Raw genomic sequence first — 144,179 nt, 5'->3', positions numbered from 1 at the left:
CTCTGGTAATTCTTGTTGGAAGGGGACGAGTGATCATGGACGTGAAATGGACAGCAGAATGATCGGATGGCATTTTGTTGTCAATTATGAAATTTCCAAGCCATGGTTCAGATGTTCGGGTCATTACAAGGTCTAGAGTATGACCGTTCCGGTGTGTACTCCCGAGTACATGTTGAGTTAGACCGAGAGATTGAATGAGATCGTCAAACTGACAAGCATCACTCCATTTGCATCATCCACATGAATATTAAAATCCCCTGCAATCAGTAGGCGACCAGGTGCAAGTAACAGGCTTTCCATTAAAGTGCCAAATTCCGAGATAAAAAAATTTCACGGTGAATACGGTGGACGATAAATGATGATGACACGAAGAGCAGAACTGCCTGTAGAGATATTCACATCCATGGCTTCAAAAGATTTAAACTTGGTACACTTGTTCTTCTTAGTGTCCAGATTAGATCTTGTTATCAGTGCTATACCTCCACCCTTCTGATTACAACGAGGTGCTTGCAATATATTAAAGCCTGATATGGAAGATGACAAATTTGCTTCTACCAGGGTACGATTTTTATCCGTAATCCAGGATTCACTAATCATAAAAAAATCCGTAGTGTTGGAAATAATCGAAGCACATAGAGCACTAACTTTACCATCCATCGATCTTGCATTCCACAGAGTAAAGTTTACACAGTCATGTAAATAACACTATAGGGAAAAAGTGCGTGACTAGAGCGAGAAACTGACGCTTTCTCGCAATCGGTGAGAATCTGTTTTCATTCTCACTGCTGTCGGTGAGAAAATTTTAATCTCCATTGGAGATTGGTGAGAAATGCATTCCTTGGCGAGAATCAAGTGTGAGAACAAATTCTCACCGGTGAGAATGGAAATTCTCACTAAGTACAGCGAGAATTGAAATTCACTGGCGAGAATCATCAAGACTCGCCTTTCAGAGTCTTTATGATTCTCGCCAATGAACGGCGAGTCTTGATGATTCTCGCCAGTGAATTTCAATTCTCGCTGTACTTAGTGAGAATTTCCATTCTCACCGGTGAGAATTTGTTCTCACACTTAATTCTCGCCAAGGAGTGCATTTCTCACCTAACTCCAGTGAAGATTAAAATTTTCTCACCGACAGCGGTGAGAATAAAAACAGATTCTCACCGATTGCGAGAAAGCGTCAGTTTCTCGCTCTAGTCACGCACTTTTTCCCTATAGTGTAATATGAAGAAACTCTTTTTACTGAAGTTAGCACAGTACTTCTGGCTGGAGTTGAAACAAACTTGTTCTCGGCATGACGTGAAAAAACGCCGATAACTGTATCGCGACGAAGGACGATAATTCACATAGCCACCTCTCTTACCGCAGGGTCTTTTCCATCTTTTTGACCGCCAACATGTCATGAAGTGGTCGACAACGAGTGGTATACCTTCGCTGGGTGTGATTTATTGCTATTATATAATAACAGTATATTGAACTTCTGGATTGGAACGTCGAAAAAGGATTTTTGCTCTACCCAAGAGCTCGGGCGTGTACCAGCCATGGTATCTCGCGAATATACCATGGTTCTTTTCACGTCTCGACCAATCCGATCGCTGTATATGCGCCATCAATATACCAGTACAATATAATACAGAGTTTTCATTCAATGTGGTAGATGTATATCAACAGAAATACCAGGATGAGTGCTCCAAGGAACGATCATGGAAATGGCCATGTAGGTTTTGGTCCAATGTCTGTTCAGAAGTACACAATACATACAAGAACTGAACAAATAATAGACTTGCTACAAGTCTGTGGGTATATCAATAAACAGAACACTACAGACTGTCAGGAGAGAACAGAAAAATATGGAAAGGAAGAGAAAGATCATAAATTGTCCGGTAACTGTTCAAAATACAGATAGTGACAGTGACATATCAGACTCAGAATTTTTGCCGAGGAAATGGATCATGATGATGTTGTAATGCATGAAATTGACAGCTGCACACTGTGATGAGAAAAAAAGTTTTTGAACCTTCCGTGACACAGTATACAGCGATACAAGTTCTGGAAGAAGAGAAAGACCTTGGAAAAAAAACTTTTCCACTGATGTTATCATTCAAAATTTGATCTCTACTTATACTCAAGCAATTTTACGTTGACCACTTTATCATTCAAAATTTGATCTATACTTATACTCAAGCAATTTTACGTTGACCACTTGAAAATGATCAAAATACGGTTTCTAGGCAGGAAATCCGGTTCTCACAAAATTTTGCTGGCAAGATTGGCAAATCCGCACAACAGTGATTTAAATGAATTCATGTACTGTTCAATAACGAAGAGAGTCTTATTATTCTATGGACAAGAATACCATCTATTTTGTGAATTGTCAGCTGCATGTCAAACAAAAAGATATACGAAATCATTTAGGAAAAAGCATGTGATAAAATCATTATAGCCCTCCTGGACTATATACCCTTCTTGAGGCATGAGACATTAGCCCCTGACGTCGAGTAGCGGGCCATCTACCCTGGGGCACAACGGTACCTTATGGGGAATTATCCTGTGATAATTTCCGAAACTCGTCAAAAATTTTGGACAAATGTTTATTTTTTCCTATTAAGGTAGTATGCGCCCCGAATGAGAAATACTTAAACCTTTGCTCAAACTTTCCTAAATGAAACTTTTGTGAAATCCCTATTCGGTTTTTTTTCCACGTACTTCCCAGGCTTTAACATTTCAAAAATATTTCTAGCTGCGAATTCAGCGACCTCCTTTACTGTTAATCAAAGCCACACATCACTGTAATGTGCTCGTCCCTTTCAAAATCACTTGACAGTATTTGAGGCAGTTCTGTACGTTTTACCTGTTGTCGTGATTTAAATCATAGACAGTAGAAAGGGTCTTCCCGTCTACTATACCGGGTACTATACGTGTCTCTTTAGTTATCAAAATCATCAGGCATGAGTTTGCGAAACTTTCTTGTTATCACTCAATGAAAATGGCTGTTGTGATTGTGCGCACTCAGTCGATTCCGGCCTTTGAATATTACTGCGGAGTGAGACCGTAACATCCCCGGCTGTGACGTGTAAATTTAATGCTGATCGTGACACTGATTGGGCGTTAATAAATATTTTTCTCTCTCGACCTATTCACCCTGAAGACTGACAGGTAAGAGAAAACGAACTGCGCCAATCGAGGTGATGACGATGACCATTGTAGCGCCCTCTTACGGTAATATTCTTGATTACTGTGCATTACGCTCACTGCAAGTATCAGACATATGCATGTTTCAATTTTTCTATCAAAGCCTATATTGCAGCCGTTTTAACGACGTATGATTTAAATGATGAAACATCAGTCAATTGGAATGTAGGACATTACTACAGCAAAACACGAAGACGTCCGGGTGTTAGCGTCATCATTGACTGAAATGTTCCAACCAATACCATGTGTTGCGTAGTCATAAAAGTTGCATGTATACGAGACGAATTATCCGATGCAAAAATTCATCACAGCGCTACGGTAGAAGTACGCAGGGAACAAGCTGCAGTGTAAAATTTACGAGAGTCGTCGTTATTTCCAGACGCGTGGTCAGAGGAATTGCCTCGTTAATTAGGAATTTTGATTTGCGCGCCCGTCTCGCGTGTGAATGTTCAATATACCTCCCATGACACACACGCACCCCCTCCCAAACACACACTCGAATACCCAATTTCCGAATAACATCAGATGTAGAGGCTACGACGTGTTTGGGTGTTTTTTGCCACTCTACTGATCATAGTCGCCCAACTACGTGAAAATCTGCCTGCTATGATATTTATCGATACATTCTATTTATAAGTGTATAAGGTGACTTGCATTGTGCGACGCAAGAGTCAATATGCAAAATGACGTCATTCGATGCACTCGGGCAAATGGCCAGCAGCTCGGCATATAGGAGGCAAGGAGCACAGGTCGAGACGCAATTTTTTCTATGGTATTCATTACCGTGGCGACATGAAAAGATTGTCTACAAACAAACGTTATTGATGGGGGAACACAAAAGACTCCCCAACAATGAGACAAGACCTCAATACAAGGTTGCAAACCCTGCCGTCGGCAACAGAAGAGTACCAACCCTGGCAGTATTAAAAACAATCAACCGGAACCAAAGTGGCTCGTGGACCTATCGAATGTTATCTTTTACAACAAAAATTTTGAATATTCTAGTACCGACTTGATATGCGCCTCGAAAGTGAAGACTTTTGCTCGAACTTTTTTCAAGGATTTTTTCAACCATTCTCTTTCAAAATCAAGAATAAAAATCGGGGTCACCATACAAATGTCGGAACTAGAAAAATAAATAACTCGAAATTTACCGATATTTGAAATTCAAAATGGCCGCCATCCCTGTGTTAACTCTATTGGGTAAAAATTAAATGTTGGATTTTCGAAAAACTAAGACGATGAAAGTTTTTCTTTCTCCGAGAGCTTTAAAATGAGCCCCCACATATGGTAGATCAGAAAAAATTGTAGAAATTTGATACCTGTCCCCGAGGCGCGTTCTACCTTAAAAACCAAAGCGCTATAAACTAGGCTTTATTTCGCAATTCGTTCTAAAGTAAGCTATAACCGAAAAGGCTGTCTACTGCACTAAGTTACGTCCTTGTACACTGGGCAGACTCGGAGTTCGCGACTTGGGTTGCTAATGCCGGACATTAAATAGTAAAAGTCAACGAAGGTAACGCTGCCCTATAAATATGACACTTCTGGTTTCGTACGTTCTTACTACTTCGAATAGCAAGACTGAATAATCATTATTTTTCAGAAATGGGTTTTGACGGATTAGCGAAACTCCTTAGGAACAATTTCCTATGGTAGACATGATATGAGTATCATAGGACACTCGGGACATAGAACAATGCGAGACAAATCTTGAAGGAAACAAAGTCCAGTTAAGATACAAAATTCAGCTAGCGTCATATACAATGAATTTTCATATAGCCTTAATTTGCGTTGCATCACGGGTGAAAATAATCATCACAGAGATTACCAATATTTATTATGGATGAGATAGATGAAGCTTCCGGTGCAGGTTCAAAATCGCGAACCACATTTGGGCATATCTGTGCCAACTTGGAGGCTAATTTTAGTGCAAACGATACTTTAGGCACTGAGGAAAAGCCTGGTTTCGATTCAATATGAATAAGGAAGGTTGCCACATGTGAAAACCATACCAAATGTACTTCGTAATACGATTGACTGATAGAGTTATGGTCAACGTAATCTATTGTGGATTTTTTAGGCCTTTATCCATGACTCAGGGTCTATATTGCCCAAGCAGACACGGGAACCACACTTCCAGGTGAAGAAATTACATATTCACAAAGTGCTCGTCGTCACATTTCAGATTCTGTAAGTTGCAGTATTATTTCTGTGTAAGCGTTGACACATTTACGCATTATTATTACAGTTGTGTAATGTTGATCAGTACAATGCATGCGTTCGTGGAAGTACTTGCTTCCTTGGTCAACCTCTAGGTGTAATATTATCCTGAGTAGACTTTCGATATGGCGGATCAAAGAAAACAAACTACAGTGCAGTGAGTAGTAACTGGTTGAACAATGCATTTGTTATGAGCACAATGAGTTTTGATGCTCTTTTGTTTCCCAGGCTTGATCCAAGACTGTGATTTTGGTAATTTCTCAAAACCTGGTACCGCCAACCGGGACTTTTTTCTTCACAATGGCGCCTTCAACAGAAGAAGGTGTCAGTAATGACGTAATTCGATAAGCCCTCCTTCAAATTTGTTCCAAAGCCTTTATTCCTTTACTTGTTTTTAATGCGCAAATTTGATGAGGAAAGAGGCAGATATTTGTCAGTGTACTTTGAACTTTCACTGTCCAGACCTTATATACATAATATATGATCTGTTCACAACACCCATTGTTCACCCATGTTGCTTTACGAATAACAGAGTAAAGCGACCGACTATGCAATGCATCAACTTTCGTTAAGGTAGTATGCACCTCAAAGGTGCAAGCCTTAAACTTTAGCCCAAACTTTCCTAAATGAAACTTTTAACCATTCTCTCACCAAATCAACAGTAAAAATCGGGGGGTCACAGTGCAAAGATTGGAACTATAGCGAAATAAATTACCCAATATTCCTACCATCCCTGTGTTAACTCTATGGGAGAAATTAAATTTTAGTTTTTCGAAAAACTAAGACGCTGAAAGTTTTTCTTTATCCAAGAGCTTTAAAATAAGCCATCGCAAGTGGTAGATCAGAAAAGAATTGTAGAAATTTGAGAGTCCGAATATCTGTCCCCGAGGTGCGTTCTACCTTACTTGTAGTACACTTGCGCACTAATATGTCCTCACAGAAAAAATCAACAAGCAACGCTTTCCGCACAGACAAATCTCGAGTTGCAACAGCCCCTCTATCGTGGGTGGAGAGACATTGATCTTGTCGCGTGGGCGTAATAAAATACAAAACAGACTTTTAGGACAAATTGTGGCCAGTCTAACACACTATAGCAGACGGACACAAAACCGGATATATGTGATCATATTAAAACCTTACAAGTTGTGATTTTCAAACAGATGTAGAATTTTCGCATCTTCGATAACATGGTCGGTGGTGCGATTACACGACTCTTGATGTTATGGCAGCGCGGAGTGTCGATATTGCAGTATTGTTATTTGTGGTCGACCTTTTCAATGGTTTAAAAAAACTATTTTGAACTACATGTGGATTCAATAACAAAAAGAGACGGATAAAAATATGACGGATCTGGATAACTTCTATATGCCATGTATGCCATTCAGCATGAGATTCATGTTTACTATTTGAAATGTTTAATAATAATTCATCTTCAAGGGAAGTCAAGTGCAACATAAGATGCAATTTTTACCAAATGGAGTTGGGTTGCTTGTTTTTCATATGAAAATCAAAGTAACCGATCCAAGTAATATCACTGACATTTTTTGTCTGAACTAAACTCATGGAGACGTACGTAATTAAGACGAAAAAGCCTCCGAATCGTTTCTTTTTAAAAAGAGGCAATGCTTTATCCGATTAGATAGTCATGCCATATATTCGCGTTACGTAAGGCGTGGACCAGCCCAAGTCGCTTGGCTCTTCTCGGTAGCAGTTACAGGGCTGGTCAGGCCATCGCACTCCGCCCATGATCTACGGGACAGCCTGGTACTAACGCGACAGCCTGACGGAGTTTATTAATTCAATTTATTCTGTTTTGATATTTATATGCCTACAGACTTGGAGCAAGTCTACGTAAGGCGCGGGGGGGGGGGATTTGTGGGGAAACCCTACCAAGGCCAGCCAAAGAGATTTGTAATTCGTCCAGAAAGCGTTGACAAGCGGAAAAAATTACGCACATTCTTCAAGACTTCTTCTCAGACCGAAGATCATGTAAAAAGTTCATGTCCGCTAGCCATCCTACACGCAACTCTATCCCTTGCTTTTCATGTTAGGTTTATGTGTGTAGCTGTTACAGTCGTGAATTTATATACAGGTACAAGACTTTGTACTTACAGTTTCAGTGTCCATCAAAACTGTCAAGTACACCGGACGGCACTGTCACCACAGGTATCAACGACACCGTCGCCAAACCCTGGTCTTACGGAGTCCAGGTAACGCAGGGCCCAGATGCAGACACTGGGTTTTTCCCGGGTACCAGAAGTTGGTCACCACGGTCCACTGGTTCCTAAACGGGTCGTCGATGTGTCGCAAGAACATACGGGTTCTAATTTAAACAGCTCACTTCCTTGTCGGCTAGTAAACCTGTTTTTTTCTGTCACGTCCCATTGTCCAAATGCTTACAATGGACAGTTTCGAAAACAAGACACATTGACTTATCCTCCACTAGCTCCGCATGCAATTGTAGAAGTTGGTTGATCCACTCAGGAAAAACGTTGGCAGATATGACATAAAGGTCGACAAGTACTCTGTAGGTAATGTTACGGTGCGTAACTTTGTTTCGACTCTTGTAAACCTTGAGGAGGTCAATGGAATATATGTAAATATTTTACATATCACGTGACTTGTATCTAGAAGGGCTGTGGCCAACGCATCATGAAGGGTAGACTTTTCGAGTTAATTTCCCCTCTTTCATTCTCCTTCCCTGGTTTCGTTATCACTCCTTTCCGTTATCACGTCTTTCATCAAACGTAAGTCATAATTTTCAATGATGTGAGAACAGTCGTACTTGAGACACCACAGTGAAAAACCACTGTTTGATCATCAGTTCCACATGAAAATCACTATAAAGTTAAACGTATATCCGATTCTACTACTTGGATAGCCAAATAATCCTGCCCTCCTTTAATTCTCGTTTGGTTATCAAAGTTTATTTCAACGGTGACGAAAAACAGTATTTCATGAAGCGTGCGGGCTTAGCAGCTCAAAAATGTGGCCACCAGAAGTGTTACTTTCTCAAAGCAGCACATATCTACTGAGTGCGGGTATATATACAGATTTGCCATGGTATATAGATTTTGTCTAATCCGTGAATGAGCAAATCAGTTAGTGTTGCTTAGCAAAAACTTTCTCATTCTACAGAATAAACAGATCATTTTAATCTCTACAATAGTGTCTGACCATGCGCATCAGCTGAATGCGCATTAAATACATTACTGAGCTTTGCTGAGGTGATTTCCCGGGGCGAGGGTATGCCCCTTTTCCGTCCCTAACTTTTGCGATGACTTCATCGACATGCTTGAACTTTGACCCAGAGTCATGTGCACTATTTGAGCGTCGATTGCATAGCATTTCCCAATCTCCCATGCCAAAGGAAAGATAAACATTTTAGCTAATAAGCAAATGATGAAGTTAAGAAGAGATATAAAACCATACCACAGCACATGCTCCGCATTATATCACTATAACGATGTTGTCTCAGGGGGTTGAAAACGCGCATGTTAGATGTCCAACGTCACATAGATTATATTTTATCCCGATATGCTTCTTCTGTGCTCTACGTTGGGCCACATTCCAAGCAATATATGTCTGTATAAAAACGTAGCTTGTTCTGCCCTTCCTGTGTCTAAGATCTAAAATCAAATGGTTCTCAACACTCAAACGCACCATTGTTTGCCTGTCCTCTCTCTGCATTTGTCTATCTGTCTGTTTGTCACTTATACCATCAGGACCGGTCCAATAAGTCCAATATATAAGTTTACAGGCTATCAATAACTGGGCTTCTTTGTCCACGGTCATTACTCGTAACATGATTCAGAAAGTACTTTGTACACTGATTTGAGATCAGAAAGTGTTCGCTCATCCGATGTTTTGATACGCCTCGAAAGTTTTAATCGCATCAATCATAATCATTCAAAAACAAAGTAAGATCGTGCTTAAAACATATTTCACAAGGAATGTCCAGGATATGTATCATGGGGAAGAGTGAAAATTAATAGCGATGAACATCCAAGTGACGTCAAAACAGATTTTTACTTGGCAAGTTATTTTAGGCTAGGATTAACCGTGTTTTGTGGGCAAATTAAACACCCCTAAAACTGTGCGATCGAAATGCTTTACGCTTATATTTTTGCCTCTGAGGTAAAACGTCTTTTGATAGATTGCTCGAGAATGTCACTGAACTATCTTATCTTTAATGTAAATAAATGTATGAAATCGACCGCATGCTATGACTATCACACAGGCAGAAGCGTTTTGTTTTTACCTTCATGGTGTGATGATTGCTTAGTGAGAGCAGTACTGACAAGAATCTGAACTGGAAGCAGAGGAAAAAAATCAGGATTAGTGAAAACATATACAATCAGCAAAAGTGTTAGAGACAGGCGTGACTAAAAGGATGTAAATAATAATGTTAACAAACACATGACAGGTATAATAAAACATCCAAGAAAGCAACTGTCTCGGGCAGGTCATTGAATATATATAACTAAATGTGTGTGTCTGTGTCTGTGTCTGTGATGACAGACAGACAGATAGATAGATAGATAGATAGATAGATATATAGATAGATAGATAGATAGATAGATAGATAGATAGATAGCTGTCTTGTAAAGTAATTAAATTGTGGTTTCTGGGCTTCTGTTGCGAAAGTACGTTTTTGTTGTTCTCCGGCTGTAGAAAGACACGCAAAGGTATTTGATGCTGAAGGCACATGTTTACTGTAGGTAGAACATTTTTAGAGTGACTAGCAATCCATTTCTGTCAAAACTTTAGCAAACAGTGAGATTAATTCCATCGTGAATTGCTTTGACATATATATATATATATATATATATATATATATATATATATATATATATATATATATATATATATAGTTTTAAGTCAAAAAGCAGTGTACAGCAGAAGTGGAATAGAGTTCGCTTATTAATAAAGCTATGATATCTTTATATTATATCGAAGACAGTTTGTCGTACCTTTGCTTTGTCCTTGTTTTGAATAGCACCTTGAGCCTTGTCTCTCAATCAGCCAGAAGTTAAGATAGAAGCGATTGATTTCACACAACTTTCAAAGGAGAAAAATGGATTTACATCTTGTATATGAAATGCCAACAAGGAATAATGAGAGAATCGGGGATTGTGGACAGTTGCATTAAAGTTGGAAGCCACCAACGTTGAGTTTAGCACAGAACCTGGAACGAGAGCTATGGTCTATGACTATTCAACGTCAGAGTCGTCCATCCACAAATGAAAGTCCATTCCATGTTACCCCTTTGGCTTCATTGCCGAAGTAACTTGGCTGAGCGGGTTTAGATCATTTTTCATACAGGAAAGAATCGGTGTGTTTCGTCGGGACACCGATTCTTTAAATAGGTACACCTTATCAACAAGTTTCACAAGCAAAGAAGATACAGTGGTACATTGAACAGTTAAAACTGATGTAAGATATGAAACAAAAACGTATGGGACAAGAGGCAAAGTGTGTGTGTGTGCAGGAAATTCGATTTTGGAATTTCGCCGAAATGTTGATTCACTATACATGGTAGTCTATCAGAGAACTATGAACATTTCTTTTTCAATAAAAAACTAACAATATCTGTGCATTTATAGACGTTTGATAATTGATCTGTGCGGAGAGGATATGTAGCTAGCAATGGGAAATTACTGCTCGATGAGTGATATTATTCAATCCGATACATCGGTGGGATTAATTTTCGTCACTATCATTTGCAGATCTCGCCCAGAGTTTCATTTAGGCCTAAATGTAAAACTTGTCTCAAATGAGTGGACTGAGTATGTGTGTGAAGAGCCTAGATGTTCAAATTGTCCTACAGCATTGGACGTTTGCATTGCTTTGTTATCGACCAATGTTCAGGGTTTCAGATGAAAAATCGATCCATGTTTGAGGATTTTTTCGGAAAATCGACCCATGTTTAGAGGGACTGTGAAGTGACCCATTCGGGCGGCACATACCCGTGCGCAAGGGCGCTCGTTAGCTGGCTAGTCTGCTAAAAGCGATCGATTTTCGGCTCGATCTATCATTAGTATCGGGAGTAAGCTTATTTAGGTTGCAGTGGCGGGCAGATTGAGTACGGGATCGATAGATCGAGATAGATCGAGTCGAAAATCGATCGCTTTAGCAGACTACCCAGCTAACGAGCGCCCGTACGTCTTTTCTATGGGAGTCCTCCCCCCCCCCCTGACTGAAAGATCCGTCGCTCGAGGGCGCTCTCTACGCTCCCCTAAGACTCCATATAGAGGAGGGGAGCGCAGTGTCCTCCCGGAGTGTCCTCGAGCGACGGATCTTTCAGTCTACACCCCAACACCCAGGAATAGGCCTACTTCAAAATAATTCACAGCAAATCAAAAATTCACTCATGAACAAAAGATTCACATTACGCTGTCGAGACTAAAACCCTCTTCGTATAACTGATGCAAAGGTTTTGATATCGTGTTTTGATTTATTGTCGAAATATGAGGGCAAAAGCTAATTTTTATGGTGTGGTGTTGAAAAACGCTGCTCAACGGCATGGTGCATGGTGGAGAACTTTCCTTGCTAGGCATCCTCCCTCAAACGAATAATCGGGCCAGAAATGTCTATTACAACGTTGAATGCATATTTTAACGATCTGATTACTCAGTTTTTCGAGATTTAACAATCCCTCAAATTTACAAAATTATTGTCAAAAGTAATCTAAAATTCATATTAAACATATAACGCTCATCTTTTGAGTACTAGTGGTGACCCAAACGGCTACTACATCGTGGCTGGAATGCGAATCATTGTGTTATGATTATTGTGCTGTAGTCAGTGTACGGAGGTCAAAGTTTATGTGGCCTAAACGTTACCCAAGCGTATGAGAGCATAAATGGATTTGGCGTCCTAGAAGTCAGTAGGAAATAGTTTGTAGTACGCTAGGATAATTGCCGCCATGAGGTAAGTTAGCAAGTTATTACCGGTATTTTACAGCCAGCTTCAGTTCGTTGTCAGTAAGACCATGGATGTGAAAAAAAGAGAGAGAGCTACTGTACGAGATACGCGGGCTGATGCTGTTTGCTGTTTCGATGCATTGATTGAGATTGACGTAAACAGTACACTGTCGTCCTCTGAATTTGCCGTCGATTGGTAAAGAGTCGGTACACAAATCAAATTGTATAGAGTTTGTTTTCATAGGATCAAGGAATATTCGAATTCAGGGAACGTCATCTGTTTTGTATCATGTCATTTAGCGGCAACGCTACAGATCGGCCAGCGTTATTGATCGATCAGATCGCAATTCACATACGCAATGCCAATGCCTGCACACCCAATTATCAGATGCAATTCATCATGACCGTGGCTCGAGGGCAAAAGCTACATGATAAGAGCATTTTGGTGTAATGTGACTCATTGTTTTGCGTTACACTCTGTACAGGGACAACAAGAACATGCAATAGTTCTTCGAGTACGACTGGGCAAATCGCTTCGCTCTTGTACGTCCATACTTGGGCACTAACCGGGGAAAGCCTCTTCTAGCCGATTGATCCACTGTCATGGAGCGCGGAGGTAGCACTACAGTCACTTCTCTGTGGAGTGACCGTGGCGTGGTTAGCACACAGGTCTGCTTGATATTGCTATTATCATGACCATGGAGGTCGAAGAGCCTTGCTTCCATCTCCATGTCATGACGATGCAGCCAAATTCACCGCCGTACGCGTGACTTTGACGTCAGGCAGGTATAATACGGTCATCATATTTCTCGACTCTCCAACTCGTGCGTGGTATGACCCGCTAGAGCTAGAGTCCGTTTCTAGCTCCATGTCTGACCCAAGAGATTTCTGCCTATGAACATGCAGACACAATTACATGTGCCATGGAGGTAAAGAGAAAGATCTTTCTTTCGGGGTCCAGACACTTCGCACCAAAACCAGTTCGCCCCACACAACTTCTATTCGTCCCAAAACCATTTCGTACCAAAACCACCTCGTCCCAAGTACTACTTCGCCCAACCCCACTTCGCCCCAAGTACCACATCGTACTAAAAGTCTAAAACCACTTCGCCCAAAGTATAGCACCGTCAACTCGTCCTGAAACAACGATCACGACGTATCACAAGGTTGTTTTTACCTACAACTTGGAAGCATTAATGTGTTAGGACATTTTGGCTACCACGAACCATTTATTGTTGCATGAAACCATGAACGATAGAATAAGAAAATAGAAACACGCAAATACTACAACTCAGGGGCCTTGCGCGGAATTGCACGATGTCAATTTCGCGAAATGCGTACATTTTCAAGATTTCAGTCCCAGGATGACAGAAAGGTGGTTATTTTCAGCTTCACCAGTTAGCGATAAGTTTCGGGCAAAGTGGTTTGGAGGACATGACTTTTGGGGCGAAGTGGTTTTGGTACGAGGTTGTTTTGGTGCGAAGTGGTTTTGGTGCGAAATCGTATTGGACGAGATGGTATGGTGCGAAGTGGTTTTGATGCGAAGTGTCTGGGAACCTTTCTTTCTACCTCCATGCACGTGCCAAGTACGTATGCTAAAAGCTGTATTATATCATGGAGCTACCAAAATATTATATAGACTAGTATCATTATGTGATGACGGCAAGTCTGAAGGAGTGGTGAGTTGAGGTTTTTTTCTCACAGGCGCTTGAAGTTACCAACGTGGTATACACGTAGAAAGATTTCACATTACTCTACACTGAACACTCCATACGCCTGTGGATCTTCCATGGTCCTGGAAGGACCGTGGTTCTTCCTACCTCCGAGTCCATACCAACAAGTAATGTACTTTGCTAAGTCACATAATTTTTTATGTCTCATCAAAAATCACAGGGTTCCAGTATTTGTGTGGTGACATGTAATGTAAAACTCCATTTTCAAATTTTCTCGAATTATCAGGTCAAGTATAGACAGTAGAGAAACTGTCTACATGGGTCAAGGCAACAGAACACCCAACGCTGATGTTGACAAAACTGTCTTTGCTTCACATATGAAACCATTGACACTATTTGTAGTTGTTTGACGTTCGGTAACCATGGCAAAAGCAGTGCTGCAACTAAACACTGTGCAGTAGAGTAGTTTTGTTAGGTGACCGACATGATAGGGCACGTAGATCTGTGTAGATAATTCAGTGACCTCTTGCCATTGTCTGCATAGCTTGGCTTTTTTCTTTATTCGTGATAGCGCTTAATTGGATAAGTCTTCGTTTCAATGTCCTGCAATGAATTTTTTGTTGTTAAAGGTTGTGAAGTATTTACCATTTTGAATCTGACTTGATAAGTAAAGGCAAGATATTTCTTAATTGCTGCAAAGGCATCATGAACAAATAACTCAGTTTGAATCCATACAAGCCCCGTTGAAATCTGCTGGGAGCAGTGCCAACACTCAACCTCAGTCTTATGTAAAATACATTCAAGTCGCACAGCATACAGTAGACATCATACATTACATGTACATAGCATTAAAATATGAAACAACTACATTGTATTTAGCATTGAATTCTGACTACAAAAAATTTTACAAATGACAGGATGGTCTCCAATGTTTAGAGTGACCATACAATCAGTGTTTCCCCAGACTTTCCACTTCAAGTCCGATTTGTTTTGAGTGGCAAATTTCAAATAAGTTTGTATGAAATAGAAGAGACTCCAGACAAACCGTTGCAAATGATTTTATGTTTTAAAAATACACCAACTTGAACCAAGGCTATGTTCTCCCCTGAGCAATTAAAGCATAGTGGCCTCTTTAATTTGGGAAAAACAATATAAAACATTAACATAACAATTAAATACTTGGTTATGCAAATTAGAAATTGTTAGGGAGAACACTGACAATATCTTTTAGATTTGTTGGATAGAAGTATCTATACTGTACCTATACATGGACATATGTGTACATGTATGACCTTTACAATGACTCTGACATTTGTTGAAGGTTTCCCGTTCACTTCCTTGAGATTCCCATTGGTATACACATTCACACGGTCTGTGGAGGGACCTTAGCACATAATATGTTCAAAACAATAAAGTGCTATCTTTTATAGTAAATGCTAACTGAAGAGAAGAGAAATAATGTTGCCGCTGTTCCAAATAATAACTGGTAAATTTCTAGACCCCAGAAAAAACTCAATGAATTATGACACTGTACATGTCAGTGAATAAAGTTTTACAAACCCACATGCAAACTATAATTTGCTGTTCTACAGATGTATTGATACACGCTCATCAATTAAAACGTTACTGCTTAATGAGTGTGTTAAGGGCACATCCTGTTGTAGGTACATTTGCTTACATTCTGATTCTGTACATTGCAACTGTAACTAAAGAAGCTTAATTAATACAACTGCATATATACAGAGGATGGTAAAAGACTACAAGATATATATTTTTTTTTTTCTCAAATTTTGACGTTTGTGAGTATACATGATCTTACAAATATATTCTTCTCATTTTGAATAAATGTATACCCAGATTAAGAACCACTTTATCAAATTTATGTACATGTAAGACAGTGAATGAAATAGTCTACAGTACGCTAGGATTTTCAAAATTTAGGAAATCTTCGTCAGAATGTTTTGTCATTTCCAAACTGCCATGTGTTTATGAAGCCATTCCTGTAAACACAAAGATCAGCGTGATACACATGACTGACTTCACTTCTGTAACAATAGTTCTCAATTAGACTGTCTGGTCCATTAGTGTTTTGTATTTTGTGACGTTGAGTCATTGTCATGCCCAGGGCATCCATTGTACTTGTGATGTAGTGAATGGAAGGTAAACATGTGTAAATTGTGTGTTTAAAAAGTGACCGTTGAAGGGAATACTTCCAACAGTTACTGTGAGGAGAGCCAGGCAAGGATACGTGTTCGGCAACTTCCTTCCGTTTCAGGCTCGGTGCTTTCTGGAAAACCTTTCTTGCAGTATGTGCAGTAGTTATTTGCCTGCTGGCTGCTTTTGCCTCAGTGTAACCCAATCAACTTGAAAAAAATTGCTGTCAACATAAGAATTAGTCTGGCTACTGTATACGCTCAACAAATTGTAAGTACAGGCTTCATGTATGTTTGTCCAAGTAACTTTTTAGCAAGCGAAAGTTGTTTTATGCACGGAAGAGTCTTGAGTTTTGGTTAGCGGTTAAGATGAGATTCAGTGGACCTGTATGTGTTACTGTGTAAATACGGTAGCATATAGATATACATTTGTGATTGTACAGTGTAGGTGGAGAAAGGTTCAGGTATACATTACACTCACAGTGACGGAAACCTCAAAACACATGTTTGCACATGTAAAGTGTACATGTATAGGAATGGGTTGTCACTGAAGTATTGGTACATGTACATGTAAACTACATGTACACATATTTATAAACTGGCAGAACAATGTTGGCAGGACATGTGAACCTATACAAAAATCTGTGACACTGACATATTCATTTTGCTGTGCAGGAAAAGTTTTTTTTGATGTACATGTACATGTACATGTATGTATGGGTAATGTATTACATGCAAATTGTAGTACATAACACATATCTGTACATAGTTCACGTCAGTCACGTCACGTCAGTGTTTTCATTGGTGAATGAGATGGTACCGTACCGTACATGTACATGTACAGTGAACAGCTGGTATACCGGTATATAAAGTACACTTTTTCAGTTTTCACGGATGCTGCTGAGGAGAATGCAGTGAAATGTGTACATACATATATCTAGATCTCTCGGTATACAATACAGTGTTTGTCTGTCAACAAGTACAAGTGCCGCTGTGAGAACAGATTAAAGCATGTGTATAAGTGAGGTATAAGTGGTCCATAACAATACATGTATGAGGGAGAGGGGGAATTTCTACATGTTAATGTATACCAAGGGAGCAGAGTAGGATCAGGCGAAAGTTGATGATACAGTGAGATGCATCTTCATTTGTATTCTACCTGTTGGTTGATGATCTTTAACCAGCAATCTTTCCAGCTATCCTATTCATATGCTAATAGTCATATGACAGGATTCATTTTCACAACAAAAGAATATGCTTATTATGTATTGCTATGTACATTGGCCACTCCTCTGTTTTTTCAAGCTGTGGGTAACACTAATGTATGTAGCACTCAAAGACTGACCATATTTGGCTACAACTACATGTACATGTACATTCAACTGTATGTCATTATCAGGCAATATGCTATACACATGTGTAAATACTTTAACTTATACATGCACACAGCTATGGGTAGAGTATGCATGTAATTGATGATGCTTGATATAAAGTACATACACTATGATCGATTTCAGGGAAGCATGTGTTTCAACTTTCTGTCATATTGATGTGTTAAAATTGTAATGATCTCATTTCAAAGGGAGTGGCCCAGTGTTTAAGGACAGTGTCATGACATACATGTACAGTGCTTGTGTATCATTTGATATGCTCTACATTACAAAAAAATTCCACCCTGTTTCAGTAACATATACATACCCAGTATATTAAATTAACAATATACATTTTATGGACATTGTGTAGATAAATAGATAGAAAGCTAAAAATAAAATCCCTTGAATTTTAAAATATAACAAATAAATGAATAGGTCAGTCAATATTAATGTGTTAAACCAGCGTAATAATTTGATATTGGGATGTTGCTGGTTTTGTTTCCTAGCATCTGAACTTTTATATGCAGTTGCTTACATGTACTGTATGTATAGTATGATAAAGGCTTCTTTGTTTGAAATGCTTTTCAGTGTTTCAGAAGCTTGATTTGTTGATTCTGTTTCTATTTTACAGGTGAATATGTAGATGAGTGATGTCCAATGCTTAGTAGTTTGCATAAAATACAGATCATAAACGTAGTTGTTCGTCGCGATTGTTCAAATGTTGACACGCCAAAATGACTCTTGAAGACGAAAATCAAAACGGCAGTCTGCTGAAGACTGGGGGTTTCACCCTGGTGGACTTCAACATCCCCCAGCGTGACAAACCCATGGTGCACACGGTACAAGAGGCTCCGTTGTGCAACCAGTGTCAGAGGCTGGACCTCACTTTCTTCGATCCCCACTGTTCGGGGTGTTACAAGATTCTCATGGACCCGAGTACAACCATCGCCCAGATCTATGCCGTGATCAGGCAGTGGGTTCCTCAGACGCAACAGAATATAGAGATGCTTGGACAAGAGGTGAGAGAGAATGGATACTCCTAACATCCCATCATGCACCACTTCACATCACATCGCACACAGTGTACATATACATACTCTCTAACCTTTTAAGATCCTGAGCTTTTTGACAATTGAGTCTATCGTCCAAGTCAAATTGTTTTAAATTTCAAGTTGGAATCAACCCTGCATGTATTTCCCCGTAATTGAGTCAGTGAACTATATAGCTCATCAAATGGCATAATGCACACACTACACTGTATACATGTACAGGGTGCATACGGCCAGGGTGTAATACTGTATGCATGTGTCCAGATGCGATATCATTTAGTGCCTCAAAAACCAGTTAAAGTTTCTGTGTCAGGAGGGTCAACAAGTAAACTTTAAGGAAAAGACCTCTTAACTGACAGCAAACTACAATACAGTATGTGTTAAACGTCAGATATTTGGAAAAGCAGTATTCCTTGAGTTAATACTTTTATAGCACATTGATAATGTCGCAGCCTTAAGGTAGTATGCGTCTCAAAAATGAAAGACTGAAACTTTTATTCAAACTTTCCTCAATGGAACTTTCATCCATTTTCTTCGTGAATCAAGAATGAAAATCAGGAGTCAATGTGCAAAGTTTAGAACTAGAGAAACAAATTACCCAATATTTACCCATACTTGAAATCCAAATGGCCGCCGCCATTCCTTTATTAGCTCCATGGGAAATAATAAGACTTTCCATTTTCAACAAATTTAGGCAGTGAAAATATTTCTTACTCTAAGAGCTTTGAAATGAGCCATCACAACTGGTAGATCAGGAGAGAATTGTCAAATTTTGAGTCTGAATATCTGTCCCCGAGGTGCATTCTACCGTAAAGTTAAATTTTTCTGTGAAAGATAACAGATCTTTACCATTGCTTCCTCATGATATGAATCTTTACCTAAAATGCAAATGGATGAAGGATGTTTGTGTACAAATGGATCAATATTTGGTATGTGTTTGCAGAAAAATGTATCTGGGAAATATTTGTAGAGAAATGGCAAGCACTCCTTGTATTCTGTAGTTCTGCGTACATCGATTTAAAATGAATATGTACTTCCTGGAACCTGCCATCATTTCTATTTGAATATAAACTAGACGCACAGGGTTGCATGTATGTACATGAAATGTATACAAATGCAGTGTTTCATTATAATAATTTTGCAAAATCGATGCCATCAAAACAAAGGCAGAAATTCAATAAACAATTGTTATTGGTGTCTTTTTTGCATTCTGGGCATACCAGTCATGTTAATGCTGATTTATCAACCATACAAGTGAATTCCAGTTAAGTTTTAACGCTGAGTCATAGACAAGTGTAAACTGGTCATACACACACATATGTGTACCATAGAATGTTGGCTATGTCTGTTTAGCTTGTACTAATGTAACTTACCAGGGGTGAATGTACTACAAGAATATTTTTGTGGGATCTGTACATAGCCTGGATGATTTAAATGGCACTACACGCTGAGAAAAGCATTTCTTATGAATTACAGAAATATAAGCTGGCGGATCCAAAACATCTTTGTTATTCTTATAATATTTTGATCTTTCTCTGCCAGGTATTTACCCTTTGAGCACACAGTCAATTTTTGTCGCCTTTTCAAATTTTAGCCAAAATTTTGGTGGAAAACTCTCGCCAATGAAATTGGTAAAATGTTGCAGTAACATTTTGGCGGGAAAAATTACAGCACTCAAAGGCTTAATGTACGCTGACTGAATTACAAAATTAGTATCTTCCGTGTAATAATTAGGTCTCTATAGGTTATTGGGGTCACAGGGTTTGGTATATATCATCTATAATGATACATTTCTTTGTGGGCATTTAATTCTAACTACTGGGAAAGCAAAACATCATTGCAACCCTGTTTTGAAAGTAGAAATTTTTGCGTGCATGTATATGTAATCAAAGGAAGTTTAGGAGAACTGATAATAGGTGATAATAAATAGTCTATGTTGCAATGAAACCTTTTCACAGTTCGTAAAAACTTTCAACTTTTATTTATTACATGCATGTTTTACAAGAAACAAAAACTAAAAGTTTTAAACAACTCATGCCACAAACTAGCAAAATACTGTCGAATGAGGTGACAACTTGGATGAAAAAGACCGACAGTTTTTGGTCACAAAGATTTCTTTCAAACCTTCACACTTCCATAAACTTCCATCAGTCCAGATATTGAATAATTTTTTAGAAATAAAAAGGATGGTGAGAACTTGTTAAAATATTTTTGCTGATATATTTGAGGAGTCAAATATATAATTTAAAGAGTGGACTATCAGGTTTAATATTCAAATGTCAATGCAATCTGTTAATACATTAATATTACATGTATATGTCTACATGTGAATGGTATTTTGGTACAAGTTATACAATGTACTGGGGTATGCATACAATAAATTAGTGTTTATCATAGCTTTACCACAGTTTTTGTTCTGTGAGCTCTGTGATTGATAGCCAATGGTTGAGCATCTGTCAGTTCAGAATATTATAATCTGACTTCTCACACATGTCATAGGTACCTGCATGTATACCACCAAAATAAGCTAGCTAATGACACAAGATCCAGCAACTTTTTCCCATGAGATCACCTACTGTAGTAGTGCAATTGTACATGTTTGCGCAGACTTTGACCAGCAAGCAATACATGTACATGTACACATACCAGTATCTAGAAACAGTGACAGAAATATTTCAGTAGCCTATTGCTATGGTAATAGGCAATCGTCATCAAATAATTTGAAAATTCTACTCATGCCTCTGTGTACAGCTGTGTACATAATTGTATTTTTAGCTTCAGCTCTAAATTCAATCTCAATCAATCATCCTTACGACTGTCTGGTATCTCTTTGCACCTCCATCTGATAAGATCATTTAATCAGGCTGAGATAGCTTCTGCAGCTCATCCCTCATTGACCCCACATGCTCATTAAAATACTTGGTGCATTGCAACTTCTTGAACATTGATGTCACAACATCTTATCAGCTCAGACAGTGTTGTGTCATCTATCTGATTGGGTCAGTGTCATCAAAATCAGTGGATATAATGTTGACTCAATGACAATGAAATACTAGCTATCATTTAATAGACCAGTGGGAGGGGGCGGGTAGCAGTTAATGAAGCTGTTTGTGTAAAAAGGTATTTGCAAGTGGTTTGATTGAGGAGGGGGCTACCGGTATTTATTTTATTCTGTCAGTAGATAAGGGGAATCTCTAATGTCAGTGGGCGGGGAAATTTTGATTTTCATTGTTATTTAGGGGTACTTTCATGGGAGGGGCATAATCATGCCTTGATAAGAAGGCAGAGGGGAACATTTGTCATGGGAACATGGCACTGGGGAGTTTTTGTCATGGGGAGATGGGTTCTAGTGAGTTGTGGTAGAGAGGAGGGCAGAGGGGACGTAGTACTTATAGGTGGGAGGGGAAGCTTTTACAACTGTAATGGGAGGGCAGTTGTGAACAACAATGAGACCACAATGTTTCTGTCCCTCATATTCAATATTATATGCATGTGATATTACTGGTATGGATGTGCATCGCCATTGGCACAACATACTTAAACCATTGTAGTCTAAAGCTGTAACAAGAGATTTTGGACACAGCTTTTTGAAACATTGATTTACCGTACATGCACTTTACATTTGTATTTGGTCAGATCTCCCTTCCAATTCAAAGTACACAGTTTCGTAGAAATGCCTTCATGACCTTGTACGAGTCACTGATGTCTAGATAACCTTTGACACAGTACTGTACTACAGACAACATCACAGAGTAAACTTAGAGCATTTACTCAGTCTGTTGTACAGCAGGGCAGTGCATGTATACATACAGTCTGTATTTAAATAGTATCTCCATCAGGACTTTTATCAGTTATGGAACACAGGACTACATGTGTACATGAAGAAATTTGCAAATTTAAAATTTTCATATTAGTACTACCCAATCTTGTATTCTTACGAAAGGTTACTCACTTAAAACAAGCCCTGACTATTAAGTGATATTTGACACCCACAATAATGCTGAGTCTACATGTATAAGACAGACATCTATCAGACTGTAAATAGTTTTGCTATCAGGTCAGTTAATATAGCACGCCCAGCTGATTTATGTGTTTACATTTCACTTGGCATTTCAGTGTTGACCCCAGTGAGATGCCACAAATACCACTTTTTGTGTGATACCATCAGAGCGAAATAGATAAACATACATTGTCTGGGTGGCCACAAGTGTGTGATAGTTAATACGTCAGATAAATGGGCATCATTTATGTACATGTATGTGACCATGTACATATTATTTGTTCTGTACGTTATCTTTTAATGGTTTAACCTATGCAGTAAAAGCTGCCTTTGAAGACACCATTTGGAATGGTGATAATGTATTTAGGAAAAAAGATGTTGTCGTCATCTTGTAACACAGGCTTGCAAAATTTTTTACAGGGTTTTTTGATCAGAGAGGTACAGTACATGTACATCAACTTGCAAGGATAGGACTGGTTTCTTTAGTTACATCACAGTACATGTACATGTATGTGTGTGTGTGTGTGTACACGTACGGTATGTATTGTAAGGATAATGTTGTACAGCATTTATACATACTGGCTACCACATACATGTATACATGTAGTTATATGCTGGAACTTCACCGTGTGAACCACATGTACCAACATTGATATTAAATGTTTATACCAGAATCAGCCATTAGCTGTAGGGGATGGTCAAAGTATAGCAATTTACAATACTCACTATTTCATCATTCTTAACCAATATTTTGGTGGTTGTTTAAAAATATGTCGTGTGAAAAATTTATTAGAAGTTTTTTCTTAACATACAATACTTTTATACATGAACCAGTATGTATGTACATGTGTCTTTGTGTACACATTATTGTGTGTTTTGTAGAGTGTTTCACAAATTATACCAACATGTCATCATTTCTGTAAAAAAGATGAGAGCTATGGATGATTCTGGTCGTTAAATATTCTATTTTCATTTTCAAAATCTGTTCTTATATCCACATTTACATGTACCTGTGCTTAAAGATGTCAAGTCTCAAACAATTTTCCAATAAATTGTCCTTTTCAGATTCTGAAGCGAGGTGCCCATGTTGATGACAGAGATGGTCTCACAGACATGACTTTGCTCATGTATGCATGCAAGGCTGGTGCTATGGGAGTGGGCGATGTCACCGCAGCCGTCAGCTTCTCCGCGCTCCTGATCAACAAAGGTGCCGATGTCAGCATTAGATGTAGATGGACCAATATGCACGCACTGCATTACGCCGTGTATTTTGACGTAGCGCCGCTGGTCAGGCTGCTACTCAAAGCTTCCAAGTGTGCAGGTGAGTGATAGCTCACTTGATATTCATGTGTGTTCGTGATCATTTTGATGATATTGATATTCACTTTCAGAAATAGAATAAGTACTTTTAAGTATTGAGTTTTTAAAATTTGTATTTTCCTAACCTGTCCCCCCAACTACCAGTAAACAGGTCCACTTTTACTATTGATAACAATGGGTTTGGGTCTAACCATGTTGGTTAAAGAGATAAATTGCCGCTCAACTCTAATAATCCAAAATCAACCACTCATCTTATTCAACAGCCAAGAATTCTTTGTGAAATTTCTCGTTATTGACTCCAGTGAATTATAATTTTTCTGGAGATGTTCTTTTATCATTATTTAGCATACAACTTTTTGCATAACATGCTTCCAGCCATCAGAGTGAACATCTTTTTGACTCATCACTTTTCATCTCTGCACAGATGTCTTTTGATTTTGTCAATTCATGTGATTTGCATTGATGGAATTAGTATGGTGCCTGTAAATTTCTACAAGTTAAGGTCAAGTTCATTACCCTTGTATTTTTTAAAAGGAACATTGAAAAGTCATATATTGTAAAAAAGAATTACACATATACACATATAAGCCCTGATAATCGATGCATTTGCTTTGCATAAACTTTTCTCCTTTCTATTATACTTCCTTTTAGATATTGACAGTCTTTGTGGCGAGTTTGACAATGGCACTCCGCTGCACATAGCTGCAACGAGTTGTAGTTATGAAGCGGCCAAGTGCCTGCTGCAGCACGGAGCCAACATCAACATCCGAGATGACCTGAATCAGACGCCCCTGGATTGCATCCCTGATCCAGACATGGTGAGGCTCAACACGGAGATGGCCAACAACGCTGCCAAGCTGAAGAGGATGTTCATGAGCGAAGCGGACTTTCAGATTCCAAAGTACGGCTTGCTGCACTACGATAGAGTATCCGGAAAAGTGGTTTTGTCGTCGCTTGGCTTGAGTCTTGGAGATCGAGTGATGGTCGGTGGAGCTAAGGTACAGATGCATTCATAATTGCTATCTGCATGTTCTTTTGTGAGTTCAAATCCAATCGTGAATTTGAAACACGAGGGTCACAGTCAGAAAAATTGTGACAACTTTACATGTAGCTTGGTTGTTGAACCACTCTTTTTAAGGGTGGGGATTTAGCCAAGCAGTTTTGACCGTGATGTCTTTGCAAGGTGGCTGGGTGCCGTACAGTATGTTGTGAGTTCAAATCCCATGGTAGAATTTATTGAATTGATGTACTTCACCGCTACCAGGGTTGAACATCTCTGCTCAGTATTTGATGGCGGGCATTATGTCCTGTTACTTCTAAACCTGTGCTCTACACCTCAGTTGTATAAATATATTTCCATTTGAAGTGGTTTTGCAAAAGGTGAATTTTGTGTCAGAGAAGGGTGTCGCAGCACATACAAAACATACAAACAGGACAATATTGACCTGTAGGGCATCTACGGTTGAACACTTCATCATTTTATGAATGAAGTTATTCTCTCAGCAGCAAAAGTAACACAAAATCATGTCAGTGAAATTGAACTCTTGTACCACTGAACAGTTTAAGAATTATGCATTTCACTGATCTTGTACTAAGAAGGTTGTGTCTCTTTCACAAAAAAGTCAAGGGAAACGGTTTTACAATGAACACTTGAGAATTACGGTCTCTACCACTACCTGTGTCTTGAGTAGCTTGTGTACTCGGCAATTCTTCCTTAGCATTCGTTCAAGTTCAGAGTTCAAGATTGTGAAGGTTGTTGCTGGGGAGAACTTTGGAACGATTGATTTCATAGTCAGCACTCAGCATAGAGGTTTGAATGAGATTGTCTTTCATCCGTGTATGAAGTTAATAAAGTAGAGATGATTATGTGAAGAATATTTATTTTTCCTGACACTTGAGAAACACAGGCAATCTTTGCTAGTTTTGTTAACCTTTTAAGAAATTGTCAATAATGCTGTATCGAAACTTCTATAACACTTTCTTCATTGAAATAGTTATTTATTGTAATGTGTAATATTGACAGCATTTTCCAGCACTACATCCTAGCATAGGGACAGGGCAGTGTCAGAGTCACAATGTTGCAAATGACAAAAGTTCTGTACACCATAGTTTCCAGTGAAAGTGTAACTCAATCATTTTATCACAACTCATACATGTACCAGGGTGTTTTCTTCACTTGATACACTCCAAACATGTTACAACACCATGTGAGAGAGACACTCATTGCCCCACACAACTCACTACATACATGTATACAGTGTTAACAGAGCATGGCATGATTTCACACTGTGTTAACTTTTACAGAACACTAACTTTTAACTTGTCTACATGCTTTGTCTCAATACATGCTTGGACATTCTTGTTTTGGAAAGTATAAATGCATTTGAGATCAAGTATGGACAAGCTTTGACTTGGATTGGCTTCTTTTGAATGCATTCATTGAGTCGTAGTCTTACTTGACTGTTCAGGTTATCTTTTGAATTTTGGCATTGAGTATCAGTGAAGGTTGAAGCATTAACTTTCGTCTTGTTTTCTTCCATTTCTTGGTTTCTCCTTTCATTTCAAGAATTGTTTCTTTTGCATCTGTCAATTCTGTCTTGTGTCAACTTTGTTCCCATTATTATTCAATCAATTACCCCTGGCCAGGTAATGTTTTAATTCAATTTAACCGTGTTCTATAAATTACATGAAAACAGATTTTATGATGCAATGTTACATTGAAGTAGATCAGGAAAGCTTGGATGCTGCCTGCTTAGCATGAACTTAAAAATGGGTCAATGCAATTTGTGGATGACGTTTCCTAGGGCAGGACATTGGATAGTGTTCCAGTCTGATATATAACACCGCATTCCACATTTTATTTTCTTCTCCATTCAGCCGGGTTTTATTTATGGAGTTAATAGACCACTATCTTCCAACGTCTAGCTCTTTCCTTGCATATAAAAATAACAATTATAGTTATTTTAGTACTTGTACATATAAATTCAGTTCCCATGCTCACTTTGCTGAATGCCGTAATTTCTGACAGTATCACACTTCATAGTTGCATTGAAATTTCTCTTGAAACTAAGTTTTAAATGTTAAAGCCATATCTATATGGGGCAATAATAGAATTGTTGTACATTGCCACACAGTTGACCTGAATCTTATCCTCTAGCTTTTAAAAACTGAAAGTTTTATCGTTGAATTTGGTGGTTATCAGAAAAATTGCGATTGAAGCTAGGACACTCTAAGAAATTTGACTTGATGATTGTGCTTGTACATGTAGATGTATTATTGTTTGTTGAACAGTTGCTAAATAGCATTTTCGACAAAATTTTCACTACTTCACTACCCAGATTTCTAGAAATTAAATAATCTGTTTGGGTCATACAACTGAAATTCAAGTGTTTACATGTATATACTAGTAGCAAAGAGTTCATTGGTGAGGTGTGCAGTGGTACAGAAGCCAAGAATTTCCAAAGTTACCGCTTTTTTAACCCTGCAGTGTGTCGGTAATTTGCATGTGAATAGGCGGAAGACAAGGGGATGTTCTTGGCTTTGAATTCAGGCCGTTTCAGAAGTTTGTGTTTGGCAGAGTTCCAAGCTTTTAGAATCCAAGTGTTGTTTACTTTCATTGCTGAATAGCACTACTGGCAGTTGACTTTTCAAAATCACTGCCCCTTTCTAGTGGACCGTGATAAATTCATTCTCATTCACCGTGATTACAGTACAGACACTTTGCTTGATGTTTCACATACAAAGCCATCAAGGTCAGCCAAACATGAAACTATACACACACACTGATGTCAAACAAGGTATATGTACAGTATTGGTATACATACAATATACATACACAATGTACCGGACTTCAGATCTTTCCCATGAGTCATTGCTCCAGGCAGCAGCAGATCAACAGAATTTTTCAGCCAAAGTCTACTCTCTATGAAATCACATTTTTCATAGAATGATAAAATGGATAGAATCTCATAAGTATTCATATTGTAAATGACAAGAAACTTTGCAAAGTATGTTTCCAAGGTTACCGATCATTACAAGTTGTCTATTTTGAAATATTTTATCAACAAATACCACTCTGATTAGAATTCTTCTTGATAGGTGTTTAAGTATAATTAGAATGTTATTCTAGCCATGGCAAAATAAATACTCACAAATCTTGTGTAAATCACTGTTACAACTCTGTTTGTTTGATAGCCTTCTTATATGACATTTTGAAATATGAAATTAAAAAAAATGACTTTGTTTCCTGGCATCAAGCTCTTCATACATGTAGATGCATTGAACAAAATGTTCATGAGAGCATTCTTGAACAAATCGCTGACATTCTACTAGTAATGAAGCTTGACATTGCAATACTAAAAATACTGGATTAAGTATGGTAAAATATAGTAAAATATGGGCCGACCAGTGGGAGATACAATACTTGTCAAAAGGCAGAGGATAAAAACTGCAACAAATACAGTAAAATACTGACTGACCAGCGGGAAATAAAACACTTGCAAAACGCAGAGACTAAAAACACACAGACTTTTCGGGCGCAACCCTTCGTCAGTATGTTTGGCTGCCATCCCTTCGTATTGGTAAAATGCTGAGAAGGAAGAGGAATTATTTTGCAGTCAGTGAAAGTGACTTTTCAAGTAATACTAGTTGCACACACCAAAATGGCCAGGAAAGAAAAAATAATGAAAAAAAGGAAAAATCATATCATCAAATTAATCCTGTCAAATTTACTTTCCTTTTTTCTCGGCCTTACATACCTTGTATGATATTTAAAGAATCTGATGCGGCATATATCAGGGTTTAGTTCATAGTATGATGGAAAGTGTCAGAGAGAAATTCATGCATATCTCAGACTCAGAATCTTATTAGGTTACAGTTTTAACACTGAAGTAATGTGATTTTCAGATGTCTGGAACCAAGTTATTTAGTTTTCCGTATGACGTTCGCTTGTAACTGTTTTTAAGTCACGAATGAGCCAGGGGGTACATCTACGTACACATTCTTCAATGGTAAAGTTTTACAATTTAACATAGAGATTTTTCTCATCAGGCAATATTTTCTTAAATTTAATTATTCTTTTGACATCTTTCCTGTGTATGTTTTCTGTGATATACTTGGCACAGAATCTCGTATGGAAAATTTCATGCTCTTTTTGGAAATATCACAGATCCTACTAGGGTCAATGGAAATATGTGTAACCATTTTTCACTAGCGCCCCCTAGTGACCAAAATCAAAATCTTTTAATCTGCTGTTTTCTTCTGTTTCAGATGGGCACTTTGAGATTCTGTGGCACAACAGAGTTTGCAACAGGACAGTGGGCTGGCATAGAGTTGGATGAACCTGAAGGAAAGAATGATGGAAGTGTTGGAGGCATCGCATATTTCTCATGTCCTGCAAAGCATGGTAGGTTCCCATTCATCTAGAATGTTGTGGAAAGTAATCATCATTTTTTTTTTTTTGCCTGTGAAGCATAAGACCATGTGTGTACAATTCAAAGTATTACAGGAGTACAGGAAGTACAGCAAAAGCTTCCGAATGGAATCATGGATTTGTTAGAAAATTTATCCGCACTGAAAAAGTCATCTTGCTCTCAATGAACTCAAGATCTGAGAACATGAACTTGACGGTATTTTTTCATTGGTTAGGTATATTTGCCCCGATATCCAAGATCTGCAAGCCGGGCACATCACCCAGGATGGGCACTCCTAAACGGGAATTGATGGGGTTTGCAAGACACTCAAAGGTCAACGTGTCGCATGTCACAGCCAAAGTTGATACAGGTAGGTTTTGTAAAAAGCCTTACACTTAACTTTTTTTGAACTGTTATAAAATATTCTTCCGTGGTCCATCATTTTTGTACAAAAAATATTTACCATATATAAGCACCAACTTGCTTGTTTTGTTGCAAGAGAAAAAAGCAGTGAAAACTGTAAACACAATTTATATTGTCTTCTTTAGAATTTTTTTCCATTTTATTCTGAAAACACAAAACATATGCATTCGCATTCATTGATCATCTTCACAAAATAACAGTGTTCAGACAGAAAGAATATGAATTTAAAACTTGCTGTACCACTAAACAGTTTACTTTTAGTTTTACTTAAAAATCCACTTAAAAGAAAATTAGATGACATGATTTTGAGGATGCCTCGCCAGATATAAAGTTGTGCGTAGTAAGAACGATGGGGTATTTGAAAGTGAAAAGGATTTAAAACATTCAAGATTGTTAAAAATTATTAATTCAAGGCTTTTACATAATCTGTGACAAAGATGAAGTTATTACCAGTGATAGCAGCCTTCAATGTTAGACTCTCTAGGGAAATCTGGATTGATTAAAATGTCCAATCTTTTTCAATTCTTGCCTGCCAGGTCTTCGGCGTTCACCATCCATGCACAGCGTGACCTCAGATCCAGGTGACATAGAGGTCGATGACCAGGTGATCGTTGCAGGTCAGAGAACTGGTATTGTAAGGTTCAGTGGGAAGACCAGGTTTGCCCCTGGTGAGTATCAATGCAAGTCAGCTGTATCGGGGAAAACACAACTTTACAATCATCCCAGTCAATATTTAATGACCGGATTCTAATTGCATGGTCATGTTGAAAGCCCAAGTGACCACACCCTTTGAGAATATCATTCTTGATATCAACAAATGTTTTTCAGTCTGCATTCCAAAACATGTTGAAATACTCTGTACTCAGCTTGTCAACACGTCATGTACACGTTAGTTGGTTGAATAGTTATATTTGAGAGAAGCAGTGTCTGTACTGGAGTGCAATGGTCAAGATTCACAACACACATTATACATAAACCAGCACAGGTCAATAAATTCATCAAGCCCTGCAGATGCAGACAGCTTTCCATGCATGCAGTTGCTTGTAGCAGTAAAATGTACCGGCACAATCAACGTAATTGATCTTTTATGTCCTGATTCGCTATGCCTTGTCCCTTAGGAACCTTACTCAAACTGTAACCTTTGAGAATTTCATTCCGTATATTGTATAACTTGCAATCACAGGTCTTAATCCTCTTTCTTGAGCATTGATTGTGTACATGTATCTGTTCTGCTAGCTGTGTGCTTTGATTACAAGGAAAACCCAACCTGAATATGCGAGTGTGAACTATAACAACACACACATGCATGAATCCAGTTAGCCAGATTTGATACAACCTGACATCTATTACTGATGCTCTGTTTGTGAAATTGCATTTTACAAGCAATTTTACACAACAGACAGTGAGCTTTTGATTGTATTATGGAATTTCTTTAAAGTTCTTTGAGTCAGACCACTGCTAATATACTGAAAGCAGGGTCACCACAAATGAAATTCAATGTTGTCTCTTGTCACGAGTAATAATATTGAACTACATACCGGTACATTGATGTCAGAACTCTCATGGTCACACCTACAGTACAGCAGACTTGCAGACACAACCACAGGTATTAACTGTTGATTTTGTTGTGACTTTAAAAATAATATTCTGATTGTGAGATATGCCATGCTTCCATTTACGTCAACTTCAGGATGGTGGTATGGTATAGAATTGGATAAACCAGTTGGGAAAAATGATGGTTCAGTGTCCGGGGAGAGATACTTCACCTGTGAACCTAAGAAAGGAGTATTTGCCCCTCCGTCCAGAGTAAAGAAGTGAGTACATGCAGCTGCTCTGTTATAATTTGTTTCAGACTGTTTTACCGTTGTTTGGTCTTTTAAACATGTCTGTTCAACCTAAAGGGAAAACATTACTGTTCATTTTGTGATTGAGAGAATTCAAACTTTCACAATAGACTTCTGATCTGCCCTTCTGAAACTATGTAGTCGATGAAGGGCCTTAATTTTGAGGACATGTTGAGAAGCTGCCTTTTTGTTGGCATTTGATGCATTTTCAAAAGGAAAATGAACTACTGAAGCAAGATATCATTTGTTTTTGTGTGTTAATACCACATCCGAAGTCCCAGATATGTCTACAAAAATACAAAGTTACAGTATTTCACATTGATACATATTAATTACCTCTTTCTCATCTCAACAGGTACGGTGATTCATTTGCTGGTTCCTCTGAATCTCTCAACTCTCTGGATGGCAGTGGTGAGATACTGTACCGCTCTTTTTGAGACTTTGATGAGTAAAATTATCTTTTGAAGTGTGTACAAGGTTTTACAGTTGGAAAAGAAATATCAAGGGGCCAAAATGTATTGATTATTTTTTATGACATGCTGATCAGTATTCAATATCTGTCAACAAAAAAATGCAAATTGATGTCTCAGTTATTATAAACGATTATCCATTCTTTCATTCACATGAATAAAGGGCAGAAAGTTGATTGATTTAGTTTTTCAGATAATTTCATAGCAACTACAAAACTTTTCATTAGCTTTGAAAGATGAACAGTGTTTCTGTGTACATTTTAGCCAAATTTTTTCAAAAAAACATGTAAAAAGAAAAGGATTCCTTAGTTAGGATCAAACCCATACTTGTAAATGCTGCTACCCAACCCAGACATAAATGTAGGTTTTAGATATTCATGTATTACACTTTTATTTTCTGTGTAGGCATCAGGACAACAGGTAGGGCCAGTGTGGGTTTCTTAAACCTGAGTGCCACAAAGAAAACACCACCAAGGTAAGAATGCTGTGGTTAGAACGCCTTTGTTGGTTGCTCCACAAGTTTGCAACAAATCATTCATAATATTCCCCACATGTTCAAATTTACTCGGACACTGGTATTTTAGCAGATCTGTTTCCCCATACAGGTACATGTACAGGCACAGTGGATAGTTCCTGCAGTTATGTTACAAAGCCCGATCACTGTGTCTGTATGATACATGTGATGTAGATTGATGTAGAAGGGACTGTACTGTATATTGCAATCCTAAACCAGCTTATCTGATATATACGGTGACCTCAGACTAGTCACCAAAGAAACTTGTTACACAGTCACACATACACATATTCCAGACAATTCTGGCAACCTATAGAAGACAAGATATTCCCGGTTAGTCAGAGCAGTCTCACAGTCATGCAGGGTACATATCGGACACACAGACAGTTGCCGTGAATACAGTAAGACGGTGACCACACCCACTCTACAAAGAGTACAATATGTCTCTCTCCAATATTTCCCGTAGATCAGTGTTAACTTTCTTCCAGACGATACAGAACCCAGTTACAAATACAGATACATGTAGGTATGAAGTCACAAACAAGCAATTCACTGTTTCAGTGACGCCCTTGCAAAATGCATTCGTTCCTTCCCCCTGTTGAACAGACCAGTAGCATTGTGGTTATACTGAACAACATCCGTCCCTCTCTACCAACCGGAAAGGAAAGCGCCACCACAAGGTGGCAACCCCTCATAGATGCTACCTGTCAGGGTATTTTGAAATTCATTGACAGTTGTAAAGCCATGCACTCATCATGATTACCCTGACGAGGCTTAGTTCCACATTATGCAGAAGTCAGACCAATACTCCTTACGTACATTTCTGTGAAAAGAACACAGAATCATCACTTACTTGAAAGGTTGTTCAACTCTTACTTGACCCTATCACCATCATGGTTTGGTTCAATCCATGGTTATCAGTGGTGATTGTGGACCTTTTTACATGAAATTTGGGGGTGACAGGTTAATGAAACAGTATCATGTACATTCAGACCTCACTATTTATTCTATAAGTCTTATAACAATGGGAAGAAAGGTGATACTACCACTATCCATGTAGCTTTAGCCTGCTAAAAAAGCAACTGTTAACTAATAAGTAGTCCACAAGTGTCACATGCAAGCAAGCCACCACATGTATATCTGCCACCAAATGCTCACTGCCATGAAAAATCTAATATTTTGTAAACAATAGTAAATGTAAAATATGGCTTAGTATTTTTCACTTTTTAAGAATCTTAAATGTGTAATATTTGAAACAATTTTTGGGTATCGCTTAAAATTTGGTGTCATTTGAATTGTTTTTGAGGAAGATGTATTGCGGTATTCTTAAACATTTATAGGTATATGCACGAAACGTTGATCATGATTTTTCAAACTCCATTGCTATCTAGGCATTTCTCTGAGTAAAAGAACATACATGTATGTGTAAATTTTCAATGTTGCTTTTGTACACTCAAAGCAATGTTGTGGAGTAAGCATTGCTACAGGCACATGCAGTCACACATCAAGTTTATAAATAATGAAAAATTGCTTCTCATATACTGGTGATAGAGGCAAGAATTATGCGAGTGATTTTTATAGTGGAGTGCATTCTGGGAAATACCTAAGCATACATTGCTTTTATGAATATCACTGTAATTATTCACAATTATGGTGAAGAGATACATTATTTAGCACTGTAGAGCAAAGTTTCTGTTGTAATCTCCAAAGTGTGTGTGCTAATAAGGTGTAAAATGTAATGCAGGGTTTCTGTTGATATGCGGTCATGTGCATGTGATACCAAAGGTAAACAGTTCAAACTCTCTGGGGAACTAAGACTGCCCTCTGTGGCAGGATGTATCAACCGCATTGCCATCAGTTTGTACTTGGTGTACCATATGGTTATGAAATGGCTGCGTACATGTTCATTTTGTCCACACTGAAATAAAAATAAAACTCACCAGTAACTTGTCATCTCCTGGTATTCAGTTACAGGATCTTGTCTTTCAAGACCTTGTCCGTAGTACTGTTTGAACTATTATGAGCAGTCAATGGACATTATTAACCCAGGCCCTGCCCCTAGGTGTTTTGTGTATACCTGTGTCTGATGTAATTCAATCCCCGAGTTACAAAAGATTACAATTAGAGAAAAACTGAGAATGATTAATGTAACTCTGTCCCTTTTGTGTTATTTCAACAAGAATGATAATTACATAGTACATCAGAAATGATTTCAGACCCCATAGACGTAGACAGTAGAGTGATTGCAAATTTCGGCTTTGACAGCTTTGTCTAGACGCTCTGAAATTAGCATATTTATTACCCATATATGCATATTTATTTCATACCTTATCAGAAAGATTTGATTTTACTCAGCAGTCTTCTAAGTAAAATTGAAATACTGTATGTCTTTTACAGTTTTTGAGCTTTTGTTCATTTATGTCTTCATCGTTTCATATTTACAATTATGATGGTGTTAAAGATTGTGGTTCGCTGTTAAAAATAAAAGAGCATGGCAATACAGAGATTTACTGCAAATGACTGAGGAACAAATAGAAATTGACATTAAGAAAACGTGAAGTATAAAGGAAAAGTGACCAAAGTTGGGTTTCATTTAAGCAAGTTATGTTTTTGTCATAAAATAAAGCAATTTTAAATTTTGATGAGGATGGCAATATTTCAAACTTTTTAATTATAATATTCTTAAAATGGTACTTGTACCTGAATCATGATACATTACAAGTGGAAACGTCAATCTTTGAAGTAAAACAAAAAAATAATTTTTCAGATTGTATTTGAGAACATGATAGGTGAAGGTCTAAAATGATGACATGGTATGTAAAAGCATTCTTTTCTAGTATTTTCTGCAGGAAATGTGTACTTAATGGGGCCAGTGCAATATTGACTGTTTTATGTTTCTTTTCAGATTTACTGTGTCTTTCAGATTTCATGTATGTTTACTGTGTGTGTGTTGTCCTATTGTCAGTGTCACTAATGGTGTTCATGTTCTCGTTTTTTTTTTCCTTTTCATGTCAATTTCTCTGGTAAATTTTTAAGGGAGAGGTGAGTTCATGGGTCACCATTGACAGCATGGTGGGGTCATTACTGTCATTGCATTGCCTCATGATGATTTTCTAAAAATTATACAAAGAAATGAAGAAAAATTCTAAAATGTTCTACTGTTTGACAAAGAAAGCAAATTATTTCTTTCCTATGAAATTGAAAAGTATACATTTGAGTCTTTCAATATTCAAATTGAAAGTTATGTATACAATGGTCATGTCAAAGATTTTATAACCAAAAAATGTGATTTTGAGTAGAAGAGATTTGGCATTTATTGCATGTTCCACATGTTGTAAATGTTTCCAGAATATGGTGCATAATTTCATGTAAAATGAAGCCCCTGTCAATTTCACTAAAACGTCCGCAAAATCACATCCAAGTAGCCAACATCAGACATACTAACCTACAAACAAATTCTGCCAACTCAGTGATGACCAGAGATTCCAAAGATGACAGTAATCAGGATTATTACGGCCCATGCATGGAAAAAAACTTGCCAATGTTTTGCCAGGTGTTAAATGTTGTGTTGTACTGCATCCGTTTGCTGTGTCATTGTTTGGTAATCCATTCTCATTCCGTCATCCTCATTGTCTCATACATCCACCTACCATCATCCCGTAAATTTTTCCTTCCCTTCACTATCATCCTTGTGATGTCGTGTTTGTATCTCTAACTCATCAGCGTCACTTAGCTTTCTTGAGAAAACACTGTCTTGGGATTTAAGGCGACAGTAAACGGTTTTCTTAATGAGCTGAGTGTGACCTTTCAACTCGTGACGTTCGGGTGAATATGGTAATCATGATCCAGCTGTTGTATCTTACCAAAGAAATTAGCACAGTTCACCGTTTTGACGACTTTGAGGCTTTGAAATTTACCTGATGAAATCGCTGAAAGTTTACTTGAAATAGCAACTGTTATCAGTGACTTCCAGTTTGTCTGTTACTGCCAGCCATCATGAATAACACTTCTTGTAAGCAGTACTCACATACATGTCATATGGTTTGTACAGACTCACCCTCACACATCAAAACAACAGTATCAGCTCAAGCACACATTGAAAAGAACCATAACATGTAAACTGCAATTTATACATACAGTCTATAGGCCCTGCTGTGGAGGGTGTTTTAAATGATGGCCGCTGGCAGTCATGGATAATTTTTGTAAAGTTTCAGTAATTTCAAGTTAATATTAAAACGTCACAGATGTTCAAATGGTGTACTGCAATAATTGACAACAGTAAATAAAGTTTCCTAAGACAATGAACATGTAGCTTTTACACTGTGTGCATTGTAATGTAATAGAGTGCTCTAAAGGTTTTCGGACTTCATATCATTCTCTATGAATGTTTTCCAGTGTGGCAAAGTAGTGTGTGATTTTGTCCATGAAATCAGCATTTAATACTGGGCACATTACCGTCAAAAAATGCGGAAAACGCAAATTCTCAGCTTTACACATCCCATATGTTGTGTGTTTCATAGGGAGGAGTAAGTTAGTCATTGCTTGAATGTCACTTGGTTAATTCAGTTTTCTGCTGATTGTTGCAATGCTAGATCCATAATAGGAAGTAGGTAATTCAAATAGTGACATATTTGATGCCGTTACAGCAGGAAATCTTTCGTTGAATCTGTCGTGTTTGTTCTCTGCTTCATTACATTAAACATACATAAGTATCGTATAGTCGATATTGTTGTGTGTCATTGTCAAAGATAATGATAAATAGCTTTATCTATATGTATCAATAATGTATGCCTATATATGGGTAAGAAGGTACATTTTGTTGAGAGCTTACTATTTGTAATGTACAGATTAAGTCTTCACTTTTTTGTTGAGTTTGATTTCCTTAGCGATATTCCCCGAACGTCTTCCAGTAAAGAGACTATTCCATGCATTAACACATCTGCTATCAACAGCAAATAACAGCAAACATCACAACAGAGAGGGCAGCTTTGCTTGTTTGCCACAGCTGCTGCACCGTGTAGTACAACTGACTTGGCCATCTCTGTCTCAGAAACAAGCTACTTTGACCTTCAACTCATCCCAACCCTTCCCATGAACACTTGCTGAACCCTTCACCCATGAAAACGCCAAGGGAGTGACTTTGCATTGTTCCAGGTGAAGGGGCAAAATGTTCCAAATCTTGCAGGAAGATTGATTTGCTAAAAAGAGCCTCTCTCACACAATCATTATAATTGGTTGCTCTTCTGTTAAATACCGTCAAGGTTCAAAATGAGCCAATGAGATTCATTGTCTTTGAGTGTACAGGTCAGAATGTGGTCACTGAAGCATAGTCCTGTGATTAGGTAGACAAAGTCAGCACACAAAATTATTATCTAAAAATAGTATATTTTACTATGCACACACACACACACTATATTACTCCTCTCACCCTATCCTAACCTTGAATTGGTATGATCTAATTGTGTCTCAGGTAGGTGGACCAGGTTATCCAGAAAGTTAGGGTGAGAAGGTACACAGTGCAAAAAAGATAACAACTTATTCTTCTAACCACTCTCTCACAATCAAAAGTTTTGGGGATATCAGCACTAGGGTATAATTTTCAGGGGCTATGCACTCACTTTGCCTTTAGCAAATCAAAGAGTGTTTTCTTGTCCCCATAGATATTGACAGTAATGATGTATGGCTAAGCTGTTTGTGCTCTCATGAAAAGTTTTGTCGTGAGCCAGTGCTATCAGTTAATTAATCACAGAGCTGTATGCAGACCTGCCTCAGCAATGGTTGCTGTAGTCATATTCACTGTTAGTTAGTTCGATCCAATCTTGAGTTCCGAATACTGCCATAAAGCATACATGTACTACCATGAAGTGTGTTTCGTAATTTGTTTCCTTTTGAAACTCCCATAAATCAATTGATTTTAAAACAACAGTCAAGAGGCATTATTTTGACAAACGGCTGCTTGGATCCGCTTCATTAACACATCATAAACATTCTGGATATGTTTTGAGTTTTCAAAATTTCATAATATTGATTTTCTTAGTAAAGTAAGAATCCATAAGTACTGTATTTGTCAACAATGCTGTATTAAATAAACAAAAATCAACCCCTTATATTTTTACTTGAAACTCAAGACTAAGAAGGCTGCTAATGAGAGTGAAAGTCTGCGTTGTTCATTGTTGCTGACCTTGAATGTAAAACTTGAGCGTGATCTTCATTTCAGGTCCAAGAGTGTGACAGGAATGCACAGATCACCTAAAACACCGCTGTCTATGTCGGGTGAATTCCGCCTCCAGGAGGGAATGAGCGTCTACCTCAACAACGAACTTGGCCTTGTCCGGTACATTGGACCTGCTCATTTTGCCGATGGTCTGTGGTTAGGGGTGGAGCTGAGAACGGCGAAGGGTAAAAACGACGGCTCTGTCCAAGGAAAGAGGTACTTCAGCTGCAAACCAAACCATGGCCTGTTGGTACGACCCAGCCGCGTCACGGTGCGGGGCATTAAAGGAGACAAGTTGGTCAGCGAACAGCATCAGCAGATGCACTCCACGCCGAAAACGACAGCATCCACTAGTATGCAAACAGGAATGTGAATCCACCCGTCGTTCTCCTATCTCCCCATCCATCCATCCACCCCTATCTGCCCAGAGACTTGGAATAATCCTGTTCTTTTAATGAAATGACAAGTCTATCGCCCTGGGGAAAGGGGTGCAAAATTGTTACAATACTTCGTGACAAAACACCACATTGTATTCATTAATCTAATTATGACCCAAAAAGATTACGATGATCAAAGTTAATGTCATCAAGACAACCTTTAAATCAAAAGAAATTTTTCATTAAAAAATTTTTCCTGATATTCTTATTATGAAAAACCTTAAAACAGGTATGTTGCTTCCTATACGTCAAGTATTGCAGATGAAAGTTCTTGTAAGAACTTTACTGCAATCAAGATGTAAGGACAACTTGAAAATTTCCTCCGCTGGAAGGAGATGACCGTTTGTTTAAATATCTGTGTTTCCATTTTGTACTCATTGGTAGCGTATTTTGAAGATTGCATGGTACATTGACGGGGTGTTTGTTTGTGACTTAATTACCAGGAGAATATTTTTTTCAAACTAAGTCTGTGTTGCCTCTGTGAGCCAAAAAAAGAGATTGTGAAGTCAGTGACAAATATCAGGTATACTCCATGCAAGAATAGATGCTGGAGATGGATGAGTGGGTCATCTGAAGTGGAATCTGAATCTGAACCAAGTTTTTCAGAAACTCAAGGGATAAGGATTGGTGTGATTGGAACGCAGAAGATTTGTAAGACATCGACGTTTACAGAAAGATATGAGGATTTCTTCTCTATACAGAATGGTGGCATTGGAATATTCTGTTGTTTCAAGGGACAGGAAATATTGATAGTTCAACGGAGTATGGAGTTGTACATGGTGTAAAGAGATAATTTCAGAAGAAAGAAAGCTACAGAGTGTACACATGGGTATTATTGTAGAAAAACTTTTGAAGATCTTTTATTCATATAATTGATATTGACATACACTGCAGATGAATCACAGATTCTAACATAGCAAGCAAATCATATATACATCGTGCCTTACGTGTAATATGCCTTGAAGTCAGAAGGAAAAACTTTTCCCATTAACCTGTCGATGGACGTACACAGACTTTATTTTTTCAATTTTTCACCTTTTAAGGTAGTTTGTGCCTTGAAATTGAAAGACTTAAAACCTTTGCTCAAACTTTCCTCAAGCAAAATTTCAGCCATTTTCTTTCAAACTCAAGAATAAAAATCAGGGTTCACCGTGAAAATTTTGGTACGAGAAACAAATTACCAAATATTAACAGATATTTGAAATTCAAAATGGCCGCCATCTCTGTATTATCTCTATGAGGGAAAATAAAATTCCCAATTTTCACAAAATTAAGCTGGTGAAAATTGTATTTACACCATCAGCTTCAAAATGAGCCCCTCGCAAGTGGTAGGCTAAAAGAATATTGTAAAAGTTTTGAGTCTCTGCCTATCTGTCCCAGAGGCGCATTCTACCTTAAAAGCAAACAACGTCATCGTCCCTCGTACAACCTCTGAGGACCTGCAAGAGTGAATCTTGCCAATAATTTCTTTGTACCTGCACCTTCAAGGTAAATCATTTGTACATTCATTGTCACATTCACCAAACAGATACATATTTATTCCTCTATTTACTTATCTTTATTTGAATAATTTTGATGTAGAGTTGCAAAACATGGGTCTGTTGCTAATAGAACTAAAATCTTGACTTTAATATATATGCTAATGGAATGAAAATAGTTCTAGAGTAACAGTAACTCTAGCTTTCAATGACTTTTCTCTAGTAGTTTTCATCATTTGCTGCCATATTCCTTTGTTTAGTGGTACTCACTTAAGCAGCAACACAGTACGGTACAGCTGTAGTCATGGAAACAGCAAGAGCAACAGCATTGCTCAGTGTTACCCACCAATGCAAGAACACACCGCTTCTTTGTTTCACTGAGTAAAGCAGTGCTACAGTGTTGTACAGTGAAGTAGAAATGCAGTGTCGTACAGTAATGCAGTGTCGCAGGGTATGGCACGCTGCAGCACTGCAGTGGTGTACATGGATGCAGCACTGCATTGTTGTACAGTGAAGCAGCACTGCAGAGACATTGATGCAGCATAGTTGTGCCTAACATTGCTGCTGCACTGCAGTGTTTTACTCTGATGCAGCACTGCAGTGACATTGATGCAGCAATGGAGTTTCTTACATTGATGCAGCACTGCAGTGTCCTACAATGATGCAGTACTGCAGTGACATTGGTGCACCATAGCAGTCTTGTGTATTAATGCAGCACTGCAGTCTGGTACACTGATGCAGCAATTACGGTGATGCAGCACTGCAGTAACATTGATGCAGCACTGCAGTGTTGTACATTGATACAGCACTGCAGTGTAGGACATTGCTACAGCACTGCAGTGGTTTTGATACAAGTAAGCAATACAGCGGTGAGTCTTACACTGATACAGCACTGCGGTGTTGCTCAGTAATGCAATTCTGTAGTGTTGTACAGTTCAGGTGCTCTGCAGTGTTGTACAGTTGAACTTAACAAAGAAACACTGTATTACTTCACAGTTCTACACTGAATCATGATGTGCTGTCCTGTATTCAAACGTTGAGATCAGAATGTGGCAATGTGTTGCCAAAATGATTTTTGTGTGGTGACATGCTGACTGTACCAATGCATACAATTCCCATACAACCCATCAACATAGTCTATACTGAGCTGATGTGAGTCTGTCAAGAAACCAGATCACCCTCATGGGTAGTACTGAAGAAAACTTGGAAGATATGGTGTTGCTCTCTTAGGGTATAATATGTATATTAGTTTGCACTCAGAGAATCATACTAAAGTTTGTGTATATCTAATAAGCAGCAAAAAAGAAATAATGCCTGCAACACTCTCTCAACAAACACAAGCTGATGCTTGTATATATTAACATGTTGTAAATCTTTCTAGTGGCTGTAAATGTATGGATGACTTATGTTAATGCTGTATTTTCTGCTAATTTCATCATACTAATACAAAGCTTTTGTAAATTTCAGCATGTGTATATTTAGGTCAGTGCTGTACAGTTTTAATTGTTTGCCTTTTATCTTTTTCACTGTGTGCCAGTATGATATCAACACATCTTGCCCCTTACAGTCCTTTCTATCTGAATTATGGGAACACCCAGGTGTGAACAGGTAGCAATGAAATTGACATTGGTTACTGTTTGAAGTCTGCTGGTGATGACACTGAGTGATTCCTATCGCTCATCAAATATGATACAATGTACATACATTGTTACAACTTCAAATGTAACATTGTAACAACATTAAACACAGTACATTGTGCCAACAGAGTGTAGTCTTTAAATGAGTCGCATAGATTTACTCAGTATAATCACGTGTAGACTTTTCCAACTCATCATAGTAATTGAAAGGAACGTAGACAAACTTCGTTTTCACTGCTATTCCTGTCAGTGCTTTCACACTATTTAGGTGAAATGGATTGTACTCTGAAAGTAATTTACAAATTCTTTGCTTAAATGCCTGTGAACATCTTCCCATATTTGCCATTAACACATTAATCTTTAGTTATATTAGTCCAATAAATTAATATTGCTGTTTGAAGCAATAGCGGTTTACTTTCATGTATTATACTTTGTTTGCATCTGTTATTAGTTCTAAGAAGTCAGTCAGCCCAAACTTGATTGTTTAGAACAAGGAACACTATCCAGTTGAATTGTTTAAAGTATTGTATTTACCAGACAGTTTTGAGTTCATAACTGTGTATTTATTCCTAAGACTGTGATTAGACTCCGAACAATGATGTAGAGGTTAATGACCCAGTCTAGTTAATGAATTTTTTTCGTCCATCACATTGTATTGTACAACAGTACTTTTAATTGCCTGTCTTAATTGTCATAATGATTAATTAAAATGCTAATGAGAGACTCACTGTCTAATTAGCAATTTATATCAAATGCTAATGTGTCTCATTATCTTGATGATGCAGGCAATCTACTTCCTTGTTGGAACAGAAAATCAAGTGCGATTATAGTTTGTTTGTTTATTTATTTATCTATTTATTTATTAATTTTGTTTAGCCATTGTAGCAAATCTAGAAGACTGTAAGGCGGCAGGCACTGAATGATTTTAAACAACCAAATCAGAGATACAGACATATGTTCATCTTACTCGGTAAATCCTTCACGAACCACCAGCTCAATGACTGGATCAATTTAGCTGCCCACATCTGCCACAATACTGCCATTTTCAAATTTTAATGAAGAAATTATCTCCCCCGAGTAAAGCTTCTGTTGGTAAAGTGACAGCCGAGTGACGTTTGCTTCATTTATTTATTTATTTATCAATTTATTTATTTGTATATCGAATTGTTGATTGATCGACAGTCTAAATTTTTAACCTTATTGATATAATGATTTGCCCCCAAACAATCCAAAAAAACCACCGGAAAGATTATAGGTTTAATACGTCAAAGAAGTACTCGTGATTATTTTAAGCTCCGGGAATGTAATTTGACGCTTCACACAACCGTGGTCCCTGTCGTTGAGTATGCATTCCGCGCCTGTAGAGGTCGCTCTTACGGTTGGCTACTCAGGCTCCTGTTTTGTGATTTAATATGTCGTTGCTGAAGACATCTGTACAGGCAAAGCTATGTTTTGTTTTATTCTATGCCTATGGCCCCCCGGACTTTTTAAGGTCGAGATTAATTATTTCGTGACAACTATTGCAGTTCTCGCGACCCAAGGTAATTTTCTCGACCCGACGTACAATATGTGTCACAGTCACACGAGTTATCATCATCATCGTCGTCGTCACTGTATTGTCATTGTCATCGTAATTATGACCATGATCATAATCACCATTATCTTGTTAATCCGTGAAATCCTGAAGAACGGAAAGAATTAATATATGAATAAGTAAATTAAAAAATATAATAAAATCAATCTGTCAATGCCCTGTATGCATTTGCCATCGTGTTTCTTATTCGCTTGATCCTGGCCGACTGTTCAAACGAGGTCGACGTCGACTTGTAAGCCACCGTTCACCGGAATAAATTGAGCTGTAATTCCGTTCCAAATTAACTTCGTTTTGGGCGCAACAAATTGCTTGAGCATTAAGCAGTATACCCCCTCCCCCAAAATAATTTCACGATACCCTAGCAAACTCTTGTAGTGCGGTCGATACCAGACGTCGACAGCTGTGAAAGTACCAAGCAATGGGACCGGACTGTGGTGGTACACACGCTACGGTCCCAAGTGCGCCATCAAGTACTACTACTAGTAGCTTTTTATGGGACTTATCTCTCTACTGAAGTCGTTATCAATCATCACAAGTCGTACTCTACTTGTAGCGGGTCAGTTTACCTGTGATACACGCTGGTGAGAGGAGTTTCAGTCTTATCTTCTTCACATTTTCATATTTTTAATTGATTCGCGTTCGAAGCTGAAAAAAAAGAAAAAAATCAGCTAGGTTCTTGATGATATGAGCATCCACATTCTTTGGTTGCAAAGCTAAGAGCTTCACGGGGGACATATATTTGGACTTTCAAACTTTAAACATTCAACACTAGTTTTATTGTCTACTAATTGTGGGAGCTCATTTTGAAGCTTTGGGAGCGTGTTAAAGGGAAACAGTCGCCGTAACTGCGCCTATGCGAGTTTCTTGTTTACAAACAATGTATTTGGTGCACGATATCTAGATGCACCTCATCATCATAGCTGCAACATTTAAATTATACGATGTTGATTATGACAGACATATCATGTTTTAACTTTCATCAATCACCATGGTACCTTGGATACAGTGTTTACATTGGTCGTGTGGGTCCCATACGACCTTTGAGCGCAGTTCCGACGACTGTGTCGCAGTTCCGACGACTGTATCCCTTGAAGTTTTCATCGGCTTGCTTTTGTGAAAATTGAAAATTCCTCCCAGAAAATTAATAGTCACAGGAATTGCGGCCATTTTGAATGTCAAGTGTCAGTAAACATTGACAAACTTATTACTCTATCACCATATTTTCACAGTGACCCATGACCTTCTTCACTTGACATACAAATGGAATGCTCTAAAGTTTCCTCATGAAAGTTTGAGGAAAAAATTAAGTCATTTTATTTCTTGTCGCGTACTAACTTCAACAGAGTGTAGCAAAGAATCGAACCGAGAACAGAAAATTACTCGTTATTTGGTGGTCATAAATACACTGTAGTAAATAAGTAAATATAGTAAACAATGAAGAAAGATGAAATTAGGTCCATGGCATTTTTTGAAATTGGACTTGGAACTAATCTATCTTTCTTGAGCGCGCTGATGGCGAAAATTAAGACATGCGTTTTCTTGACACGACTACAGTTAATTTTTTATATGGCCGACAATTTTACACAGTTGCATATATGTAGTCAACAACAAGGGCGGGGTATTATAACTTGAACTCTCTGTACATTAATTGGCATGCCATGCTCTGTACATTAAAGGGACACAGTCGTCGGAACTGCGCAGTATGTGGACCCATACGACCAATGGAAATACTGTATCGCAAGGTACGACGGTGATTGATGAAAGTTAAAACATTTCTGTCATAATCTACATCGTATAATTTAAATGTTGCAGCTATGATGATGAGGTGCATCTAGATATCGTGCACGAAATACTTTGTTTGTAACCAAGAAACTCGCACAGGTGCAGTTGCGACTACTGTTTCCCTTTAATTTACATGCCATGTATAGTGTGTACACATCTAAAATAGCATCCCTACCGGCGCCTATGTTGTGATTATACCTCCAATGATGGGTTTCAGGTGTTTAGTTTTGTTTGCATGTCATAATTTCATTCTACTGCTTTTTACTGCTTTTCTTTGTTAGCGATAGTGTTTCGTTTTTCACCACCAAACATGAGGGAGGTTTCTGTTAATTTACTGTTATACTATAATAAGGATCGGTAGCCACGACATAGCTGACGAAAAGTGACAATGCATGTTATTATCATATCCTTCATCACCGTTACAGTGCAGCTGTCAAACCCCGTTCCTCTTTTTCACCTCCTCCGGCGTGTGTACACTGGAGATCCGCATCGATACAGTCATAAATGTGATCAGAATTGAGTGATGCGGAAAGAATCTTGCGTTCGAAAGATTCATGCACGACTTCACCTGACTTAAAGCGCCTTTCGTAGGCAATTTGGCTTCGATGCCGCCGGCTGTACGGTTGTACCTGGGCCATCAGCAGTGAATTTAATACCGAACCGACGTGATCCCGGGTCTATCCTTGTGGCGGCCGTTGAGAGCGTGTGACCTCATGCTTTCAGTGGTGATGTCCGCGACTGTCTGCCTGCCAGATCCGTCGCCACGAGAGTCTACATTGTCGCGAGCGAAAAGGGTCAAACTGGAGGATGGTTACACTATGTTGAGGCTGGTTAGCGACAGTTATGGAAACTTCAGGGGTTTCAGACGTTTGATGAAACTAAATATCAGCGCATCTCTGAAGATGGAGCAATGTCTGCAAGTTTTGGCGATAAGACTAGCTCAACACTGAAGAAAAGGCTCTCGAAATCTTTACAAACACTGCGATAAAAGTGTCTACAGTACATACCATATATCGAGTACATATTGAAAGACCGGCAAATGCATGATTTTGTTTGCAAGTAGTACACGATAATATTGAACTGTTCTACTTCTCTTCGTGCCGATAGCAAAAAGAAACAACAAAAAAAACCGATGACGGGGCAGATGCAAAGTTCAAAACTATATAGAGGTTGGACATTCTGGCTTCGCGATGTGACATTAGCCTTAAGTAAGAATTTAAAGAACATACATATCGAATGGAAACCAAATCCTAGGCCGTCCTTGAGACAAATTTACGATAGAAAGGATGATACGCAAGCCTCGAGCCTTCAGGCAGTATCTGTAAGTTGGAAAACGCTTCGTTTTCTCCACGAAATTGGATCAAAAATAGTAATTATCAAACGATTGAAAAGTAAAATTGATATCGTTTGACTATTAACTGATTTGCAAATGCTTAGTCATGCGAAAGAATTTGGTCGGTTGACGGATTGGACATTGTATTTCGTTTGACGGGCCTTTCTGCAAGCTGACTACGAATGCTGAGAATCCAATCTTATCTGACTCGACGTGTCCAACGGCAAGATTTACCATACACTGGTAATTTCCATTCCAAGGTTTTATTGGTTCTTTTTTACCGCTCTTCACCGCGGGCCGTTCAAATGGGCAGATTTGCCCGAGGAACTTGACTTATACGAGCACTCATTGATATGCAGGGTATCTCTCGCTGAATTAGTACCATATTCGCGCTATCCGGTCGTATGGAAACCACAAAAAATTCATATAAATAGTCATCTTGCTCTCATCTGTAAGTGATGAACAGTTGGGGGTGTCGGTGAAACTTTTTTAATTGCGCAGAAACGATGCGCGCAGTCGGCTCCCAATGGGACTCATTACGCAAATTAAAATGTCTTTGTTTCGAGCAGAATCCACGCGGTAATGGATTCCCCCCTCGGCTACAAAGTTTCATTAACCGTTGATCTCATCCCATGCATACCTGACGAGACCTAGGTGTACGGTCATTTGACAGAGATAGCCGAGTCTCCGAGATAAGGGACTGCATGATGCCGTTCTTTTCACTCTCCGCTCCCAATAAAGAGTAATGCATCGCATATGCCAGTGGTGTGGCGGTGATTTCAGCGATAAAAACGTCGCAAAATGGCAATTATTATGTAAAATAGCCCGGGGATGAGTTCCCAGTTGCCACTGAAATTACGCCGTCAAAGGGTGTCATTACTTCGAGAGAAAATGCCTTTTCTCGGTATTTGTCATCGGGCACATCGGCGCGTGAAAACCACAAAGCAGACTAAATGGAGGTCCCATCCCTTTGGTTTTTGTTTGGTTAAAAGGTGTTTACTCTCTAGGCGACATACTTCCTTCTTTCCCATTTATTGCTCGTTCCACATTTACAAATATACTGCAAAAAAGGCTCTTTACTTAATTCTGACTAGTGCCACGGTCGTCGCACAGCATTAGATGACCGTTCTAACAGATCTCTTCGTTCGAACCTCCACGATCTTTTTCATCTCTCTCTCTCTCTCTCTCTCTCTCTCTCTCTCTCTCTCTCTCTCTCTCTCTCTCTCTCTCTCTCTCTCTCCTCTCTTCTCTCTCTCTCTCTCTCTCTCTCTCTCTCTCTCTCTCTCTCTCTCTCTCTCTCTCTCTCTCTCTCTCTCTCTCTCTCTCTCTCTCTCTCTCTCTCTCTCTCTCTCTCTCTCAAAGACCGTAGAAAATTTCATTTTTCTCCCAAACTTTGTCTTGGCATTTTCGTCGCGGCAGCTGAATGACGACTTGCGTACTGAAGTCTTTTGTAAGCGACGACATTGTTGGAGTGAATGGAAAAGAAATATTAAGACGCCATACATGGAAACGAAGCTCGTTCTACTGAATGCGTTGTGGTGACATCAAACAAACGTACAGAGTTTAAAAATAACACAGCAGCCTTTACACAAGTGACATTTTGAGTATTGCCATGTGCTCACTGACCTTAAAGGGACATGGCCAAAAGCAGAAGAAAGAATCATTTATCCGCTGAATTGAAAGCAGCTTTTTGTCAGACTATCATAATCTGCGATACATAAAACTTAAGGTAGAATGAGACTCGGGAACATGTATTAGAATTAGAACTCTCAAACTTTTACAGTACACTGGCTTAGCTTATTTTTGTGCAAATCGAAAATTGAACTTTTTCCCATAATGTTAACACAACGATGGCGGCCATTATGAATTTCAAGTGTCGGTTATATATTTCTCTAGTAACAAATTCTGCACAGTGACCCCGCTTTTTATTCTTGATTTGGAAAAGAGAATGATTTAAAGTTTCCACACGGAACGTTTCTGCCAAAGTTTAAGTTTTTCTTTATTTTAGATGCGTGTACTACCTTAATGAAGTTATTATTGCTTTCCCCCGAGAGACAAAAGAGAATGATTTAAAGTTTCCACAAGAGCTGCAGTGTATACGGTAAATGCGATGTACGCACTTATGAATATTCTGTACGTAAAAGTGGCGCCCGAGAACTCCATCAAGTACCCCCCCCCCTTCCCGCCCCAAGAAGGGTCCAAAAGTGGGAGGTGTTTGTGTCGGACAGAGTGTACAATTCACAGCAGGAATATAGCTATTTAATAATACTCACGTGTTACCACATGGCGTCGCCAAGCTGACGACATACTGGACGAAATGGGGGGATAACAAAATATATGCTTGGTATCAAAGAGATATTTAATTTAAAACGCGCCTCGGGGACAGATATCAGGACTCTCCAACTTTTACAATTTTTTTCTGATCTACCACTTGTCGGGGGGGGGGGGTCATTTTAAACCTCTTAATTGGTGTAAGAAAACTTTTCACAAGGTTAGTTTTTCGAAATTCGAAAATTTATTTTTCTCCATAGAGTTAACACGGGGATGGCGGCCATTTTGAATTTTAAATATCTGTAAATCCTTGGTTATTTGTTTCTCTAGTACCAAAATTTGCATGGTGATCCCCGATTTTTATTCTTGATTTTGAAAGAGAATGGTTGAAAGATCCCCTGAGGAAAGTTTGGGCAAAAGTTTAAGTTTTTCACTTTCGAGGCGCATACTACCTTAATGTCGTGAATTTCTTCATTTTTGGTTTTTGTTTATTAATCTGTACGGCCCTGATACTGGTTTTGCAGACCGAGGAAGGGGCGGAGCGTGCGGGGACCCGTACGCCGTACCACTGAGGTCCGTAAAAAGTGTATCAGGACCGTATATGTTTTATCATATACCATATGAAATCATAAATATGTTGTTAAATAATATTCTGCAAAGTTTTACGTATCCTGTGATTTGTTGAGCTACAAAATGAAAATGTTATACTATACACATGTTTTGATGTTTGATTGTCGACTGTTACTGTAACACCATTCGCTGTTCTTTGTCACTTCTCTTACGCTCCTATGACAATTGATGGGATATGGTAAATATCCCCATTCAACAGACAGTATATCTAAAACGTCACTGCGAGAGATTAAAGCCAGCAGAGGTTAAGAAAATTATCAAAATTGCTGTATTTCTCTTCATAGGATACCAAATAATTGAGGTTTTAACAAACGTTAATGCCGATGGTGTTTTTAAAACATTAAGACATCATCATAGAGGAAAAGTTGGCCCTTTCCTGTTATTGCAGTTTGGAGGTTTCACTTTAAACCAATTTTCGAGCTCGCGAATACAAATGTGAAAGTGAAGCCCACTGATCCTATTGAGCTTAAAGTCCGGACCCCTCTCCCTAAACGAACAAATTTCGCAAGTTCCTCGCCCCAAAAAAATTAACCGGTGTCAACTCCAATTTCTCCCCAAGGTGTATACCATGGCTGCTTAGGTTATTTCTCTACATTTCAACACAGGTGTACTGCAATTCTGTTTCTTCTACCACACCTGGATGACTGTATGTAAAATATAAAGAGAATTACCTGTTTCAGGAGTGAGGAAGGAAGAAACCCATCTGTGATCCTCATTCTTTGATTTCACACGAGACTAAAAAAATACTTTTTTTATAAAAATAGCGAGAAGAAAATTGCGATGGGTTCCGAGTTTAAGGGACCCAATATGCCATGACGTTTTAAGTGCTGAAAAGCAGTCCGGATTGAGACATTCAAACTTACTACAAGATCCATTACATCTGCAGCTTTACTTTTTCGAATCGTTTAAATTGTTGAGCGTTTGGGAGAACGTTTACAGTCATAGGTTAGGGTAGCGGCACTATGTGTGAATCGAATGAACTTCTCAGTAGCCGTATGCAAGGAATTTAATGGATATCAAATCCAAAAGTGCATATTTTATTTCAAATGTTTTTTTTACCTCTTTCTGCTGATATATTTTCGTTTCTTGTTCATCGCTTTCTGAAACCTGACCGATACCCACCCAGTGATCCATGATTATACTGGATTTTCTGCTTTCAATTTCAGAAAGCATATCGCGGCCGTATCATCAATATGCTGATTACCTCTGACTTGCAGAATAGAAAGCTGATAACAAGCTAACAAGCTGTCTCTATTTCACTTTATCTGTGTTTCGTAAGAAGGGGAGTTTTGAAAGGCGAGATTTGAAAAAAAGAATGAATCAGGCTGAAGACAAAACAGCGAAAGTGATCTGAGTGTCGACAGAGCGTGTTCTGTACTGTTTGCTTTACATTAACTCCCGTATTGTCTGAATGTCTGGTATGCTTTACAAAGAATTAATAAGGAGATTTCTAGCTGCCACCTTATTGACAACGATATTCACTTGACACCTTCATACCTGCCTTATAATTACTATCACACGAATCGATTCAAATCTGAATTCTCAGGGTCCAGATGGTCATAGATTGTTACAGTTAAATCCGAACGCCCTCTATGTAATGTACAAAACATAGAGAAATTGTCATGGAAACGAAACAAAAGAGAAACAAGTCTTAAGAGCTTCTTGTATGATAACTTCTGTTCATCGATTTTCTTATTCTGAAGATTTTGAAACTGTCTTTCACCCGTTCCTTGTACTTTGCTCAATTTTAGCCCTGTCTGTTCACAGACATTCTTGGTCTCTGGACGTCAATCAATCCATTAATCAATAAAATAAATTATCAAATTGAATCTGTCTATCTGTCTATTTACATACATACATACATAAATACATACATACATACATACATACATACATACATACATACATACATACATACATACATACATACATACATACATACATACATACATACATACATACATACATACATACATACATACATACATACATACATACACACAACCATACATACATACATACATACATACATACATACATACATACATACATACATACATACATACATACATACATACATACATACATACATACATACATACATACATACATACATACATACATACATAGTGGATGGTCAGCCCTAACACACAGCAGGAAAATTGACTTCAGGTTGTATTTCATATGAGCAACTGCCCTCTAGAGAATAAAGAACATTAAGTTTAAGGGTCGGATTTATGAGTTTACACTTTGCATGAGTGTACACTTTGCATGCTCTCTCTCTCTCTCTCTCTCTCTCTCTCTCTCTCTCTCTCTCTCTCTCTTCGGATAATGATTACACTTTGCACTGCGACGAGCAACTCATGGGCAAGATATTATCTTTTATTTCGCTGGGTATAACTTTGCAGACTGACCATCTGCTACGCGGTATAGCTTATAAATTCATTGGGTGAGTGATGCGTTTCTTGCTGGTGGTGGAATTCGATTTGAGCAGCTCGCATCAATATTTCAGTTCTTCCTCGTAACTTGTTTTGTAACACAGTGGGAGTCACTGAGTCGACGGGTAATTGACACTTCATAAACGTGCACATAGTTATTGAAAAGATGTTATCAGCTCTTAAAGATTGTAATTAAGATAATCGCAGATTCTGTGCTCAATGTGATGAAAATGAATCGGCTTTTTCTTTCTCGCAAGGCCTATATTACCGGTGAAAGTGACTGCGCAGCGAATATTTCATTCGCGCAAGCCGTACAAAACACGCAACGAGGGGAAAGGTAATGTTGGCATCGCAATAACCGATGGCCTTGGAAAATAGTTGAGATTTCCAGATGAGTATTTTTCGATGAAATTCGTACATAAACCGTACACATTCAAGCGATAACAAAGTAGCACCATGTGAGTCGTGGGGGCGCTTCTTCTCCTGGCATCGTCTGCCTAGAGTTTGTGGAGGGACCGTGGTATGGCAAAACTGAAATGACGTGTGCTTTCTTTTCACAGTGTAAGTGAGGTCTTCAGTGTTGTTATTAATGGGAAGCGCAACGAGAGGTTTTGCTCACCGTTTAATTTGCGTGACGCATATTTCCCTGCCTAAACGTTAGCAAAAACATCCCTGAATGTAATAGCTACTCCAGAAAAGGGGCATGGGTGTTAAACTTCTCTCCTAGAAAGAGCAGCGTCATCTCATGAAAGAATATGAATATTTCCAAAGTGTACACTCTCTCAGTAAAAATGATCAAATATAAAAGTAAAAGGGTACAAGCCAAGACTACACATACTATTTACCTCTTTGAAGGTTTTTCCTGACAGTGACTGATGTGATTGTATTATAGCGCGCCATTTTACCATACCGCAAATGCAAATAAGTATTTACAATTTTATGAAATTAACTTTGCGCTTTCCTTTAAGTCGGAGAGAGATCCCGTGCACGGTAATTGATGCCGATGGCGTGCTCAATTATTCCGCTATCAAGTTTCTTCATCCTTCTGAGTACATCCTGCTATCGAATGCTATCTAACGTGTATGATATTTTGTAGCAACATTGCACGAATGCCAATTCTGCTCTTCCCATATCAGCTGGAAGAGCCGCCCGTATTCTTCTCCTCATGAGGCCTCTTGGTGGCGCAAGTTATTTCAGAAAACAGTCGAAGTTGGCGTGAACAGAAAATTTCACACGTCACAGCAGCTTGTGCAGATGTCAAATAGCAAAACATATGGGACATCGACTGCTCCACGATCTGTCCATTTATCCGCACTTCCGTCCATCTGTATGCAATCTATCTATCTATCTATCTATATATCTATCTATCTATCTATCTATCTATCATCATCTATCTATCTATCTATCTATCTATCTATCTATCTATCTATCTATCTATCTATCTATCTGTCTGTCTGTCTGTCTGTCTGTCTGTCTGTCTGTCTATCTATTCCCATATCCGTCTCTCCCCATGGTCTGTCTGTCTGCCTGCCTGCCTGTCCATCATTCTGTCAGTCTGTCAGTCAGTTTGCCTATCCATACCTGCCTATATGTCTGTCTCTGCAAACTTGGATGAGATATACGTCTCCAAATGTCTTGAACATATGGACCACTACATTCATGTCGTACGGTAATCGATGGTTAAGATCACTTGATTAAATTAATGTTCAGTTTACGTCCTATGTTGAGCATCATTTACGGCAGGGGATCTGGGAGAAATTATGGAACTTCGACAAAATGGAGTGCTAAGTCAAGAGAAAATAGATATTTTTCATAGACAAGATGGGCCGTCCGAAAGTGCTTTTCATTAGGAAGAAAGTACCTGTGTTACAAAGCCAGATTGATTGTCCGGTGGAAACAGCATTCAAATCATAGATTGACCATCAGGCATTGGCAATCGCACCATCGCTTAATGATCTGTTCTACCCCCGGCAACTACAAGACGAAAGAAAATCTCCTTTTAATTACTTCCGCTGTTCGACGGAAGAAGTCATGGATGTCACTCGTGTTACTGGAATACACTGAAGCACCATGTCTGCAGGAAAATTATGAATGCCATAGATAACTGAACACATACACAGCGTGGTGCCAATATCGTGAAAGAGGGAGGGTCGAGATATTTCTTGGCAACAACATCCGTGGAAGCTACAACTTTTGGATAAGGCGCTTTAAACACAATTCTTTGTTTGCCATCTGCGTGCTGAGAGGTTTTCAGAGAAAATTAAGAAAACAAACACAATGTTAACACTATTAGAAATAAAAATATTCTTTTCTGAAAGAAACCAAATTAAAATTGACCGTTATTAATGCACTTGTGTTTTTTCTGTTAAATTTGTTTTTTCCCTGGCTGGCTGGTAAGTTTTTCAAAAATCCAAGGACGGCAAACAAATAATTTTCTTGAAGTGGCCTAATACTCAATCAAGCTGTGGTGATGAAAAAAGTGTTTTGCTCTTAAGCCCCTCTGCCATTGATTGTGCTCGTCCTCCTCTCCTCAGAAGTCAAATTAAATGACACTGTTCCTCAAAAATTATTTTAATTGCCAGAGTTGAATCTGTGGCCACGCAACTTCACTTGATCATTACAACAAAGGGACACAACAGCGCGTGTTGACTATATCCGTCGATTTCTTCATCCTTTGCGGATAATAGCGAGGGGAGAAAAAGGAAGACAAAGAGTCCATGTTTTGAGATGCAAGCCACATTTTAATCTGTACAGCTGCTTTTTTTATATCGAAAATGACTCTAAAGATAGTAGGTAATCGGTGATTGTATGATATTGCAAAAATACACGTCTCAGAAACTTCACTAGATAGATAAATATTAAATATTAAATTGTAAAATACTGTCAAAAAATCATAGCAAGAAAAATATCAAATCTCAGAGAAAGGCTGAAGTAAGATTAGGGTTCGGTAGCTGGAGATGTTAACTAGTCAAATCGAAAGTTTTATAGAAATTTGAGCAAAGCGTTACAAAAGACATTTCTAAAAAATGCAAAGCTGTTAAAGACGAGAAAACCCATTCTTCATGACACAGACAAGAGCTGGCATTAATCAATAAAAATGCATGTGTATAGAATTGAGTATTTGATGTGCAGAAAATAGTAACATTAAAACCTAGAGATCAAGAAAAATATTACCATTCGATAATTACTTTGACAAGGCGGTGCTCTTTTACAAGGATAAGTGACTTGTCCGAAATGATGTAACGAATTTAATCTCGGATGTTGCATCGGTGAGCTGTGTGACTGTGTTGTGACGTACGTTTGAACGCCATCTACTATTTGCGTGTGAGCCTATAGAGCTTCCAATCTGACGTCAGCGCTTTCTATGTTGACATGACCCGGATGTTACGGTTAAAGTCTATTTTTATCAGTGTCTGCAGACCTCTAAGCCGTTCACCACTCGTGACGAAATATTCGCTTTGTTGTCGTCCGCAAGAGGGCAAAAGGCATTGCCCTGCCCTTTGCAAAGTGCATGATGGCGAAAATATGCAAATATTGTCAATTACTCGAATCGGTAGCGATTCAAGAAGAATCGGTGTTCGCGACGGAGATCTCTCAGCCAACGAGCTCCCGGAGTACATAAAATATTTTGGTATCGATGATGGAGCTTTGCATGGGCTTACCGACTCGCAAACACGATCGGAAACGTAAAGCCAGCATAATGGAGTAAAAGTTAATCCAATTGCACAGAGCGTGTGTTTCCGGTAACCCGACCGTACCTCGTTAAAACCTACGTCGAAGTAAATTTTCTAGTTCCGTCAAACCAAATTTGCTCAAAGTTCATGAGTAATCGATCAGTACACATTTTGAACTTGGATAAGCAAGGGCTCAACTCAAAGGCTCGCGAGATTTCATTTCTAACGACCCAAGATCTCGACCACTGGTTAAAAAATTTTGCAGGATCGAAAATGGAAATAAACATTGATTTTTAATTTCGATGCTTTTGTATTCATACAAAACTAAAGAACACCCCAAACAGAGGAAATGATCGACTTGTCCAATTTTTCTGTCACAAGTTAACAGAAGTACACATATCATATCGTTTTCGGCCTTAATTTACTCCTAAGCACCTTAAGTTCGGAGAATATATACAATAAGTCAACATGGGGGTGTTGTTCGCTAGCTCCAAACCTCTAAGATTATTCTCTGTTTGAGATCCTGGCTGCAGTCAATAATGGCAAAGTGTGACGTCTTCTACGTCGAAAGGTAGTGTTTTGAATTTTCGAAATTGTACACGTGCTCTAGGATGTGTCGACGCACATGAATACGAGTCGGGCGTGCGTTCTTGGATACAATAAGCTTATTGTGTCGTTAAGACGTGCATAAAACACGATAATGAAGGCGATATTAATCCATCGAGTTTGGCAAATTGTGGTTCCTGTAAATAGCCTGACAAGGCGGTAGTGCCGCCAAGCATTGCAACTTTTAAGTTTATCCTAGATTAAAAATTCATCAGAAACTATAAAATAGCCATACTTTCTAGAGGTCCTGAAGGTACACATAATAAGTTACCTGTTGTACAGTATCCAATGATAACAACAAAACACACACACTAAAATTCTGCCTAATAAAATATTCTAAAATGTCTTGGACGATAATAAGTATAGTAAATGGACAGTAGCTGTAACTTTTAATGATTTTTCCCACCATTTTTTGTTTTATAATGTCAATTGAAAGTTGTAATTCTTCTCCCCAAAACATGTTGAAACACCAACTGCTTAGTTTGTCAAAGCAACATTTATATGTACGTGTATACATCTTCCAGAGAGCATTTTCATTGTAACTCTAAGCGCCACTGAGCATTGTTTAACTTTGGATATTTGGCGCTATACAAATTTTCTAGATAGATAGATAGATAGATTTGAATTCTAGTCTGAACCAGGATTCACTCGACAACAACAACAATGCAGGCTAACATGGACAGGCTGAGTTGACAAGCTGAATACTGTGTCTCGCAACATGTTTTTTGGAGTAAAACGAGACACTATGATTGATATCATAATAAAAAGAGTGAAAAAATAATCATGAAAAGTTACAGCTGCTTTCCCTATAATTGAGAGGACCCTGTCTTTGAGTGAATGTGCATAATATTTAAATGGAGTGATACGGTAGCCACTCAACAAAACTGGATATTAGAACACTTATGAACCAAGCTTGAAATTTCTGTTAAAACCTCCTTCCCCTTAGACATCGGTGCGCCTGTATCTAAAATTCGCAAAAATCACAGAGAAATCTAAAGGCTTTTCTCAGTAACCGAACCCTTCACATGCGAAAAATGTTTTAAAAAGTGCTCTTCATAAGTATATACATACACAAGAAACTGAATGTCGAAAAAAGTGACTTCATACAAAAGATATGTTTTTGTGAATAGATGGTTGGTTTGCATGCCGCAGAGATTTTTTTTTTAATTTTGAGAATGTAAATATAAATAGATGCTAATAAGGTCAGGCAACATGGTGTATCTCGTATAGAAGATATGTGTAGCCGTCGAATGCACACGATGGATTTTACAATTTACCACATTTTTAAAGGATAACTATACTAGGGTTTAAGTAGGGAACAATTGGAATTGTCTCCAAGCAAGCAGATGTACATCTGAACACTTAAGTAGCTGCAATTGGTGTCTAAGTTTTAGTTTTTTTTAAACCTACTGATCAGAAATTCGTCTTTCCATGTTAGCGAAACGCATTCATCAGATGTGCAGTTGTTGAATGCAGTTCCTTGGCCGACCATAACCGACCATTTCTCGAGTCAGAGAAAGTCCGACACCGGGTGAAAAGCGACACAGTCTTTCAGAAATGATGCTGTAAACGACAGATATGAATTTCGGCTTCAGATGATCATGTTTCATTGCAGCTACTCGGGTACTATGCAAGCTTATTCTAAAACACAAATCTACCACATTTGTGTCAAAAGGCAACATGCGTTGGTGTAAAAATCCTAACTGCTATAACTCTGATTCTTTGTGATATCAAACGTAATAATTAAAAGTGCAGAGTAGCCAATGTACCAGCCTATAAACACAAGATTTCTATAGATTGTCACAGAGAGATAAAACAGCACCTTGAGGAGATAATTTACTGGAAAAATCAAGCAATCTCAGATTTTCTAAAATTTGCCAATATAGTACAGTGTGAGGAAAATTCCTAAAAAGTCTAAAAAAGTTATCACAAAACATTGGACTTTGCGGTCGATCTATATGTCCTTTTGAGTATTATGGCGGCCTCTTCAATTTTGCACGACAAACAAATGAAAGCAAATTACATTTCTGCTTCGGCATGAGGTCTTATCGATAAAATTTTAGGGTATCTTCACTGTAGGATTTTTATCACGGCACGGCAGGGCGAGGAAGCGTTCTACGTCGGAAAAGTGCATACCTATAAGTGACAACGTTACCCTACAACCGAAAATAAATTTTCCCTACGATACAATTTTATAAACTCTGGCTCGAGCTTTTATAACTACACGATTTAAAGCAAACGGACTTTAAATAGATTTAACATTGCCGCAGTCGTCAATAATCAGGTTTTTTTTGTTGCACGTTCTTAAGCAGTGCAATCAATGAAGAAAACGGCGAGAAAGCGATTCGTAAATGAATGGAGGTCAAAGGTTAAGGCAATGAAATGTTCATACAAGGTGCGATGTGATCGGCAAACAGAGTGGCTCTCGTTATCCACAACTGGGTGAAGTTTCAGACATGCTTATATTTCAATTGTGTCGCTAATAACGCGTTCCCCCCTTTCAACTAAACGTGAATGTGTATACTGTATGGTCTGTCGCGTTAACGATAGTCATTTCCGTTTTGAAAAAGGACACGCCCGGAGGCTCGGCAGGTTTTAGTAAAATTAGAATGAAATGATAACGATTTGAATATCAGCAAGATATTCCATCTCTGCTTTTTTTTAAACACTCGTTAAAACGCTTTCAACGGAAGTGGTGAAGGAGAGGGTCAGCTCATTAACTTCAAGAAATTTAGAAGTCGTTAGTACCACTTAAATTTCGGGCTTTTCCTGTCAATTAAGGCGACCATAAAAGATATCAAGACATATAACTGTTTCGATAATGAAACGTCTTCGAAGGATTATGTGATTATGCAAACCGTCTTCTTGTCTGTGAATAGCAACCATCTCTTTCAAAACACCAGTCCCTCAAGTTCGTCACATGAGAATGCGATAAGCAACAGGATCTATGCTTTTTTTGCTCTATGTATCTCTTTGAAGTGATTGGCAAATCGTTCAATTCGCATCGAGGCAAAACATGTAGTATAACCTGACAAAGCAATGCGTATATTACACGAAAGTCTGTTGAGTTCTATTTGCAGAGAAGAAAAAAACACATTAACTGGCAACATTTTTTTAAACAGCCTAATGTGGATAAGTGAAAGCAACTAATGCAGACGATGTTGTGGATGGGGCCGCCATGTTCTTCCCGATGTCACATGCTGTCAGGCAATGCAGTATTTCATCATCCGATGTTTTCCATCGCCACCTGATTGAGGGCCTACGAAAGGAAATGAAAGAAGAAGAAAATCAGTTCACATCGCTTCTGTTGTTGATATGACTTTTTAAGAAGACGATGCTTGTAAAAATAAATAGTTTGAACATGTCTGTCTGAATGTCTGTCTGAATGTATGTATGTATGTATGTATGTATGTATGTATGTATGTATGTATGTATGTATGTATGTATGTATGTATGTATGTATGTATGTATGTATGTATGTATGTATGTATTGTTGTATGTATGTATGTATGTATGTATGTATGTATGTATGTATGTATGTATGTATGTATGTATGTATGTATGCATGCATGCATGCATATATGTATGTATGTATGTATGTATGTATGTATGTATGTATGTATGTATGTATGTATGTATGTATGTATGTATGTATGTATGTATGTATGTATGTATGTTTATTTATTTATTTATTTATTTATATGCGTTGACAAAGATATATTATACATGTATATGTATAGACTTAATATATAGTGCATATAAATATGTGTATGAAATAGAGAGACGGTTGAGAGAACGGTGAAATTAATGTTGATCATTTCTCTAACTTTTCCACCATGACGTCAACGTCACCGTAGCAACGCTGTAGATATAGAAGGTGAAACTGTAAATTTAGCAGTGTGGGATCTTTTTGGGCAGACTGTTTAAACAGAGAGAATAAATAACTCGTTTTAACGTGGATTTCAGTCCTGAGTGAGAATAAAGACAGAAACAGACCTGGCACGTGGAAACAGTTCAGCGTAAACAAATTCTGGCGTCTGGTGACGTGTTGGCGTGGAAACTAGACTCTTGCTAGACGGACGACAAACACGGGAGACGCTGAGTGTCTGTCTCTCTTTCATGGGAAAGAGAACGAATGAGCTGATTCTGCTGTCGAATTTACATCACTTTTGTGGTTGAATTCAAAGCTAATTTGAGGAAACTTTAAGTGGGTTACGTTGTGTATGGGACAAATCGCTGCCTGTTCAGCTGAAAACACTAATGATTTTTTAATGACCAACACGACGCAGTAATAAAAAGAGGCCGGGTCACAAGGTGACATAGTCATGACTCACACATGAGTTTATTATGGTGATCCTTTGAGTTATGCAATATTACAATTTGACGTTGTCGTTAAACCGATTTCATGTCATGCGGACCTCCTAAAGCACTGTAACGGGTAGATTATGTAGTCAGTTCAGTATTAAAAAGCCAGTAGCTGTAAATTTTGATGATTTTTTGGTCACTATCTTTTGTTCTGTATATCAATTGCAAGTTCTAGTTCTACTGCCCAAAGCATATTAAATCACCTGCTCTTTAGCTCGTCAACGAAGCATCCGTGCACGGTGTAAAAATGTACTCTTATTGTAATGTTGTATTTAAATTCACTTGTCAACAATTACGATGTAGTCTACACATGTACAGACCGCGGTACCAACCGCAGACCGAGGTGACTACAACCTGAATACTGTGTAACTTAACATGTTTTGGGAGTAGGACAAGAAACTGCAGTTAATATTGACAACAAAAACAGTAAAAAAATCATACAACAACTGTCCCTTTAAAGTCTCCAAACGGCCTTATCGGCCAATATTAATGCTTTTTTCCAATGTCTATGGTTTGTGAAACATCGACCTGAGCACCATTTTACGACATTTGGTATATTCATGTAGCATCACTTAGTTTACTCTTGGCCGATACTTATCGAGTTTGCCTTTTTCGTCTATGTGATACTTCGGGTATCACTATCATTATTGCCCCTCCCCCGGGGGTGGGCAAGCCTATGACTGTCATTGCCAAGGGGGGAGGGGGTAGCTTTACAAGCAGTTCAGGGAGTTTTTGTCGCGCTCTAAGTGCACGTTCTCCTCTCGACTTTGAAAGAGGAATGATGGTTTCTCTGACATTTGCTCCTTCGATCGACTAATCTCTCTGCGGCTTCTATCGACCAGATGGGGCTGTCAAGACAGAAGATAATTATACCAGATGATTAAACGCATAACAGAGCCATAAAAATATCAACAAGCGCGACTACAGTGAGGGATACACTATACTTGTGTGTGATGCGGTACACATTTGTCGTTGTCGTTTTGGGCAGTGTCATGGTGTCATTTTGCAGCAGCGGTTTTGTTCAAACTTGATTGTTTTGGAAAGAAAATGCACAATGACATACACATGAATTGTTATATCAAAGTCTTTTCCCTGTTTGCTAGTAAAGTCTCAGCCCGAATCCGAATCCAAATCCATCCCGAAAAGAAAAGAGAAACCTTACCCTTACCAACTAAAACCATATTAATCATTGTGATATCGGTGAAAGTCTTTGAGTGGCGTCTATATGTATATCGGGGTTTAGTGAATTTTAACCGAGTAATCTCGGCGCAACTTAGTTCTAATTCCCGAGCTTAGAGTCTCCAAGCACGTGTATCAATATTCATGGCGCAGATGCCTGGCACTCGATACAACACGAGTTTTTTTAGAGTTTAAGGGTCATATTTTACCATCAAACCCGATCAAGTCACTGAGATATTGTTAATTGTGTTCTCCGAGTCCAATCATGATTGAGAGTTTCCAACAAAAGGGCGAATAATGAAATGGCTCTACGCCTTCAATTGCGGGTACTGTCTTGAGGGACAGTCTCAAAAGGTACATAAGCCAAAGATGCTTGATTTGGGTTAAAGCATGACTCCTCATTTTTCAATGAACTGTGTACCGGTGTCTCAATCAATCAACTAATCTTAATATTTCGCCCGACACAATTATTATTCATTTTCTCACTGTAATTGATGTCGTCTGTCGCGATGCGATTGGTTTGTGATCTGATATTCACCGTATCAGATTCAAACTTTATTTGAGCTTGAAGAGCTGTGATTTGCCAATGATAAAGCTAGAAGTGTTTTCCTTTTACTGGAGAATTTCACAGTCAGAGTCCAGCGAGACCAATGGAACAGTTGGTTGTTTGTCGCCTTGTTTATCCCCGTGAGGGCGGCGTTGTGTTTGTAATCAACCCGAGGTGAATACCTCTGTCGGTCCTCGCATCTTAAGTCGAGCGAGTCTGCTAAAAATTGCCTTTTATCATACAAAGAGGATCTCCATTGAGATCGAGAGTGTGTGACTCGGTAAAACCTATTACAAGATACAGCTGCGTCCAAGTAACAGTGTTTGAACAAAGTGCAATTTTACCCTGTCTTGTGGTAGGTTTTGTTGTCTCTACGAAAAGTTCAGAGAAGGTCCCTTTTTAAAATGTTCTGTATTTGTCTATGGATGGTACCCGCCTTACAGAAAAAAAATTGAACGAGCCAACCACCCAGTCGTTTTTATCCCCAATCACACGCTCCGGCACATCTGCAAGGTAATTGGGAATTTTCCCAAATACACATAAAAACCCTTCATATTTGTATGGATAACATCGTCGCTATAGTGATTTATGAAGGCTGATATTGAAGAAAATTGCAGAAAAACGAAGGCTCGAGACTAATTTACGATTCGCCGATGAATTGAGGGCCACGGGTGTAAAATTTGATATGAAACCACCAGTGCTTGTGGCCAACTAAATCATATCTGGCCGTAATGATCTACATGTGCTTGCTGCGATTTACCGGGACTTGCTTCATTAATTGCCTTCAAAATTAAGGTGCCGTCATTGAAAAAATATGACAAACCCGCAGTAGGCAAGATCACCTTGAGCTAAAAAACCCAACCAAATTAGATCTTTCGTTTGTCACACTAACAACATCTGGTAAATAACGGTCTCTCCGCGCCTTCCCTCTATAGCTGGCGTCGAGCGAAATCAATAACACACTTTTAACGATGGGAAATAAATGGAATATCGTTTACAGATGTTTTCGTGTTTACAATAGCGACATTTCCTTGATTGGGTAAAAGATGTATTTTTCTATTCAGTGTGTTGAAAAGAACTACCCGAGTGACTATTTGGTGAAGATGCACGGTGAGCTAGTGGAACGTGGAGCTCGATTGTTAGAAAGCATGTTTAAAGAATTGGTATCGCTAATAAGTTGCACGCATGAGCTGTCTTCACGAATTGAGCATTGCTGGTCGATATCTTCGAAGTTTAGGAAACTTTCAGACCAAAAAATCCCGATAGTTATGCTTAAACATTGAATGACTTCCCCGAGAAAATGAAGTTTCCCAATTTGTAAATTTCGTACTCTATTGGGTGTATGTGGATGTACCGTATATTTCAAAACAACATTAAATATAGCCCAGTAGCGGTATTTCTGTAATTCTGACCTTCAAAAAAATCCAAATCATGTCTAGCTGAAAATTGGCGGTGCTGCAAGACTCACGCATAATACAGCTAGTCATTATTAAAAAAAAAGAATTTTAAATTCAGAAAAACACAGCAAGCAGGAAGTCGAAAATTCGGTAATCTATTTGTCTGTTCAACTGTCTGCTTCGCCTCCGTGTATCTATGGCGTGTTGGTTTTTTGCTTGTGTAATGTGTGTGCGTGTGTAAGTTTCAGATATGATGTCTTGTAGCTATGTTTTTCGCTTGTGTAATGTGTGTGCCAGTTTCAGACACTATGTCTTGTAGCTATAACTTCCATTGCAAAGACCGGCATTTGTATACACCCTCACTTCCTCGCCACGGTGTCCTCGAGAACGCATATCAGTAATCAATCGATCCAACCACTGGGTAGATACAAGAAGTACGAATTCATAGATTACATCCACTGATTTCAATAGACATTGATTTCCGGAATTAGCTGTGAAACTCGACTGAACAAAGAACAAACGATTCCCCGCCAGAATACCATAAAGACTTATTGGCAGATTTTTTTCTCGGAATAAAACCTTTTGCGTTTAATCAAACTAGATAGTGAAAAAAGAAACCATCCGGTGTAGTAGGAACACCAGCTGGGTGGCTGACAGATTTTGTCTTTCATCTCGCTGGAAAGGGTGTCTCTCTGACAATTCGCAATTAAAGTCGGCTGAGGAAGTCCATTCGTGGCCTGAAATGTCGCGAACTGTAATCGGCTCTACGGATTTGTCCATCATTCATCGGCGAGGTAATCTTTATCTGTGTGGGCTTTTGTAAGATCGTCGATAAATTTCCATGTCGAAGGATGTGTTTACAATAAACACATTTAAAACTCTTTTCCTCAAGCCCTGGACGCCGTGAAAGAAACCTGTCAAATCAAAGATTCTCCTGCGCATAGTTAAATGTCACTAGTTCAGATATTCGCCACGGTCTGTTGTTAGCCAGGGAAATGCAAATAAAAAACAAAACAAGGGAGTGAATTTCATCTCTATCAGTATTGAATGACCTTGTCAGTGTCACGACCAGGCACCAACAATATTCCATCAAATTTCAACACTGGATATCATACTGCAACACAAAGAGACGTGGCGGTTTACTCAAAAAATAATTTGAATATTATAAACAGCACGAAAGTCAGCTTGAGCAAAACTACTTCTTCCTTCATCTATAAGACATTATGATTTGACGTTTGAATTCTCTCAGCATTATGCATTTATTTGATATCCCCTAGGTCTCGCAAGTCCCTAGGTCTCGCAAGTCCCTAGGCAAGTCCCGTATTTCTATCACTGTCACTCGAATTCCAAACAGTAGCAATGTACAGTCGAACTGATATTAACTCGTTTGGAACTAATTTGGGAGAATTGGATCTTCATATTGTTCAAATTTCTCAAAAGTGTTAGGTGCCCTACAGCTGAATGTTGCGATATTACAAATTACTCATAAAGCAAGTGTATATCTTACAGAGAAAAGCAGATGAGCTTACAATTGCAAATTAAAACGGCATTACTTCACCATCTAAGTATCCCGAATTTGTTCCAATAGTGTTACTTGTGGAAACAGTAAACACAGTTGAATCTAACAGGGAGGGGCTAGGTGTGGAGGGTGCAGTCACTTGAATTCTATCGTTCAGGAGTGACTTTGCGAACCAAGTGGTGACTTGTATATAGACAGAGGACTTGTCTATCAGATCGACACAGCTATTTCTAACGAAATAGTAATATGCAGTCGTAACCACTGTGGCAAGAGCAGGGACAAATTGAAACTTAAAATAAGCTTATTTACGATACACAGACTAGCTCGGAGAAAACTGCGCTAAATTAATTGAAAGGTGAAGGTATCGACAGTGTCGAAGTCCCAAGGGAGTAAACTGAACAGAGACGGGTCATAGATCTTGGCCCCGGCGTAATAATCAATGTATTGCTGATAGGAATGAAAGGAAATTGGAATATAAAACTGAAGACTACGGCTCGCGGAATTCTGCCAGGTTCTTCGATTTCGCTATTCTAGCAGCAACTTATGAATAATTGGATGCATGAAATGCATATATGAGAGAGAGAGAGAGAGAGAGAGAGAGAGAGAGAGAGAGAGAGAGAGAGAGAGAGAGAGAGAGAGAGAGAGAGAGAGAGAGAGAGAGAGAGAGAGAGAGAGAGAGAGAGAACATGTCGAACAAAGAAACAAAGATATACTAAGACAGAAAGAGACATACAGAGGTGGGCAAAGAAACATCATGCCAGACTTTGGCACATTATGTTTCTGCATAATTTAAAAAAAGTGACGAATGACTAGGCTAGTCTTGTCTATCAATGTCTAAGGCAAAAACAAAAACACGTTGGCCATGTTAACAAGCAGTAAACGAAGGCTTCATCTTGAAACCATTAGATTGACCTTTCAGGGGCCTGTGTGTGCTTTTTAGTCATCTCTATTGAAGATTTTGCAGACGATTCCACTTCACGTAATCTCGTCGATGACGTGATTATGGCACGCATAGGCGCTAGAAAACAAATATTTACAGATCGTTCGGCTCAATAAACCTTTTACAGCTATGAAGACGATCGTATTGACCGCGCAATAGGTCAACATTTTGACCTTTACAAAAAACGCTATAGATACTCATCGATCGACAATCGAATCAATCAATCGTTTGCCAAATCGAGATTATTGTTTTGAAGACTCGCACATACGGAAGAGTGGGGTCAGCTGAATCTCAGGGGGAAAGAATAATCCCGACGAAACACGTGCAAATACCGAACAGGCAGGCACGCGCTTGTCCTTCCTCCCTCTCTGCGATGTAGATTTCACGGCTTTTATGATTTCATTTCATTCCCTGGATAAGTCACTGAAACATCCGCTTCCTTCAATTACACAATTCTTTGCACACTGCGGATCACTTCGCGTTTTTTGTCGCTTGTGAGTCGATCCTAATATACCATTATATAATCCCTTTCTTCTTACACTCTCTCTAGAGCTTCATCAGTATTTCCGCTTGTTACCGTTTCCAACCCTGTCTCTATACAGCGTTGTCTCTATCACTCCAATCATTTCCCTGTAAGTCTCTGTCTCCCTTAATTTACACTGTCTGGATGCTACGATTGCATATTCTATTCAATTAATTCTTCCATTCAGCAACGCCGGTCCACAATAAATAAGTAATAATTTCGGTATAAAGTCTTGTATACCGCGCTGCGGGGGAAACATGAAGATAATGCAATTATGCGGGTTTTCAATTACTGACCAATAATTTGGAGAAACTCATCGCCTCGCTGTCTACGAATAATACGACAATATCGGACACAATCCCCGCAGCATCTCGCACCACGAGGAACAAACTAAACCTGCGTTAAGGTAGTTCGCGCCTCGAAAGAGAAAGACTTAAACTTTTGCTCAAACTTTCCTGGATGAAACTTTCAACCACTCTCTTTCAAATCAAGAATAAAAATGGGGGGGGGGTGTCGCCGTGCAAATTTTGGTACTAGAGAAACAAATAACTCAATATTTACCGATATTTAAAATTCAAGATGGCCGCCATCCCTGTGTTAACTCTATGGAGAAAAATAAGCCGGTGAAAAGTTTTCTCAGACCAAGAGCTTTAAAATGAACCCTCACAAGTGGTAAAAGAATTGTGAAAGTTTGTGAGTCCAAATTTGTGTCTCCGAGGCGCGTTCTACCTTAACAAGAAACCGCGCTTTTTGTGACACTGCGATGATGACGTCACTATTTTCTGTCTTCAGACGTAATATAGGTCGGCGTTTTATCCCCTTATATGAACGCACACATTTTATGAGCCTCACTTAATTCGCAAAGATAATAATATACGGATGCTACGACGTATTTATGATCTGTCTACTTCAAGCCCAAAGGCTAAGGAACCTGCAAATGTTTCGAAGATTCATAAATTATTTGATTTTAATTTAAAATGGAAGAAAGCAGGCTTTAATCCGGCGGACGAAATCGGGATCGATGTACATTTTGTGTTTTCGAGACGGCACGAAATGATCCCCAATTTCCGCAAGACAGTTGTTGAAAGAAATACACTACCACGTTGTTTTTTTTTTCACTACAACTATACTACTTCTGCTAGCAATATAATCTTGGTAGATGCCTTCTGAGTTTGAACCCTATAGTCATGAACTTCAGCGGTTCTATTAGTGCAAGAAACGGGACAGATTAGTATTAATTTATGTAAATTATATTAATGAGCATTGTTTCGGTATTGAAATTTTATGCTAATGATTCTTTATGACTGTGAAATATTCATCTGCCTCGATTGTGCATTACATACAGCGGTTCCTTGCTTGCTTGTTTGCTCAAATGCTGTGAGTCGGTAACCTTTTCATGTTTATCGAAAGAAAGCTCTCCAGTCTGAAAAAAAAATCACACCTAACTATTTTGGGGCTCTTTATAGTAGAACTCACAGACGTTTTAAGGTATTGCAGATCTTCAAAGCATCTATTGACTTGAAAAGCGGTTGATTTGAAGCGGTGGGATGACTAGAAGGGTGGTGCTTAGAACACTTTACGCATAACAATGTGAGATATTAATACGTCAAGAATGTAAAAATGACATCAATAATTGCTCTGTCTACAGTTCTGTAAAATGACCACACCTTAATTACCAACTTGGCACACAGAGGGCTTTTACTAATGTTTGATAGATTCGGTTTGTGCAACATATGAAGCATCAGATATTTACACCCATGGAAGTCAAATATTAACATTGATCTCTGATACTCGGGGTCACAAGGCAGAGCTGCGCTATCTTTCACGGGTCGTTAGGTTGGATCAGGAGGCAATCAAGACAGTGATGGATAAATGAAAGCCGGAAAAAATATAATCCTCTATCTCATTTTCACAGACGTATGAAACATACACAACTCATCCATCTTTGGGTGGACGAAATTAACATGCATCAGTAACACCAGAATGTAAATGTGACAATATGATTAACTCTCTTGATTATCTCGTCGGCCGGCGTAATCGACAACTCGGCCGAGAGCGTCGTCCCTGAAAACGACAAGGCGATTATGAATCGGGGCGATTACAACCCACACAGAGTGTCTGTTTCGTAATAAGCGGCACGTTTGCTTCTCGTGGACACGCAAGTCCCCCATCGCGCTAACTGAGGTTGCCGCTTAATATTGTCAATTAAGTGCATACAGAAACGCGCGATGAACAGTATGATTAGAAATATATGAACACGAAGATATCCCATCAATCATTACTTTAACAACATAAGATACAATGTTCATCATTTTTGTCAATGCTGTATTTCTTCCACCCCCTTTTAATGATACTGATATTATTGGTTTTTGAATGACGAGATTTCACGATCAGTAATAATTACATAGGAGAGAAGTTCTCACGAGCATCCCTTCCGCAATGAGAAACCTCCGTTCCATTTCGTAATCAGATTTTCGACAGTGCGTGCAACTTGGTCCATAGTTGCTTTACCGCGCGTAAAGTTCGCCAACCGACACGTTTACGTCAGCGCGTTTCTCGCATTACAATAAAGACATCTGATTTCAAAGTCAAGAAACAAATCTTATCCAATGACGGTGAAAATATTTGCAAGGAAACCGAAATCGTCTCAGTTTACCAAAGTCGTACATTCTACAGAAAGTGTATTCTTTTCAGTGCGTTCGTCTTAAGGATGAAGTGTAAATTGTTCATTTCCTTGCAGAGTGGCGCAACGTCACGCCATCATAGCCAATACCGAATTTCACAGGAGTAGCAAAAGACTGAACGATATTAAGTATGCGCCTTGAAAGTGAAAGACTTAAACTTTTGCTCAAAATTTCCTTCAGGAATCTTTCAACCCCTCTCTTTCAAAATTAAGAATGAAAATCGGGGCCACGGTGCAAATTTTGGTACTAGAGAAAGTCAAGATTTATCGATATTTAAAATTTCAAATGGCCGCCATCCCTGTGTTAACTCTATGGAGCAAAATAAATTTTCGAATTTCGAAAAACTAAGCCATGGAAAAGTTTTCTCACACCAAGAGCTTTAAAATTAACCCCCACATGTGGTATATCAGAGAAGAACAGTGTACGAGTTTGAGAGTCCGAATATCTGTCCCCGAGGCGCGTTCTACCTTAAGAGATTCAGTTTCTTTGAAATTCTTTCATGGAATCTGACATCGGTGACCATGCGTAGTTCCCGTCACAGTTTCATGCTTTTCATCTCTTAATTCAGGCGAATCGTATGGAACTGAGGTGCATGGCTGACCTTTAGTTTCCAGGATGTGGTAAAACAGCGGAGGGCTTAACTTTGAAATGGGGGAGTGTGCTCCCTGGCAACGGGTTGGGAATAATCCCTCTTCCTGCAGGGTAATAAAGGTAATCTTTGTCTATCAGAAATATTCCTTATTAATGCTGATTATCAAACCTGTTCAATAGAGTTAGTGTATATCGCTACGAAAATAAATTTTGCCTATCCAACTTCCTATCAGCCTAATGACCAAAAGTTAAATTCTAGCAATAGGCAACGCTCTGCGATCCTGCATCAAACTTTGTATACTTAAAAATGCTCCATGGGAGGGAAAATACAAATGTATGGTCGCTTGCAGCGAATGTACATTTTCATATGCATGATTCGTAGTCTTGCACGAGATCATGGCACCCTTTCTCGCGTGGGATGGGAAACTTGTTGATTTTCGGGACGAGGGTGCCCTATTAATTAGCTATATTAAGTGGATGTTAATTTCCTATTTTATCCTCGCCGTTGACAGTGAATTGTTGTCAATTGTCGTGCTACACGGAGTCGAACTTGATGCATGAAATGTTGATTACACGCCAATACTTTATCTGAATGTTTCCAATCCATTAAGGTAAAGCACCCAAGGAAACACATGGTACATCCAGCTGAGCATTGCCCTAGCACCAGAAAGCAACATTTGTTACAGAAAGACAGATAAACTTTTCTAGCACGACTTCGGCGTGTGTCCTACTTCGTCAGTAAAGAAGCAAGGCCTGTCTCGAAAGGACGATCAAAAACTAAAATGGCGAAAACTTTTCTTACACCAAGAGCTTTTAATGAACTCAAACAAGTGATAGATCAGAATAGAATTGATAAAAGTTGGAAGCCCGAATATCTGTCCCCGAGGCGCCTTGTATCTTAAATGACGTGTTTTGGTTATTCAAACAAAAAAATTATCACAGGAAACAATATACCAATTTGTAATGTTTATCCCTGATACTAAGGCCTCGGTCTATCATATAATGGATTTTTATACATTTACTTTAGAGAGAAAGCGTGTTTAATGGAAAACGAGAAGAACAGTTTTAATTTGCTTTCATTTTCTTTCGTATAGTTTCTTGAAAGATTTGCGCACACAAAGACGGATAGTTTACATTGACTTTGTACATCTAAGACAATTTCTTTTGTTTGCAAATTGGCAATATTTTTGTTGTATTAATTCTGTTCTATCTTCATCATATACAGAAAAAAACAGTACAACACATTCTTAATCCTGAACGATTGTAACAGCATTATTTTACAGTAACATGATATTGTAAGATGTAAAGAAAAATACCGCCGAGGTCAAAGGTTGTCTATCAACATACAATTAGGAGATTATGACAAAACGCACGCACAAAAAACTTTCCTATAGTGCAGAAAACGATATTTTATGGGAAATCAATTACAAATACTGACATGCTCTAAAACCTTTTGTTATTTTTTAATATTTCAATGTCCTTAACGGCCCACATGTGAAACTGACAAGGAAGACAGGACAAAGAAAACATGAGTTGAATATTATTGGTTATATAAATACAGTCGAGACAGACGAACTTCGTTGAACTCAGTTCAAGAAAAGGTGGAATACAAACAAAATTAGACGAGTTCCGCAGCTCAAGGCATCAGAAACTTGGTGGTATCTGCGCATGCGGAGTTCAGCTATACCGTTGACCAACCAAAGGGCTTACCAAGAGACTGTGGATCGATTAGCCATTTGGGATAGAATAATCTCCTATCACCCCCATCGCAGTAAATTATAGATACTAATTACTGGTCAATAGGCTATGATATCCCCCTGTTGCCGTTCATGTTCATTGCTTCAGTAGAGGGTGATATCATATCCCTATAGTGCACTTCATATATCGATTGGGCAGGACTGGTGACAACATCTAATTATATCCTCGTACAGAGGCTGATATCGCTCCACGAGTTTGGGGATGATATCGCGAGATGATCCCAAACGAGACGATGCTGGAGTTTCTGCAGACCGACTTCCCTGTTCCTGATTAACCCTGTCAGAGCGATGAGTGATCGGTTAGACAGTTCTTTTGTTGTGGCTTAGAATGCAGTTTGAGATAAGACGTAGCTGGTTACTTAGCGACGGAACAGAACGCAGTGGTGGTAAATCAAAATCAACTTTATCATTTCTGAAGGAAGAACGATGCAGACATTGTTAGAAGAGTACGTCTTTCTTTATGATTAGGAAAAAGGAGATTTATGCTTGAAAGAAAAGTTAACATTGAGAGGAACTTGATATATATATATATATATATATATATATATATATATATATATATATATATATATATATATTATATATATATATATATATATATATATGCATAAATATGCTATCATTGCAGTGGGATGTGCATTCCGGTGAGCCAGTCAAGAGCCGAATGCGTCACATGCGATATCGTCTTGAATTTTTAAACGCAACGGAATGTTCTCACTGGTGAAAACTTGACAAAATCACCCCCAGGGGGATCGATCCCGGCGTTTGTAACCCCTTATTATTTCATGTTCATCAACGATATCTTTTATGAGGCGTTGGGGAGGGACGGCACATGGCAGAGACTATCCCCAGGTGGTCGCTGATATAAGATCAAATCCGTCGAAGTTGATGCCTACCCTACGTGACGATGTTAACACTTTGGCAGGGAAGAAAATGATACAGATCTGGTCTCGAATCCCGGGAGTGTTTCCTTTCGTTCGTGTCCTGCGATCTGGAATTTGCAAACCAATATTTGCTCCCTATGAAAATCATCATGACTTTTGACTCCATGAGATACCGCTAGGCTCGAAACAGCGAGATAGGTGGCTGAACGCACTCTCACAAACAAACAACGAAGTAACAACCTGAACAAAGCCAATCGATGTTAAAAGAAAACACCATAAAAAATTGGAACAACAAATTATAGTCAAAAACATTTATCGACTGAAGAAACCCCTCCGATTCTGAAGGCCTTGAATATATCGATGGTAAGCAAACTCATTTGATATCGATGTTGTTAAAATTTATCGTGCCATAAAGCGAAATGAACTCTCAAAACATGACTGTCATATATCAAACGTGACCTCCCTGAACTGGTCGAGTGTGTTTCAGCAAAACACGGCGAATTTACTGATCCGAAAAGATACAGAGGATAGCCGAGTTGGATGCATAGCAAAGCGTCTTGTAACTTGTGACAGCGTGACTTGAATCATTACAGGGTTAAGCAAAGCGTGCTGTCATAAAATGTGCCACATCAAATCGAAAATTCTGTATCAGCTCCGAACAATGAGAAAACGCAATGATAAATTTTGATGTTTTGCTGGCAGTATAAGGTTTTAACAGCAGCTTTCATCACAAGAGCTGTCTTACAGAAGTATAAAGGATAACTTCCACCTTCGGAGATGGGTTTTGATCATAAGACGTGTAATATAGGTATGATACCACTATTAAATGTCAGTTAAACTGGTGTTCAGATCACTCACACACAGACATTTGCGCCTGCGCTCTTCCGCCCATCGAATGCTGGGACACTCCAAGGTGATTATATTAGCAACGATTGTATACTTCGAGACGGCAAGAATGCCTGCACCGGGCGAGGAAGGGAACAGATAGCCCTGTCACTTTAACAAGACGTGATCGTTATGTTAGCACAGGCGATCTATTTCGTAATTGTTTGGGAATCCGATTCAGTTCTGCCTTTCCTCTTCAAATATTTTCACTGTCTCGATATATGAGAGACGAACCACTATATAGTCTAGAGGGAACTTGAGAAATAAAGTACACTATTTATTACATTTGAATGAAATGTGTACCAAAGTACATATGGAAATTAAAATCGTCGGGAAAATAAACATGTATTTATTTATTTATTTATTTATCCATTTATTTATTTATTTGTTCATTTGTTTTTTTTTCATCAACCCCCGTATTGCTTTTCACTTATGTTCCATTAATGCTCAGGACATGAAAGAACCTAAAGAAAAATATCCTTTTTATATGAAGAAATACTCTTTTAAAGGTCATTTCATAATCACTGACGTGTTACACACACATGTTCAATATTGAGCAACAAATGGGTAAATGCGTTCATAGATGAATTAATGTAGTAAAGCAGAATGGTACTACTTTATTGTAGCAATACATGTAACCCCTACGAAAGTGGGTATACACGACGTTTGGATACAATTTGCAGCACATATGGGACGAGCCGCTAGATGAGTGGCTATGTGGAGCGAATTTTACTCAAATTGAGTATATATCCGCCTGCGGAAGAGGTTATTGGTATTATGTTATACCAACATTTGAGTTCCTGGCGTTTTAAAGCGCTTTTCCCGGTAGTTTCTGCATCCAAAAGGAGAAAGCATATTTCGAAAGTGAGCGACCGTATACGTATTAGTCGAACGGAAACTCTAGCGCCTTGGACAGAGTCAGGTATTGCTGACTAAGTATGCGTACTTGGCTCTGACATTGGAAGTGAGGCGGACGACAAAAAGTATCCTAATATATATATATATATATATATATATATATATATATATATATATATATATATATATATATATATCGCAGTGTTTCTAAATGGCAATATATTTTAGCACATCCGGCGTGAGCTCTCGTTCAATCAGAATTACAACGTACACAAAACATTAATTCAGTATAATGCACCAGTAAATATAGCTTGAAGGAGGCCTAGTAAACACAGGTAAAGGAAAATCCATCTGGTCGAGAAAGATGTCAAGTGTACGTGTTATTTAGACAATATACAGAAGAGGGGGGCTACTGTCCATGGTGAGACTTGGCCGTCCTCTTTGAGAACTCTCAGTGACGAGTACTCACGCATGCGCATTTCCACATGCCGTTTCATTGTAGCACTGTTTGTATTCTTGTGGCTCTCTCGACCTTCGTGACAAAGTGATTCTATCATCATAGAATAGGATACCATATAATCAGTGTTCGTGATAAAACAGATCTCAAAGTAACCGATGATTTCTGCACGAAAATTTCTCTCGGCCATCATTTTTCCTTACCCGTGGCAGGTATCTTAAAATGCAATGTAATTTTTGTACGAGTTTTTTGATTCATCGGTATTGGGTGAGTAGTGAGTCTCGACTGGGAAATTTGCAGACAGCAAGGCGCCTCTAAGATCATTTTTTGTCTCCCGGAGCTTATTTATGTATGTCACAGTTACCTGAGGGACTGGCGATGACAGATTGGCCGGTCAAAAGGTCACTGTCCTTAAAAATAAAACTCAGTCACTATTTCTATTCAGTCGCACTTAATGTCCCACAAATGACAATGGTGTGTTAAAATTTGATCGCAAATAATTTCGGATAATGCTTTTTGATCTCTTTAATTGGCTTTCAAATGATGGAATTTGATTAACGATGGTGTATTGATCTAGACAAGTACGAAGTATGTAAACAGCGGCCTGCAGATCTTGTCCGGTCCAACACAATTTTTGTCAGTGAAAGGTTCGTTGATATGCTATTATGCAAATATTTCACACTATTTAGGTGGAACGTGCCTCAGGAAAAGCTATTCGGAGTCCAAAACTTTTACAATTCTTTTCTGATATACCACATGTGGGGCTCATTTTAAAGCTCTTGGAATAAGAAATATTTTCGAATTATTTTTGAAAATCGAAAATTTTATTTTTCCCTATAGAGTTAACACGGGCATGGTGGCCATTTTGAATTTCAAATATTGGTAAACGTTAGGTATCTTGCCTCTTTAGTAGCAAAACTGGCATGGTGGCCCCTCTTTTTTATTCTTGATTTGGCAAGAGTGTGTCAGAAAGTTTCTGTGTTTCTGCTGAAAAGGGGGTATATTTATGAAAACTCGAAATGCATGTGAAGGACCTGGTAGGCCTACTGAAAGTTTTCAAATAGTGAAGCGTACGTGGGGCACCCGCTAAAACGTTCTGACGTCATCAGTGAGTTTTCCTTTGCGTTCCTGCAGAAGAAGCAGCAGTGCAGATGTTAATAGCCTTATTGGCGTACACTTAGCTGCGTTGAATAGATATTACCCACAATGTCACGCACAGCCTCGCCCCATTCATCCGAGCAGTATTTCAGAACGCCAAGGGAGAGGACCCGAGAACGTCTGAAGTCACTGCAAAAGCCTCGTGGAGTTTTAAGGTTAAGCACTCTGCCAACAAGAAAAGCGTGTTGTGCTCATGTTAACGAGCAGTCTTGCAGTATCTATGAGACACGAGGGAGGAATAACAATGTTTGGAATGTCCCCAGTGTGGTAATTGTAATCGATTCTGCTGAAGTACATCGGGGCGAAATAGCCAATAATCTGTGCCGCTGAATGACCTTTATGAGCCACTCTCGTCACATGACACCTACCACTCATCTAAACCATCAATTACAGAGAAGAAAATCCGCGCGCTGTGGCTCGATATCCATACTTTACTGGACCGGAAAGCCTATTCGGTAATATTTTTCCACTCATGATGTTGCCTCTTGAGTATTTAAATATCAAAGCGAACAAGAAAAATATTCTGATGTAAAAAATTAATGCAAAAAGACCTCCATACATTCCTGAACATGCTTTCATTGCTACGTTTTTACAACAGTGGATTTTTACAACAAACATGCGACACATATTATCGTTAACAACAGCAGCTTGTCTTCGAGTAGGACCGTCTACTTTAACAAATGCTATGCATTCTTTGACCGGTGAAGTGGACGGTCAGTAGACAAGTTTGTGGAAAATTGATTATCAAAAGTATGGGGAAAGACCAAATTGTGTATTACACTGCTGTTACATTTTTATCTATACGGCGACTTCTATGACCGCCTATTGAGATGCCCAGACTATGCGAGACGCTATACCGCACAGCCTCCGGCCATGTCAGCCACTATAACCTGAAATTTACGTTTCCCATTAAGCCTGCGTATGACATCAGAGTGACGTCATTGCCCGGAAGGATTAGAGCCCTCTGTCAGCCTGGCTGATATTAGAAAACCAACAACGTGTGGAAAAGTTATAAATGACGACAGTAATGGGTAATTTGGCGCTGTGCTCATCTCCCGCCGACAAGTAGAACGGAAAATGGATATCTGAGGTTGTAGGTGTCATCAGAGAACATCTAAATCTTTGCCGACCCCTGGCGACCCACCTGTCTGTGTGTCACACTACAAACTTTATATTTCTTGTAATCGCCGTGACCTTTGGCCTTGGGCATCGTTTCTTTGAGAGTCATTCGATACGGAAATCAAGAAGTTCTCACTTCGGAGTATATTGTCAAGGTTTATGCCTTCACGGAGGTCCCAGTGGAGTTGTTCCTCAAATTTATGTTCACGCTTTCCTTCATCGGAATCCCGGGAGATGGCAATTTCCTCTGTCTCATCCTAAGGATAGGAGATGCGGTATTGCACATCCTTATCTATTAACGAGGGACAACCTGTAACTCACATCGGAGGGCATTCGTCTCTCAGTAACTTGAAGCTTTGAATTAATGCCATTGAACCCGAGGCATCGAACGCATCTTCACAAGTGGTCGATTTGTCTGCAGCCGAGGCGCTCTTTGCTCTCGTTCTACAAAGAGCGAGGAGACAAAATTGCCGGATTTTTATTTAGCGACAAAGGTGTGAGACGCTTCTCACTTTTGAAAACAATAATCGTCACGATTCAGCGGATGGCGAAGGATACTATTGCGAATTTAAAGGGGTAGGCCATCTATCAGTTTCATCTAAATCGGCCCACATGGGAAAACATTCAAAGGAAAACAATGGTTAACACCATGTGAATACTCAATGCCAACAACAACCAATGTGAGAACCAGGGATTGAGGTCTGCCCCTTTAACAAACTTGCAAATGCAACGTTACGAACATTACCATTCTTCGCGAAACGCAGTCGTTGCTCATGCATAGCTTTGATAGGGGGTTGAACTTTGTACAAGTGTAGACCTTCACTTTGCAATAACACGCAGGCCGCTTTGCAATCTGACAGAGTTAAACGGCAAGAGAATCTTTTAGGGGAAAAATCGATAGTGCATTGACATTGAAATGTGAAAGAAGAGAATGGATGAGACAGGGAACATTTACCATCACGATTTTTTAAATAATTAAGTCAAGTTATATAAAGTCAAACCAATCGGAAACAATAAACAAACGTTGCAATACAAAAATGACGAGATTGCCTCATAATTGAGTCGAAGTGAAACATAAGATAGCGCAGGCAAAATTAAGTGTGCATGCGCCGACAAAGAGAACGAAGGGTCAATGATTTAAATTTGCTCATTTAATTGTTTTACAAACGACATGTTGAGGGCTTTGATCGACCTTTTTTGTGTCATCTAATCCCAGTTAAGTCTTTAAAGTAAAAGCACCTGCAAACAGCTCAATAGACAACTATGCAAATTCACAGCTATCGATTAGATTATTTAAGGATTAGCAAACAAAGCGTTGATCAACATTTCAATCGGGTAGCACAAAAGCAGGGATTATGTGTAGTTTTTTTAAACTCACGTTACAAGCACGAGAATTTTTATGCATCGTAATCAAGCAATGGAACGAGCCTATGATGATAAGTAAATATTTAATTTGTGTATGGTCTATCAACAGTACTTCCCATGGACAACGTAATTTTGAAATCTTCGATGTTATAAAATCCGATTCTAAGATGCTCATCTGCAGTGTTCGTACGAAATCGAGTTTCCTTCAGACAAGCTCTCCAAGATATGCCAAGAAATAATCATAACTATAGTGGAAACATTGTTTGCCAGCACAACAGAACGTTTTAACATTGTTCACTGAAATTGTTTCGGTGAGAAACTAGGGGAAAAATTATTTTAGTTTTGTGATAAAATAATTTATTCAGATGCTTCGAATGTTTAACGCTCCTGGTTCTCTGCTAATGCGAAAATGACCCAATGGTGTTCTGCAAATAAAATTTGCCATCATTATAAGCCAGCATCATGCGGCATAGGTGCATAAAAGAGCGTCAAATTTAGAGTTTTTTCCTGGTCGGAGTGGGAATTTAATACCAGAAGAGATTTGTACATTAAAAGACAAATTTAATACATTACACTTTTTATGATAGAGTTTTCGGATAGGTCTACGTATAGCAGCAATATATGTTTTCACTCGGTGCAAGAATGGCACTTAATTTAACACAGAGAAAGGGATTTACAACATGGGTGTGTCTTCTCAAGTTTACAATTTCATTAGCAAATGAGAGAACATATGTCTTTACAAATCCAGCGCTGCGTTTTGCCTTTCCCTTCTAAAGTCTAACAGCGGGACTAGCAAGAAATCGCGAAAGATGCAAGCGGAAATATGTTTTCGCCCTCCGGTCTAAGATATTGAAAGCAACAAAGTGTGCACCGCAAGTTTTGCTCTCTGCAGATGGATTTTGCCAAAAGCGAGCAATAGGTTAAATGCGGTTTTCTGAGAACCAGTACACACCCATCCAGAGAACAAAAACAAGACGGTTGACACTGAAGCTGAGGGGGATTTGAATGTCGTCACTTTCTTTGCTCAGTGCGCGCAGAAAAACTCTCGTTAAAATTGACTGCAGAAGATTGTGGAACTGGTGAAACAGACTGTCACGTGCCCCTTCACACCTATAGACGTTTTAGACCCCTTGTCATGTCAGATGCAATAGCTATACCATTCAGATCATCCCATTGAACGCCATGCGATTGCAAACATACATCGCGGCTTTGAAAATGAATGAATTCTTAAAGCGTACTGGTGCCAATAAAATATCGTGCAAATTTACGAGCGAAGTCAAAAGTGGAAACCGTCACCGTTGAGATGGCGAGATAAGTATTAAATTAAACATCATTGAAAGAGATTTCCTTGACTTAAGACGGACAATAGTGGTGAAGGAAGCAGCCTTTAATATTCCACACGGAATGATGACTTAGATATTTTGTATATTTTACATGTTTCAAGTAATCAGGCAGCAAAGAGATCTTTGGAAATAACGCCTTTGCACATAGCCTAGGCCGACAGGAAACGTAACACATTTCCTCCGCTTATTAAATGTGATACAACGTATTTGGTGTTTATTCGCAGACTTGAATATCTACTTTACCACGAGCCGCGATTATATTAAAATTTCAATGTCCTAGTCGCAACCCCGTAACTTTTGCTAACACGGTAAGATTTTTATTTCTCTTCTATTGAATTACACTTTTATTACGAACAAAAATCAATTTGCTAAACCGATGCCGGTTCTCAAACATCAACAGTTGGCCCTGGCGAGTAAAGGGGAACTCGGAATATTGAAATAAACCACCGGGAAAACCGTAAAGGCTTAATCACAGATGTTGTGACATATGCAAAGCGCGCAGAAATTGACACAAGTCGCCTATTTGTATTCATACGACGGCCGCAAATAAATTGGTTACACTTTCTTTACATTTTGCAATATTGAATTATCACTTTTTCCAAAGTTCAGATCTTTTCCGCGACCTTTGCTCGTACATGTCGCCTACCCACTCAATATCCTCGAGTCGACGGTATTCATTCATCACACAGTTTAAATATTTGATAGCCATTTTTTCTATATAAGGAAATCGACGAGGTGCCATTATATTCTGTGAGACGGCTTCAATCTCCGGGTCAGGGGAAGGCACGTTCCCTAGATGCAGATAAATGAGGGCAATACTTAATAAAAACGTCCACAAGGAAATGAAAACGAAAAAGCTAGCAACTCTCTTATGAAACTTAATATATCATCATTTCCACTGTCTATGACTTAAGTAGTTATTGATAACCGTTTAATAAATAAAGTCATCATAACAAAATGTATAGAAATTGTCGGCCTCTGTGTTTGCGATGTGACTTTGTCCTGATCTGAAGCCCCCTAACCGGCAAGCGTGCCTTACATCAAATATAAGGATATATGAATCCATTCAGTTGGACAAAATCGCATTATTTTGGGGTTTTTTTAACTCCCCAAAAGTTGTGTCTCATTTGCCGTTACATTGCTTTGTTTATCAACAAGCTTGACACCCTACCCCTACAGCAGAGACTGATCTGGTCGTGATACAGACCGAGACGACGACAAGACAAAAGACGACGACAAAACAAAACAAGATCGCTGTTGTTGCGGTATAGTTCTCCCTGAAATATTAACGGGGTTGATCACCCCTGCGTATTGTCATGGCACTCTAAGTCAAAGCTGTTATGCTCATCTGTCACTGAACCAATTATTGGGTTTGACTCTCAGACGGTGAGGAGAAATGAATTTGACAATCGCAATTCACGATGCAAAAGTTCGGTTTTTGTTGGTGTGGAGGGATCGTGGTTTTTTTCCTGGAGTAAGTTAGAAGTGCAACTCCTCCTACGACTAATTTTAGTGTGCTGTAATTACTGCTCTGAATCTGCATCTTTGTGAATCAAACTTCTACATATAATCTAAAATTATTCTTTTTGTGCCATGGGTAACAATTCAAGTTATTTTGATACTGCTTTGGTTATGTCTACTCATATTTTCACATTTTCATGTCTACATATTTTAAGACTGGTTGCACGTCTCCCGCATTCGACCCTCGCCCTACAGAACTGCCAAGATTTGATTACTCTGAGAGAGAAACAGCGACCAAATCGGCGAGAGTTACAACACACTGGAGTCGTAATAGGATCTTCAGGCGATGTGTAACGTAATATACATAAAGTTGCCTTCATCTCCATGGCAGACATTATAGCTTACAATTTACATATTCGCATGTTCCCCCCGTAGGCGATTATGAAATACAACCGACAATTTACCCTCTTTCTTCTCATTATTTTCGCATAAAATTGAAGCGATTTGCGTACGTGCTTTAAGAGCTGTTCATAAAAGATGTAAGATTGTCAGGTGCGATTCATTTTATTGGTTGTCTTGCTTTTGGTCGTTTTGGTTAGGTTCTGAAATTAGTTATTTCTTAAATACTTGGAGCACTACCTTCACCGATGCACCGTTCATGCCGATGTAAATATGTTTGGCGTAGGGGTAATGCAAGACAAAATCACGTGAATTCGCTACCTGGTATCACAAATGGGTAAAACCAGTGACAGCGATGAGTTTCGTAAACAAGCTACCAGCAGCGAAAAGATTTCGAACACAACGTACAGCGTTTAGACGCTACCACCTCAGTTGCCCAGCCTTTGAGCGAAAATTTCCAAAGTGGCTGTAGCGCATGACCAGTGATCGCGGACGGAACATTGTCCGGAAATATGCAAGGAACCCTACAGTTTGCTGATTGAAATTTAAATAATATATGAGAGAGAGAGAGAGAGAGAGAGAGAGAGAGAGAGAGAGAGAGAGAGAGAGAGAGAGAGGGGGGGGATGGCCTATATACAAAACGGTTTTCAATATTTCGCCAGCCAAGATGTACGATCTGTGTTTTCATTCTCGTGACCTCCTGATGTTTGAATAGCGAAGGGCCCACCTGCTCTCGGGCACACGGACCCATCTTACAGAAGTGATACAGGATATTGAAAATTAGGAAACATGAAGAAAAATGGATAGTATTATTACACGATTAAGGTAAACCCGGTTATCGTCGTGTAATTAAATACCCGATCTGTAGAAGATAAGTCACACAAACTATGTAAAAGACACACATGTGCATTGTGGTCGTACTCCCAAAACAGTCAAAATAAAATACCCACAAATGATTTCTTTTTTAGTATTCACGGTACTCCGTCGTGGTGACCCGGGGACACTCTCTCACAAAGAACATTTACGTCGATGGCCTGGGGGCTAGGCATGCTTGCCATCGGTCGACTGTAAATTACCGATCCGAAATTTGCAAGTTGCAACACCATAGCATCAATCATGGCAGAAAGGCACTTATACACGGCGGCGCGGTCACTACTGTAAGAAAGGGTCAATTTCCTGGAAGGACAGGGTTTAGGAAACTGTCTGAAAAATAGAAAATCCAGAATAACGATAGCTTGCCGATGGTACAGACACGGTACAGATCTCAGAAAAGTAGTTCAAAGTGTACCTGCCTGAAAGATATATATTTTTGTACAGTTTCCAACAGAAAATTTGCTACGCTCGTTGAATTTATTTTCCCTTGCATAAAACTATACTGATACTCATACACTATGCGAGAAAATGCGAGAAGTCTACAGGAAGTTGTACTTGGTTGGTTGTCACCCGAGCAGGTTGCCTTTGATTAACACGATGAGGTCTGGACTCCTTTTTAATCATAAGACTTAATTCTGAGATTTCCAAGGAAAGGATTCGGTTGTAACATAAGACTTTGGATTTAGTAAACGTCAGGGGTACAATGCTTGTAAGATTTGCAACATCAGAAATTAAATAATACAGACTGCCGAGACAGTTCTGTCTTTTCATGAGAAAGTAGCCTTCTTGCATTCTTTGAGCCCCCAAATAAAGATTAACGCTGCTCTTATATTGAACATTAATCCTGCACACAGCGAGCGGCACCTGAGCTCGTTATTGTAGGAATCGGTATAATTTAAAGCGCTAATTGGCTTTCGGACGGCAGAAAGAGCCGGTATCGTATTATGGCCCGAATTAACACCACGAACCCTTTGGAGACATTTGTCGGTCAATTGTACTATATGTTAAGTCCCTAGTCCGATTTGATATTAAAATATATGGTGGAATGGATAAGGGTGCGCACTTGCTCGCCGAATCTATTTATTAAGAGGCTCAGTTCTCATTGCCAAGTCAACTGTTCAATATATTTCTTGCTAGTTACTTTGTCGTTTGCGGAGCCGTCATGCATGTACTCTCGAATGAATTGCCATCCGCATTAGGGAGGCACGAAGTCCCCCATTGCCTAGAAGCCATCGTATAAATTACGGACTTGCTCTCGGCCCCGCCCTCTGAATCGACTTGGCTGCAGCAAGGCTTTCGACGTCGCGTTCCCTTCGATGGCAATGGGGGAAAAAAACTGAAGCCCTCAGGGGAAAGTCGGAAATATTTACGACAAAAGTTGGTGCTTTATTGATCGAAAAAAGGAATTGAGGTCAGAGTTCGGGAGATGTAATTTATTTTAGCATGGCTTAGTCTTCCCCCACTGGCGAGTACTTTAATGCAGTTTGTGATGGAAGGTAACAAACGAGGAAATCGTCTCGAAGTTCTCTATACCTAACTTGAAATTTATGTATTAATATAAAGCACTATATATATATTGTCTATTTAACCTTGCGTATCGCGGAGATACCTTTTCAGATTAAGACTCGGACGAATCTTATCTTCGTAAGATTGACGTGAGCTGGAATGGAAAGAAACAACATCTGAAATTAATCGCGATTTCTAGTGAATGGAATGCGCTGGGCATTGAGTACATCGTCTCAAAAGGTATGCATTCATGACGTTCTGCAAAGCTTAAATCGGAGCCCTGTAGCTTAAGCCACAAAATCAGTTTTTTCTATTTTTTATCGTATAACCTTAATTTCAATTTTATCCTCAAAGTGTACTTGCTGATAAAAGCCTCCTCGGGGATAAATATCCCAATTTTCAGAAAAATAATGAATGACAAAAGCGTATAAATAATTGAACAATGAATTGTTATGGATAAATTTTAGCTGGTCGTTTTTGTCCCTATCGCCGACTTGCAGTCAATATCTTTCCTGCACTCCTGTAACTAAACAAGTAAATGACAACCAGAATTGGATGAATCTGAAATCTGATTTATTTCTCATTTTCACGATTTAATGTATGTTGCACACACGAAAAATATTTGAATTTTTGTATTCGATTAACCAATACAATAACTTTAGGAAATTCTTAAACTCAATTTGTCGTAGAGCCAAGTAGGGTTTCCTATGTTCTGCGACGTTCTGTTCGAAGTCCAAATGCCACATTGTTGATATGTACATATATGTATATGCTGCGACACTTAACTGAAAACCATTTGATATCTTTAAAAACTTTATGCCATTTCTTTCACCTGTTCGCTGCAGATACTGCTGAACAAAATGATCAGGCAGAAATTACCCGCATCGGACACGCTTCCGTGAACCTGTCTTAACGACATCGTTAGACGGCGATGTAAAAAGAGCCTGTGCATGAGCTGGGGCTGACCTCCATTTATTCATCCTAGCCATCGAACGTAAGCTTGGCGACATTCCCGAGTGAAGCGATACACAACGTTATATGGAATGTGTAGATGGTGCTTTGTAAAAAAGTCGAATTGTCGCCGATGGAGCAAATAACAATGACGAGGTGTGATTTTCCTCGATCTAGCCGGTTATTAGGTTTAAATTCATCAGACAACCAATCATTTTAAATACCTGGTTAAATATCTTCTGTCTGAATAAAAATATGTAGGAAATTCTGTGATCAAAAATTTCCCTTTTTTGGCAGATTTGGCGATCAAAGATCTTACGACGGTGACATAACCAAAACAACGCCATTAATAGCGGTGTGAATTTGTTCTCCAAGCGATTAAACTCGCAGCCCCTGACATCTCTACGTAAATACATTGTACTGTCGGGAAAATATTACCGATGTTCGAGATTTTATGTCAAATGCCTGTCTATGATGAATACGAAAACCTTTGAGAATCATATCATTGCGACTTTCCATGTTCAACCACATAACCAACACCGTAACCGGCAAGTTCCGTGATTGTCGAACGCTGAATATTTGGCTGCAAGTTGTAAATCGCTCGCACGACAATTTAATATACCCATATACCCATCGTTAACAGGACAACTCAGAAGTGGTTAAAATCCACGAATTATTAATATGGCACTCAGTGTATAGGAGGATTTCCAATGTACAATGGGTAAGATTACTGTCAGAGTTTCTCGTATTGAGAGACCTGGATTTGAAATTGACGTACGGCAAATCCTTGATACAACTGTCACTGTTATGTTATCTTTCACTTTCATTTCCCTGCCATTGTGATTCCAACTATCATACCTTCTTTTCATGGATACAGCATATGTTTCTCTATTCCTGCATGTTTTGTGTTAGACCTGATAATCGTAATTGAGAAATTGAGTGGCGCACATCGTCTAAATGGTTCTCAGGCCGCTGTACTTGATCATGTTTCTAGTCGTTCTGCCCGGCTATCTCTATTCATATTTAACACTGTTTTTTTTTCTGCGCAGGAGAAGGAGGCAGGAAGCGCGGTCTGATGTTGAACTTCCCGGCGAATTACCGTCTGCTGTTCTGTTACCGGATACCTCCCCCCTCCCGCATCCGCAGTGGATTTCAGTGTAATATTTATCGTCACCAGGTTGCCTGCCGCTCCTCAAAATCAAATACCTACAAGCTAGAAATCTATGTGAACGCGTCCTTCTGCTGATACGTCCCATCATATTGAGATCAGTTCACAGTCTTTGTTTTCTCGGGAGAATCTCGTCCCTTTCTCTGAAAAAAAAACCGAGTTTCGAGATACTGTATACTGGTTATAGATCCATTAATGTTATGAGTTGCGAGATTTATAGTCCTCGGTGTACGAACAGACATCTTGATGAGAGGATAAAGGCAATAAAATCAACATGGCGTCATTCTGTCTTCACGAAATGTCAGTTTCATTTTTGTTATCTGCGTCAAATCTTTGCGCCGATGACGAACCCCGACGACAAGTCAGTCATCACTTTCGGTTTCGGCGAAACGTCAGCGATCGCGAAATTTACGGGATTAAGACGACCGTTATCCAGTGTCTCCGATTCCCCTGTTGGAAATGTTATGTCGTGGGTTTTTTCAAAAATCCCCCTCCCCCATCACTACAAGTGCTCACAAGTGGAAAATCTTATTCAGTACTCTGGGCTCTGGAGCCAGTTCTGCTGGATAACGGTCTCGTTTGAGTATCGAGGTCGAAATAAAAAAGGCTTTATCGCAGTAACTTCGACAACTGAAAATTTATTGTACACACTTGGTGCTCATCTCATAGAAGAGGAATCTAAATCACACTAGTAGATCCAGCCTCTCGGTTGTCTTATTGAACTCCTACGTATACTCCTTGTTGCCTTGGAAACGACCTCCTCCTGCTTATATCTGGATACGCATCCTTCATATCGCTTGGCCGTCGACAAAAGCCTCTTTCGTCTCCGCTAACAATGCTAAATTTATTGACCCCAGGCAAGTTCTAATGAGAAAGTCGACAATACAGAGGTCGCGTTTGAGTATCGGGCGATCGATTGTAGGAATGCCTGCTCGAAAAGGAGACAAACATGGATTAACTCGTCTATGTGGCTTCGCTTCCAATCAATTTTGTAGCTCAGATTAGACCATCCAGGTTGTAAATTAAGAAGCATGTAGACCCGTGTCTTATTTCTGGCAAAAGTTAGAGAAGTACGTGTACTTTTACGTCAAGATGCTTCATTTTCAGTGAATTGCGCGACACGATAGAATTGCGCAGACCAATGCGAAGCTTAAGATCTTGTTCGCTGTGAAGAGCCTAGGGATAAAATATTCCTTTCTGTCAATTTTCGAATGTGAGAAAGCTGTGTTTTGTCGAGCTATGCTCAGACAGTTCGCCTACAAGGCGAAAGACGATACCACGAAAATCGCGCTTATAGGCGGCGCTAACTGTGCGTGATACAGTGTGCTTTCTCCGTTTTTCCATCTCTGTAACCCCGCGCATTCCACATGTACTCAAGTGCAGTTTCAGTTTTACTCTGTATGAATAATGCTACATCGCTAAAGTAGACAAGAAGCACACTGCCGGTGTAGAACCACCAACAAAATCAAAACGCAAATCGCTAAAACAAAGACAGAAATCGAAACTTCCCTTCGCTTTCGTAGACTTAGTTCTGTCACGGAACTTGTTAGCACAGCCCGGCTTTCCAGTAGGTTGTTACGAATTTTAGTTACTTTGAAAAAAGTGTACCGCAGTGGTGTTTATTAAACCGTTGTCTGCTACATCCATTAATACTCAACACGACACTTCCATTTTCGGCAATCATAGCGTCAACTCAGCGTGGAAACTTCCCCGTTCATCTCTTACAGTAGGCGATAACAGTATTAGACATCGCAACCCTCGACGGTGGAATAATCCAAGTCGCCACTAGACACACCTTTTATCAGCGTACTATCATCTTTTTAGCGGGGGTTATTAAAGGCGGTAAAACTTGCAAGCGGCGATATCTAATCGACACAACTCTTAAGCCACAGGGGGAGCTTAGCCGTTAAGACGTGTACATACAAAGCTACACTTTTGCGTGCTGTTCAAACTACGAAGGCGGGACGGAGTTTCGTGTTAGTGATCGTTGATGTTATGGACTCTGAGGCAGTACCTTTTCATTCCGAAGGAGTAATTGACATGGTTAGCGACTGAGCTTCTAATTCCTTGACGAAAGCGGACGTCAAAGGTGTGCATATAATGTAAGCAGCGCGACGCAAAGTAAACGTAAATAGTCCATGAGCCAAATAGGTTTTTGGTAAAATGAATAATGCGGGATCCAGGAATTACTTTGATGTTACATACTGTCATGCACTCTGGGCCATAACCCAGGCTGTCTATCTGTTGATTACACAATCACAAACACACCCATACATACACACATACATACATACATACATACATACATACATACATACATACATACATACATACATACATACATACATACATACATACATACATACATACATACATACATACATACATACATACATACATACATACATACATACATACATACATACATACGTACATACATACATACATACATACATACATACATACATACATACATACATACATACATACATACATACATACACACACACACACACACACACACACACACGGACAAATGCATTTCCCTATATGTGAATTATCAACTTGTATTTTAGTTGGTACAAAGGGAAATGGAACAAAGCAGTGCGTGGAAATGTGAATTAAAATGTGAAGGAATGGCAGACTGCTGGGATTTCAATGAAATGTCATGCCAGCGGCCATGTTAGCTTTGTAATTCCTGGACCTAACGTTTCTAAAGACGTTTCAAGCTGTCACGGCTGCTGTTCATTTCAAAGCGGAATGCGACCCTTTTTTGTTTCGTTTTCATTGCTTATTTAATCACGTCCGGGAATTCACGTTCCAGGCTAAACAGTCGAGAAACTCTACAAAATATTCTGATCTCCAAAATTAATCAGTTTGGGCGACTCTACATTTCTCCAGTTTGGTTAACGAGAATTGATATTATGCGTGAGACCCTACAATCAATTTGAGGTGAAAATTGTCCACGGTGTCAAATTCTACGATTAGAGTCAAAAATGGCTTCGAATTTCCGATCTAATCATGCGTCAGATCCAATCTAAACATTTGATCACGAAATGAATCTAGGCAAGACGAGCCACTCGATGGCGTGCCGCCATGTTGACATAGCGGCTTCAGTGACTAAATCGAAGAAAATATTGCCTACGCGCTGCAACGGAAATAAGAGATTTTTCCCCGGACGTGACCCTGCTTTCTAATGTCCTCGTGCTCGCGATGGTAAATGAAGAAAAAAGGGAAAGTTGGACTGTCAAGGATATGTAAGCAAACAAACTCGAGGGAGCTGGGCTAATGATCTTTAAGCTATCGCTGCCAATTTTAAAATGACACGGGTGAAGTGTTTCTCCAGTGATCTAGCAGGGACTGAATTTCAACCCTCGACACTTTAAACTTGTATTAGCATCAGCTCAGTGATGTCATGTGCTCAAAGTATGACACTTCTTTCTGTCGTTTTATATTCCGGCCATTACTTTAATTGATGGAGAGGGTCAAATTTGATGCAATGGGATTACTGTACTTTTCCGTCTGATCATAGTTTGTTAGCTTTGTTTTTCAAAGCTTCTCAGAAGAGGCTTACTGTAATTGCTTTGTGTTGGTAAAACAGTCGGCGTTCAAGTGACTAAAATCCTGCAGTGATGAAGAGCTCCTATCATTTTAACTTGAGTGACACCCGGATGTGAAGCGGACGTTCCAACCCAATTTAGGGATGTTGTTTTCATGTGCTTAATTTTTAAGTTGATCTCCGTCAATGTGCCCACCCTATGCTGTTTTTGCAAAGTTCGGTTTTTGTAAATCTCATCCCTAACAATAAATGACGTCACTAGCTTTCGAGTGTTTGCTAGAGAGAAGTGACATCATAACCCGTATTCAAACGGACACTTGCCACATTACCTTGTACACTATTATTGATCAGATTTCAATTACAGAAAACGTGGGAGCACTCTGACAAACTTCTTACCCGAGTAATAAAAAAGGTTAGATGGTGCAATCTTTGTAATGTGCACCCTGTAGGAATTTCTGCCCCAATTTCTTAATAACTGCGACAACTTCCTGACAAAGACTAACTGAGAGTAACACATGTGTATCAACCATGACAATCGAGTGCTTCGAAAGGAAATTCTGTGCTAAGAACTGTAAGGTATTGATAGGGATTATAAAAAAAAATATTACAAATTAAAGAAGAAGACGGTCCTATGCCCGGTGTTCACAATGCAAATTTGTGAAGGAAAAGCAGTATGACTGAAAAGATCGAAGTAATCCATGCCTTTCAGATTAAAGTGCTACTCTTCGTGATATCGTGATCTGATGAACAGACAGAAAAATTATTCAGCAAGCAGTCTTTGAAGGCAAGACTATCGGCTGTAGTTTGTATTCATTGAAAGCAAGATAATACTCCCTATACCTGTCCCGAAATTGTCAACTCTATGTTTATATGTGGATAAACAATGAAGAGAGCTATATGATAACTTTCTTTTAAACATCTGATATCATTTCTTGGCTCGTTTACGCTGATGAGTTCTAGCTTTCATTACAGCTGATCTAACCTTCAATTTTTGAAGCGGCACTAGATCTGCTATAGCTTATAAATCATAAATTCCTGTGCGTTTCGACTTGAAAGTCTTGCTGAACAGTGGCACTTGTACCTTTGAAGCGCACCCGAAGTACACTTTGTTTTAGAGAGAATGGCATTTGATCATAAAAAGTCATCGGCTTGTCAAGTACCAATCAGAGCTGTCGATCCCTCGCCATCCCTCGAGCCCATTCCTGTGATATCTGGGCATGTAGTAACTGACTAAACACAAGGAAATCACTCGAAAAATACGAGTATGTCTTTTTCATATTGTGTATTAATTTGTGACATCATTTTCTGTGATTTTATTTATACCATTGGCCTGAACAAAGTTAATGAGTTCAATCATTACTTGTCTTCTTGTCTCAATTCCCTTGCTATCTTTGCCCGCGACTATCTTCATATTAACTTTTAATCTCAGTTCATCATACTCGGTAGTATTTTGTTGTTTTATCTCAAATATGTGATTCTATCGAGCTTTAATGCTATCTAACCCTCTGTCTGTCTGTCTGTCTGTCTGTCTGTCTGTCTGTCTGTCTGTCTGTCTCCCTCTCTCTCTCTCTCTCTCTCTCTCTCTCTCTCTCTCTCTCTCTCTCTCTCTCTCTCTCTCTCTCTCTCTCTCTCTCTACTATAATAGTTCCATCTCTCTATCTAATCTCTGTATCTTTCGGCATTCAAAGTACTATCCCGAACCAAACTACCATCGTTGACAGATTTGAAATTTTGAAACATTTTTCCCCTAATGTCACGCGCAATCGCCATTTCCTATTCGACAGGCATAACGGTACAAGTTTAATCGGCTTTTTTATGAAAGGGGCACCGATATTTACCATTAATAGTCTTTTCAAATGCAGGGACTACTTCAGACTCTGTAGATGAACATGTCCTTTTATTACAGACATGTTCATCATCACTCCCGGCGCTTTCCTTGCAGAAAGAAAGCTTAACCAAACACATCCTATTATAGGATGAATAGAGCGACCGGGAAACCACGTTTTTTCAGATATGCCTGCAGGTATAAGCTGCTGGCAACGGATGGATCTGTGTCACTTTTTGTATTCTCCTATGCTGTGTGTTGGCATTTGTAGCAGTCTACCTAGAGCTGTTGGAGAACCTGTCGTTGAGGACTCTGGGTCGGTTCGAATACAGCTAAGACAAAAAATGCTGACTCTTCTTTATTAAGAAACGTTTCTGGAGCCGAGATCTATTCACTATATGATATATCTATGAAGAACAAGAAGCCGACATGGTGAGTTTTAACAAAGTGTCCAATGACCAGAAGCCCACGGCAAGATGTCCTTCCCCCCCCCTAAATAACTGTGTCTATGGCTACAACAGGACGCGACACAGAACCCCATGCTTGCTCGTGTACGTCATTCACTGTGGATGCATTTCGCTTCTTTCAGCTTGCGCGCATTGATGAATGCCCTGCACTGCTAGTTTACCGGGGATGTCTGCGATTTAATGGCCACTTCTTATAAGTGCGTTCGGGTGCAGGCCTATTAAAAGTCACCCGGTGATAAATTTTCATGGAAACGTCGAAATCGGTCGGCTTCTCTGAAAGCAATTAGAAACTGATTAACCAAGCGTTCAGGTATCACCACAGATGCCAATGCGATGGCTTGATTCACTGTTGGCGGTCACGTGACTGGATGAAGCGAAGCCTGACGGTAATTTCTGGTTCACATCTAGTTTGAGCAGTCGTGAACGGCGCAGAGAGCGGTTAATGGCAGAAAACTGGGCGTGCTATGCTAAGGAGGTCCTGATCATGGAGGAAATTTTAAAAATTACCCGTTTGTCAACGGATTGCTTGTTACAATTCTATCAAACGGGGCTTAAAGACCCGCCCTGTGATTCCCTCCATTTTATCAGACGCCTCACTCAGACTCTGGTTTTGCGATCGTTCTATAAAAAAAAGTGGTCATGAGTCACTGCACAGCTCACCTGTTCAGGGGCCAGGGCTGGCTGTTGACCAATCTCAAGCTCTCATAGCCTTACACTGGCGGTACATAGTACATACGAACACGGAATATAAAATGACAAGCACGCGAACCCCCATGCGCCGTACACTCTATGAGACTCGTTCTGTGTCAACCGGTACTGCTGTTGCATCAGCCGTCGGCTTGCCGACTGCGGTGCGTTTTGAGAACAGTTTTGATCGGCATTTACTCAAGACACCTTGACATCATGATCGTTCCCATTTTCCAATAAATCATCAAATGCTATCAATACGGCGGTATCAGTTGCAACCTGTTTAGATTTCTCCTTTCCGTATCGATTTCTTTTAAAGAAGAAGAGATCAGTTATACATAAATGAAGTCGGAGATTAACCATATACAGTCGCAACTACATGATCTACGTTATGTAATTCGAATGGGGAAAAGATATGTATTTATGAATACATGAATACAGAACGATATAAGTAATGGTCATGAACTGTGTTATGTTCGCATATTTCCGTAAGTTGCTATACTTTTTTTCACCAAAAGAGTGACAAAAAGAGAGATACACCAGCATGGGGTGGCGACGACTTCGCAGTATCGCGATGACAGTGGATGGGCGGCGGCCACTGTCTACGGCAAGGTAAATGTGTCGTCGCCATAGCGACAGGCATAACGTTGTGGTTGAGCGTGACACATGTTGTATTTTGCAAATGATGAAAGGATGGAGAGGGGAGACAGGATAACATTCAAGTCACGTTTACAACATGTAAACACGTCTACACAGACTGGTAAGGGGACTTTGACGGAGATCGCCTACACACTGGAGTCCGAGTTAACTGGAATTTATTTCCAAATTGATTGAAAGCGAGCTACAAGCAGAACAAACGCGCAATATCCTTTATTCCGGTAAAAGTCATATGTCTTGCTTTCGGATGAATAATGCAAGCAGGAGCGAACTCTTATCATTAAAAGTCCGACTTTCTCATGCAACAATGAGCCTGTTTTTTTATAATGCCTATATATCAGTATATTGGGATGACATTTCAACTTCGGCTCACTTGTAGCTACTCCGCCAAATCCTCGTTTGAGTGCCGTGCCGCGGCGTGTACTTTTCATGGGTGATACGGAAGCGCATCGCACTCTACACACATGCGTGGTGGTGTTTGAAATACCGTCACTCAATGAGCGCAAAGCAACGAACGATGGTATCAGGCACAAGTTTCAAATATTGATAAAGATAACGGAACCAACATCCCGAGGGACAAGGTGACACTATATAGCATTACGTTATATTTAGAGGGTCGAATTTGCTTTTAAACAATATTTTTTCACCTTTATACTCTGCATTTCAGTCAAAATCAATAACCGTAATACTTGTAGTACTACATTTCTGTAATCTGTCTGTTTGTCTGTCCGTCCCACTTTGTCTTCGGCTCATCTAAGAGTCTCTCAGTCTCACTGCCTGCATATTCATCTCCATTTCTGTCTCTTTATTCCACTGTAACCGTGTCTGTCTGTTTGTGTCTGCTGTAGCCATCTGCCTGCATATATGTCTGTAAGTCTGTCTCATCGGCTGTCTGTCTGTCTATCTATTTGTCTGTCAATCAGATTCTGTTGGACTGTGGGAGAGAAAATTATATCTCCTAATCATGGACAGATAGACTGACAAAACTATATTAAGGGTGAGAAAATGAACCTTGGGATATACCATTTTATCTTGGGTGGAGCGGGTCAGAGTGACGTGGTAAAATATTTCCCTTTTTGAAAATTTGACATATTTAGGGGTAGAAAAAAAATGCGCATAATATGTTCAAAACTACTTTCGTGTTTCTTCCTCAAGCCATACGATACGATTGTTTTTTTCTTTGCAAAGGTGACAATTCTGGAAAAATAAACATTTCACTTTTTACACTTTTCTATTTTTAACCCCCTCCCCACCACCTTCACAATTCTGATCGGCAATCCCTTGGTAGGTCGAGGACGGAGCCGTTATTGAATGAGCATTGTGGTTATTTGACGTAAATTCAAAATCGGTTGGATGTTCCCCGCCGCGTGACAAGAAACGATTTCCATCTGTCGAACCGTCATTGTCGCTAGATCCTTATGACAACTATGACGTCACAGACACATGTACATGCTTGGGTGAACCTTTGTTTAAATCAATCACATGTCGTTCAGACAAAATGCAGATGCGTGGTTAGACCATTGCATTAAAAATATTCCAAGCACAGGTTTTGCATTTTTTTGTCAGAAAATTCCACCTCAGTATTTGTTAATTGTCTTGGAGTATGACACGGAAGCGCCTAGATATACCTTTGTACAGCATATGGCACTTCGGGTCGTACAGCGCCATCCATTTCCGTCAATGGCGTGACACCTCGAGCCGAGCTTATAATTACCCATGTTCCCAGTTTGAAATTACAGTACATCCCTGAGAAAATCGGGGCATGTCATTCTTTCGAGCAAAAAAAAATCACTTTGGTTTTTTTATTGGCTGCTTTCTCGTCTAACTGTTGAAAACAGAGGCGGCATACCTTGTTTGTTTTCTAGGTCACCATGGTAACGATCTTCCCGCGTTCGATCATGGCAATCCGAATGATGTCAGTAATGCCTGCAATATAACGTAGAAAAAAGGAAAATGTGTCATAGACTCGGTTAAATTATTCCTCACCAGTTGTTAGATATTCCATATTTTAAATTAAAGAACTGATTTATAGAGCTGTTGGGGGAACAGGTTCTCTGCACTGCCCTCAATTCTCTGAAGATGACAAATACTCTGTAACAAAACACGGAAAGGACTAGCATTGTTAACGGTCAATAAATTTTATACCCCGTTTGCAGATAATTCCACTCAAAAAACGCGAACAGGTCAATTTTTCACTCTAATGGATTGGTGCGCTTTCTCTTTCTACTGACTAATACTAATGTATCGTACGTATGCAGAGAGAGAAAGAGAGAGAGAGAGAGAGAGAGAGAGAGAGAGAGAGAGAGAGGAGAGAGAGAGAGAGAGAGAGAGAGAGAGAGAGAGAGAGAGAGAGAGAGAGAGAGAGAGAGAGAGAGAGAGAGAGAGAGAGAGAGAGACAGACAGAGAGACAGAGAGACAGAGACAGAGACAGAGACAGACAGACAGACAGAGACAGGCAAACAGACAGAGACAGAGAGGGGGGAGGGGGAGAGAGGGGAGGAGGGAAAGAAGGGAAAGGCAAGGGAGAAACCGCTAGAGGTTTCCAGGATATATATTTTGGGAAAGTCGGTATCATGAAATTGAGTAAGTGTTATTATCTCTGAGAGCAGTTTGCATCCAGCTGTCATGGCTTCGCTGAACGAGAAGTGAAATATGCGTTGCTAATCTCTAACGGTGCCGAAATGAGAATGGTTTCATTTTTGTATTAAAAGGCAGATAAGGGCAGGACGGATATGCATTATTAATGCCAAGGTCGACGTAACCACGAAACGCTTCACCTGAATGGATCCCGATTCATTTTACTGTTCATTCATTCACTCTTTAAAAAACTGTTTGGCGATTTTCTTGTGTAAGATTCGCATTTCCCTAACGTGAAGTCCCAGTAGGGAAACTTTCGATCACTTCACGTTTGCGATTCAATTTGCGTTCTCTTTTGCTAAAAGCGTTAAAAGCCATTTTCTTCCCCTCTTATACCCGGCAGCGGTAAGTCGGCTAAATGTCATACAAAAAAACCATAACATAAAACGCTTCACACATCAACGTATCGCGAGATTAGATAACATTTGGAGCATCACACACAGCGTGTACTTAAAACGCAATGGTTTTTTTCGATTCATACACACAAACACGCGAAGGCACGAGGGCTGGGAGAAAAGAACGCCAGATTATGACTGAAGTGTGGATTCAATACCCCCATCTCTGGGGGAAACTGGCGAGCGCTTGCTACTCTCACGAAGCACGGTGTGCAGTGCGTATTACGCTACAGATAACATTAAAACACTCTTCCCGCAGACTAGCGAGTTCAGCGAGTCGTGTCAGATACGTTTCAGGGGACACAGTCGAATGCTACGCACGGAAAACTAGCCAAGGTAACCTGTAACCTAATCCTCGCCGTCTTCCATGTTCCACGTTCAAAATTGAAATATTCAAATCTCTCTCTCTCTCTCTCTCTCTCTCTCTCTCTCTCTCTCTCTCTCTCTCTCTCTCTCTCTCTCTCTCTCTCTCTCTCTCTCTCTCTCTCTCTCTCTCTCTCTCTCCTCTCTCTCTCTCTCTCTCTCTCTCTCTCTCTCTCTCTCTCTCTCTCTCTCTCTCTCTCTCTCTCTCTCTCTCCCATATGAAGGTTTGGGTATATATAAAGTGTACAATGGACCAGGTGTGTGTATACATCCATCCATCCATCCATCCATCCATCCATACGTACATACATAAATACACACAAACACAATTACATACATACATACATACATACATACATACATACATACATACATACATACATACATACATACATACATACATACGTACGTACGTACGTACGTACGTACATACATACATACATACATACATACATACATACATACATACATACATACATACATACATACATACATACACACCTATATATATAATATAATATATACATATATATATATATATATATATATATATATATATATATATATATATATATATATATATATATATATATATACGTACGAAGAAACTAGTAATTATTTGTTTGAAATCTGTATCAAAGATTTTAAATCTACAATATCGCAGGATGTCACGTATGTTGTTTGTCGACATTGAAATGGTGGGTGATGTAATATACACCAAAAGGTCATTGTCGTCAGATGCAACAGTCAAAACAGGCTATGCCTTCAAACAAGGCAATTAGATCACCAACGTCAGTGAAATGACAATTATGCTTGGCAGGCGGGTCATGACAGACACTTTAAGCTGACTGAGAAACAGTATCGTATTATATCCCGATTAATTTATGGAGCTTCGCCGTGACTGATCAGGTCAGACCGCGCTTTTGTTTGTTTTTTTACACGATCTAATGTTCAATGCTGTGCAGTGTTTTCTTCATCTTGAGCTTTATTAAAATCAATTCAGGTAAATGTGCCGGATTAATATAATTTGAAGGATATTTTCTTCGCACCTGTTCCATTCTGTTTGTTGTCCTCTCTCAGCGATCTCAGGTTTAAAGGGCGAATTAGAACCGTCCATGCCACGATGTAAAATGATACTTTGCCTTGGCGAAAGACACATTTGTATATTCAACATTGATTAATTATAAGGATTGTCTCTTTACAGCGGTACTTTGATGTGAATTCTAAAACTTGAATGTTCATAAAGCATGCAGATAAAACAGTCGTCTCGTTAACAAACGCGGTCAATATTTCCAGTATATGGCGATCACATTAACGTACTAAGCATATATACATAGTATATATATATATATATATATATATATATATATATATATATATATATATATATATATATATATATATATATATAATATATATATATAATATGTGTATATGCGTACTACATAAATGTGATAGCGATATACTGGAAATATTGACTGCATTTATATATATATATATATATATATATATATATATATATATATATATATATATATATATATATATAAGTACAGTATACAGATGTCCTCGTTGGAAATTACAGTGGTCGACGCTAAAGCCAGAGCGTTATAAATATAGCATAATCTACTCAAAGCACAAAGTAATAATATATATTACTTATATGCTTAATGCAATCTTCAGAGATGTATATATAGATGTATATTATATATATATAATATATATATATATATATATATATATATAATATATATATATATATATATGTATTTTCGTCTTTGTACCACTGTGTCTTCAAATACTCAATATCTGATGTTTAGATAAATCTTCAACTACAAGCAGATAACATTTGGATTTGTTGAACAAAGTGTATCGCTGATAATCATTAAAATGCTTACTGACAGAAAACATGGATTTTTTTAGGAAAGATAGGGTGCCTGCACTCGGAGCTTCGTTAGAGGAACGGATAAGAGTGGGAGAGGGGAGCTGGTCGATATGCGTCGACCTTAATCTATACAGCGGCATCTTATCAACGTGTATCTATGTATTCAATTGGAGAAAATTAATCCAGATTTAATAATGCTAGAAAGTGTCCATAATACGTTTCTGTGGATTCGAATCGATGTTTAAATTTGTGTCCACACAATGTGTGAATCGCTGCAGACGAATGCGGGGACTGACATTTCCAAGGGGCAGGTGCGAAGAAGCCAACGTCATCACTTACAACTTGAATACGTCTTGAATGCGCCGTTCAGCACAGCCAGGCTCGATATAATTACCACGCCACCGCGGCGAACACTCCTAATTTCCTGTGTCGCATCTAGGACTGTGAATCGACAATTTTTGTCAGCGTCATTTCAATTTATTTCCGCTTTTTCACATCTACGAATATCTTTTGTGGAAATCGTTTCACTGATTTCCTGACGAACAGAAAAAGGACCGGGCATTTCGCCTCCAATTAGTCCTGTAGTATTTTTAGTCCAAGTGGACTGTAATAACATTTTGAGAGTTGATTTTTCTGTATCCTTTTAACTTATTTTATCGATCGGCGAAAAGGTAAAGAAAATAGTAACGCATCTTTCAAGAAAGGGGGGGATATTGGGTATAAACGTTTTTAAGTGACCAACAATGTAGTGGACAGGTAAAGACTAGTCTTTCGATTGGACAGAGAGAGGTAGGGTCAACAAGAATGAATACAAAGAGATAGACAGTAAGGTGAAGAGGCAGATGTGGTGACGCACAATGAGAAAGAGACAAAAAGCAACAGTCTTGAATAGACGGAGGCATATAAATGTATGTAGGTAAGATTCAGAGAGAGAGAGAGAGAGAGAGAGAGAGAGAGAGAGAGAGAGAGAGAGAGAGAGAGAGAGAGAGAGAGAGAGAGAGAGAGAGAGAGAGAATGTCAGTGATTGACGGATAGATAGACGACGAGCAATCAGACAGACAAACCTACAGGTAGATGCAACAACATTTATGCTGACGGAGGTGGAGATAAACCCATGCAAGCCTTAAAGAATCAGCTGATGAAAAGGACAGAAAAGACGCCAACAGATTAGGCCAAATAAAGTGGATATAACAAGTGGGATTAAATCACATATACAGACAGGGGAATATTCACAATGTAGCTAGCAACATTCAACAGGAGTCAGGCCCTCGAAATAAAAATACATAACTCTTTATCGTCCGTGTTTTTAACATATCAGTTTATATATTACATTCAGTAACAGTACCAAACCTCCATATCACCAGGCTTCTTAGGAATAGAAGATTTCTTGCTAAAGTCATCACTGTGAAAAATGCAGTCACGTGATATTCACTGCGACAACTGCCCTCAACCGGAGTTGTAATTGCAAGTCACACGAGGAGTAGCCGTCGATGCAGCGTAACTTGCGCATGATTAGGGACGTGTGCCGGACACAACTACACGCGTTATCGTATATTTTTAAGTGACAAATTTCTGTTCGCATTACATCATGACTGGATCATACATAGAAATGCTAAAAAGTACAATATTGTCATTATTTTGAATTGCACCACATTTGGCCTCTAAGCTATTCTAAAGACAGTAATCCAAAGAAAAAAATGACAACGTCAGTTGCCGATTATTTTGCAGTCACGTGATTCAAGCCCCCCCCCCCCAACATGTATTTCTAAATAGGGGAGAACATAAACTTTAATAACATATTTATTTCAGAATGTCCTATTCATAAAACTTTAACTTGTGTTATTTTCAACCAGTTTACGTCACATAAAATAAATAATAAATTGATGATATAAACGAAATTATAAATACGAAAATAACAAATTACACAATGGTACGTGAAAAGAAGCTTAGTCAAGCCATAAAATTTGCAAGTAAAAGGCTGTGATGGCGTACGATTTTCAGGGTACTTTAAAAGGAGAAGAAGTAGTCATGTGTAATAGACAGGGGTGGTACAGTGTCGACAAATAACATACAGCAATTACGTTGAGAGATAGAGAAAGACCTAAACCAATTAACAAGGGCGTTACTGACGTCTACGGCGTTGAACACTTGGATTAACCAAACGCTGTTCGATTTTTTCTGCCGAGGCATATCAGTCGGGACGCGACGACACTGCCTTGCTGCACTGAGCGAAATCTCGTTGAAACTCGACACTATTCACCCTCGCATCTTGCAAAAAAGAATGTATAAATTGTTTAGCGGGGGAGGCACTGCAAGGAAGTCGTTCCTGACCTTTGAGGATTACGAAAGCTTGGCAAGGTTGATGCTACCGAAGTTAATTGGAACACTGGCTTGTCTAAAGCACTGATTTCACTCGTCTATACTATGGTCCTTTCGCAGTAAACAGACGGGATCCCTTACTCCTTGTTGTCGTCTTCAAATCCTTAGTATTCCGCTGAAACGCGACTGAAATTTCGGTACAGGTCTGATGTCCTCGGCTGCAAATAAGACATTGATCAAACTAGTATATGTAGGGGTCAGCCCGAGGGCGAGAAGGCTTAGCTAGCGGTAGGAAAACTGTAGAAGATATAGAGAGCGTGGAACACGAGAATTCTATTTTTGTGCGATTCTGCTGTGTCTTTTAAGTTAATTTCGCACTATTTTCACCTACTTTTCCAGTAAGCTTATTTTCCATATTACTTATAGAGAAAATTATGGCTCTTCCTATATCATATAATATGATTCAAACTCAGGCGAGAGAAATCTAATACACGGAGTAGTACGGTGTCTATACGTTCTTCCTTTAAAATTTTGCAAGACATATATCTGGAAGTATGAATGTAGGAAAAGACATGAGAATATAAAATACAGTCTGAGAGAATGCGACCTTTTTGTCAAAATCTAAGTAAATCGCTAAATTAGGACAATGATTGCCGCAGATGACCCGAGAGACAATAATGTCCCATTTGTATGACAGAAACGTGTTATCTGAAAATTTGCCGTTATCATGGTTTTGTCTGGAAAGCAGCAGACGATATGCAAATTAGACTTCGGGAATCCCGCGAGGCAGCGACATTATTTGGCTTGGGGAATCGCAATTTCTGACGATAGACTTTAATATGTAAGTTAGCTTGCCTTGCCTTTCAGATTTTATCAAATATATTCTACAGAAAATGGTTTACTATTTACCTTACTTTGTCAAATCAAATTCAATTCTCTGTTTCCAGATTGGCAGTAATTTTTTTTATCTGTGAAAGAAACTCGTTCATATATTGTTGGCAGCCATTCGGTTTGTCAATGATTTCACATGTTCACAACAGTGGAAAATCTCCTCTCTTAGTTAAACATGAACAAGAATTTATATACACGCAAATCGAGACAATAATAAGAGAAAAACCCCGCGGCAGTTTTTGAAACACGTCAACACGGCCTTGACTCAAGACTACGCTTAAAATATGTCTCTCGCGCGCATCAAGTTCATTCAAGTTTTTAACCACAGATACCGTGACGCACATCGTATAGAGAGACACGGTCTGCAGGCGGATGTTCTGTGTCTAAGTCTACGTGGAGAAAAGTGTACATTATCTTTTTCTTATGGGCTATTCCACAAAAAACAACAGACGACTGTTGGTTACTTTGTAGTGTGGCAATTTCATTCCATTGCCCGATATTCCATTCGACTGGCGCGGCGCCTCAGTATTGTGTACCCATCGCTTACGCACGTTTGCATCGTTTCAAAGAGACAGAGAAAAAAAAAAGCTCCTTTGGGTGTTATCATCCCTGCTTGTTTGCCAATGCTTTAACATGAATTAAAAGATAATGACAAATATATTGCAGTAACGCGGTATAAAATTCAATTTCTAGCCATTTTCATAGTAAGAACCCGCGTGTTTTATTCCTGGCATACACCTGATAAACATTGCCTGAGAGAGAGCCGACACACAGAGGAGTAATCTTATGTGATGAGCTCTTATGTTTATCCATCATATTAAAACACGGGTTTTTAATATTCAGCGTGTAAATTGACTCTCAATCAACATTATCTCTGACACGCTTCCATTTTCCTCGGCTCTTCGGCGGTATTAATATTCGGTTCAATATGGCGGAAACAATCTTGTCTCTAAGTTCATGCCGTATTGATTAGCAGCGATCCGTCCCTATTGCTTGCAACCCTTTTCTCCTGGCATGTCGGGAACGGACAGAAATTTGAACATCACCATATTCTTAGCCGTCCTGCTAAAACCATTTTGATTATGAATATTTCAATTTTTTCGCAGACAAGCTGAACAAGCCTTGTCACTTAGCGACACTAAGATACTTATTGCATTCGTCACTGAATAATTTTCGAGTTTGGTAATAAGACGACACGACAGATAAAAGATTTCGTTATCTTTTGCTTTCCTTTCAATATGCCGGAAGTATTTTTCGTGTCATCACACTCTCGTTGCTTTGTATTCAGAATTGCATTACACGAAGTATTACCTTCTCTTTGATTGGAAATAATTTTAGCGTGACAACACTGTTACTGGGTTAGCGTCGAAATCGGCAAAGCATTAATTATTAACTTTTCAGGGCCTTGCACCTTGCAAATTTATCAAAGAGGTTCGGCTTGCGGCTCATCGTCCATGTAGCCGACACGAACACGAAGTGTCTGTTACCGGCTACCAAAAACTATGAAAAATAGTAAAGAATGAGCTACAAAATCACTATCAGTTTTAAGTTGCAGGTAGAATAAGTCTGTGCCTTTGTAAAAAAAAATATAAAAATAGTAGAAAGTGAAGAACCAGCTGAAAGTTAGTTGAGGAGACCTTGACCGCATATCATTTGCATCTCATTGTCGGCTACATGGACTGTGTGCCCGGCTTGCCGTCTCTTCGTAAATCAGCACTTAGTCACCTACATTTTTTTTGAATTATTGTTTCAAAATGATTGCCAACAAAAAAAAGCAACTGACCGCCGGAGTCAAGGCGAAAGTCTGACGAGAAGAAAAATAGGTTACACCGGATGAGTGAACCGGGATATAGGTTTCGTTTAACTTTTTGCTTCATATGGGCGATAAAAAAGCATTTACTGAATTATTGAGATGTGTTTTGAATCAGTGGGTCGTAAAATTCAAGGTTATTTTCTTTGAAATATCGTCCTGTCCATTTCCCTAGGAGGCTACCGCCGCGATTAGCGTGACGTAGTGCACACAAAGCTGGAGGGCGGCCAACACAACCAAAAGCATCGGCGGCAAAGAGAAAAGCAAAGCCATTACTTGACCGTGAAAAAGAAGCCGCGACAGATTGGCTACAGATGAACAGATAATCACAGTCATCCTTTAAGAATGGAAGAGAGAAAACATACTTGAAGATGGGCCAGTCGCAATTATAGGTGGGTTGAAAGGTCAAGCCACTCCAGCTAAAATAAATCTGTATTTTTATCGTTTGGAAAAAAACAGCGGTGTTGTAGTATGTTCAGTAAGGAGAGGGCGACGTCAATCTCGGGAGCCCTTCAACATTGGCGAATCAATCTGAAATCGGCCGATAAAATTTTACAGATTAACGACAAGATACATAAGATGGGTGTGAAACGAAAGATAGCCGCCCTATTGAAATTATCGTAGTTGAGAGTTCACCTCACGATGAGAGAAGGAGTCGAGGGGAGTGGAATCACTTCACGGCGAAAAGACAGGTCAGAGGAGAGATAGCTGTGGGTTCTCCATAAATTGACGTAGAAACGACACTAGTATACTGACTAGACTCGAGTTGAAGGAGAAGATAAGGAGCTACAAAGTCTGACCTTGAAGATGTGTTATCGGGGGAGAGGCGACACTAAGGTATCGAACGTGACTGCACATTAAGTATACCATATGACAAAACCAGCCATCTAAGTATTCGGTTCAGACTTTAAAATTACTTATGCGTGGAAATCTGATCTCAACCTGGCTTCTATGGTTACCCTGTACCTTCATGTAAAAAAAATCAACTAAATTTGAAAATGTTTCATGGAAGACAATGGATTGCGCCGGACACTCTTTGCTCGGGGATGATTTGTGAATGAATCGAACAGGAATGTCTGGATTTATCACTCCAGGTCCAGTTCGCGTTCTCGTCGGCTGCTGTCGACGTCTGTTGCAACGGTGCTTATCTTGATCTGGTTTACACAATAACCTGTACCTCAGCTCAGCTCAGACAACGCGGGCTCGACTCGACGTTGCTGTGACGGCGAACGTAAATGTGTTTAGGCATCGTGAACGTTTTTTTGAGGCAGATAAAACCGATGTTTTAAGGGGTTTGGAAAATCGCTGGTGATATGTTTTGATCATTCTATTTGTTATATCATCAGTAGACCTCCCCTAAACAATGCTAGGTTGGGTTTGTTTCCAAGGCTAGGGGCCGACAGACACAGATTCCTGATGTTATCAGTGTTATGGGGAACCTCTGTTGTCAGGCTGTAAGACACCTACGTCATCACACACGTGTAACGGTGCCGCATTGAAGTCTCTTTTTGGCTTCTTTTAAGATACACACTGATGACATAGACAGAAAAGGGCGGGAACAGACGTAAACTGACAAGTACATACTTCAGCAGAAAGAGATGGACAGACGGAGACAAAAACTGAAACATTTTCGAAACAAAAACGCGCATACGGCGGATTCCTAGATGAGGGGCAGAGATATACAGACGGAATAGTCAAGTAATGAATATGGCATATTGGCAAACAGAGTGGCCCATAAACAACTATAAACTCAACAGCGACAAATGAAGTGAAGATGTAAGAGCAAACATAAGACTGGTGGTTCAGCTAGATAGAAAAATACATGGATATATGGCGGAAAATGAAGATAGTGAGAGATGGGAGGGCGCGGAAAGGCGAGGGGCAAAAAAGACGGAGGATAGAGAAAGGAGTGTGATTACTATCATTAAATTGCTACCTGCCACGTTTGTAACGCGCATCGATAGTGCATTAATCAACTCAAAATCAATGGTGCGCAATAAATGTGCAATACATCGCGCGTTGGCAATTATTTACCCTATAGAGAGAAGTAACGAAAACTGATGGAAATTGTACTTTTTTTAATGTTGCAAAACAAACACTCGTCGTCATGATAAAAAAGATGTCAATTAGGTAGGAGCCCTCTAAAACTGTCAGCTCGGATGTAATTGTAGGAGTCTTGCCACGAACGCGAGATAAAACGTCACTGAGACTTGCTGTTTACGTGTTGTCGACGTACAGACGTGGCAATTGGAGAAAATTGTAGACTTCAAAACGCAAAAAAGTATGAAAGGTTATTAAAACTTAATGTTTAAAAATATAAATTTAAAATGGCGGTAAAATGCGTAGAAATCAGACTAAATGATATCAATGAAATGTAGGCAGACATCAACCCGCATTTTCTTTCTGGGGCGCGGAGTGAGACAAAAACTATTAAGGTGTCTTGTCATCATGTAATGACTGAAATATGGTCCAACATTTCTCGGTCTATCGTTGCCGGGTTTTTTTTTATTATTTTTTACGCTGAAGAAATCCGAAAATTCTTACGAGTTGAGTCGTGTGAAAAAATACGAAAGCTAAAATTCCACTAAAGCTGTCCGCAATGCAGTATGTCGTCAGACTGAACGAGCAATAAAACGCGTTGGTTAATAATTGAATACGAAAATGCATCGCATGACCTTCACTTATTTTCCTCTTCTGAGGGTGATTATTGTCAAGAGAGAGTTGATAAAAACCTGTGAGGTGGCGAAAGTACTTCGCAATTCCCAAAGTCTGCTCTAGTATCGAAAACACACGGGCGGGGAAAGAAAATTGACATGCGGTTCAATATGGAAAGAAATATTTTTTCATTACAAGGAACACGTCCAAGGCAATTCATCTGGCGCTGCAAATTAAAATCGATGCCTTCGCTTCTAACATTATTGAAAAATCGCTCATAAAACCATTTTAGAGCCGTTTTATCAGAAAATACTATGCAAACTGGGAGAATCCTAAACCCTCGTATGGAACTCGCTAATAGATAAACAAACAGCGGTGCGGTTGTTTGCACTGATCAATGTTTTAAGCGGCATCTGTCAGTCAATTTTCTTTTTTTTCTTAAAAGGGCAGCTCTTCTTTTCTATCAATATCTTGACAGCAGTAAACTGTTCAATAACCTACAATACTATTGTGTCCACGCCACATATAATCAACGAACACTCCTTACCATTGAACCAATCAGAGAGAGAGAGAGAGAGAGAGAGAGAGAGAGAGAGAGAGAGAGAGAGAGAGAGAGAGAGAGAGAGAGAGAGAGAGAGAGAGAGAGAGAGAGAGAGAGAGAGAGAGAGAGAAGACAGACAGACAGACAGACAGACAGACAGACAGACAGACAGACAGACAGACAGACAGACAGACAGACAGACAGACAGACAGACAGAGACAGAAACAGAAACAGAGAGACAGAGAGACAGAGACAGAGAAAGGGGGATTTGGCATGATTCTCTTAGCTATTCACATTGGGGATGATTTCACAGACCAAGTTAGTGTTACATTTCAAAGTCGATGGAACGGTATATAAACTAGTGATGTCAGCTTGTTTACTGAGTTCAATGTCTGTAGCTTTTTGAGTCCATGTCAATATGAGTACCTGGTGGCAACTTAAAAAGGACTGTCCATGTTTATTTTACCGAGACAGTACATGATTTCGCTATTGAGTCGAGCAAACACTATTTCTCGAAAATGTCACATAAACGTGTTCCGTTTACTCAAAACCAATATAGACGTGCGATATAAAAATATTGGATTCCCCGGCCAATAATCTGATTATAAGTGAACGTTTTCTGCCCTAAAAATTAATCTCGATGTTTCTACACTTAGGAAATACCTGAATGCATCACATTTTAAGTAATTACCATGGGAACAGATGCCAAGCCGTGGATAGCCTATCAATAATGGCGACTCACCCAGCGAGTCATTCTTTGACCTTCTGCTGGTTAATTTGGCTCGCCCTTTCCTCGAAAGTTCATTAAATCAGTGTAAATGCACTATGAATTTTTTTTTGGCGTCTAAAAGTGTATTCTTCGATCCTCAATGAGATGTTGTTCGTCATTTCTAAACTTGAAAATGACTTCGCAGATCGGACTCGCCTTTGACAGTCGATTACAGGCAGTTAATTCGTGAGCAACTGGAAATTGTCGCTTTGTTTTAGAATTAATCTTCTCACATAATTTACAGTCAGAAAATGACGAGCATTCTGGCTCAGTTTACACTCGCCTAGTAGCCTAAATCTTGAATGCAGGGGTATAATTACATGTCATGTTCGGCGAAAATTTAATTATATCACAGAAAAGATGAGGTTTTAGAAGGACATCCCCCTTTTCCATTAACCTATTGTGTGCACAAGAAAAAAAGTCCAAGAAATCTTGTGCTTACATGTGATGAGGACAAAACGATATAATATGAACGATAGACAAAGGATTTGATATGAATAGGGAGGGGCAATCAAAGCGGAAGTGACAAAAACAATTGATTGTATCTGCGCATATTTTGGTATTCATTGAACGGTGAAAATTTCTGACTTCAACGTTGGGAGTGAAATGAGGCTGATTGATCGGGTAGAGAACATATGCTTTTGACGTTTTGTCTACCGCGTCGACGCTGACGACATCTCATTGTCGCTTGCCAGTCTATTCTCGGATTTTCTCGTTTTTCCCTGTCTGCCCTGCTGGGTCTTTCACCGCGCTTTTTATCGACTCCGCCCGTTCAATGCGTTGTCGGTCTAACTTTGAAATGTCATTCAAAAAAGCGCCGACGATTTGCGGATCCATTCTGGAATGACAATTTGTCTATTTATGTATATTTTGTTACATCGGAGACCGTTAGACTGAATTGGGAAAAAAAAAAGATAATGTATAAACTATCTTTTAAGATGAGACTTTGAAGTGTCGTCAATGAGTAAGCGCAAGTTCAGTTGCTGTAAAAGGGTGAATACTGTCATTACGTCGTATTGTACAGACATCTGCACCCACCATTAACAGGAAATTCGACGCATCCTGACTGAACTACATCGTACCATTTTGACAAATCTATCCTACTTTTTTGAGATCTTTGATCGTTCTGACAATACTCCGATGCTGATTAGTCTAGCCTCTGCCCAAAGCCAATTTTCAAACTTTTTTTTTCAAAGATGCCTGATGTTAGCTACATGTAAAATACGCTGAATACGTGTAGGCGACTGGCTCTTCTTTGATATGGCTTCCGAAGATTGGGTTCCAACATAATTCCCAACTGTCACACAGACATTGAAGGCCAAGAAAGCGTTCGACAAGTATACTTTCTAAAGAGCTATATTAAACGTCAGGAAGAGACTTATTTTACTGAAAATTGCCTGACTTACATTATTCACCGCTAAAAAAGATTTGTAGACTATAGAAGAACTTGCAAGTACCTGTCAGTCACGTGATCATGTCAATCGGTTCATATACACTTTGATTCTGCATTTTGGATGGGAAAAATATTGCACAGCTAACTCTGCAGATTTGAGAATCCCTAAAAAACCTCACAATCAGTAAAAAAAAACCACGGTCAACGCATTTTAGTAATAGGCGTTGAGTAGTCACTTATTGGGCAAAGTAAGGCTTCCAAACTCAAGTGTCCATTATAACTGACCTAGCTTTCCTAAGGGACCGGAGCACACAAGGCAGCTATCTCAAGCAGTGATGCCAAAACCGAAAATATGGGGAAGCTGTTCTGTGCAATTCCCAGCGACAGTTGTTTATCATCAGGCTGTATATCGGTTTGCATGGAGCTGGTTATCAAAAATCGACATCCAAACTCGGGTACACACTTTTATACCGACGACAAATTTCGCATGCCGTGGTGATATTTGTGGCCATACAGGCGTTATCGTTCTGTCTGTGTGTGCTTATATCACCGTTGTTTATTAACGATGTTGGTAAAACAATGAAATACTATTTTCATTCAAGGTTCATTCAAGACTGGACTCGAGTAAAAATATCAGTGCTTTTAGTTGAAAGTAAACTTGTAGGTCGCGGGCTGCGTGAATATTACGAGAAATAAATATCCTTTTCTCCGGGAAAGGTCTAAGGCTTTTCACTCATTATAAAATCGAAAAAGCGTGTCTTATTTTCTTTCCTTTTCCCCTTTATACTTTCGATGAACTGTCTTAAATTTCGTGTTCGGCTGCTCGGCTGCTCCGCCATTGTCTTCGACGGTATTTGATTTCGTCGCCAATAAGACAGCTGCTTCACGTGATTGGAGCAAGGTAACACTATAGTCGAACTCTATAAAATGCACTTTTCAATGAATTCGCGTTCCAACTCGGAAGAGGTATTGACTTTTTAAGCCGTCAGTTGTGTGAGGCAGGTTTCGGGATGAGGCGACCCCTTTTTCCTCGGTATGTCTCTGAGTAGCCTTTTTGTGCGAGCGGTTAGAATGCTTTTGTTTCTAATGGAAAATGGGAAAGAGCGAGGCGAGTGAAGAAATATAGCGGGCTGCGGAGCACGGCGCATTTTGTGTGCTCTCCGATTTACGTCCTTTGTAGGCACATGGGACCTCGCTCGCTGCCCTGACAAGATTTTTGGCGCCCACCAATATACAATTCGATAATGCGATTTGAGTCAATTTTCGTGCACGCTAATGAAATTTGACAATAAGCGAACGTTGTGTACGATGCGATAAGTATATCTGAAGCAGATACGCGGATTTTAACCCAGTGGACGTACACCCAAACGAGTACACATATATACACATACAACATACCATAAAATCAAGTGCAAACTACACAGAAATGAAATACAAACCCTGCGCCTAAAACGCACTCTTTTTTAGAAAATTTGATTGTAGAGCAGAAGGGTGGAGTGTATTCTGACGAACAAAATGGTAAATCTAATAACGAAAACGTGGTTCGTCGGTGACGTCACCCAATTGTTTTCCGCTCTTGTAATTGACAGATTGTAGGGTGTGATAGAGACGGCGGGGACGGTGAGCAGTTACCTTCATAGTAGAATGAAATGGCATAATAGGTAGGTGATATTCGAATTAAAACAAAGAAATGCCCATTATTATGAGGGCACTGAGGAGATTAATATCTGTCGTTTGATCAACATAGTCTATTGCGAAATATCAATGATGTTTAACACAGTAGGTCTATACCCACCGCACACATCTTCCTCTCAAACGTTGTTTGCATTTAAACTCTTTTTGTTTTATGTTCACTTCCCATATTTTATGGCAGGTAGACCGTATTACCAAGCCGATGCAAATTGCATGTGTTGAAGATATATATGGCTCGAGGGGTGTCGCACGAAACAGATTTGCAGCCCAGCCGTAAAACATGTCTAGCCCGGTATGTGAGTCACCCTCCGCGTCACTCGATTAAATATTTAGCGATTCCTGAAAGTTCGACGCTCAGTCAGTGAATTTCAGGTTTTACATGTCACAGGACAATTCTGCTCTGTAGGGTACACACGTAAATAATGATGTGCATCTTGTATGAAATGTAAACAGTTTCGACTCAAACGACGAAAAAATAACTAGTGATTGTACCATCTAAAAAGAAAACGGTGACGGAAAATTTTAAATCATTTCATGTTTTCAATGTTGATGTTGTTCTGCTCAGACGTTGACATGATGGCGAGATTCGGATAATGTGATCGAGTGTAGTTCCGGGCCTATGGCCTACACATAAAAAAGAGACTGTATTTTCAGACTGTGAATCCTGCAACAGTTTCACCTGACAGCTGAAAGGAACAGTCACGTGACGTGTTTCTGACTTGACGGAAGGGGACGTTCACTAAGGCTCCTCATCGTGTGATTGTCTGTCTAAACACTGCCGTAATGAAGATTATGACTAGTATATTTTCGTAAATGCATAAATTTTAGCTGGAATGAAGGAGAAAGAAAGAGACTCCCCGCCTGTATTGTCGTACACGTGAGTGTATGTCTGTTGTTACTACGGTTGTGAATCCGAGGTTTGCTATACAACACTGCAGGTGGCAAGCACTGTTTAAGCCAGCCCTAAGCATGCAACGGAAAATCCCTAAGCGCAGTTATTAAGCCTTCTACTTCACACTGCATGATACATAAACTACATGTGATATCCCTTCACTTCGTCCCAGCACATTTTCCACTATGTCTGTATCCGTTCGCCTTACTCTCAGAGTGTCTGTTCGTCTGCCCGTGCATACGTCTCTCAGTCCCGCCGTCTATATATACACATTGTGATATTGACCTAATTCAAGAGGCCCCTTTCATTCACAAAGAAGACTCCACATGAGAGATTTAACAGAAATAACATTGTAAATACAACACGGACGGATTAGTTTCCTTATTTCCGAACTATATCAGATTCGGAGAAACAGTCTTTGCCATGACGGCCGGCTCATTTTCTTTATTACATTTACAGACATAGAGGCATCTAAGTTTTTCGATTGATTTCACAACAGTGGGCGCGGATTTTGGGCTCTTGGTCGATTAAAGTAGCGCAAACATCACATCTCCGTCAAGCCTCGCAGCAAGCGTCGTGCAAAAGTGAAATTTTTTTTGAAGCCAACATTTAAGCCGCGGTGCAGCACAGAAAGAGCCGTAGGGAAGATGAGATCGTGCACCATTTTTTTGAAATGAGAATGAACACTAAAACGAAAGGGGAAAACATGCACACGGATCAATCCTTACATTAAAGCCAACTATTTATTTGCTTGAGGAAAGGGTTTGTCAATAAATGACTACACGTGTACGTTAACTCACATACATATATAAATACAAAAATTGAAAAATCACACACAGGTATAGAGGAAATGTACATCAAAAAATCACTCCGGCATAGAAATAGGAGTTTGTATGGAAATGTACATGAAAAAATTTTCAGAGAAATTGATTAGGGAGTGTGTACGTTGGGTTCTGCACCGCATCGATTTTCTCTCTGATTTCTTTCCGTTGCAGATCACTGGTAAGACTTGTTCGATACGATCGGCAAAGCAAGGATTTCCGCTGAACCTTTGTGGAAGGTGCTGTTTCATGCATGGTGGCCGTTACGACTGCCAGGCCGCGCCGTCAAGGCATCATCTGTTGATCCGTCCGCAATCAGCGCGGCTGTGCATATCGGGGGGGGTCGACGCAGCCTCCGGGTCGTCGTTTTCGGCTCAGGTGTGGGGGTTGGTTTTCGCCGATCATGCCAATTGGTCGTGCCGAGTTGTTTCGAGCATCGAGTGAGCTACGTGTATTCTCAAGCAATAACATCACGAATGTATTATCAACCCGAGAATACGCGTGACTGACACGTGCATAGCCTGCTCTGTCCGTGTCTTCCAAAATCAGAGTCTTCTTCGATGTAAAAATAAGTGTTCACGTCTTCACTGGTGAACTAAGACGAGGAATCAACACAAAATCGAACGAAGTAGCATCTCAAGGTAGCGTTTTCAAGCATGCCCTTCTGTCAACATGTCGATCTCGCCTCTTTGCTGCTCATTCCTTGCTGTCACACAGATGACCCAAAAGATTCAGGATGGCGACCTTCTGGGAATCGATGGGCTCGGTGCAAGCGACTATACATTTTATATGCTAATTGCAGCGATGAATAAGGCAGATGACATCCCAACAAAAACTGAAAATCATTAATCGAGCATCGGATCATATGTACACGGCGGAGGAGGCTTGGTTGGCAGGGAAGAACGGCTCTCGATGACGAGGCGGAGTTCCCGACGGCTGTATCATCAGATACAGACAGTCAGTATGAAACACATAGCGTTGGGATACGCCGCGAATTAATCGATACCCGAGCGGGGTTTTTTTCAAAGAGACGCGAGGATAATGAAGACGAGAATGGAGCTGGGAGAAGCAAATCACGAAAAGATTGGGGGAAATTACGCGATTTGAAAATAAAATACACGAATATTGTTCGCATGCGATGTTAGTATTTGACAGGCGAGATCCAGATTTAATAGAAGATGAGTTGATAGCGATAAACGAGGAAAAAATGTCGTATTTGTATAGTTAACGTTGAAGCGAGACAAAAGCTTAGGGTGTTACCCATATGTTACGCGCTGTCATTACGTCAAATGAATGTGTCGGGGATATCCGCCACTTAAAATATATATTCAAGAAAGAAAACAAAGAAAGGGTGATGAAGAGAAATGGGGAACTAGGATGGGGGAAAATTAACCAAAATAGACAGTAACTTACAGTAAAGGTTTGCTGTCGGTTTCAACAGTCACTAATGTGGCTCCACACACAGTATTGCAGCGCTCACACAACAATGATGCGCTCTATACTATCATGTCGGTCGCCGCAACCATGACAACGGAGAGGAAAGAAAAGAGGTCTGGACAGAGAGATGATTAGGGTGACGATTTTCCTGATAGCTGGAATATGTTAGCGCGTATCTAGCCGTGATTGGATTTGAGAGAGAGAATGAAGGCTCGAAATTCAGACGCGTATTGAAGGATAATCGAATCTCCAGTCGCTGCCTCAGTCAACTAGTTGTCGAGCACATGTACAGCAGCAACAAATATTATTAGTGAAGCGTATCTATGTCAGGCCGCTTTCTCTCTCTCTCTCTCTCTCTTTCTCACTGTCTGTCTCTTCCTAGCGGTATCATTGTAGACGTCGCATCTCGCCAGAAACTGCGGAGCAGCACTCACACACCGCGTGGTTGACTGACTCGCTCACTGTTTCTCGTTCTATACTGTTGCGTGCGGTCTTCGCGCCCTGATCTGGATCACTCAGGTGGGCACAAGGGCGGGCTCTCCACTTCTGTCTGCCTACGTCTCGGTGTATCTGAACAGTGGCCACCGCAAGTGCACGCCAGCTAGCTCCCGCCCACTAGTACTGAACACGGCAAATGCATGTCTTTTCCCTTTAGTTATTAAGGCGTGTATTATGACATACACAGAGGGTCCCATTCATCAATTTGCCTACGTGCGATAGGACGCCACGGCCCAGCCTATGAGGTGACCGCCTGGCGATAATGTATGAATCGCTGCACCCAATCTGCTCACTCTCTTACCTGTGAGCGCGAATCATTCGTAATGAGGCGAGCAACGGTTAATCGAAACAATGGGACAATCTCATCTCATATTTGGATGAAAATAGCGTCCTAATTGGCTATCAGTGACATCAAGACATTATATACAGTTTACATTATTCCACCGATCCCGCAGGAAAAGTGAACTCCCAATAATTATACTTATGTCGGCGCCTTTTCTCCCGCGAGTAGTAAAATATTCGATGGATCCCCGAATCTACAGGCGGGTCATTAACCACCATTCGTCACAGTCCCCTCCGAAGCGATTCGTCTCCGCAGATTTTGACAAGGTTATTCGGGCAGCACGCCAGGTGATGGGGAATTCTCTTTGTAAAACTTTCCCGAGTTAATTTATTGTTGCCTGATGCTGGTTTAAATGGCGGCGCCGTTACAACGGTGACATAGATCTGGGAATGATAACCACTATGATAATTGCCCATTGCGTCATAAAACACGACTCTCTCCTATCAGTAGTAAAGTGAGAAGCCCTCAGCACGCAAAGGACATGTAGACTGGTACACCGGCACGGTAGATGCAAATTTTATGCGTATTTCCATCAGAAACATTAATTTGGAGAGACGGGCTCACAGACTACCTCACGTTTTCAAATTAAATTGTGTTATTTGGCGTTGTTACGGGCAACGCGAGCCTAAGTTACCATTAATTTTACGAAAATAGACTCCCGAAATGACGTCACGATGAAGTAGAAGGGTGGATCGAAGGCATTAGCGAAATCGTGTTCCATCTGCTCGTTAGGTCACGAAAATCAAGTTCACAGCTGAAGAGAGACACTGTTAGGATTTACCTCCCTTCAATTAGTCACGTAACAACAGGAATGCGATGAAAACAGAGCGTAAACAGGTCTCATGCGTGTATCCATTAATATGATCCATTTTTTGAAAAGAATATCAAGGTAAACACAGCGATTTTTAGCACAAAATCAACTGCATGTCTCGGTATACAACATTGGGTAATCTTTTTATATCACCTGTCTTAAAGACCGCTGTCTTGTAAGGCTTTGTAACACTTCTTATACTACGTATTTCATTCTTGGTTGGAGTCGCTATACCATGATGAACTACTTCTAGTAGTTTTTGTCATTATTTCCCGTATCGTTACCTGGTTCAATTGTTTTGATGTTGCTTGTTACTCGAGGCAATTAAAACAGCCTCTATATAGACAAGATCATCGTGACCGTCATTTGTAAGGGTCATAGGTATGATATGGATGACCGGAAGGTTAGATCGGGCACGGTAACCTGACTGAGCAAGTTCACATTTAGGGTTACATAAAAATGATTTCTGCCTTGCCTTTTTATGTTCACGTGTGACCAACTGAGATTGTATGCATGCAACGAGGAGGGGCTCGATACCCTTGACGTTCTCCAGCTCAAGTGTGTTCGCAGAATAGATCCCACGCAGAATTCGAATCTTGAACTTGGTTGAGTTGGGTTTCAATAGGAATGTGGCAAAAAGCTAACCTTCATTTTAGTTTTAATAAAAAACCCACTTCTTTTTATTCAAATTTACCATTAGATATAACTCAACAAAGATGAACTTGTTTCTAGACCCTTAGCCTTTCTGTGATCCTTTGACCAACCATTGCCGTTCCGACTATGCACGTGATTTGATTAAATTTTTTTTACCTGTTTCGAGAACGTGTCAGAACATTATTTTAGTACCATATCTTTGTTTAACATGCTCATCAGGCAGACTAAGGCCGCCGGCAATATGCGAATCCGTCGAAATACGAGGCTGCTGTCGGGCAAAACAGTAATTAGAAAGAATTGGCGGTCGAGCGCCTTGCGCATTTATTTTGTGAGCCGCTGTTTCATAAAAAAAAATTCGCTTGAACTTGGGGAATGAATGGGAATCAGTCGCTAGGCAACGGGTATGAAAAACAGATATGTTCTCATTTCCCCTGTTAGACGTACAAATCCACGAAGAACTGCAATTTGCCGAAACATACCCTCCAGTAAAACAATAATGTGTACATGCTGCATACGTGCGCTTGCATGACTTTGTTATCTTGCAAAAAGCCCATAATATGAGATCAACCTCTGCTAGCGTTATGCACGGTTCAGACAGTTGATCTCAGGCAGACGATACACCGAAATAATGAATCTAAGGCTTGTAAATACCAACCTTTAACTTTTGAAATCTAGAAATTGGAACTTTTGCCCTTCTACCCCTTATTCTTCGGAAAGAAATTGCCTTGTTAATTGCCGCGAGGGCTGCGCTTGCCTTATAATTTTACAAGAAACTGGATCCTTAAAGAAAAGGAGAGACAGACGAAGACAGAAAGGCAGACACATATAGAGACAGAGAAGCAAAGACACTGACAGAGGACAACATGCAAACCTTTTCACTTAAGAAATTTGCGGAATTTTCACAGATATAATGACTGGAACGTGATTTAAAATAAGTATTCTTTTGTTATAGCGATTACATCGAACTATGGACGAAATACTATTATGATGAGAAATGAGAACATGGTAGGCAAATATTTTACAATATTTTGTAAACAATTATAAGTAAGAAACGAAAGCAAAGTAAACAATCAATTTAAATGCATAATCTCATTTACAAGGAGACACATAAGCAAAGCAAGGAACAATAAACACTGTATATTATCTCATGTATATTTGCACACCAGTCCGGGGCAGTCAAAGATACTTTACTTATTGACCATGCAGGTGTATAGCCGTCGGATCCGTGAGATTGGCACGCTATGATCAATTGAGATAGTTACGCTGGTTGGGTTTTTTTTCATTTTGCCGCAATCGAAAAACGGATAATAGTGCACTTCCATCCGATAGCCAACAAGTACTTTAAAAAGTCTGGCTACAATCGTCACTATAATCGTCGTTCAGAGATGATTCTTTGATGTTTATTCAAAATACAGAGTTTTATATTCATATTGTGGTCTTGAGGCTGTTTATTATTGGCACGGGTCCTGAAACAGCAACGGCGCATTTCCCCTTTAGCAGAAGGTCTTCAAGTCACACAAGAAAAGATATGTATAACTTCCAAAATGATCAGGGTCACCTTGTAAAAAAATACAATCTAGCTTAGGTCATCTGCTCATTACCTTTGTGGATCAATTTGGCTTCAGTTTTCACTCACGATGTATTTCACTGGGATGCAACGAAACTGGAACCACGGTCGTATTACCTCTCTCTGCGCGAGTACGGTTACACTTTCCACCAATGTCCGCTGGCTATCCAACGCGCGGGACAAGACACTATCCCCAAACTTCCTTCGCCACGGTACATTTCGCTGTTAGTATCCCAGTCTAATACTTGTTTCCAAAGAGTCAGACTTAAGTTTCGCTTCCATCTTTCCGCCCCTCGGTCTCGACCGCCAAACCTGAGAAACTTGCACACACATGGACTGTGGAAACTCGCAGATTGTGTTTCGGAGTGGCATTTCTGAAAACACGGTTCGTTGCACCTGGACTCGGTATTGCAGTAAGAAAATTCAGAAATCATATCTTCTAAAGAAACCCGCACGAGAACCGCGTCCAGTGAATAAAATAATACGTGTTTCCTCCAACAACACACAGTAGGTAAAAAAACCCCGCACGTTTTAGTTATTTGACGCGATTGAAGTCGGCATTTAAGAAGCACGGACAAGGTGACACTGCTGGATTTACGGAATTTTATAATCTCCCGGAAAAATAGTTGTGGACAATGAAGAGAAATTGGATCCGTCGTCTTCCGTTTTCTCATTTTACACTACTTCTCAGCGGAGTTGAGACAGCGTAAGAGGACGATTCGGAGGCTGCACCGTGGGCATTGGAAAATATTTATAATATTCTGAATTATCCAGCCTACACGGCCTCGTACAGTTTTTTTGTCTTACTTAATTTTTGGCCGATTCTTGATAGGTAATACTACCCCCTACAGCGGGTAATGAATATGTCAGAAGCATGCGTCTTCTTATTGTTTGATGTGTCATCGTAAATGCATAGGGAATGAGTTGGGCAATATCTTGGACCCAGCACACAGTGTCTTCAGCGACATAATCGGTTATGTTTCCTCACCGCAAGGAAATTGAAACTAGCTATATGATAATGGTGACACTTGATAGTGAATGTCGACTGGGTTAGAAATTGAAATATTTTCTCTTCCCCGATCCCTCTCGCGAAAAGCATTCCCATTTCACTTTCAAGCAATTATACTTTCGGATATGCATTACTGAAATGAACAATGTCCTTTTGTATTAAGTGCACGGATGTCTTTTACAGTTGAGTTTCTGTTTACTTACTGTGATTACATGTTCCAGTTCCACTGGGATTTTGCGTTTTTTTGTTCGAGTTCTGTTTTTCATCAATGCCAGAATAAAGTTGAATACTGCGTAAACAAGATGATCTGAACGTGAATCGATAGAAGTCCAAGAAAGGGGAAAAGATAATGAGAAAAATAATAGGTTAGACAACACCAGTAAGACAATCATGGGAAGATAGAGGCAGGGACCAGTGAGTAGCGGACGAAAGGCAACAGGTACGTACAGAGAAACAGAAATAAAACGTGAAGCTAGTCGATATTTAGACTTACACATGTATAGAAAGATAGGCGGAAGGATGGACGGATAGACAGACAGACAGACACACAGACAGACAGATGGTCGGGACATCCACAAAATCATCTTACCAGGCAGGCAGGCAGATGCTATTAACAGACAAAACAAACAGACAGACAGACAGACAGACAGACAGACAGACAGACAGACAGACAGGCACACAAACAGACAGACTCTGTATAAGTAAACTTATACCCATGTAGACAAGAGGACAGAGACACATGCAGACCTCGAGAAGCGTAGTGATATCATGTGTATACTGAAAGTTGGGACTTGAACTAGCGAAAGAAATGAAATATCGAAGGAGAATGGACGTGTGATAGAATGGACAAGACATTGATCACTATTTTAAAAGTAAATAACTAATTTTAATTAATAAAAAAATGTTTCAAATACAGATGTTTCATCTGATGTCAAGGAAACAACTCCTGTGTAAAACATGCAGCTTAATCAAAAGAAATACTATTTTCTCCATTTCATTCTCTGCAGTGTGATATTCAATAGCACCGTACAATAAACATTTCTTACCTGCAGAGACAGAAAGTATAATTTCATTTTTGCAACTATCCAGGGAAGTATTAATGTGTACACCGTCGTTTTATTGAACCTTCTGAGTACACATATATACGTATTTTATGTTTGTTTGTGTATGTGTATGTATGTATGTATGTATGTATGTATGTATGTATGTATGTATGTATGTATGTATGTATGTATGTATGTATGTATGTATGTATATATGTATGTATGTTTAAATATTTAATGTGTTGGAAGCAGCTAGTAATAATATTTTGTCAATAATTTGACAAGTATTCTTGCATTATACATAATTATTCTAAATATGGCTATAGCGGAAACTCGGCAAGGTCAGCGTTATCTGTTTAGACATTGTCTTGATTTGACGAACTAAAGTGCATTGTGTAGGGGAAGACATTTATGTATGTATCTACCATACGCTGTTGATGAATGATTAATGGTAAAATCATCGACTAGGGACGGCGTTCGCCTCTTCAAAATACGACCAGAGTGCGCATACCTGTCACTTTAGACTGCACAACACCTCCGTGATCGTTAAAATAAATTGATTTTCTCCTTTGATAAACCGTCGAGGCGATAGACCTGAAATGATGATAGTTCGCCGCGCTCGCTTCCACTCGTTCCACAAAGGGCCGGGTTTGTCGTGGTGGCCGCGGCAAAAACAATGAACATGGAATACTATCACCAGCCTGGACAGCATGCATGTTGTGTGCATTTTTCCCAAGCCCGCTCCTGCTGCCAATTGTTTTTATGCACTGCTTAACCTTACCCTATAGCCATGTTCAGAGTGTCATTTCAGCATGGATTTTTTTCTGCGCATATTTACCCGAATCTGATGTTTCACTGGAAACACGTGAATATGCCCTAGTTTTAATATGCAGCACTGAACGACGCAGTAAAATATGCAAACACTTAAGATGTGATCAATATATGGCACACAAAACAAACACAGGTTTTATTTTATATTTCTTGAGCTGGTTTCAGGTAGAATGCAGTTATATAGAATTAAAGGAATTTTCTAATTTCTTGACATGTTTTCAATGTCATAAATAAAGGAGAAACAAGCGCCCTTTTTAAGGCATTTAAGAAATGGACGTGCCAGTAGTTTCGAAAGATGAAACATATCTACCAGGTTTTCCAGATATTACATACGAAATTATCTCAGTCATTTTTAAGTTCACACACTTCCAATTTGAGAATATTTAGTCACGTGATTCTGAATCCTCACTTGATCATAATTTTGTCACTCGGGTTTTTTTTTAACGAACTTCCGTCGAGTGAAATCTGCTCGAGAAGATCTCGGATATTCATTTCCAAGGCGCGTTTGGCGTCAGATAACATTTCTCATGGGATGTGCGTTTCAGCATGAGATTCAGCATGCATGGATGGCTAGAAACGTAAAAAAAAAATTAAGTTGCTGCCGAAGATTCCGGCAAAAATGCCAAAGATGTAAGCAGTGTACTACAGATACCAAGAACAGCGAGTGTGAACATGCCTTTCTCACAGTGAAATCTACATTTTAGCCTGGAGTTATCGTTTTTGTCTACATGATTCTCAAATACTAGCAATTTTTTAACGCTGATTTAAAAACTGCGTTTGATTTAGGCAACCGCGCCACGGTTGAGCACCTTTTTGTCTTGCTCACAAATCGTTTGAAATTACTCAACGGCGGATGCTCATGGGTGTACGGCGAATGCTATCGAACAGGTGGATTCTGGGTAACGTACTCGCTCTGCTGGGTTTAACCAATGACGGTGCGACAGCGTAATATAATTCAAATCTCTTCTACACGACAGGTTTCGTTCTCAAGCGGGAGTTGTTTTGGGTTTCCGTAAAAGGTCAATTAACTAGTTTATTTTCCTACGTTATGGCAGTAATTTACGTCTGAATTCAAGCTATATTATCTCACGTCAAGCCTCGCGATCAAACTCTCTCTCCATTGATCAGATACACAAACACAGTTTGTCTGCTGGCCAATTCGATTACGTTTTCATTGCACGCTTATTATCGTAAGTTCGATAGCGGCCACGTGCGGGGAAATTCAAATGAGCGGCCTCGCACAAAATGAACCTGTTAAGATGTGACCCGACGGAATCGTGCCGGGAACGCTTTCCGCTAATCACTCCAATTTGTATGCAAAGGTATTGACAATGAATAATATCTCTACACCGAGTTTGTTTCACCTGGACCCCGACTACTTGTACATTTCATTGCGTACGTTGTTATTTTCATATGGCATGTCCATTACAACCTCATAATTGGGTGGCGCAAAGAAACAAACACGATGAGATGCGGAGCACTGGCAATGGTGGCCGTTACCTTATTAGTTCGGCTCTGCTTGACACGCCCTCTCATCCATGGAGACCTCGAATCCACAAGGAAATGAAAAGCGACAGTTTTTTAAGGAACAAAAAACGAAGACTTAGTAAAAATCGGCGGGTAGGAAATACTCGCACACGTAAGGGACTTAACGCGGATTTCTCGGGCTTCCGCTCAGCAAGTGCTCCCGTTTATGACTGCGAAGTCTCCACGCTTTACGAGTTGTTCATGTGAGGATGTCTGACTCGACTCCGACCTCGTGGCCGAGGGGCAGAAATCGGCGCAATCCATCATTTCCGTAGACCCCGTAGTGAGGGGCATGGCGTCAACGACCGGGAACGGCACGTCACCGAGAACCGATCTAGTCAAATACTCATCCCCGACTTCGATGTGTATATCGAGATATCATACGGACAGACGGAACTCTCCGTGGGTCTCCATGGTCACCAACCATCCCTAGTTAATACAGCGGCTATCAGAAAAGGTCTTTCCCGGTCATTAAGACTAAGGAAGGCACTTATTAAATCCTATTTATGACTCGTTTTAATGCCATTATCCGCTGCAACACAAGAACCTAACGCACAGGCAGAGCGAATAAACGAGAGCATTTTCATCAAATGAGCTTTTGGGTGGAACGCAAAGCCGAATACAAATGTATCCATGAAATGACCTCAACTGAGGACAAACTACATGTAAGTCTTCCATTTCGGGTCTCCAAGACTTGCAACATAGATTAAAACTTCGTTGTTTGGAAAACAACCGACGCAGTGTACGACAACTCAACAATTTGTCCTTAAAAGTCGCTGAGACTGAAGACGAGGGACAGGGAACATCTGTTGCCATGACTTGCATCTGCAAAACTCTGAAGTAACATGTATGGATGGTTGTCCTGATTGATCACGGCACTTTTACTTGGTCTAGGTTAATTCATTGCTCGGTTACAGCGATCAGCCCATTTCAGTGTCTGACCTCATAATCAATGCCGTGAATGTACTTTACTACTTCCCTAGCACACAGTCACACTGAGATTGAATGGAGAATGGGAAATTCTCCTTCGACTCAACACGCGACGTCTTGAGATTCAGGCGGACGCAATACAGTCTACCAAACAACAATGCGCAACAACTACACAAGTTTATCAACCTGTGTCGGACAATAGTAAGACCTATGCTCCTTTCATAGGGCCATAGATTACTTTCCCATGATTTCTTTACATATTCTCCGGCATTTTTATTTGTTGTCCCTCTTATATCAGCGTTTCGGTCATAAGAAAGGCACAAAAGCCTTTATTTAACGGCCTCAATAAAAACTAAAAGATTGTTACGCAGAGCACTATCTTCCATCCAGGGCAAATGATCATTATTCAAATAAAAATATTAAGATATATTTTATTAGAGAGCTATCAAAGAGCAGGAATTTTTCCTCTTGACCTGTCCCCGACACTTTTGCCGGATTGTGTTTATTCGGCGTGTTTAAACGTGTCCCGGAAGGAAAACGCTATTTCAAAGTTCAACAAGATTTGGGAAATGACACTTAGAATTTTTTGTCATCGGTACGTACAGTTGTTTTCCTGTTCTCCTTGTCTCTACGCTACTGTAAGCACTTTACTTCGGAATTTGTCAACATTGTAGTGATCGAGGCTGACACTAAGCTTAGTCTTCAACATTAACATGCCTATATAACGGTGACTTTGCGGTTATATTTCCTTTGTGATTTCGTTTCTGAGGGTTTTCTATTAGGATGCGAATTTCTTAAAATGTTCTGGCTCCGATAAGGTTATGGGTGTTCAGAGAGGGGGCTTTGTAGAGCCAGGGCGTGGTTTGAACAAGGTTTGTCCGTCAATCAATCAAAACGATGGAGACATTGCACCGTGTTATCGTAAATGGTGCACAGTTATTGACCGGGAGCACGTCACATTTTTGTTCCTCAGTCGACAAGACTGATGAATTTTCTGAATGTAAAACGGGCTTATTAGGCGTGAAATTTCCATTTGAACGCCTCGGATTATAAGCCACGGCCATAAAATCACAGCTTGCCGCGGCCGACACACTGAAGACCGTACACAGAAGCGTCGACAAAAACTTGCTCACACCTCTGATCGGTTTCTGATCTCGCCAAACGAACCGTTATTCTGTGGTGGTTGAACTTATTGCTTGTCTTCTCAATTCCAGTCGTCAGTTTAATGGCGTTCATTTATTACTCGAGTGATTTATATTACCAAAGTTCATGGAATACAAACATAAAGCTATAAACGCGAGGCTTTAGAATTGCCTTGGCGGACTGTTCACTTCGCTGCCGCCGGATCACAGCGCTAATCTATCTGTTAGACCTGTTTGTTAATTTGCCCTGTGAATGTACATTTGTAAGGCAGGCAATTGCACAGGGAAGTCCGTATGCCTATTAGGGATTTTCTATTGTCATAGAAACCGTGGGAAATACCAGCCACTCATTACTTCCTGCAGTCGTATCGTACGCGCGGAATTGTTGCCAAATATTAGATTTTCATACGCATAATGAGCGATATTTCCGAATCGCCGCAGCATCCTGTCTTATGGCGACATTGCTACATTGCTATTACAGAGGAAAGAGTGCGAAACTGGCATGGGGGGGGGGGGGGGGGGAACAACTTAAAAAAAACACCCGTAACAGCTTCTTGAGGATAATTTATGGAGCTGGAAGCAGGTCGTGCGTCCGTACTCTTCTTTCCCGCTTTTTATTTCGCATTTCATTGCTAAATTTAGCAGGCCCATACTATGCAACCAGTGTTTAATTTCTGTGATTTCTCTCCTGAGAAGTGAGGGAAGTTGATTTCAGCAATCCAGCTACTCGCCATTTGAATTTTGCCGTTGACCGTGAACTGCAGCATTTCTATTTGTCTTCATCACAAGGGACAATGAGACTGAACACCTAGGGGAAAAGACGGCTGGCTCTAACACTAACAGTGGACTTTTAATTTCAAGGTAGTTTCCCTTCTTTACGTGCACGCATGACGCCATTCTGAGCATTCCCAAATCGCATCGTCCACCTGGCAAACTCCCCTGGAGTCATTATCGCCGGCTAAAATAATCAAGCCCCCCAAAAAACCAACGCAATCGATACCATCCTTCGACTTCCAAGTCTTTTGCGGATGCAGCAAGTCTGCCCAACGAGAATCAATACCCCAATGCCTCTCGCAGCGTGAAATCCCAAAACGGTATGAATGCCGATGTCAGATCCTCTCCACAGAAAATTTGATCCTATCGACCGACAATTCGGAATAAGAAAAAAAAATCAAAGCACTCTGTGTACCGTTTTGCAACGTCTAGAACCATTGTCAGTGGGATCTTCATAATCCACGTACGCAGTTTCGTTGCCACGGAAACCAAACTTCTTGCTTGGGTATTGCAAGTGCTCTGATTTCAGACGCCTTTGAACGGGAGATGACTGTCAGTGGAGTCGGGCGCTGGAAAGCAAGAGTTGCGATGCTCGGTGAAGAAAAATCGCGATGTACAGTCTGATAAAGGTATAATTTAGTTCTTTTGATCTAAGAACGCGACTTTTTAGAGCTTTTAAAAGTCGTGATTTATGACGGCACAGTAAAAAATCGACGCAAGTCAGTTGCGTTGAGCAAATAAAACATGATAACTGACGCAAACCGAAGGTATACACCACGTTTTTTTGGTTCAAATGAAGCGCTGTACACACCGTGACGATATTAAAAATACCCCTTCATTTTGATATTTAATTCATTTCACGTCAAGCTCTGTTTTCGATGTGTGACCCAGAGTCGGGGAGTTATAGACGGTATTTGACCTAAAAGACAGGCACTCTCTTGTGATTGACGGCCGCAGTACAGTACGACCGTTGCGATAAGAACAGAAAAAAGGGGGGTACGTTATCATTATCATGTCGATGATAATAACGACGACAAAAACCAGCGGAAACTTTCCTCAAATTAACAGATAAAAAGTCACGATACTAGGATAGTGAACAATTCTGGCAAACAATCAGAGGTATCTACATTGTTGAAGCTAAATGATCTATTAATCAGAATAAAGACGACTTTATGGTCACAAGATAAACACAAAGCACTTCCTAGTCGGTAAGAACTCTAAAAGGAAAGCATAAACAAATACAGAAAGCAAGAGGAAAAAAGTCGATGATACAATATGATATATGATATGACATCATTTTTTTGTTACCTAACTTGATATGAAATGATATTATAGGCTGTGACCTGACATATTTTGATGTGATGCGTATGAGATAATGTGACAGAACGGGACAGAACTGGACGGTACGTGGGTTAGGCTAGGTTAGGCTAGGCAAGGCTAGGCTAGGCTGGGTTAGGATAGGCTAGGTAAGGTTAGGATAGGTTAGGATAGGATATACTAAATCAATAAGATGGAGGAACACTGTAACAGAATTGTGATCATGTTTTGCAATTTATTTTCAAAAGATAAAGGTATCTTGACTTAAATGATAAAATGATGACCCATATGTATGTATGTATGTATGTATGTATGTATGTATGTATGTATGTATGTATGTATGTATGTATGTATGTATGTATGTATGTATGTATGTATGTATGTATGTATGTATGTATGTATGTGTATGTATGTATGTATGTATGTATGTATGTTTGTATGTATGTATGTATGTATGTATGTATGTATGTATGTATGCATGTGTGCATGTTTCTTGCACAAGTCTTTGAGTATGTTTTTTTTACTAAATGTGTACTCGAAGATAACATATGTTGTCAGACTGATACATATGACCGAGGAAAGAGAAGAATTTTATAATTTGATGTCGCCAATGTCTCGCCTTGCTGTCTCAAGAGATTATTTGTGTGACGATTTCCCGTACATGTCATATTTACGGCAATTTATACACAGATGCACATCTCTAGTGTTCGTCATCATTCTACAAATAGGTCAAAATAAATGCCCGTCCAATCATGTATTTCAATTCGCGTTTCTGGCTTTCAATCAACATTCTGGGGATATCACCATGTTTGTTTGACGTAATCGTCTTACATATCTAATCGAAGGAAATGAATATTACCTATAAGTGTATCGATATCTATAACCTCGTGTTGTTTTCGGTTATGTGTTTAAGGGGAAACAGTCGTCGGAACTGCGCCTGTGCGAGTTTCTTGTTTACAAATAATGTATTTCGTGCACAATATCTAGATGCACCTCATCATCATAGCTGCAACATTTAAATTATACGATGTAGATTATGACAGACAATGTTTTAACTTTCATCAATCACCATCGTACCTTGGATACAGTGCTTACATTGGTCGTATGGGTCCTATACGACCTTTGAGCGCAGTTCCGACGACTGTATCCCTTTAATGTTCGTGCCTGCCTTTACTCGATTGGCAAGAAGTCGGTTGTTGTCACAATGCATATTGTGTTATTTCATCCCATTATCATCGGAAAACCTAAAGCAGCAAAGTTGACCTACAGTCTACACCATGACGAGTGGTTAAAACAGCTATTTGCAAACCTGCGACGTTTCCACAAGAAAGAGTCCATTATGACTGCCGTGAACGAAACGTTTGAAAATACAGAGGTTAGAGGTTTTGAAAATTATTTGACTTTCAGAAAATGCGAACATTAATGCCTCATACCGCACATAATCATATTTACGTAACACAGGGAATTCGATGAGTGTCGCTTTCAATGGCAGACATTTTATGTTTATTTGAATAACATGCTATTAATTTTCCATTTCTAAAGTTTTTATAAACGTAAAAGTCCTGAAATGTCACTTCAGTCATAACTTGTTTATGCATTAATTAGGCCTAAAATTTGTAAACCCTACAGTATTGTTAGAATACATGCGCCTCTAGCCTTGCGTGTTTTTTTATCTATTTTGCCTGAAATAGTGAGATGAACTGGCTGTGACGTAACAAACACTGGGCAGTGGGGGAGTAGCATGGATTAATTTACATATTCATTAATCATTAATGGAAGCCAACAAGCTAATTTGAATATATTTTTTGCTATGATAACTTATATATATATATATATATATATATATATATATATATATATATATATATATATATATATATATATTATATATATGATACTGAGAATCTAGGATCTTGTGGTTGTCTTTCTACAGGCTGTTTCATGCGCTGAGCAATCATCAGGAATGAGGATTTGGCGGGAATAGAAATATATAACACACACACACATACACACACATACACACACACACACACACACACACACACACACACACACATATATATATATATATATATATATATATTATATTATATATATGAATATTATGTATTTGTATGTATGTATGTATGTATGTATGTATGTATGTATGTATGTATGTATGTATGTATGTATGTATGTATGTATGTATGTATGTATGTACGTACATCGATGAACATTGTAACGTCTACACGACACAGTAATAAAATTCCTGACATATAAATAATTTCATTAACTATGATGTTAGAGAAAACAAATGCAAGGATATAAACATGAAATAATGGAAAGCGCGTTTTAACAAGTCGAGCACGTAAATTAATGAATAAATATATAAATTACGATTAATCTACCGGATGTATCCTCTTTGAAACAAAAAATAGGTTTGTGTGTAAATAACAATTGTATTCGAATTAAAATCGATATTATTTGAGCTAACAAGGTACATAGGAGGGAATACTTGTCCAGCAGTTGTCCCCTTTCTCTTTTTATCGGCCGACAATCATCGAAATCAACATGTATTGGAATTCCCAATGCCGCAAAGCAAGGGACGGTGTTAGATTACATTGTGTTGGACATAACCACTCGAGGGAAGCTCATCATGTCGCCTGTCGCCTGTTGCCTCTAGTGTCTTCATCCCGACGTAATTCAATCGTGTCTAACTTATTTTCCAGCATACGTTGCCGCTTTCTACGTGTGGAGTTTACAAGAGCGCCTGGCGTAGCTCGCCGAGAGAATTAGCGCTGATTTTCACGACATAGGTAGTTTGTGAATTTATTCCATCAGGAATGGGCTACTCGACAAATCCTCGCGGGCCGATAAACAGCGAAACGACCTGGCGCAGACCCTAATTTTTGAATCCAGAATTATCGTTCGGCGTAAAGAGAGCGAAATCGACAATTCTAAAAATGGATGAGCGTTTTAACGTCGGATCAATGCTGTATTAAACTGTTATTCGGGTTTTTTTTTCTTGGCAAAATGAACACGTTTGATCGAAGTGGGCCCCTGAAATGCAAATTTAAGCAATTTTCAGAACAGAAAATCGACTACCCGTGTAATGCATGAAAGGCAAAAAGCAATCAAGGTCCGAGAGTGTAGTGCGTCTGCCTGACGTGTGAAAATAGAATTACATCCGTTTCGAAGATCACACACAGGCTTGCATCTTAATCAACCCAAATCCACGACCCATTGTCCGTGTTTATTTCGTCCTGCGTTAGACTTGCAGACCAAATTAGTTAGCTGCAATTGTGAGGGTTTTTTCAGCTGGTGTCTTTGACGCGGAATATAACATGGGTCGCTTAATGGCACAGTCCAAATTATGCATCGATTCACGGGTTACTGTGATGTCCTAAGTCAAACCAGAGCTTAGCCTATACAAAGCTACCCGAATGAGCTCAAAATACACATAATACACATGTTTGTGTCAGAGGGTATACATTGGAACATGATTCTTAGACCGCCCTGGAACAATGATAACCCGAAATGTGAATTAGAAACACCGCGTAGAAACCCATACCATTGAGAAAATATGGAGAGAAGAAATGAAAGACATTCATTACTCTTCCAGTAAAAAGTGGTTCAGTCTGTTGTGAAAACACATTCCGAATACTCTTCAAGCATGTTGATCGAGTGATAAAATCGATGAGAATATCATTGACAATTTTTTCCTACAAACTGAAGTACGTCCGTGAGCATCTGTAGACCTATACACCCTGGTGCTTTATCAACTGGACGAAATCACCCGATTATTTTTCACTCTTTCTTTCATTGACTTGGTCGAAACACGATATTCCTGTCACGATGTCGAGGATAATGCTGTATAAGAGGCGAGCTGCAATGACCGGAGCCATTCAGGGATGAATTGCAGTGGGCCTATCGACTTTCTGTCATGCTTGAATGCGATTTGTTGCCGACTTATCTGATTAGGATCTATCGTTTTGTGTCACCTTTTTCCCAGTGTAATAACAACTGGATTGTTGGTTGTGTCGCGTTGCCTTCCATCTTGTTGGTGATTTGTGCCTCGTTAAGCAGCGTCCTAGTGTGATAGGCGTCTCTAACGATTAAACGGAACCACTGAACACGGACAGGGTAATCTGTCCATGCACGAAAGTTTCACTTTCTTATTTTGAGAATATTTTAACAAGTACCACCTCTCTCTCTCTCTCTCTCTTCTCTCTCTTCTCCTCTCCTCTCTCTCTCTCTCTCTCTCTCTCTCTCTCTCTCTCTCTCTCTCTCTCAGCTATTGAAATTTCGATTACATATATACATACATACATACATACATACATACATAAATACATACATACATACATACTATATATATATATATATATATATATATATTATATATATATATATATATATATATATATATATATAAAACACAAAGTAAATACAAGTAATAATATCTGTTACTTAAGTTTCATGTATCTGTTACTTATTTCATTCATACTTGCAGGATGAAGATTGCAGGATGCATGAAACTTAAGTAACAGATTTCATTACTTTGTAGTTGAAGTAATTTGTGTTATTAAATATATATATATATATATATATATATATAATATATAATATATATATATATATATATATATATATATATCGAAGTATACAGATGTCCTCGAGGGAAATTACATCATTCTATCTGAGGATTGCAAGATGCATGAAACTTAAGTAATAGATTTCATTACTTTGTACTTGAAGTAATCTGTTTATTTAATATATATATATATATATATATATATATATATATATATATATATATATATATATCATACACATATGAATAAATGGTTATCTATAGTATCTATATATCTAAATATGTATATATGTAAATGGTTATGATACATGTGACCTTACGTTGAAAGTTTTATTGATGATAAACTGAAGTGTATGATCAGATGTTGTAGCCTGGGTTCAGAATTGAAGGGTTTTATTGATGCCCCTTTCAGACAATTAGACAATGCGTCCTAATGGACTGGGAAGTGTATACCTATCAATAACTGAGAGCCAGATGTTTTACACACAAACTAATCACGCATTGATCCAGAAAAATAACGACATCTTTCACACACAGGGCAGTGGTTGATCGTTTAATCCTTCGACGACGAAATCGCGAAGAGTTTTTGTGACATTTTAGATGGTAAATCTGCCTACTGAAGCTCAAAGAAGGACAGACTCCAAATGACCTGAAGCTTGCACATTGTTTTTCGGGTGGTTTATTCCGTCCGTTTATCATTTCGTTCAGAAGGTTATTAGGAAAAGATTATTCGCTCGGCTGTCTAACCGGCGAACTCACTGATTGCTCGACCTGACCGCTTGGCTGACTTCTGATCATCGTGCTGAGCTGACCAACTGCCGTGATAAGTGTAGACAAGACTGTACTTATCACCGCTAAGTAGTTTCCTCGCACCGCCTAACTGTCCCGGTTCGTACGTCATATAGAGCGCCGGGGCGAAACTGTACGCTCTTAAAGTGGAAGTTTATAAATAAAGTTCAGAGGCCAAGGGACGAAATTGAACATTTATTTTGATACTTCGCCGCTTGTACAGAAGCTGCCCAACCTGTCCCTCCTCATTCAGAAATTCGTCAATATGATCTCATCGGGGTACAAACGCGCTTACTGCCACTTAACTTTCCCAGGTCACTCGCCCCCGCTAACAAACCTCAGCATTTTGCTCGTTCTACATACCTGCTGTTCACCCGGCTTGCACGGCATCGTCGCCATTTCTTACTGGTCAATTGAACACTCTTTCACACTGTTGCTCTCTCCGTCTGATTTATCTACTTCAGTCCTCTCAAACTACCAAAGTGTTATTGATTGGAATTTAACATTCCGCATTGACCATAAAAACCCCATCTCTTCCTCAAAAACACATTGCGAATTCATTTTGGAAACACGAGCCTTCAGTTGGACCCGTTAACGTACCCCGTAAATTTATTTTGATTATTTATAAAACAATATTATTACTAAATTTGATAATATTGTATACATCTGCTTCATCTCCCAAGTTCACTATGCAATCTTTATTTAGCCTTTGTTCACAAAATGAAAAAAGACAAACAAATTGACTATATATATGCGCAAGGCAATATTTGAAATCTGTGTATCAGAGAACATGATTTATCTTGTTTGTTAAGTACAAGAAGCCGGCATTTGGAAACAGGAAATAAGGATTTAGGGAATAGTCCGGCAGCCAAATCCACTTTTTGTCCTGAACCTTGTGTTAGGGTCTTAAGTTTTTTTTAAACCGGATTTTGCTAGTCAAGATAACCAAAGTGAAAAAAATAGTTACTGGATCTCTGTCAGTATTGAGCAATTTTAGATAATTAGCATAAACAAAATGGCCGCCAAATTATCACAAATTACCATTGGAAGCAGTAGAAGTAGGCTTTATATTGTTAAAGTCTGCTAGTAAAAGCACATATCTATTATTGCTTCAACTAAAAAAAAGGTTAGTAATCACAGATGAATAAATTTAAATACTAATTTGCATAAATTAACACAAAATTATCACAAATTACCATTGGAAACAGTAGAAATAGGCTTTATATTGTTATAGTCTGCTAGTAAAAGCACATTTCTATTAGTGCTTCAACTAAAAAAGGTTAGTAATCATAGATGAATAAATTTAAATACTAATTTGCATAAATTAACACAAAATTATCACAAATTACCATTGGAAGCAGTAGATGTAGGCTTTATGTTGTTAAAGTCTTCTAGTATAAGCACACTGTGCTGTTTTGTGTCTATGTTTACAACTATTGTCTTACGAATTCTGACCTACTGTCATTGGATTATAGATTGATATGATTGCGATTATTCTATTAGTGCTTCGATTAAAAAAAGGTTAGTAATCATAGCTGTATAAATGTAAATACTAATTTGCATAAATTAACACAAAATTATCACAAATTACCATTGGAAGCAGTAGAAGTAGGCTTTATATTGTTAAAGTCTGCTAGTAAAAGCACATTTCTATTAGTGCTTCAACTAAAAAAAGGTTAGTAATCATAGATGAATAAATTTAAATACTAATTTGCATAAATTAACACAAAATTATCACAAATTACCATTGGAAGCAGTAGAAGTAGGCTTTATATTGTTAAAGTCTGCTAGTAAAAGCACATTTCTATTAGTGCTTCAACTGAAAAAAGGTTAGTAATCATAGATGAATAAATTTAAATACTAATTTGCATAAATTAACACATAAACCATATTTTATAGGAAAGCTTGAACTGTACTAAAGTAGATTATAAACAATGCTACGATAAATGCTAAATTAATTGGTGCGGCAAAGGGGAAGGCAGCTCCACTCACCATACTATTTTTGCGGATATTCTTTGTTTTCCTATGTAACTCGTAATATGTTTAATATTTTCGTCTTCTATAATTTTGGACACAGTGTTGGGATACTATGGCGAAACAAAAAGTCTACAACGAGGTAAAAATAGGCTCCGTGTTTTATACAGCTCTCTCAACATTATACACATGCCCGAACATAAATATAAACCGGTCCAATAACTGGCAAATGAAAATACCACAAGTCTTACAAGGAATACAATCTCTAACAGAAAGAGACCAAATGCAACAAGCAAAGAAGTTTCTCGGACGTTTCTTAGCAGAAGTCAAAAATCAACTTGCACATAAACTCAAAAAATAAGTCGTTACGTACAAAAAAAACCACTTCTTCAAACCAAACCAAAGAACCATTTTCAGGGCCACAACATTTTTCAGCCAAAGAACTACCATTAAATACGATGGCCAGGCCATCACACTTAAAATACAAACACAGAAATTCAACAGATTGAGGAAAGCTTCTCTAATAATGGATATAAAAGAAAAGAATTCATGAAAGAAACAAACAAAAAATAAGACGCAAACAGGCATACCAAATACAAATCCCTAAGAACTCTAAATGTATTAAAATATCTCTCGGAATATGAACAGCACGATTGGAACTAATTTGGGATAATTGGATTTTCATATTTTGCGGATTTCTGAAAAGTGTTCGATGCCATATAGCTGAATGTTGCAGTATCGCAAATTACTCATAAAAACAAGTGTGTAATATAAAATAAAAACAGATTAGATTACATTTGAAGATTAAATCGACATTACGTCACCATCCAATTATCCCAGATTAGTTCCAATTGTGTTGAACTATTAACTCTTGAAATACCATTGAATATAGGCTTAAATTTTATCCCTAGAAAATTTCGAAATTCATTTCAATACAACCAAATCTAACATAACATAGGCAGAAAAAATGCCATTAAAACACTATCAAATTGAACCATAGCATTACCATTAAACCATTAGATAAAGACAGGGGAAATGGGATAGCAATATCAAATTAAACAGATTACTTTGAAGAAAGTCACAGACTTTTGAGCCAAAAGAGATTACGATACAAAAGTGCATGTAAATGACAGCAACAACACAACCAGAAAACTACACGGACATGTACTAAAATAAACAAATAGACAAATGATACGTTCAAATATCATGATCCCTTGAATACACATAATATGCACACCAACGCAGTATCCAAATTCAAAAAGTCAACAGCATCAGCAAATTCATTTGTCGTCACGGTCCAAATTATTTATGGCTGCTCTAGCCCAACACACAAAATATCGGAATACATAATATAGACTATTTCTTAAAACTGATTGTACAAAACCAGCCAATGTACATTAAAGACACAACGGACTTTACCAACAAACTAAGCAAGATAACAATACAATATAATGCATTACTAGTCACTCTGGATGTAACCTCGATGTACACAAATACTCCACAAACTGAAGCAAGCTGTCACAAACGCACTTGATTCAGTATCAACTGGTTCACCAGTTTCGCCGGAAATTGCTGATACAACATTCTACAACCTTGAAACTGAGGTCATTAAACTACACAGAAGCAGACTTTCCTTTTGGAAACGATTCAGAGATGATGTTTTCATGATCTATATGGGAACAGAAACTGAGCTGAATGTGAATTTATGGCTAACATCAATAAGTTACACTGAACTTTCAAATTTACAATAGAGTATTCTCCTCAAAGTGTCATTAATGATTTACAAAGTCAATGATACAATAAAGGGAGAATTCTCGACACATAAACTCACACCAAAATAACGGACCATTTCAATATCTAGCCAGAAACTTGTGCGACCCAAAAAAGTATTTTTACTGGCTTAATTAAGGTAAATTGCTGAGATATGTCCGTGTAACAACATATAATAATAACCAAGACTTTGACAAGAAAGTTGAATTTTCAACAAAAAACAAAAACAAAACAAAAACAAGGTTATAAGACCACAGAAATCGCACAATCAGAAAAAGGAAGTTGGACACACAAAGTGCGAATCGTACCTCAAACTAGGGAAAATAAAGAATAATAAAACTAATATACATACGCAACCAAATACAGTCCACAAATTAGAATAAACGATATAAAAGCACTAACAATGAAATGGAAAAATAATTGAAAGCGATGAACGTCTTCAGTTTTTGTTCCCTGAAAAACCAATAATAGCATACAAGAGAAACAAAACTTAAAAGATGAATTACTTGTAGTAAGAGCCAAAATCAACGCAAAGGATCAACGAAAAAGAGAAAAAACAAACAAATAAACACAAAAGTAAAGAACAAGAGAGATCAACAACGTCCAAAGGAAAACAGGCGATACACAGACAATACAAATATACAATCTCACACTGGATTGGATTCAGATCCAAATATATCAATAATAGTTTCGTTACTAAATGAACAAATGTAATTCTAGAGGTCATACACGAACAAAATAAGGATAACAATATTAAGAGACTGAAGAAGAACTCACATTTCAGAGTTTCGAAATGCACGTTAAAATGGATCACAAATGATTTTGACACTACAGACCGAACGACGAATCGTCATAGTACATCCAAAAATAAATTAAACCCCACCCCCCCCCCCCCAAAAAAAAATACACATATTAAGAGTAACATACGAAAAAACTGAACATCCTCAAAAATAGTATGGTGTGTTGAGCCGCCTTCCCCTTTTTACCTTTAGAGAACCCAAGTAACTTTGGAAATATCTTCTATAAGTCATTGTACTCCAAACCCATAGTCTTTTTCTGATACACAAAGTGTGACTAATCATGGATTCAATGTGACGTCAGCAAAATCCATATCAACCTCGAAAGTAGTGTAAATCACAACGTTTTTTCTTAAATTTACATAAAATTCATTGATAGTCGAGCTAGGAAAAAGTTTCCACCTTACTTAATCATTGTTTCGGTTAGAAAATCACAACTCAGGTTGGTTTTAGCCAAGGCATAAAGATCACTAACTTACTTAGAACATAACAGAGGCTCTTGGCAGAGTGAAACACAATTACGAGAACACTGTCGGCATCAGTTTATATCTTTTTACAAGTTAAACAGACAAGTACTCGACAATGGGCGAAGGCTAAACTAGTCGGCTACTTACATGTCTGATTATCAACATTAAATTTGCAACAGAAAAAGAAGTTTATGTACATGCAACTATTAAAACAGTGACGTAAAAGCTACTGTGTTAAAATAACTGCACAAAGTACAGTAAATGATAATAATGTAGAGTTACGCTTAACAAAGAATTGTTTACAGCTAGCGCCATCTTGAAATTATGCAAATTAGCATGTCATTCAAATAATATACGCCAATATTTATGTTCCAGTTTGCCGTCAGCAACTGCTGGTGATTAAACGAGAAAAAACAAAGTTACAGTATGTATAAAGCCATTTGAGTCTTCTTTCTCATACAAAAACCAATAAGCTTGCGGCCATTTTGATTATGCTAATTTTCTCAAATTGCTCAATGCTGACAGAGGGCCAGTAATTATATTTCTTTTTGTGGTGGTCTGGCAAACGAAATCACCAAGAGAAAAACTTAAGACCACAAAGCAAGGTTTACCCCACGGCTGCCGGACTAGAAAGCAATTTCTCGCCCTCGTGTATGATAAATTAAAATCAGGGTAGATGATTAATAAATAAGTCGTTTCTTGTTTTTCCGCACAAGAGCATTTAGCACAGAATTTTAACACCAGCCTCCGCTCGTTCGCTGTGTCGAATATAACAGATTGTTTTTGGTCGCATAACTATGCAAGCGACTGGGATATTATAGATGCAGCTCCTTCATCAAAATCCATAACGTATGAACACACAGACACAAATTTCAAAACCAGATGAAATGTACACGAATCAATTTTCGACTAATTACCATTGGGTTTGACAGGTAATATGCATATTGTTGTCAATTCAATTATACACCGTTTGGGTAAATTCACATGATCCATATATCACGTTAAATGGACAGCATTACTGGGGATTCATCTCATTGTCGATTGGCAGTCAGGGAGACTTCATCAAAATTAATAGGAGGGGTAAGCTCTGAAATTTCCTCTATTCTCTGTGGACATCGTTGATGTTATCCCTACTGACCTTTGCTCAAGGGAAGAACGTTATTAGCGACAACGCCGTCCTTTCAAGCCTAAGTAGAATATATTTACGGTTTTTTTTCCCTTTGTGCACGGTATTCTTGTAGTATGTATGTATGTATGTATGTATGTATGTATGTATGTATGTATGTATGTATGTATGTATGTATGTATGTATGTATGTATGTATCTATGTATCTATGTATCTATCTATCTATCTATCTCTATCTATCTATCTATGTATCTATCTGTTTATCTATTTAATATATGATATACTATTTTTCTATCTATCTATCTATCTATCTATCTATCTATCTATCTGTGTATCTATCTATGTATCTATCTATTTATCTATTTAATATATGTATATATTATTTTTCTATCTATCTATCTAACTAACTATTTATGTATCAATATATCTGCCTATTATCTATGAGTATGTATGTATATATCATGCATTATATTAGTATATGGATATATGGAACAGTTATATTATATTATATTATATTATATTATATTATATTATATTATATTATATTATATTATATTATATTATATTATATTATATTATATTATATTATATTATATTGTATTATATTATATTATATTATTATATTATATTATATTATATTATATTATATTATATTATATTATATTATATTATATTATATTATATTATATTATATTATATTATATTATACTATCGCCTATTACCGAGATCTTCATTACACGTTATAGTCGTTTGGTAGTCTGATCGAGCCAGTTTTGTCCATTAAATATCAAACACATTATCAGATAAGTTCCAAAGGAAAGATTTTTGTGTCATGGTATCGAATATATAGAATTTACTCAGCTAGAGAGAACTGTAGACGGAGAAGGACGGGACGTTTACAAATCTCATGTGACGATCGAAAACTGAGATTATTTTTTCTGTTTCTGTCTTTCTTGCGCCGGATTCAAAAGTTTGGATGATTAATCACCCAGATGGTAATGGTAGAACTGTTGATAAAGGTCAAGCAGAGGCCTGCACTGAACTTGAACCTTCAGGACACGTTCAATGCATCTTAGCGAAGACTTGCTGTTTTATACGCTTGCTTTTTAATGGCATGGTGAGTCATCAACTTCAGAAAGTGGAGAAAATATTACAGAATTCGATTTCCTTGCAGACCGGCTCCTAGCACCGAAAATTTACGAGAATATTGGTGCTTCTACTGCAATCAGAACATCTGTGTTTATCGATTCTTTTAACAGGTGCACTGGCGAGTACTCTCAAACGACATGGGACCATTGGCGTGAGCTACTTAAATCTCTCTCTGATGGCAATTAAGTCGATTTTACGTAGAGGTATCGTGGAAAATTGAAGGATTTAGAGGACGCATTAAAACCACCATTTGTCATCGTTAACCTGAACCAACCAACGCCCCTTACACTCTTCAAATGCCCTTAAAGTAGATGCAAGTGGGCGCCATTAAAGTTTGAGGATTTAGGAAAACAAAATTTCTATAGCTCGTCCATTACGATCCCAGAATACCCTCCTCTGATCGAGGAGATATTGTTCGACTTTGGGAGCCACGTCTTCTTACCATTACAAATATCTAAAGATTTCCATTACATATCTTAAAATGCTCTAGCCTTGACATAACAATGATATCCTTGACTTTTGCGTTTTTAAAATTCATTTTTAGGAGATGATTACGGCTTGATTATTAGCAATATTGTCGAACAACTCACAACGCTCGCGTTCCTTCACACAACTTACAGCGTCTTTTAGATTTAAATTTAGTAGAAACTTAACGTGAAATAACCGGGTCTAATTTTCAACAAACGGTCGACCCCGTTAAGGTGTTTATTTCGCAGAGGGGCCATCTCTCTCTCATAATGTACTTTTCTTGTAATGAGTTTCTAAATTACGAGAGCTGGAATTTGCGAAATTCGAGTCCCCGGGAGAAGAAAAAAGTAATTACAAATACTATCCTTTGGTTCAAAACAATGGAAGGGAATATAAAAGTAGTTTATCCCGCTGGCTGAGTAGTATCGGCTTTGGTGTAATGCATTGCAGTGCATAAACTGTGCGTCAGAACCTGAGTTCTCGGCGGCTATATCCCGCAGTTTGACTGTAGCACGAAGTGATTTCACCGTAGATATGCTGGTGACTGATTCCTAATACAATCTATCCAAGAAAGTTTGTAAAGGTATAATGAATTTCATATGTCAACAAAGGGCATTGATTGCCTGCGATGTTGCAAGCTATTTTTCTCGGAGGCACGCGCATTAACGAGCGCCGACTGATCATGAGGGCTCCCGGTGGACCATCTCCGAAACCCGGCCTGGAGCTATCCGCATGATGGATGCACCATTCCTGTGCAGTCGACTGCCGTGATTGCGGAGCGATACCTACCCCATGTCGGGCAAAGTACACGCCGTGGAATAACAAGTGAACACGTTCGTCTTTTAAATGTCAGTTGTTATTTCGCTTGTAATTGACATGGATGTACTTTACAGCGGGCTGTTTTAGCTTTGTTTTTGACATTTGCATTTCACCGTCTTACCCATGCTAATTTTCAAAGGCCTCCGTCTACGGTTACGAGAAGGAAGCAACAGGGTGAACATTGCTGCGCATTCGAAGAACACGAACTGTAATACGGGTCGTAACAACCATACGCGAGACGCATTGCGCCGCTGTTTCTCATCCGGCGCTGCACCAATTGAAAAATTTAAAAGTTCTCCTTCAAATATTTATAGGCTGATTTCATCGTGTGTAAATAATCTTCTTTCCTACGACATTTTCAATCACCAACATATATACCCAATAATCTAAAACTGATGAAATTTATACGGCGAATAATGGTTGGCCACGGAAAATATTGCATCTCGACGGTGCGTCCTTTGCATGTGAAAGTAGCCAGAATTTCTGGCAGGCAAAGTTTAGATAATCTTTTTTTGCACATTATTGAAGAAAATCGCACATGTTACTCAAAACGTTGTGAAATATTAAAATTTACGGCTGATAATCACTCACCTTGGCGCCCTGTCACAAGGGAAGACAAAAATTAGCATATATATGCAATTCCCGTGTCTTTCCCCGTTTTCGAAGACCCGAGATCTTATATTGGAAAATCAATACACGGATGAAAATGAAGTATGCTCTTATCGTTATTGTTTGATAAGATATCCCACTTTAACGACGGTGTATGACTGGGACACGTTTCATTAGCACGTTGATTGCTTCGAAGAATGGAGACATCAATACATCAAATTTCCGAGTTGTCAGATGGTCAATCTTCATTTTGTCAGGCCATGATCGGCATCTTGGCTGACCCGGAGGCGCTACAGCTCCCTTGTGCCGATGCGTTATTAAACATGCGTAGTTACCGGGGTTTAAAGATACATTGGCGATGAAATTGGTTCAAAATAATTATTCGGAACATGGTAATGGATATCTTGACGTGTTAACAAGTGCAACAAAGACGATTGACATATAGGTAAAGCTCGGTGTGGTTAGCTTTTTTATCTTTAATCCAAGAGTTAATTTAGGTTTATCAAAACTCTTGTTTTACCACTGGAGATATCTAACTCCGTGTTTAAGAATGAGATTGGTACAGGGCGACCGCGCCAGGACTTGTATAACAAGATCACTGGCACTATGTTGTCTGACAACTCTTCGAATAACACAAGGGTATTGGCGTAGCTGTATAGTCTTCCAAGAGCTTTCGAGTCTCAATTTCGAATGAAGACGTACAGCGGAAACAGAACTCCATTCACGGACGCCCCCTGACTAAGCTTACTTAAAACGCAGAGCTTTGTCCGCGTTTTCCCCTGGCATCGCCTCCATTGTCATCGGCTGCGTCAAGTGTCTAAAATGCAGTGCTATGACGTAATTATTGACGTCATGGTCTAAATATGGCGCGCAAGCGCAAATAACGAGCAGTTTTCATTTAATCCTCGCTATAAGCTGTTCTCAGGTACTTGAGAATTCGTAGCTAGGATTTTTTTTCAAAGCTTTGTTCGTTTTTTTGTTGTCATTACGACAAATGCTGAATACTGACACGCGTACTTATTCGCTATTGACTGAGTGCATGTACAAAACGGTTTCAAGTATGTGCCATCTTAAGAAGAGGAAAACACTTGTCTTGACAGCGCATGGCAGAAACTGAGAATACTCCACTCGTGGCTTTAAAAAAGTCAATACCCTGCAATTTCGCTATGAGAAACCATTTTCACTCTTCATCACTTTAAGTTATATTAATCACCAGTACCGAAAAAGACACGACCAACCTCTCTCTCTCTCTCTCTCTCTCTCTCTCTCTCTCTCTCTCTCTCTCTCTCTCTCTCTCTCTCTCTCTCTCTCTCTCTCTCTCTCTCTCTCTCTCTCTCTCTCTACTCTTACACGTACAATTGCTTTGAACTGTGATTTACAGCTTATTTTGCTTTTGCAAGTGAAATCTTTAACCTGGTCCAGTATTGAAATTGTTGAATAATTATTCTCGTCGTTTACAATTGTTTTCTAAGCTATTCCTGGAACAGTTCACCGCCTTCATCAATGTTTTTGTTGGTCCAAATAGGAAAAGAGCCATACGCGAGCAGGCTGACTTTTTTCCAATGTAAACACTCTACGCTTAATTAATTGTTTGTTACCTGCAAAGAGACGTTAGACACAAACTGAACATCACAATTTTGTCAGAAAGCCCTGCTTATTTTAATCTGACAGTTGCAGGTTTCTCCACGCGTGCATAGGTCCTCGGCGACACATTTTGGAAACGGTTTCTGTGTCAGTGTACGACTATATCTCCTTCGTTTCTGTTCGGCTTTGCAGACGTCTCCCCGGCCCAGATTTCGTTTTCAGTCCCTTTTTAATTAATAAATAGAAGATGCATCTCTCCGGTCATATATATATATCGCGTATTCCTTCTAGATCTCTCCAATAATACCCCGCGGGCATGAGTATGGAGTCTGCGCTGCGAAATCAGTGTTGGATCCACCGCGATTTCCCCTGCCTCGTGACCTTCGAGTTGACCCGTATCGAGAAAGTTGTAGCAACTTGTTGTGAAATGCCCCTGAAGGACAGAGTGTGATGCCAAGGGATGAATAGGATGGAGTAAACCATCCTACTTCAAATCAAAGATTGACTTCTACTGACTGACGGCGGCGTTCTCTGATATGTCCGCATACAGACTTGCATTACCCTTATGACGCCAACGTAGTCCAGAAGTGTAGTTTCTGATATAAGATATATGCTCAGAGAGGTTTCAACAACAGAGCAACATGGCCGCTATACAGAGGATTAAGAAAACATTAAAACTATCGTCTGTTGACTTTTTGTGATTTATTTTTGCGTGCTGTCTTAAATCTGTGTCGTCTAAAAGACGTAATAGAATGTCCCATACACAGCAACGTCGCTGAGCAGTATAATACAAGGTGGTTATCACAAACCAGGCTGTTTGTAAATTGAAGGTTTCTCCGAAGATTCTTATTATAGCATGACACGTGAAGATTTCTGTTTGAAACTAGTGTGAATGTGATCGATCAATCGATCGATAGGTAGACAGAGACATAGAAACAGAGAGACAGAGAGGGTAGAGGGAAGAGAGACAGAGTCAGATAGATAGATAGATAGATAGATAGATAGATAGATAGATAGATAGATAGATAGATAGATAGATAGATAGATAGATAGATAGATAGATAGATAGATAGATGGTGGATGGATGGATGGATGGATGGATGGGTGGGTTGGTTGGTTGGTGAGTGGGTGGGTGGGTAGATGGATGGATAGATGGGTGGATGGGTGGGTGGATAGATAGATAGATGGATTGGTGGTTGGGTGGGTGAATGGATGGATGAATAGATGGATGGAAGGATAGATAGGTAGATGAACTGGGTATTACGTGTCGTGTGAAGTAAACTTCGCCTGTTCTCATGAAACGTCATGTACTTCATTTGTTTTTC

The 144,179-nt window shown here is 39.1% G+C and overlaps 2 protein-coding genes and 1 long non-coding RNA gene across 7 annotated transcripts in view; 1 reads left to right on the top strand and 2 right to left on the bottom strand.

Annotated features, from left to right (window-relative positions):
• The window catches only part of LOC139138649 (uncharacterized), a 31,153-nt gene extending 23,171 nt beyond the window's left edge, over positions 1-7,982 (bottom strand). Inside the window, exon 1 of the mRNA XM_070707129.1 lies at positions 7,522-7,982. The gene's annotated coding sequence lies outside the window, so the exon portion shown is untranslated. The remainder of the gene's footprint in view (positions 1-7,521) is intronic.
• Positions 7,983-12,211: 4,229 nt separating this feature from the next.
• On the top strand, positions 12,212-43,084 carry LOC139138648 (CAP-Gly domain-containing linker protein 4-like). 5 transcript variants are annotated; one of them, XM_070707123.1, is made up of 11 exons: positions 12,212-12,342; positions 18,166-18,553; positions 23,649-23,904; positions 24,555-24,901; positions 29,172-29,307; positions 29,550-29,684; positions 30,274-30,405; positions 31,428-31,551; positions 31,937-31,992; positions 32,457-32,526; positions 38,783-43,084. In XM_070707123.1, the coding sequence occupies exons 2-11, from the start codon at positions 18,269-18,271 to the stop codon at positions 39,150-39,152; spliced, it is 1,911 nt and encodes a 636-aa protein (XP_070563224.1). In that variant the 5' UTR covers positions 12,212-12,342; positions 18,166-18,268; the 3' UTR covers positions 39,153-43,084. The 5 variants fall into 5 exon arrangements, with proteins under 5 accessions (XP_070563224.1, XP_070563228.1, XP_070563226.1 ...); XM_070707127.1 differs by having other exon boundaries at positions 12,234-12,342; positions 31,937-31,986; XM_070707125.1 differs by lacking the exon at positions 12,212-12,342 and adding an exon at positions 13,836-14,014.
• A 12,015-nt stretch (positions 43,085-55,099) lies between these two features.
• Positions 55,100-114,988, bottom strand: LOC139138646 (uncharacterized). The gene is made up of 3 exons (XR_011553652.1): positions 114,260-114,988; positions 95,633-95,709; positions 55,100-59,918 (listed from the first exon to the last, which is right to left on the bottom strand). It is a non-coding gene; the product is annotated as an uncharacterized lncRNA (long non-coding RNA).
• Positions 114,989-144,179: the final 29,191 nt, after the last annotated feature.

The sequence above is a fragment of the Ptychodera flava genome, chromosome 8 (genome assembly GCF_041260155.1).
Source record: "Ptychodera flava strain L36383 chromosome 8, AS_Pfla_20210202, whole genome shotgun sequence".
Classification (NCBI taxonomy): domain Eukaryota; kingdom Metazoa; phylum Hemichordata; class Enteropneusta; family Ptychoderidae; genus Ptychodera; species Ptychodera flava.
The sequence above is the reverse complement of the archived record's forward strand: the minus strand, read 5'-3'. Positions and strand labels throughout refer to the sequence as shown.

What these genes read in the sequence shown, in the direction of transcription:
- LOC139138648 (XM_070707123.1), top strand. Translation starts at nt 18,269, where the DNA reads ATGACTCTTGAAGACGAAAATCAAAACGGCAGTCTGCTGAAGACTGGG. An exon ending in CAAAGCTTCCAAGTGTGCAG is followed by an intron (nt 23,905 to 24,554) that starts GTGAGTGATAGC and finishes ACTTCCTTTTAG; the next exon opens with ATATTGACAGTCTTTGTGGC. An exon ending in ACAAAGAAAACACCACCAAG is followed by an intron (nt 32,527 to 38,782) that starts GTAAGAATGCTG and finishes TCTTCATTTCAG; the next exon opens with GTCCAAGAGTGTGACAGGAA.